Genomic DNA, 119,466 nt, shown 5'->3' with positions numbered 1-119,466 from the left:
AAAGGAATATTTAAGTCTCACATTGTTATTCAATTTTGCTGAGGTCCCTCAACCAGTCAATCAGCTTCAAGCAGGAAGCAAGTTCTTTAAGTCTCCAGCACCTTTGTGCCTTGTGGGGGTGGGAATGGGAGTGGGGGTGGGGGCTGTACCTCCTCTTCTGGAGACGTGCATAAGCCCAGTGCCCTGAGTCTGGTCACCACCTCCTGTCTCCTGGCTCCTGGTGATGATATCCATGGCTGGCATTTATAAAGCCCTTACCTTGAGCCGGGCATTGTGCTAAACAATTAGTTTGCATTATCTGATTTAATCCTTACTTCAGCTCCAGTAGTAGCATCAACCATTTTTCAAATGAGGAGATTCGCCGCCCTAGTGAGGCTTCTTAATGCAAATCTGATCTGGAGCTCACCTGATTCATACCAAACACTGGCTCCCCAGAGCCCATAGGATCAACCCAAACCCCTTTACCTCACGCAGCCTTGCTTCCCTAACTGGTTCTATACCTCCCTGCAACCCCTGTGCCCTGCTGACTAACACCACTCAACCCCAGCAGTTCCCTTGGACGTGCCAAGACGCCCCTTCAGTTTTCCCTGGCTTTGCATTTACTATTCCTGCTGCCCAGAAGTGTCTTAATCAAGCTCACCTGGTGAACTCCTCATTGAAAGATCAAGAATGGGTATATCACCTCCACTGGGAACCTTCTTGGACTGCCACTCCCAACCTTAGTTTGGCCCATACCTAGGAGTCACAGCTATCTTTTGGGCAAATTAGAAGTTACCCCTTGTTGGTAGATGAGGCCTGCAGCAAGTCATGGACCGCCTTCAGCCTTCCTAGTGCCCTTTTCCAAGTGCCTTTGTGCACTGTGAGGAGGGACCTGTTCCCTGGAAGTTAGGAGCAGGCCTGGGAGGGGTAGAACCCAACCCAACCCAGAGTGCACAACTGTACTCTGTGCCTGGCTTCAGGCCCCTCATCTGTCCCCTTCTATTGCCACAGTGACCACACTGCATAGAAATAGTTTTTATTTGCTCATCTGTCCCTGCAACCCTCCCTACTATCACCACCATGAAAGTTCTTTGAGGATAAGAGAGAGTCTCCCACCCTCTGCATCTCCAGCCCTGGGCCTGAGTAATCATAATTGTAGCCAACGTCTTTCTGAGCACTTACATGTGTCAGGCACCATACTAATTGCTTTCAGTGCATTTGCTTACTTAATCCTTAAAACAATTATTACCGCTATACATATGAGTAAGATGAAGCTCAGATACCTGCCCAGGGTCACAGAGTAGCCAATGTAGGATTTAAATCCGTGCCTTGTCTGAGGGATCTGCCTTTTCCATGACTGCCATTTATCACCTAATATTGGTCATTAATTATACATCCAGTGACTAGGAAATGTCTGCATGGAAAGCAGCGTCAGGGTTCTGGTCTCCAATACAGTCAGTCAGTCTGGGGCCTAGCCAAATACCCTACCCATCTTTGGGCCCCGGTTCTCTCATTTGTATCACAAAGGATGGGAGCAAGGGTGTTTGGAGCTCTGGGGCAGGGTACCTGAGGGAGGGTCACTGGCCCAGGTGGTGGGTCCAAGCCTGCCAGTGTCAGGCTCCCCTAGAGGGCAGTCACACTGGATTGTGACTTCAGCCCAAATCTCAGGGCAACTGTGGAATACAGATGTGGGCAGGGAAGGGCTTAACTGTCTCAGATTGTGGGTCCATGCCTTTGGGGTTTCAGCCCCTACACATTGACATTAGATGCCCCCCACCTTGACCTTTTAAAGGGCAAGAGAGCTATGAAACTGAGGGAAAATTTAGAAAAGCCTGGTTTGCTTCTCAGGTGGCCAAGGCCCACCCCCTGAGAAGTCGGTTTGGTGGCTCAAGCCTGGCCCTGAGCTGTGTAAACAGGGGGGAGGGGAGGTGGGCAGAGGGGGAACTCCAGCCCTCCAGAAAGAACAAAACAACTCTGGGGTCAGAGGGCAAGAGAAAGCAGAGACCAGAATAACACACACACACACATACACACAAATTTCACATTTCCCCTTGATCAGGCATATGCCACAGACAACCAGGGAGGCACACAGTCCCATTCTCTGACAAGCACAGGGAACTCAGCTAGTATGCAGGGTAGGGAGAATTTGGGAGGCATCATGCCCTTACTGTAACCAGGATTAATTGTGGTTCAGCAGGCTCCTTTATGGGGTTGGGACTACATGCTCCCTGGAGGCCAAAGCTGTGGCTCCAGGGCCCTCGGGATCAGGAAGAGGGGAGGGGAGGCAGCTGAAAGGGACCAGGGAGGAGGGGGAAGGCACAAGAGGCCCAAACTTGGAAGGCCCCAGGCTAGGCCCAAAAGGAGGGATGTCCTGGGGCAGTGAGCAGCCAGCCTAGCCTGGAAGTGCCCTACCCAAGGCCTGCAAGCCAAGATGGGATAATATGGGGGAGGCCTGTGGGAGGTGGCGTGGTAGGGCTCAGGGCAGAGCACCTCACCGGGGGATTTCTGAAAACTGGGGCCAGCTTCTCTCTCCAGACTAGTTACCCCTCCACCCACCAACCCCCTAGTCTGTTTTCCCCATTCAGACTCAGAGAATGGGGTGCTCAGGCAGTGCCTGGAGGTAGGCTAGGGATGAACTGCTCTTTGAACTGGCAGGACTGGTTCTGTTGTCTCCCCGCCTGAGCAGTCACGGGTTGCCCGCTGGGCCTGGGAGGAGGGAGGCCTTGGGAAGGGGCCCCGTGTAAATCGTTAACTCCCCGGAGCCGCCACGGCCCAGGTCCCCAAAGCTCCACCCCTAGTCATGATTCTGGCTCTCAGAGCGCCCACCCCCAGGCCAGAAATCACAGGTGAGAGCCAACATCCCAGCACCTGGGCAAATCCCTACCCTAACTTTTGAGAGGGTGGGGTGCAGGGGGGTTTCTTTCCCTCTAGATTGAGAAAGCTTCTCACCCAAGTCTACCCTCCAGACTTCATGCTGCAGCCCCGACCTTTGCCTCTTAGGGGTGTCAGGAGTTCTGCATACGCCTCCTGGGCCAGCCCCTGGGCAAGTCAGGACACCTCCAGGACCATATTCACCTCATAGGGATAATTATGCTAGTCCCACCCACTACACCTCAAGGTGGGTGGGTCACTCGGACCAGATAATACATGAGGTGAGAAGAACTAGATACTATTTAGTATCAGGATCCTCTGCATCCTTCCCATCTTGCTGCCTGGTGCTGGGGTTCCCCCAGGAGAAATAAGGCTGCCTTTGTGGAGTCATTGTGCTAAGTAAACCTTTGACCTGCTTGGTAATCTGTTTAGTAATTGCATTCCCATTTTGCAAATAAGGAAACTGAGGCTCAGAGAGGGGAAGTGACTTACTCAGGCGGTAGTAGCTGTATATGAACAGAGCCAGGATTTGAACCAGTTTTGTGCTCTCAACCTGACCCTGGAGCCCTGTTCTGTTCAGCCCACCTCCTCAAATTCCCCAAAGGCAGAAGAATGGGTTGGACAAACTCTTCCCCTCTTCCCCCAGCCATGTAATATTGTTGTGGGACCTCTGATATGGGAACAAATAGGGGAAATGTATGTGGGCAGGAAATAGGCAAGGCCCACCAACCTCTGTGAGCCTCCTCTGCAGTGAGCTCCCCCACAGGTCACACCCCCCAGGTGCCACCTCAGGGAACGCTTGGCTGCTGTTTCCCCCCACTCCACCCCCCTGGAAGAATTCTACTGCCCCAGACAGTCTAATGAGGGAGGATTGATGTGCTACTGCCCTGTTCACTAGGGAGGCATCTCTGAAGCCGAGGAGATGAGAAAAAACATCAACTTTTAATCGAAATTGCAGATTCAGAAGAGATTCATAAGTGAAATGATTCCCCAAGGAAATATAAAGTTACTTATGGCATGGCTAAATTGGGCATGCTTCAATCAGGGGCTGTTGAGAAATCATTAAGATATACAAATGACACTTCTTTAGATATATGTGAGCTCCATGAGGAGGGCAGGCCATTGTTCAAGAATTAGGAAGAGGGGACCAGGCCCTGAGCTGGTTTGGTCTCCTGTGTCATGTTCACCATCCCCACCCCCCACAGGGCTAGGGAAGGAGTGGAAAGTAGGGAGGACCGTGACCAGACAGACCCCAAGGGCCCTGACCAGTGTTGCCACTGCCCCCCAGGGGCCCAGAGACTCTCCAGCCAGAAGTGGAGTAGGAAGGACTATGGTTAGATAGAACTTTTTGTTGTTCAAAGTAACTTTCTCCCTCTTTCCAAAAGCAAAAGGGGGTGTGGCAGGGCAAAAACTACACATTCTCCTTGAGGAACTCTAGAGGCTCTCTCCCTTCAGATTCCCTGGCTCCTTTCCCTCTTCTTTGGTTCTATCTGAAGAAGTGGGCACCCTGCTCAGACACTCGGTCACAGAATGATCTCAATGTGCACTCTGAAATCTGTGTCTGAGGTCTCCTGGCTCTGCCTGGGCCAAGGGGGAGGTCATTCTGGGGAGAGATCTTCCTGGGGCAAGTTTTCAGGAAGGATCACCAGCTTTTCAGAAGCCATTTCCTCCTTCCCCGCTGCAGCCACCTCCATTTCCCAGGTGAACGGGTTACCTAAAGGCTAACCCTCCTCTCCCTTGCTGCAGCCCGTGGGGGCCTTTCTGTCACTTGCTTTCCCCAAGCCTTGGACTTTCAGGGTGAGGTTGGGACATCAGTGACACGTGGAAGAGCAGAGTCTCTGCTGAGGACTGACCCCCTTCTCCTCCATGCACTCCTAGGGGCCTGGACAGGGACAAGGCCTTACTTATCTCCATGCTCCGTCCTAGTCCTGGTCCCCAGTTAGTGCAAAATAAATGTTTACTGAAGAGGAGGGAGGGCATCAGGATGCAGTCAGGGCATGTCTGTCCCATGAGCGTGGGGGGTGAATGGAAACAAGCCAGGGCCTGGTCCAGGGGTGTAGTATTGTTGCCTGAACCCCTTTCCTTAAGCCCATCAGCCTAGGTAGCCCCCGCCTCCGTGGTCAAATCATCAGGGAAGGTGAGAAATCAGAGCCAAATGGTCGTGGCCACACTGCCTTCTGTGTGACCCTAACCCGATCTCACCCTAAACCCCAGCCCCAAGCTGCCTTCTCAGCCGCCCAGCCCATCTCTGGTCATAAAGCACTGCTCACTTCCCAGCCACTCCCACCGCCTCACCCTGGTAACCCCTAGGCTGGTGCTGGGTTCTATGTGTTTCGGAGCTCTCCTGCTCTCTGTGAGCCTTGGTCTGTCAATGACATCAGTGCCCCTCTCCATTCCCCCAGCCTTGACCACTTAGAAGTTCCCATCCCTCCACCCACACAGGGACGCATTGACCTGTACTCCAGGATTTCCCCCATAGATGAGAATTCTTTTCCCCGGGAATGAGGACACACACCGCCCAGACAGCCTGAAATATTGGGCTATGATTCTGCATGGGCCAGAGCATGCAGGCCAGGATAGGGCTGATGCTATAGAAGGAAAGGGAGCAAGTTAGACAGAAGTAGGGACTTCCTGGTGGTGAGACTGTGTACTAGAGAGCTCTCCCTCCCTCCACTGGTTGCCTGCCTGGGCAGGAAGAGGAAGGAAATGACTCTGGAGGGAGTCCCCTCTCTGATCCTGAGTGTTGGGGGAATTGGGCACCATTTAGCCAGCCCACAGTGCTTTGCCTCCCTCCTGCCTTCCTGGAGCCATCAGCTCAGCACTCAGGTGGCCCAGCTGTCAGCTGGCTGGGCCCGCTGGACTTGAGTTCACAATCCTCCTCCTCTTCTGGCAATAGCCCCCACAAGCTCTTAAGCCCTGCCTGCCCCACTCCCCTGCCCAACACAGGCCTAGGGGGAGGCAGCAGAGACACTACCAGGGCACCCAGGGAAGGGAGGAGGCTGACCATCCACACTGGCTCCCCTCACCCACCCCAAGCTGGCTGGACAGCCCAAGTGCCCCCATGACCCTTCCAGCTCCCCCACCCCCATGCCACGTAGCCTCGGCAGTGAGGTACCGGCACCAAGCCTGGCACAGCTGAGCAGTGATGCCAACAGCTTTGCCATCTCAGGCAGCATGGTTTGCTCCAACCTGGCAGTCGGGACCATGGTGGGGGAGCTAGGCCTCCCACCCTCCTGGTGGGCTGTTTTGGAACTATCCTTCCCTGCCACCCCATCTCCCACCCCCATTCCCCAGTATTGCAGAGGATCTTTGGTATCCCCAAGAGTTCCTGGCCACAACTCTGCTCCAAGGGGCTGGTCCTGAGGTTAGACTAGTGGTTCTCAACCAAGGCTGATTTTCCCTCCCAGGGAACATTTTGCAATGTCTGGAGACATTTTTGATCATCACGACTGCTCTGCTACTGGCACCTAATGTGTAGAGGCCAAGGATGTGCTATACATCCTATAATGCATAGGACAAAGAATTCCCTAACCCGAAGTGTCAATAATTTTTAGGTTGTGAAACCCTGAGTTAAACCCTGGGAAGAACTCCCCTGGGCTAATCTGAGACCTGGTAGGGGGCTGAAGGCACCCCCCCCCCAACACACACACACACCAGCAGAGGGGCCTCTCCTGCCACTCTGGTTTCAAAGACCCCTTGTGGCCTGAGGAATTCGGTAATCTGCCTGCCTGCCCACCTGCCTACCCACCCACCAGCCTCTGGACCTGTTAGAAAAAGTGCCCATGATGAAGGGTCTGACAAAGCTCTTCACCTGCCCATGAAGGGGGACTCAGACACCTGCCACCTATCAGTTAAGCTCTACAGAGCCACACGACGATTTGAGGCCTGTGGAAAAAGGTGGGGGTTGCCTTGCCCCTGCAGGCCCATCCCCACAGGGCTGGCCCAGCGTGGGCTGCCTCCAAGATCTGGCCGCCTCCTCATCTCCCCGCCCCCTCCCGTTTCTATTTAGGAGGCAGCCATGGTGGCTCGGCTCCTGTCTCTGGTTTCCTAGGGAGCTCTGCTGAAGCAGCCCAGCCTCCGTGGGTCCATCTGTCAGGGAGGCTGTTCCGCCCCATCGATTGCTGTTCCCGGGGGGCTGTGCCGCTCGAGGGGCCCAATGTGGCGGCCAGATAGGAGAGAGCCACACAGAGAAGAGGGGGACTGCTTGGCAGCAGGCAGAGCTGAGAGGGGCTGACACTGCAGTGGAAAGCACGAAGCTAGACAGGCATGAGAAATGCACTGAGCCAGGGGCATCGAGGCAGAGGCTAGCTGGAATGACCTCTGAAGAAACCAGCTGGCACCCCAAGGACTTGGATTTGCCTTTGGACACACCAAGTTCCCGTTTATAAGACAACAACAGTCGACATTTATTGAGCAGGAACCACGTGCCCAGTTCTGGGCTGGGGGCCTTGCATGCCTCTGCTCTCACTTGAGGCTCATCCATCCCAAAGTAGTTGCTATCATTACGCTCCTTTGACGGGAAAAAGAGGCCCAGAGAGGTTGCAGCACTGGTCAACAGCCACACAGTGAAGCTGGAGTCAGACTCACAGGCAGGGCAGCTTGGCCTGCCTGTACCCCAGCCCCACACGGACAGAGCCAGAGCTGCGGGGGAGGAGGCGTGTCTGGCCCGGCTAGAGGCCCTCCCGGCCCTCCCCACAGAGCCACCTCCTCCCCTGGGCTCCGTGACATCTGCCCCGCTTCCCGGCCCAGACAGCTGCCCAGAGCCACGTCAGCACTTCCACCGGGGAGTCTGGAAACTGGCTCTGGCCCCGTGGCGAAGAGGGATAAGGGGGGCTGCGTGTCCCCAGCTGGGTGACTCTCAAGACAGTGTGACCCACTCAGCCACGCAAGCGCTGGTTCGGCATGACCCTGGACTGGGCTTCTCTGAGCCTCAGTTTCCCCTGCTGGTGGGGAAATTTGGGGAAGGACTCAGAAAAAGAAGCCAAACATTCCCACAAAGCCACAGTTCCGGGGGCGCCGGACAGCACGGAACCCCCACTGTCCAGGGCCCACGGTGGGGGTGGGGCGGGGGGTGGGGCGGGAGGGTGTCCGTGCCAGCCCCAGCCCGGCGCACAGCCAGCTGGGGCCAGAGATAACCGGCGCCTCCCGGAAAATCATTAGCATCTGTTTGGGCCGCGGCAAAGTTGGCCCGCCGGCGCCTCCGCCCGCCGGAAACGGCCCCCGCGCCCCCACCCGGGCGCAAAGGCGCACACGACTGAGCGCTCCCTTCTCCCCTGCCCAGCTCTAACGTGCGTGACAACACCATCATCCACCTGGGGAAGAAGAGGCAGGGGTGAAGGCTAGCGCCGCGCAGTGCCGTCGGGGGGCGTCCTCGCGCCGCGGGGGCAGTCCCGTCTGCGCTCCGGGCGATCCAGGCCGGCTCTTGGCGGCGCCAGCGCTGGCGGCGGCCCAGGGAGTGTGTGGAAATGACACCGCCAGGGCGGCGGAGATCCCCCCTCCTGACATTGGCTGGAAAGTGGAGCAGCTCGTCAGGGACAATCAATGGCGATCGATCGCCGAGCGGCGCGGGTGGACGGCGCGGGGGAGGGGCAGCGAGGCTGGCGGGGGCGGGGGCATCGGCCGCGGAGGTCAAACAACACACAGATCCGCAAAGGGGCACAGCGGGATAAAACAGGTACACAATCCTTACAGGAAGGCACCACCATGAACCACCACCACCACAAAGGAGGAACACTCACCACACGGAGTTTACACCACAACAGTCACGACACAGTCACGACACAGTGGGGTCAAACGACTGGTTCCCATGGACACACAACAGGGTCACAGTCATGTAACTATACAATCAGTTACATTGTACTACACAACCAGCTTACCCCACAACAGGGCCTCACACCACCATGACTGATGAGGACCCTACAGCAGACACCCACAACTGATTCGAAGACACAAAGTGCCTCATATATTATGAGACTAGCTGGTCTCAACCACACAACAGTAGGGAGCCACACACCTTCGCTGCTCAAAAAGTCACACAACAAAGCAAAAAAGTTACAGCCAGATTATACATCACCACCACCTCAAAGAACACTGTTAACTTGGATCTCACACACTGCAACACAATGGGACCAAGATCCCAGGTACACAACAGGGCCATTTACTGATCTAAGTTGCTGCTGCAGCAACTAAAACATAGATGCAGCTATAACACACCCCTCAACAAGAATACAATCGTGTCCCACCCAAAAAGATGCAATAAACCCAGTGGCAAGCAAATCAGCATTAACTCACAGGGCTCTGACAGGATGAGAAGAGACAGGACAGGTGAGGAGCTTAATACTGGGCCAGTCACATGCACATGCTAAGTGCTCAAAACACCGGTGTGGGGGTGGGGTGTCTTGTGACCATTAACAGTTATTTACTAAGTCATATCAATATAATAACTGTAACTACTTAACAGCATCTTTCTCTCTAGGTTGGTCCATTTCTCTCCAGGAACCTGATTTGCCCCAGCCTCACAACTCATTCTACCATTACACACATCTGGGAACAATTCGTATGTCACAAACACAACTCACCGTCGCACCCACCTAGCCAGGAGCCACCTACTTAGTGGCCACACAACATCACTTTCCCCAGTACAGTCACTCCCACCCCAGAACCCCACACACAAGGATGGCAATGTGCGAACATGCTGATGAACACTCTGGGACCCTGGTGGTAAATCCCAAACCTCCAACCTCACCCCACCCCACCAATGTCCCATCAGGTGTGACTCAACTAGTCCACAGCTACTGGACTCATTCCCTGCCACTCAAAGGAGAACATGAAGCACATCCCTTCCCCACCATAGGTATCCCCCCAGTTACATCAGGGTTCCACAAACTTAAGGATCCACCCTGGTCAGCCTCAAGTCTCCATCCATGTTCCCCCAGCAAAACTGAGGCACTGGCTCCAGAACCCACGGAAATGCCCTCCTTATTCCAAATCCAAAGCAGGAAGCAGAGCCAGCCCCAGATCTCAGCAATCCCCGAATCATCAGCACTACTGCCTTTCCCAGTGGTGCATGTGCATGGGACCAGGGCCAAGATCCGTCATTCCTTCAAGAGACCCTCATAAGCCACCCCTGTGGTTCCAATGCAGGGCCAGCTGGGCTGTAGCCTTCACTTCCTCCTGATCAGGCCTGGGTCCTCCCAGGGCTTTCAGGAATCCCTTGTAGCCAGAGAACTCCCAGCAAAGGTCTCGCCTGGAACAACTCCCAACATTCCCCCGTTTTCCCTGGATGTGTAACCTTGGTTAACTTCCCAACCTCTCTGTGCCTAAAACCCAAGTCTTGCCCAGTGCTCTAAGTCCTCAACGCCATCCTTGCCCCCACCCAGGCCCTCCCTGACCAGGGAGTTATGGGACTGCTGGGCAGCCTGTGATCTCAGAGTATGGAGTAAGTATCCTGGGCAGTGGGGAGTGTAAAATCACTCGTGAGCTGCCCTCATCTTTCAGGTGGGATAGGGAAACAGCTGGGGGTGGTCTGGCTAGAGACAATGCCCCCTGCCACCCTCCTCCAGGCTTTTATTCACTCGGAAGGGTAGTTGGACTTCCCTTTTGTTCCCCACGAAAAGCAGAAGCAGAGTTACAGATGCTGGGTAGGATACATAGGCTGGCCAGGCATGTCCATTCATCCACCTCCCCACCGTTTGTGGGTGCACACTTGCAGGCCCCGCCGAGTGGGAATGTGGTGACAGCCTGCCCCAGGTCCCTGTGTGTCCCAGGAGCTGGTACTGTTCAAAGGAGTAAACCTCTGGCTTTTACAGGAATCAAGGAAAGATGCCCCACTGTCTGTGCTTACTTCCTGGAATCCATAAGCATGCAAAGTCAGAACCCTTTAATCTAGTTAACAGCCATCTTTCACCTAGCATTGTCTATGGGCCAGGCAGGGGGTGGGGGGGTGGGGGGATTGCCTATTTCCTAGATGTTAAGTCAAAGCAAAGAACAGATAAATTTGTTGCACAACAATATACAATTGGGATTCAAACCCAGATCTGGTTCTTGTTCTTCAAAGGCTACAAAGCCTTACACTCACACCCATGTGCATAAACACTAAGGAATGTTCATGATCACAATTCTCCCACACTCTCACAAGGTCCTGCACACATGGGCAGCCCCCTCCTGCACACACACACACATACAGGCAGGCTGACACTCTCCCACGCCTGGGGCCTGTCAGCCACATTTTCCATGGCTCCCTCCCTCCAACAGGGACAGGCCGGGAGTCTACATTCCCAGGTTTCCGCCCTGACCCTGACTCCCCCTTCCCCTCTCAGAGCATGCATTCCTCTGGTTACAGCCAGATAACCAGCCCCAGGAGGGAGGCCTGGAGGAGAGCAAAGCATTCTGGGGGCCAGGCTGTTGGTCCTACTCTGGGATGCCTAAACCCTAGGTCTACTGCCCCGTTCTGGCTGGGTAAGAAGTCAGGAACTATCCCTGTAGGTCATCCCCACCCCTCTAGCTAGGCTAGAACCAAAGTTTACCTCCCCATTCCAGGGCCTTTCTTAGGCCCAGAGTGTTGGGCCCCAGAAAGCCCCCAGGGGTCTCCCCACAAACCGTTTGGATGCCAAGTCCCTCCCATGGTTAGGGACTAGTGCAGGACCTGGAGAGCCACAAGGTCGTACCTAAGAGTCTCTCAGGAGAAGAAACCCTGGGTTCCAGAAACCAACAGCCCCTAGGCAGCTTTCCCTATCTGGGGGTTGTGGCAGCTAATTCTCACAGCTCTGGTTGGGGTGCAGTCACTTGGTGGGCTCAGCAAATCTGGAGATATTTGCATACCCAGATGGCCAAGCCTGGAATTTCAAAGAATTTCCTGTGAAGAGGCAGCTGGCTTCCGGGTGGTGGCCCTGGAGGCTCACAGCTGTTGGGCTGGAAGACTGGGGAGTCTGGGGCCCCCAAACTGGATAGATTCAAAGAGAAAAGGGAAGAACATTTCCCAGGCCCAATCAGTGAGTTCCAGATCTGCTTCTCTTGTTGCCAAGTCTCCACCCCTTACGGCATGAAGGGCCAGATCCTGACTGCCCAAAGTAGGTGGGCAGGTGAGACTGGGCTAGTTGACTACAGGGACAGGGACTACCTGCCTCTGGGGAAATGCAACAGTGGGCACCAGAAAAGACAGCTGTTGGAAATATGGGATCCCGTTGCTCACATAAGGCAATGGACAGCCCTGTGCCCCCGTGCATCATACAGCCTAGTGGTCAAAGGCCCTGGGATGGACCTTCCTGAGCCTGTCTGCCCACAGAGAATGGCTACTACAGTAATGGGGAGGGGAGAGGGGAGAGGAGGGCTGGTGGCTTGAGACTTCTGGCAGGTTTAGGGCTGGAAAACAAGGAGCTAACCTGTTCTGTCAGAATTTGACTGAGCTAGGCACTGGATCATCCAGTTCTGGACAAATCGTGAACAAAGCCAAGCCCAAACCAGGCCTACCCACCCCAACAAAAGACCCTCTCAGGTTCTGTCCACGCACATTCACTGACCACACACCTCACAGATGTTAGAGCTGTGGGCTACCACTGCCCTCTGCTGGCCACTCAGGCACTAGCACCCACTCAGACGCGACAGCCATCATCGCACTTTCCCCACCCAGGCAAACACACTTCAATCTCCTTTTCCACCTGTGGGCACTGTAACCTAATCCCATCCAGCTCTGTCACACGAGTCAAGGAGGCTAGCAGGGAGCAACCCAGTAAACAGTGTGTCAGGGAGAAATTACAAAGAATTCTTCCCCCCTGCCCCAAACACATACATGCAAAACTTCAAAACAAAGTGCCCTTTCTATCCAGTTTACAGGTTGAACCCAATCTCATGCCCCATAGCTTGTTACATTACACCAGAAACACCACTCTACTTTTCTTTCCTTCACACACTTACCTGCCATCCTAAGTTCTTTGGTGTCATGAATGTTCAAAATCTCTTCCTAATCTCCCTTCTCTTTTCTCCTCCAAAGGCTCTTGTCCAGAATATGGCTGTGGGGAGGAGGGGTGATTGTGCAGAAGGACCTAACCAGCATTGCCCCTTAATTAGCTGGAAGAAGCTCCAGATGCCCTTGCTGCCAGGTAGGCAGCCTAGCTTTTGTCAACTAGGTTAAGCATGGAACATCTCTCTCACCTCTGAGGATGGTGCTGGCTCTAGAGCCCAAATGTCAGACTATATTTGTGGGATGTTTCTAGAACCTCCAAGTCAGGAGAACAAAAAAGAGCCCCAAAGCTACCAGCATTTCCGATGGAGAACTTCAAACCTGAGAAAGCTGGGAATTTGGGGAGCACATGGTCCTGAGGTCAGCAAAACTAATCCCCTGACCCACTCACTTAGGTTCTCTGGAGATCCTATTAATTTGGGGCAGAGAACCACATTTTAGATTCAAGATTAAGTTATTTAGGATGAAGCTCAAATAGGAAAACTATAAAGAAGTGGCTCAGAGCAAGGAGAGAGGTGTCTGGGAAAATGACAGCTGTTGCCCTTCATAACTTAAAAGTCTGAAAAACAACCCAGGACATTCACCAAGGATGGTGCTGCTCTTCCCTATACAGCATTCCCAGGATGCCTGGCTTGGGCACTTAGTGGCTTCCTCTTGGTTTTTCCAAGTGTGATCAACCATATGCTTTCAGAATACACTGTGGGGCAATCAGATGCCCCAGCCTTGGTTTAAAAGGCTACTAGTAACAACTAATATTATCCATTTAAGGAGGGAAAAAAACACACACACACACAAAAACCACTCAATCTAAAACTATTAAGCTGATTTGGCACCAAGGTGTTCATTTAATTCTGCATCTGCTAAGGGGCAGATTACACTTTGTCTTTGATCAGAAAGAGCTCCACGAATATTTCGAAGATGAAAAGTGATCCCTCATCACAAAAATGTCTGACAGCTTCAACCAAACCAGGAGCAAGAGAAAGGGCAAAGCTGATTGGTGACTGTATTACAAATTCAGCTACTAAGGCGACAGCCTTAAAGGCTTTATCATTCCCAACCTCTGAGCTTTCCCACTTAAACTGACTAGGCAACAAAGGAGGAACACGTTTGTTTCATGAAAATTAAGCCTGACAGAGAGATAAAGGTAGTGATCCCTTGGCCAATTTTCCTATTCCTAAACTCAACCAAGGAAATGGTCTGGAAATATTCAAAGAGGCCTGAAAACCAACTACTTATACCAGTCTTGGCCAACTAAGGTTACAGTGCCAGGGAAAGGCTTTTAAGGAAGGCTTTTGGGGGGGTACAGAACTCAGAACCAGTTTTCATCTAATTTATTCATGACATAAGGAAAAATTGGAAACAGGTTCCAGGAGGCCCCCAAAAGGAAGTCTATTTTTTCTTCTTAAGATGTATAGCTCAGATAGTTTGCTACCTTCAGTTATTTTTATATAAAAAAATCTGTTTTTTCCTGCATAACATCACAGTCCCCAAAATAGCCTATCTCTTGAAAAAAAAGTGTTTTACAACAGAGAAAAGAGGAATCAAAAGGAGATGGGCCCTTAACATTAATGACAATTTGCTGAGGTAACCCTGATTTGAAAGGAAGGAAAGGTGTGTTCATATCTTAAAAAACCCTGAAGGAAGCTTTCTATTAAAACCTAGCCACTGGGAATTAAGGGATACTATACAGCAGACTGAGATGAAGGCTCGAGTTTCACCTTAATTGCAGACAAGGGACAGTTTACAGGCATCCCAGCTATAATTTAGAAATAATCTATTTCTCCTGACAACCTTCCTAGGACTCAAAATAAGTTGCTGAGGCAAAGAGGAGTGACTCAAAAGTACAATATTATAGCAGTTGGAAGTGGAAGAGGAATACCTCTATTGCTACATCAGTGCAGAGAACATGAGGCCCTCTCTCTAACCATGTTTTCCTTCTCTCTACAGACTTCCCTGCCCCACCCTCCCAACACCATACCTTTCAAGTCTTTGTACTACCGCAAAGTGTAGAAACTGGCAGGACAATACTAGCCAGTAACAAGAGCATGCAAGTATCAAATAATTTAGTTTTATCAAAAGAGACTCTTAAGAAGTAAAGGAAGGGGAATCCATACACTTGGGATTCCCTTGTATGCCACTGCCTCACCAAGATAATCAAGGTTGTTGCAGACCAATTTTAACAGGTACAAAAGCCAGAGGAACTCTTCTATAAAGAGCAACATGATCCCAGGTAAGAACTTCCTGATAAACTTTTTTTGTGAGTGGAGAAGGTGGCCTTCCTCACCGAGCCTTTGTTCTGGCCACAGGCACAAGTACACAGACTGAACCAAACACACCCCATATTCAAATTGGCAAGACGAAACTGTGTTCAAGGGCCTAATGTTGTTTGTAATTACCTAAACCCTTTCATTCAATACCTGCAGACGAGTGCACGCGTGAAAATATCCACATTAGCTGCTCTCTAAGATGAATGGTCTTTTAGGTTCCGTGCAAGTGACCCACAGTTGAAAGTATAGTTAATAGCAAGTCAAAAGTTGATGCATTCCCACCTGCCCATGATACTGAGAAATACGGGTAAATTTATATTCAAAGTCAATTCTAACTCCTTTCCCCATAACTGTTAACAGACAAACCTTTCCTGCAATGTCAAGGACACTGGAAACACGCGTAAGTAACAAGCAGCTAAACTGCTGCATTTCAAGAGGTTTCATGTTCTATTACACTTCAGTTTTGAGATGGAGAAGCAGTGACACTGAGAGATGAGACAAGTTGAACAAGTTTAAAACCAAAAGCAGTGGACATTTATTCCTCAATTTTTGTGCAAGAGTGTAAGGATGCATTTGAAAGACCCTGATGTCTAGAGAGCAACAGCTATGGCCTTCAGGCTGGCCTGGTGTACAATTAGATTAGGAAAAGGGGAGAAAAAAGGTAACTTGCCTAGTTCACATGAACGATGTTTCTGCCAAACACAGTTGTTTACAAGTTTCAAACTACATTTTACTAGAGTCAAGGGAAGACTTCAAAAATGCCACATACAGTACAGTTTTAAAATTGGATGAACATCCTGCAAATGTTAGTGCAAAGTAATCATGTAGGCTCTCCAATATAAGATTGTGCTCATGTTTCCCAGGTTTCTTTTACAATAACAACCACAGAGGCTTAACTTACCAAATAGCACTCACTACCTTTGTGTTTTACTTCCTGTATACCAAGGGAATGTCACAAGGTTTTGTTGAAATGCAGCTTAGTTTCATTAATAAAGCAAATTTTGTATATAACAGTCATGTTCCTGGAATGCTGCACAACTAAGTTTTATGAAAATGCTCTTATGCTTATGCCCTATCTTGTTCAGCAAAATTACTCTCAAGATATCCTTTTTACGCTGTAAACTGGAATTGTTTCATGATTTTGAAATGTACCCATATATAAATGAAAACATTTCAGGGGTGGGGGAAAATTCACCACTAATCTCAGCTATACAAAATTCTCAAAATCAAAAAGCCTACTCACACAAAATTATACGTAATGACTGTAGTAATCAGTTTATTACACAGATTAATCATTCTTGAACGTATGAGCTCCAGAGGAGCAACTGGGTCTTTAAATATACACAAGTATTTCCATCAAATGAATTTTTACCCTTACATCCAGATAGACCTAAGCAGTTAAAAACATAAGAAAAATAAGAGCTATTAGCTATGTATTAACTGAGAAACCACATACAAACTGAAAATTATGGAAAAGAGAAAGGGGCTGAAAGGATAAAGGCTGAAAGGGTGGGGAGATGTAAAAGAGTGGGGAACAAAAGCCCATCACACTTTATGCACTAATAGCTCCAATCCATTTAAATATTGACCAGTTAAACTCAGACCTTAAAATACAGGATGTAGGTACAGTTTTAATCTGGTTGGTCGTAACTTTCACCTAAGACGTAGGTCCTTCAGAATAAAATGAATAAAGAAACAGCTTCATGTTCTTCACTTTGCTTTTCATAACTGTTTTGAGTGTAAAAGGACTCCACTTAAAACAATCTCCTACAGGTCAGTGGAGCTGTTCTTCCCCATCCAAGCACACACTATACCTACCACCCCTCACCTTGGTGTTATCCAAATTTAAGTCAATTAAGGAAAGCTTTTAGTCTCACATCTAGGTTACGCCTGGAGAACTGGCTTGCCACACACACAATTCTCTGCTAGGAGGCAATGTTGGTACAGGAGTACAGTATTTCTAGTTTGTTGTTCCAAGCATGTATAACACGCAGCACTGCTGTATCAGGTAAACATGTGCACAGGGGAAGATGAGGCGTGGGCTCATAGAAAGCAGTCAAATGGAAATCAAAAGGACTTTCTCTTTCAGAGTTCCCCTATCTTTATTTGTAGAGGTTATCCAATAATTTCTTTAATTACATCGCATACTTCTGAGTCCATTCCCGAGCTATTCTGTTGTACCTGTACACACAAAGAGAGGCTTGGCTTAACATGGGTGAAGCATTAGTTAGTAAGCAACAGATTTTATTCAGTATTCCATCCAGTAACTTGAGGGTAATAACTTTTAAGCAAAACTTTTCAAGCAAACCTTTCTAGCTCCGATTTCTAATATGTGTTTAATCAAATTAGTGGAAAAGAGCTGTGAAGTGCAAATCAATTTCCTATAAAGGCTATTTACAGGCTTTTGATTAAATTTCAGCATTTGCTGGCATATACCTTATTCTATATCTGACCTAATTCTAAGAAAGGTCTTTAGCTCTTGATTCGTTTATTTGGGGTTCTTGAAACTATATAATTCTACATTATGTACTTCTTGAAATCATACTAATGGTGATTAAATTGACAAAATACTGTCTACTACAATCAATGAAACAAATGGTCTGGCAGAACTTATTTCAGCAATTTGGTTGACTAAATATATCTGGGTTTATTGCTCCAGAAGAACATTCCAATAGTAAAATAAGCAGGGAAAAGGTGTCACAATTCTATTAAAAAAAGGGATGCAGGAAAGTCTAGTTAAACATTAATTACTACCAGAACGATTTAGGAAGTAACTTCTGGTAGGCATTCATGAACACAATACTAGATAATGGATTAAATGATTCCTCAATCAAAAATGTAAAAAATAAATTCATAAACAGAAAAAAAGCATGATGTAATTTTATTTAGAATACAGCCAGAAATATACATGACTACAGATACTACTCAGACTTAAAGACAAAACTAAACTAAGAATCCCCCACTCCCAATGTAGCTCCTTAAGAAAGAGTCTATGACTCTCCAGTCCAACAGATTTCAAGTAATTCCTTAATCCTTGATATTTTAACTTTAGAAAACAAACCAATTTCTTCCATCTAGTTCCTCCTATAATCTCACCGAATAATACACAAAACAATAAAGATTAGAACACTTTTATCACTACCTCTTTTGATCTCCTGACTACTCTGTGATAATTCATTATACAATTCTAAAATATTCTAAATTTTTTTGTTTTTACAAAAAATTAGGGCCTTTGTGTCTTGTAGCATTTATGTATCTCCTTCCTTTAGATTATGCCAATTGGTAGAAAATCAATTCCTTTTCTCCATTAATTTACAAATACCTACTTAAGACATATGGGCCCACCTGACTCAAAGTGCTTTATGTCAAAAGCCAAGCATAGGACATAAAGCTGCTGGAAAGCACACTGTAGAAAAGTTGTTCTAGAGAGTAACAGTCATATGAAACAATCTGGGTTAGGACTAGCATTAGCTACTTACAATGATACTCCATGCAAATATTCCTTTTCTGTCCCTGGAGAGTATTTTAGGGCTTCATTTTTAAAACCTGGCCCATCTTTAGCCCTTAGTTAAGAAAGATTTGAGACACAAACATCTGCACCCCACCACAGACACTTTTCTATCTGGAGACTATACTTACTTTTCTCTATCTGTTTTGTAGATCCGAGCAATCTCAGGCACTAAAGGATCATCTGGATTGGGATCACACAACAGAGAACAGATGGACAAGAGTACTAGAAAGAAAAAAAGGAGAAAAAATTGGGCGAGGATAAAATCAAAGGGTTGGTAGAAACATGAAATACTAACACATGAGAAAATTCTGAGAGCCTATTTATATTGTAGAGCCTATTTATATTGTAGTGCCTAACAGCTCTGTAAGCTCTTCCTAGTTTATATTAACAGTAATCAACAAAGATATTAAGAGCTCAAACAGATTTCAGGCTCAGTCATTAAAAAAACAAAAACATACTGAAGAAAATTAATGTTAAATGGTATCTTGGTCTCCCAGATCAGAATATAAACCCCTTTGTTCAATGTCTCCCAATCTCATGATGTAAAGAGTTGAAAATGACTGTCTCAATTGCTAAGCTGGCCCAGGCATGTGAAGTGACCTGCCCAATGTCCCTGGCTAGTGAGTAAAAAAGAGGGTAATTAGAACCTAGGTCTTCCAAATCCTAGGCCAGGAACACTTTTCACAGCCCCTGAAGTTCAACTTTTAGAAGCCAATTCAGGGATAAATGCTTTTCAAAATTCCAAAGAGTCACACACTACTCTTAGTCAGAAATGGCAACCATGAAATCCAACAATCACTGCTTTCCCAGTGGCAGGTACCCCATTCAGATGCAATGGATTTACTTCATTTTTAGCTGAAAACAATTTAGTCTAAGAATATAAAGCCCAGCATTTGCACCCAAATGGGGATGGCCACACAACTATTACAGAAGATACAAGAGACTTCTAAAGTTTCAAATTCTTTTCAGTGATGACTCACAACCTCATCTAAGCCACTTCCTTAGTGACTACCTGGGATGTAGCACACTATGAGAGCAAATGTCAACAGTATCATTTTGAACTCTGCTCAAATTTGTTGTTAACTTAAATATTCTTTATTGAATGTAAAGATGGAGCCAAGGTCACCGATTGTATTATTTCGACAGCCTCGGACATACTGAAATAAATTTCAATCCTTCTATTCAGATACCAACAGAACATGGCTATCTTATTTCCCTCTAATGCTCTGTAGAAAGAGGCAAGGAATGGCTCTTGACCCCACACTACTCCCCAAATATCAAATTCAGCAGGAAAGAGACTCATTATCCTACCAAATCTATTCTATAAAGATCAAGGGCTTCTAAGGGGTGAAGAAAAAGTTGGCAAGCCCTTAATCATCAGTTTTGTAACAAAAAAGCTATTTCCCTGTCTTAAGAGTATATGGACAATGTTTTCTGACTTCATTCCTGTTACCCACAATCTTCTCTTCTCATTGTCAGGTGCCATCACCTGATGCCCTCTTCAAGCACAGAACATTCTAACAGCAATGAGGAAAGATTTCATATCTTTCCTGAAAATGACAACAGGAAGTTATAGATTTATTGTTGACTACAGAAAGAAGAAACTTATCCGGCCTATCAAACTGCATGAGTACAAAGATTCTTCACCTAGACCTACTACCAAATTGTATTTGACATCTCCCTTCACTTACTCTTCTAATTATGCTAATAAGACATCTCTGAAAAGAAATTTTAAAGAAATAGTTTTTTTGACTTTCTTTCCAGGAAAGGAAGGGGTGGTGGTGGTTATCTGGACCTGGTGAAAGGATTCTTAGTATACTACTCAGTTCCTCTAATACCTATAAAATTGATTTTGGCTTATACTGTACTTCTATTTCCATAACCTGGATAGGCTCCTTACTGAAGTAACTAGACTTCCAACTATATCATTCATCATCAGTAATAATAATACACTCAGTGTCACAACCCACAGACACTTCCAATTCTACAAACTTATAATCAAGTAGCTTTATGGGCACACTTACCTGGTTCCTTTAAGTGTTCTGTACATTTAAATCCCTAACATATATTTTCAAAGTGGAAGGAATTTGGGGTCAAAATCATTGCCCTTCAAAACAGACTGTATGTTTAAAGGGATGATAAATATCACACACAGGATTTCCTATTCAGGCCTTTCACAGAACTGCTTGCCCATACATTCAAAACATTAAAACATTAAAACATTAAACCTAGGAAAGTTGATACAATCAAATCCAACACAGTGGCACCACAATCCTTTTTAAAAATATCTACCCAAATAGAGAGAAATTTCTAATAGCCCTTATGATTTAAACCAGTTGAAAAATCAACTCTAGGCACTAGAAGAGGAAGGAAGAACACTAAAAGATATTACAACAATTTTAGCTATCTAGGTGTGCTCTCCCCTCATCCCAATTCCTCCTTCTCTTCTTCCCATTACTAGATAATTTTATCTCCACTGCTACCTGGTGAGGGGAAGAACAACCAATAGCATCTTCAACAGCTTAGGGAATCATAAGAAAAACAGATAAATGAATACTTTCTCAAGCAGCTCCTGAACTACAAGGGGCCTATAAAAAGAAAAGGTCACTCTGGTGGGCACGCTTACGCACAATATAGACAACCCTTTTTAGGTTCTAGTGAATTGGAGTAGCTAGCAGTAAATACCTGAAACTATCAAACTACAACCCAGAACCCATGAATTTTGAAGACGATTGTATAAGAATGTAGCTTATGAGAGGTGACAATGGGATTGGGAAAGCCATATGGACCACATTCCCTTTTGTCTAGTTTATGGATGGATGAGTAGAAAAATGGGGGAAGGAAAACAAACAAACAAACAAAGGCACCCAGCGTTCTTTTTTACTTTAATTGCTCTTTTTCACTTTAATTTTTATTCTTGTTATTTTTGTGTGTGTGGTAAGAAGATGTCAGGGATTGATTTTGGTGATGAATGCACAACTATGTAATGGTACTGTGAACAACTGAATGTATGCTTTGTTTTGTATGACTGAATGGTGTGTGAATATATCTCAATAAAATTAATTAAAAAAAAAAAAAAGAGAAGGGGCCACTTCTCTGGAAAACTATTTGGTTTCTGTTTTGTTCTGTCTGGGGGGAGGGGAGGCTAGGACCCCAGAAATTTTGCTTATACGATCCTGAAGGTTTTTTGCTTTTTGTTTTGTGTTTCCTTTAAAAATGAGTTAGTAAAGAGTATATAAGTCTGATAATACATAAATCATAAGAGGGCAAATATCTAACACTTTTTGTAATAGTGCCTTTATCTCAGTCATTTGAGTGATTACAAGGAACCAGTCAACTATGCATTTTGCATCTTTAATCTTCATAATAACAATGAAATAGTTATCATCCCTATTCTACAAGTGAAAAACCAGAGGAACACAGAGCATTGGTAATGTGTCCAGTCTTATTCAGTAAAAGGTGGAGCCGAGATCCGAACACAGGCAGCTGGATCCAAAATCTCTGTTCTTTACCATGAAGCAATGTTGCCTCTGTCTAAATGTATACATTACAAGAAATGGTGAAATATAAAAAGAAAAATTTTCCATAAACCATCCAAATACCAAAACAAACATTTCCTATTTCTTTCTAGTTATTTTAACATACTTTTCTGTATAGCTCAAGTTAACAATGTATATAAATTTTATACCCTGCTTTTTTCAAACATAATATTCTCCCATTCTTCACAAAAATTTTAAAGATCAATACTGTATTACATGCTGTGCCAGTTTGAGTGTATTGTGTCCCCCAACTGCCATTATCTTTGTGGTCTTGTGTGGGGCAGGCGTTTTGGTGATGGTTGGATTTGCTTGGAATGTGCCCCACCCAGCTGTGGGCAATGATTCTGATGAGATATTCTCATGGAGGTGTGGCCCCGCCCATTCAGGGTGGGCCCTTATCGGTGGAGCTATATAAATGAGCTGACTGGGGGGGGGCGGGGGAGAAAGAGAGTGCAGCTGGGAGTGATGTTTTGACGAGAAGCAAGCTTGCTAGAAAGGAAAGCCCTGGGAGAAAGCCGTTTTGCGGCCAGAGCTTTGGAGCAGACGCCAGCTGCCTTCCTAGCTAACAGAGGTTTTCCGGACACCACTGGCTGTCCTCCAGTGAAGGTACCCGATTGCTGAGGTGTTACCTTGGATGCTTTGTGGCCTTAGGACTGTAACTGTGTAGTGAAATAAACCCCCGTTTTATAAAAGCCTATCCATCTCTGGTGTTTTGCATTCTCCAGCATTAGCAAACTAGGACACATGCATGTGGTAGAACTGGTTTGTTTCTTCCTCTACTATTGGACATGAAAGTAATTTCTAATATTCAGAAATAATGCTGTCACAAATATCCCTGCATAAAAAGCTTTTTCAGCATTTGGGACTATTTTCTTAGGGCACATGAATGAAACTAGAACTAATGGATTAAAGGGTATGGATGATCAAGTCTCTCAATACAATACTGGCAGACTGATGTACACTGTTACCTGTAGTATGAGTGCTCATGTCAATGTGCCTTACCAGCATTTAGTGTTTTTAAAAAATAAATATTTGTTAATTAAAAAGGTGAAAAATGGGAACTTATTTTCATTTCCATTTTCACTTAACTATTTGGTTCCCTTTTTGTCCATTTATCATTGGAATCTGAATTTTTTTCTCTTACTGCTATGTGTTCTTCATATTTTAAATATATTAACCTACTATTTTATTTGCAGCCTTTTTCCCATATTTATATTTTGAAAACTTTTTCTTTTATTAATTAACTGCTTTAAGTTTTTATGAAGCCACATCCAGTGATCTCTTTTCTTTCATCACTTTTCAGACTGGAATGTTGAAATTTGATAAATATTTGTTTTTGTTTTCTTCTATAAATTATGGTTTGAGTTTCAATCCTCTTGTGAATTCATGTGGGTATAATGCAATAAATTTCAAATCAACACATAAGACAGGGTTAATTAACTACATAGCTCAATTCACTGATATTAAAAAAATCTCTAACCTACTCATGTAAAGTAATGAGGTCTTATTTGGAAGAACTGCTGGCTCTTTCATCGCAAACTTCTTTATACACATTTCCAAACATGCACACACACACAAACACAAGACTATATCAAAGATAGTTAAGATGCTCAAATAAAATTTTATATAATTATGCATGATCTGTAAATCCATAGCTTCTCTAATTAAAAAAAAAAAAGAAGCTTATTAAGTTGAACGCCTTTGAGGATATATCTGTTCCTGACAAATTTAAAGAATAAGTGAAACCTTTAACAGTTTGCATATGAAATGACCTATATTTTGTTCTCTAAGAACTTAATACCTGTGTTTAATAGCACAAACTTTCTATGAAAGGACAACTATTTCCTGTTCTGGAACTGTATCTATCCTTTCCATTCATGGATCTCAAGGTTGAAGAGACACTGATTGTCTTCTAACTCTAACTATGCTCTAAAAGACTTTCAGGACAAATGGCCATCTTCTCACCCATGTTTGAGTGGCACAATTATAGAGTAGTCACCACATTAAGGAATACCTGTGCTTGAAAGTCCAACTCTCTCCAGCAATCTTAAAGTTTGTTCAAAAATAAGGGGAACTGCTACCTCCTCTTAAAAGAACATAAACAGTCTTTTCAAAAATGAAACAACCGTGAAGTACCACGGCTTCAGTAGCGACAGCAACTCACACCAGGCCTAAGCCACGCTAACCTCTCTCTTAGGAGACTATTGCAGTTGGCAACCCTGCTGCTACTCAGTAATCACGTGCAACTGAAAAGCCGTGATCAAAAATGCGGACATGTCAGAGGAGGCGCAACAGGACTCGGTGGAGTGCGCTACTTAGGCGTTGGAGAAATATAACATAGAGGAGGACATTGCAGCCCATATCAAGGAGTTTGACAAGAAGTACAACCCCACCTGGCACTGCGTTGTGGGGAAGAACTTTGGTAGTTATGTGACACACTAAACCAAGCACCTCATTTACTTCTACCTGGGCGAAGTGGCCATTCTTCTGCTCAAATCTGGTTAAAGCATGGACTGCCGCCAAAAACAGCGATCCATCCAAAAACAACGATTGCAGTCTAAACTCCAAATACCAGAGACTGAAATCCTTAGCCACGCTAAGGGAACACCTTGAGCTCTGAACCTTTATTGTGTTGTTCTGTACGGGGCATTCTCCGTACTACTTTGTTGTGGTTATAAAACAATTAGCAAAACAGTTATATTTGTTTTTATTTTCTGTTTCATACTTCTCCCTGCCCCATGTTTTTCTTTCAAACTCCATTCCTTTCAAACAAAATAAATCTGTTGGAGGTGTGCATGTTAACTATGATCTGTTCAAATAATGTAGTACTGAAGATGGCCTAGCACTGATCAGGTGACTAAGTTAGTGGGGTGAGTCCTTAAGGTGAGTTTCTATGGGATAGAAGTAACTAGCCTACTCAGTACTCTTTCAGTCTCACCTGTCCCACAGTTGTTCAGCATGGAAGAATAATAGAATGCTCAGAAGTACATGTTGAGAACTGCATGGCAAAGAAAACTTGGATTAAATCTTACATTACATATCTAATAAATACTATTTTTTCATTGCTGGTTTTGTTAAAAAACGTTCCTATAAAAGGTTCTGGGCTTTAGGTTTAGGCTTTAGTTGTGTTGGTGGATGTACAGCAGTGCTACCTTAGCTAAGCTCTCTATATTTGTAAGACAGAAATAAGTTAACAGAGTTAGGATAGTGAGAAATGCTTTGCCGGACTCAGCCATTCTCACCCCAAAAGGATGCACACTGAAGATTGAAGGTAGTAGTAAAAGTTTTTAAAATGGGAGTTTTTGAGTGGCAGCATTCCATGCAGTTATAGTAGTCTTGGCAGGAATTTAAATTTCTTTAACCTATTTTGCTACATCCTTTAACTAGCTGTGGTCAGAAACTAATTAAATGTGAACTGAAGCTTTTCATTAAAAGACCCAGTTAAAGGTGTAAAAAGGAGCCTTCATTAAAGATTTCCTGCTGTCAATTAAAAAAAATGAATAACCTTAAAAAATAATAATAAAGAGACACAAAACAAAGTTGCTTTATATTGGTACCAAACACCCATTCTATTACCTTTTGAAATAGTTAGTGCTGGAGACCACTGTGACCGTAGAATATCAAGACAAATGCTGCCGTTACTGTTAATATTTGGATGGTAAATTCTTGTTGTAAATGCAACCTATAGAAAAAGGAAAACTTTCTGTAAGCTGGTTTATTAGTATCATAAAAATCACATAAAAAGCAATTACCACATCTCAATTACCTTAGGTGGTTTGAAGGGGTAATCTGTTGGGAAATGAATTGTCAAGAAAAATACTCCACCCTGGTAGGGACTGTCATTCTGTTGATGACAAGAAAAGTGGGATTAAAATGAGTAAATAATTTAAACTACTTATTCAGAAATTAATCTGAATACTTACTGGCCCCATTATTGTAGCTTGCCAATGGAACACTGAAAAAGAGCAACAACAAAAAGTCACCATGTAGCAGTATCCACACTGTACCTATAAACTGTAACATCCAATCACTACTCCCCATTTAAACCCAGTACATTTATAAGTAATCTGATGAGTCCTGGGCAGGATGAGGAACTCAATCAAGTGTGAGTTTGAAGAGAAAAGAAAAATGACTAAAATTATCTACAACTTCAGTAAGCTACCCAGTGAAAGAGTATTTAGCGTAAAGCATCATGAAAACTCATGTGAGGGAGACAAAGTTCTTGACAAAGCCCAAATTTCTACCTATAAAATAAAAAAGCATTTCCTTACCTCAAAGGGCAAAAATTAGAAGCAAAAGATTTAAATCTGAAGTATTATATCATTACTCCATACAATTATATATAATGTACTTCTTTTACAATGCGGGTAACAGGAGAACCGTAACTTCAAGGTAGACACTCAAATGAAGAAAGACTGATTTTTAGGTTTTATATAAATGTAGATATGTAATTTCTAACAGCTCTCATATGTAGGTCTTCAGAATTACTGGGCCCTCAATAAAAAAGAAAACATCAGCTGAAAGCCCATGCTTTATTACAAGCTCTAGGGATAATCCCAGTAAGTTATAAGCTTGTTTAATATGTAAACCTTTCCTTAAACTACAGAAAATGGTACTTATTCCATTTTAAGGTGGTGCCACAAGCTACAGCACAGAGATCATTAAGTCAGAGTTTTCACTTATAAGTAAGCTACTCAGTACTTAACATCCATGCTAGGATCTGGGCAAATTAAGGGAAGTTGTCACTGAAATTAGATCTGAACACCCAAACAGGTAATTTCTGTCACAAAGCAGACACATGTGAAGACTAAGAAATCATATGAAAATCCATTGGATGTTAGTCCAAGTTCTAAAGTTCTTTTTACTTTACTGTCCCTGTGGCTGATCCACCCCTCACCGAGGCATGAGTCAACAAAAAGCAGCCTGTTTATTCAGAATTTAAAAGGTGCAAGATAGTATTGCTGACACTCCCCTTCCTAGATTACCCATCATCAACACTTAGAAAAATTCCTCAAACTTTCTGCCACACAACTTTTTTATGGATTAATTAGCTAAGGATAAATATTAAGTTAAATAGCTAAGGAAAAAGCCACTTTGAGCCACTAAGATTGGTTTAGTCTCTGACAAAAAGTCCCATAAAAAGCCCCCAAAGTCTTGTTTAGAGAAAAAGAGAATCTCAATCTGTTTTTATTATCACAAACACACTGACAAACGGACTAGATAAAACATACCAATAAATGGAGCAAACAATCCCATCACAAGGCTGACAACACTATCAGAAAAAAGGATGATTATGCTACGGGTCAAGGGAACTGTTTAAAGTCTTGCTCTTCCACTTAATTCTTTTACATTACTTACATTTCTGAGTGGCTGAAAATGAGAGGATATAACTACACCTGCATTCCTGATCAAATCATATCAGATAATTAGAAGAAAGTACTTTTATTATAGAAATACTGAACCACACATTTAACCATTTTAGGTCCTAACTGTTTTTTCCTTCTAATCTTTTTAAGATTAATCCTTTTAAGGAAGTTATTAGGAAAATTTAAATCAGAGCTAATTCTTAGCTAAAATATTTCTTTTAGCATCATTACTTATTCTTCTTACTAACAGATAACAAATCATGCTTTATGCTCTATATTAAAACCTATTAAAAACTAGACAACCTTGAACATCCAAGAGGCCTGGAGCAGCAAAGCTGACAAGCTGGCAATTAAAACATTTACAATTTTGTAAAGGATATCCTTCCTAACAGAAGATGAGGAAAGATAAATATTTTCAAGTAATACTACAATCTCTTTCACATCTAGCGCTCTAGAAAATTAAGACATCCTAGTGTATTTAAGTAAGATTTTTACATTATTGAGATCTCTTACAAACAACACCAACAGGTTATTTCATATGGAATTTATATCTATTAGTAAGTCTTGATTAATATTCACCAACATAACTAAATATATGTAAACCATTGATATTCAAAGCTCTAAATAAAAATCCATTAACACTTAATTGCTAACACTTCAACTTAATTGTTTTCACTGTTACAAATAGCCAAATTTTGTCACCACAAAAATGAACTAAAACGTAAGAGCTAGAAGAGAGAGGAAAAAGAAGGAAATTACTAATTGTAAGGCAACAGAAACTGATGATATTTAAATTTCTTATAGAATGACTAGAGATAAACTAAAAACACATTGAGATAAATTTAATTAACTAAACCATTTGAAGAACCATCATTTAAATCTTTACTTGAGTATTCTAAGGTGCTGGTTAAATATAAGAATACCCATTGGAGTTACTGGTTTAGGGTCTCCCTTTGGGACCTCCTAGGCTCAACTTTTCTAGGAACAGTATAACGAGGGAAGAAGGCAATGAGAGAATATCTAACCTGCCTCAAATTACAATGTTTCCAGACATTTGCACACCGAAGTTCACAGTGGCATTATTCACAATTGCCAAAAGATAGAAACAACCCAGGTGTCCATCAACTGAGAAATGGATAAACAAAATGTGATATATACATACAATGGACTATTACACAGCTGTAAGAAGAAATGAAGCCATGGTGCATGTGACTACATGGATGAACCCTGAGAACATTATGCTGAGTGAAATAAGTCAGACAGAAAAGGAAAGACATTGTATGACCTCACTAATATGAACTAAATATAACTAGGGAACTCATGGTGTTACTATCTAGAACATAGGTCATCAAGATAGAAGGAAGGCAGAGTATGGGGAGCTGATGCTTAATTTGTGCCGAATATGTAATAAGGTTGATTGTAAATGTTTGTAAATGGATGGAGATGATGGTAGCACACTACAGTGAGTGCAATTAACAGTGATGATATGTGGGTGCGTTTGTGGTTGAAAGGGCAAGTTTAGGTCATGTATATCACTAAAAGGAAAGCCAGAGGATGAAACAAGGGACTGTATAACATAGTGAACCCTCTTGAGAGTGAATATGTTCTAGAACTGATTGTGATGATGAATACGCACACTGTGAATATACTAGAAGACACTGACATAAACTTTAGATGGATTGTATGATAGGTGAATTTATTTTAATAAAATTGCTTTTAAAAAAATTACAATGGTTTTGTAAATGTTTCAAGAATTACTAGAGGTTCCAAGTAGAAAGAATTCCAGAAATAGTTACTGGATGAAATACTTGGCCAAAGCACAAAATACTGTTATAACAAAAACCTTTCAATTACGGATCAATCTTAGGAGCTGTTCAAAATAAAAATTCATGGTACTGAAATGAAAGCTGTTTAATAATTAAAAAAAAAAAGGGAAAAGAACAACAACAACAACAACAAAAGACCACTACCACCCTTACACAAACTGAAAGGTATAACCTGTTTTATGAGAATTTAAATATGAAGTTCACAGCTCATAGTACTCTTTAATATTCTGGATGAAGCCTTGAGGTTAAAAGGGATAGTGAGAGTATTTGTTACAGTTTGAGAATGAATCTCAGGAGACATTTATTTGAATGTATAGCTCTCTAGAGAGTTACAGTCACCAAATGTTCAAAACAAGAGAAAAAAACCAGATAATATGACCAATAAGCCTTCAGTTTACTTCCTTCAGAAGTGTACTTCTTCCTGTTTGCCAAATTTTTGCAGAAGGGTGGAAAAAGTTTTAATGGTCCATTAAAGTCTGGACATTTTTTATTAAAACACAAGTTTCTAACCTTTTTATCAGGTCAACTGATTTCTGACAAGGGTTTTTGTCAAGAGTTTTCATGAGGTTGACTGATTTTTGACAAGTTAAGATCAACTTTTCATGGCCAATTGATTTTTGACAAGGATGTCAAGTACATTAAACGGAGAAAAAAATAGAGTCTTCAACAAATAATGCTGGGGAAAAAATGACTGTCCACTTGCAAAAGAATTTAAAAAGAATTAAAGTGAGTACATAAAAGATATACAAAATTTTACTCAAAATGGATCAAGGACCTAAATGTAAGAGCTAAAATCATACAACTCTTAGAAAACAAACATAGGGGAAAAGCTTGAAAACTTTGGATTTCTTAGATATGTCACCAAAATCATGAACAACAAAAGAAAAAATTGGACTTGATCAAAATTAAAAACTTTTGTGCAAAGGACATTATCAAAAAAGTTGAAAAGATGACCTACAGAATAGAAGAAAATATTTGGAAATCATATATCTTATATGGGTTTAATATCCAGAATATATTAAATAATTCCTACAACAGAGACAAAAATCCCAATTTAAAAATGAGCAAAAGATCTGAACAGACATTTCTTTAAAGAAAGTATACAAAAGGTGAATAAACACATGAAACATCATTAGCTCAACATCATTAGCCACTAAGGAAATGCAATCAAATCCACAATTAGATACTACTTCACACCCACTAGGAGGGCTATTATTTTTTAAAATGTAAAATAACAAGTGCTGGCAAGGATGTGGAGAATTGAAAACTTCAGACATTTTCGATGGGAATGTTTACCACTGCTTAATGGGTACCAAGTTTCTCTTGGGGTGATTACTGGTGATGGACAGTAGCGAAGGTAGCATAACACTATGACTGTAATTGATGCCAGTGAATTGTACATTTAAAAATAGTTATAGGGAGAGGCGGGGCAAGATGGCAGACTGGTGAGCTGTAAGTTTTAGTTACTCCTCCAGGAAAGTAGGTAGAAAGCCAGGAACTGCGTGGACTGGACACCACAGAGCAATCTGACTTTGGGCATACTTCATACAACACTCATGAAAATGTCGAACTGCTGAGATCAGCGAAATCTGTAAGTTTTTGCGGCCAGGGGACCCGCGTCCCTCCCTGCCAGGCTCAGTCCCGTGGGAGGAGGGGCTGCCAGCTCCGGGAAGGAGAAGGGAGAACTGCAGTGGTAGCCCTTCTCGGAAACTCATTCTACTGATCCATACTCCATCCATAGATAGACTGAGACCAGACACCAGAGAATATGAGAGCAGCCAGCCCAGCAGAGAGGAGACAGGCATAGAAAAAAAAAAAAAAATAACACGAAAAACTCCAAAATAAAAGCAGAGGATTTTTGGAGTTCTGGTGAACACAGAAAGGGGAAGGGCGGAGCTCAGGCCTTGAGGCGCATATGCAAATCCCGAGAAAAGCTGATCTCTCTGCCCTGTGGACCTTTCCTTAATGGCCCTGGTTGCTTTGTCTCTTAGCATTTCAATAACCCATTAGATCTCTGAGGAGGGCCCCCTTTTTTTTTTTTTTTTTTTTAATCCTTTTTTCTTTTTCTAAAACAATTACTCTAAGAAGCCCAATACAGAAAGCTTCAAAGAATTGCAATTTGGGCACGTCAAGTCAAGAGCAGAACTAAGAGAGCTCTGAGACAAAAGGCAATAATCCAGTGGCTGAGAAAATTCACTAAACACCACAACTTCCCAAGATAAGGGGGGTGTCCGCTCACAGCCACCATCCTGGTGGACAGGAAACACTCCTGCCCATCGCCAGCCCCATAGCCCAGAGCTGCCCCAGACAACCCAGTGTGACGGAAGTGCTTCAAATAACAGGCACACACCACAAAACTGGGCGTGGACATTAGCCTTCCTGCAACCTCAGCTGATTGTCCCAGAGCTGGGAAGGTGGAGCAGTGTGAATTAACAAAGCCCCATTCAGCCATCATTTGAGCAGACCGGGAGCCTCCCTACACAGCCCAGCAGCCCAGAACTGCCCTGGGGGGACGGCACTCACCTGTGACATAGCACAGTCATCCCTCAACAGAGGACCCGGGGTGCACAGCCTGGAAGAGGGGCCCACTTGCAAGTCTCAGGAGCCATACGCCAATACCAAGGACTTGTGGGTCAGTGGCAGAGACAAACTGTGGCAGGACTGAACTGAAGGATTAGACTATTGCAGCAGCTTTAAAACTCTAGGATCATCAGGGAGATTTGATTGTTAGGGCCAACCCCCCCTCCCCGACTGCCCAGAAACACGCCCCACATACAGGGCAGGCAACACCAACTACACACGCAAGCTTGGTACACCAATTGGGCCCCACAAGACTCACTCCCCCACTCACCAAAAAGGCTAAGCAGGGGAGAACTGGCTTGTGGAGAACAGGTGGCTCGTGGAAGCCACCTGCTGGTTAGTCAGAGAAAGTGTACTCCATGAAGCTGTAGATCTGATAAATTAGAGATAAGGACTTCAATAGGTCTACAAACGCTAAAAGAACCCTACCAAGTTCAGCAAATGCCACGAGGCCAAAAACAACAGAAAATTATAAAGCATATGAAAAAACCAGACGATATGGATAACCCAAGCCCAAGCACCCAAATCAAAATACCAGAAGAGACACAGCACCTAGAGCAGCTACTCAAAGAACTAAAGATGAACAATGAGACCATAGTACGTGATATGAAGGAAATCAAGAAGACTCTAGAAGAGCATAAAGAAGACATTGCAAGACTAAATAAAAAAATGGATGATCTTAAGGAAATTAAAGAAACTGTTGACCAAATTAAAAAGATGCTGGACACTCATAGTACAAGACTAGAGGAAGTTGAACAACGAGTCAGTGACCTGGAAGATGACAGAATGGAAAATGAAAGCATAAAAGAAAGAATGGGGAAAAAAATTGAAAAAATCAAAATGGACCTCAGGGATATGATAGATAATATGAAACGTCCAAATATAAGACTCATTGGTGTCCCAGAAGGGGAAGAAAAGGGTAAAGGTCTAGGAAGAGTATTCAAAGAAATTGTTGGGGAAAACTTCCCAAATCTTCAAAACAACATAAATACACAAATCATAAATGCTCAGCGAACTCCAAACAGAATAAATCCAAATAAACCCACTCCGAGACATATACTGATCACACTGTCAAACACAGAAGAGAAGGAGCAAGTTCTGAAAGCAGCAAGAGAAAAGCAATTCACCACATACAAAGGAAACAGCATATGACTAAGTAATGACTACTCAGCAGCCACCATGGAGGCAAGAAGGCAGTGGCACGATATATTTAAAATTCTGAGTGAGAAAAATTTCCAGCCAAGAATACTTTATCCAGCAAAGCTCTCCTTCAAATTTGAGGGAGAGCTTAAATTTTTCACAGACAAACAAATGCTGAGAGAATTTGCTAACAAGAGACCTGCCCTACTGGAGATACTAAAGGGAGCCCTACAGACAGAGAAACAAAGACAGGACAGAGAGACTTGGAGAAAGGTTCAGTACTAAAGAGATTCGGTATGGGTACAATAAAGGATATTAATAGAGAGAGGGAAAAATATGGCAAACATAATCCAAAGGATAAGATGGCCGATTCAAGAAATGCCTTCACGGTTTTAACGTTGAATGTAAATGGATTAAACTCCCCAATTAAAAGATATAGATTCGCAGAATGGATAAAAAAAAATGAACCATCGATATGTTGCATACAAGAGACTCATCTTAGACACAGGGACACAAAGAAACTGAAAGTGAAAGGATGGAAAAAATATTTCATGCAAGCTACAGCCAAAAGAAAGCAGGTGTAGCAATATTAATCTCAGATAAAATAGACTTCAAATGCAGGGATGTTTTGAGAGACAAAGAAGGCCACTACATACTAATAAAAGGGGCAATTCAGCAAGAAGAAATAACAATCGTAAATGTCTATGCACCCAATCAAGGTGCCACAAAATACATGAGAGAAACACTGGCAAAACTAAAGGAAGCAATTGATGTTTCCACAATAATTGTGGGAGACTTCAACCCATCACTCTCTCCTATAGATAGATCAACCAGACAGAAGACCAATAAGGAAATTGAAAACCTAAACAATCTGATAAATGAATTAGATTTAACAGACATATACAGGACGTTACATCCCAAATCACCAGGATACACATACTTTTCTAGTGCTCATGGAACTTTCTCCAGAATAGATCATATGCTGGGACATAAAACAAGCCTCAATAAATTTAAAAAGATTGAAATTATTCAAAGCACATTCTCTGACCACAATGGAATACAATTAGAAGTCAATAACCATCAGAGACTTAGAAAATTCACAAATACCTGGAGGTTAAACAACACACTCCTAAACAATCAGTGGGTTAAAGAAGAGATAGCAAGAGAAATTGCTAAATTTATAGAGACGAATGAAAATGAGAACACAACATACCAAAACCTATGGGATGCAGCAAAAGCAGTGCTAAGGGGGAAATTTATAGCACTAAACGCATATATTAAAAAGGAAGAAAGAGCCAAAATCAAAGAACTAATGGATCTACTGAAGAAGCTAGAAAATGAACAGCAAACCAATCCTAAACCAAGTAGAAGAAAAGAAATAACAAGGATTAAAGCAGAAATAAATGACATAGAGAACAAAAAAACAACAGAGAGGATAAATATCACCAAAAGTTGGTTCTTTGAGAAGATCAACAGGATTGACAAGCCCCTAGCTAGACTGACAAAATCAAAAAGAGAGAAGACCCATATAAACAAAATAATGAATGAAAAAGGTGACATAACTGCAGATCCTGAAGAAATTAAAAAAATTATAAGAGGATATTATGAACAACTGTATGGCAACAAACTGGACAATGTAGAGGAAATGGACAATTTCCTGGAAACATATGAACAACCTAGACTGACCAGAGAAGAAATAGAAGACCTCAACCAACCCATCACAAGCAAAGAGATCCAATCAGTCATCAAAAATCTTCCCACAAATAAATGCCCAGGGCCAGATGGCTTCACAGGGGAATTCTACCAAACTTTCCAGAAAGAACTGACACCAATCTTACTCAAACTCTTTCAAAACATTGAAAAAAATGGAACACTACCTAACTCATTTTATGAAGCTAACATCAATCTAATACCAAAACCAGGCAAAGATGCTACAAAAAAGGAAAACTACCGGCCAATCTCCCTAATGAATATAGATGCAAAAATCCTCAACAAAATACTTGCAAATCGAATCCAAAGACACATTAAAAAAATCATACACCATGACCAAGTGGGGTTCATTCCAGGCATGCAAGGATGGTTCAACATAAGAAAATCAATCAATGTATTACAACACATTAAAAACTCGAAAGGGAAAAATCAATTGATCATCTCAATAGACGCTGAAAAAGCATTTGACAAAATCCAACATCCCTTTTTGATAAAAACACTTCAAAAGGTAGGAATTGAAGGAAACTTCCTCAACATGATAAAGAGCATATATGAAAAACCCACAGCCAGCATAGTACTCAATGGTGAGAGACTGAAAGCCTTCCCTCTAAGATCAGGAACAAGACAAGGATGCCCGCTGTCACCACTGTTATTCAGCATTGTGCTGGAAGTGCTAGCCAGGGCAATCCGGCAAGACAAAGAAATAAAAGGCATCCAAATTGGAAAAGAAGAAGTAAAACTGTCATTGTTTGCAGATGATATGATCTTATATCTAGAAAACCCTGAGAAATCAACGATACACCTACTAGAGCTAATAAGCAAATTTAGCAAAGTAGCGGGATACAAGATTAATGCACATAAGTCAGTAATGTTTCTATATGCTAGAAATGAACAAACTGAAGAGACACTCAAGAAAAAGATACCATTTTCAATAGCAACTAAAAAAATCAAGTACCTAGGAATCAACTTAACCAAAGATGTAAAAGACCTATACAAAGAAAACTATATAACTCTACTAAAAGAAATAGAAGGGGACCTTAAAAGATGGAAAAATATTCCATGTTCATGGATAGGAAGGCTAAATGTCATTAAGATGTCAATTCTACCCAAACTCATCTACAGATTCAATGCAATCCCAATCAAAATTCCAACAACCTACTTTGCAGACTTGGAAAAGCTAGTTATCAAATTTATTTGGAAAGGGAAGATGCCTCAAATTGCTAAAGACACTCTAAAAAAGAAAAACGAAGTGGGAGGACTTACACTCCCTGACTTTGAAGCTTATTATAAAGCCACAGTTGCCAAAACAGCATGGTACTGGCACAAAGATAGACATATAGATCAATGGAATCGAATTGAGAATTCGGAGATAGACCCTCAGATCTATGGCCGACTGATCTTTGATAAGGCCCCCAAAGTCACTGAACTGAGCCATAATGGTCTTTTCAACAAATGGGGCTGGGAGAGTTGGATATCCATATCCAAAAGAATGAAAGAGGACCCCTACCCCACCCCCTACACAAAAATTAACTCAAAATGGACCAAAGATCTCAATATAAAAGAAAGTACCATAAAACTCCTAGAAGACAATGTAGGAAAACATCTTCAAGACCTTGTATTAGGTGGCCACTTCCTAGACTTTACACCCAAAGCACAAGCAACAAAAGAGAAAATAAATAAATGGGAACTCCTCAAGCTTAGAAGTTTCTGCACCTCAAAGGAATTTCTCAAAAATGTAAAGAGGCAGCCAACTCAATGGGAAAAAATTTTTGGAAACCATGTATCTGACAAAAGACTGATATCTTGCATATACAAAGAAATCCTACAACTCAATGACAATAGTACAGACAGCCCAATTATAAAATGGGCAAAAGATATGAAAAGACAGTTCTCTGAAGAGGAAATACCAATGGCCAAGAAACACATGAAAAAATGTTCAGCTTCACTAGCTATTAGAGAGATGCAAATTAAGACCACAATGAGATACCATCTAACACCGGTTAGAATGGCTGCCATTAAACAAACAGGAAACTACAAATGCTGGAGGGGATGTGGAGAAATTGGAACTCTTATTCATTGTTGGTGGGACTGTATAATGGTTCAGCCACTCTGGAAGTCAGTCTGGCAGTTCCTTAGAAAACTAGATATAGAGCTACCATTCGATCCAGCGATTGCACTTCTCGGTATATACCCGGAAGATCGGAAAGCAGTGACACGAACAGATATCTGCACGCCCATGTTCATAGCAGCATTGTTCACAATTGCCAAGAGATGGAAACAACCCAAATGTCCTTCAACAGATGAGTGGATAAATAAAATGTGGTATATACACACGATGGAATACTACGCGGCAGTAAGAAGGAACGATCTCGTGAAACATATGACAACATGGATGAACCTTGAAGACATAATGCTGAGCGAAATAAGCCAGGCACAAAAAGAGAAATATTATATGCTACCACTAATGTGAACTTTGAAAAATATAAAACAAATGGTTTATAATGTAGAATGTAGGGGAACTAGCAGTAGAGAGCAATTAAGGAAGGGGGAACAATAATCCAAGAAGAACAGATAAGCTATTTAACATTCTGGGGATGCCCAGAAATGACTATGGTCTGTTAATTTCTGATGGATATAGTAGGAACAAGTTCACAGAAATGTTGCTATATTATGTAACTTTCTTGGGGTAAAGTAGGAACATGTTGGAAGTTAAGCAGTTATCTTAGTTTAGTTGTCTTTTTCTTACACCCTTGTTATAGTCTCTTTGAAATGTTCTTTTATTGTATGTTTGTTTTCTTTTTAACTTTTTTTTTCATACAGTTGATTTAAAAAAGAAGGGAAAGTTAAAAAAAAAAAAAAAAAAGAAAAACAAGGAAAAAAAAAAAAGATGTAGTGCCCCCTTGAGGAGCCTGTGGAGAATGCAGGGGTATTCGCCTACCCCACCTCCATGGTTGCTAACATGACCACAGACATAGGGGACTAGTGGTTTGATGGGTTGAGCCCTCTACCATAAGTTTTACCCTTGGGAAGACGGTTGCTGCAAAGGAGAGGCTAGGCCTCCCTATATTTGTGCCCAAGAGTCTCCTCCTGAATGCCTCTTTGTTGCTCAGATGTGGCCCTCTCTCTCTGGCTAAGCCAACTTGAAAGGTGAAATCACTGCCCTCCCCCCTACGTGGGATCAGACACCCAGGGGAGTGAATCTCCCAGGCAACGTGGAATATGACTCCCGGGGAGGAATGTAGACCCGGCATCGTGGGACGGAGAACATCTTCTTGACCAAAAGGGGGATGTGAAAGGAAATGAAATAAGCTTCAGTGGCAGAGAGATTCCAAAAGGAGCCGAGAGGTCACTCTGGTGGGCACTCTTATGCACACTTTAGAGAACCCTTTTTAGGTTCTAAAGAATTGGGGTAGCTGGTGGTGGATAACTGAAACTATCAAACTACAACCCAGAACCCATGAATCTCGAAGACAGTTGTATAAAAATGTAGCTTATGAGGGGTGACAATGGGATTGGGAAAGCCATAAGGACCAAACTCCACTTTGTCTAGTTTATGGATGGATGTGTAGAAAAGTAGGGGAAGGAAACAAACAGACAAAGGTACCCAGTGTTCTTTTTTACTTCAATTGCTCTTTTTCACTCTAATTATTATTCTTGTTATTTTTGTGTGTGTGCTAATGAAGGTGTCAGGGATTGATTTAGGTGATGAATGTACAACTATGTAATGGTACTGTAAACAATCGAAAGTACAATTTGTTTTGTATGACTGCGTGGTATGTGAATATATCTCAATAAAATGATGATAAAAAAATAAAAATAAAAAAAATAAAAATAAAAATAAAAAAAATAGTTATAAAGGGAAACTGTATATATGCTATCACAATAAAAATTTTAAAAACAAAAACATGGTGCTGAGGGATTTGAGAACCAAGACAGCCAAAGGCAGCTCGAAAAGTTTTCTCTTATCCAAGTTTCTCTCTTCCTCCTAAGATTAAATTCTGCCTCCTTATAACAAAAGTAAGATAGAAGTATACTTAGCTATCCAATAACAATGTTTTATCCTTATTTGTCAGGAAAATCTGAGCATATTATTTTACAGTAATTTATCAAAACATTCTCACATGGTCTCAAACACCTACAAACTTTAAATGTAATTCTTATCAGCAAATAATATCTAGATGACCAGGTTTAAAGAAGTTATACCACATTCTAAAATTGATTTATTGTGGTGATGAATGCACAACTATGGGATGATACTGTGAGCTACTTTGGATGGACTGTGTGGTATGTGAATATATCTCAATAAAATTGCATTTTAAAAAAAAGTTATACTGTCTCTAAGGAATAGATGGCCCTTATTCTCTTTGAGAAGGTAGTACTGTGTTGCCAGTTTAGTAGCAAATAGCCAAAGATACTCCAAAGTTGAATCAAAAGACTAGGAGTTAGGAGAGTAGGAGTTAGAGAGAGGTTATCTTTTCTTTCTTCTTTTTTTTTTAAAGAAGCTTTGTTTGAGATATAATTCACATACCATACAATTCAATGGTTTTTAATATATCCACAAAGCTGTGCAACTATGACCCCACAAAAAATGCCATAACCATTAGCAGTCATCCTCCATTTCCCCAATCTCAGCGCCATGCAACCATGAATCTACTGTCTATCCATGGATTTGCCTATAATAGATATTTCATATAAATGGAATCATACAATATGTGATTTTTTAAGTCTGGCTTCTTTCACTCAGCATAATGTTTTTAAGGTTCATCCATGTTATAGCATATAGCAGGTACTTCATATTCCTTTTTACTGATAACTAATATTTCACTGGGCTGACAGACCACATTTTGTTTACACTCATCAGCTGATTGACATTTGAGTTGTTTCCACTTTTTGGCTATTATGAATAATGCTTCTATGAGCATTCATTCACAAATTTCTGTGTGGGAAAATGTTTTCATTTCTTGTGAGTATATACTTAGGAGTGGAATTGTTGGATCATATGGTCACTCTATATTTAACCTTTTGTGGAACTGCTAAACTGTTTTCTACAGCACTTTCACTGTTTCACATTCCTACCAGCAATGCATGAGCGTTTCCATTTCTCCATATCCCCAGCAACACTTGTTATTATCTATCTTTTTTATTTATAACTTATAACCATCCTAATGAGTGTCAAGCAATATCACATTGTGGTTTTCATTTGCATTTCCTTGATGACTAATAATGCTGAACATCTTTTCATGTGTTTTCTGGTCCTCGTCTTTGGAGAAATGTCTATTTGGATCCTTTGACCATTTTTTAATTGGGTTGCCTTTTTGTTGTTGAGTTTTAAGAGCTCTTTATGTATTCTGAATACACATCCTCTATCAGACACATAATTTGCAATAACGTTCTCCCATTCTGTGAACTGTCTTTTCACTTTCTTGATGGAGTCCTTTGATGTACAAAGTTTTAAACTTCCATGAGTCCAATTAACCTATTTTTTCTTTTATTGCTTGGGCTTCAGGCGGAGTTTTATTTTAACTCTCCACAGTAGCAATTTTTTCTATTTAAGAAAGGAATGTGATGGGGCTAACTATGGTGGAAGAAAAGCAAAGGCAAACTACTTTAGCTTACTAAAGATAACTTCAAAAATGAAATATAATGCTAGAATCCAAACACTTTTAATTAGGGTTAAGATTTCCAGCCCCCTCTCACATTTGAGGAATTTACCTAAAACAAAATCACTTTATCAACTGGATGGAAAGACTGACACAGGTGGACCATAATAACAAAATTACAATCAGAAAAGCATTAGAATCAGAAAACCTAAATATGGGTGCACTTTGGGAACTTCCATGAGCCTCTAACTGGATAGATTAGTCTCTAAAATTGAGTTTAAAATTTCTACCCCACACAGCTGAAAGGGTTGTGAGGCTTAAATGAATAATGTATAGGAACACAAACCATTTTCTAAGGTTTAGTACTCATCCTGTCCTGTTTGGTACCACAAACGATAGCTTAGTTACTGATGTTGGACAGGTTAAATATAATAATGTCAATTGCTTTTTCCATCACATGTACTCAATCTCATTATTTGTAACATCTCTCTGCTTTATCTATAAAGCTATTCTTTTAAAAGGGCCTTACTTTGATTCGTAAGGATTAAGCTGACAAAATAAAACATTCTTAAGAAAAATCTGGAAAAAATAATTTTATTAAAAACTAATCCAACCTTATACTTATGTTTTGTTTTGATCTGTAACTTCTCTTACACAAATATTTCTAAGTACGCTTTTTTTTTTCTATTTGCTTACTTTTGTGTCATAGGGCAGTCTTATTCAAATATCCTCTCTACAAAATGCTAGAAGAAAGTGGTATGGGGGAAAGCTGTGTTGAGACAAAGTGGAATTAAAAAAACCTATTATCCAACTCTTGTGCTAAAATCATCTAATAAATTATATTAGGCAAGATTAATCAAATGAACAGGATATTAAACATAAATAAATTATATCTTCATTGCAAGTATGAACTAATGGAAAGGCAGAAAGACAAAAGCAGGCACACATATCATCATCTTTAGTATCATCTTACTTAAAGGACAATAGCTAGTTGTAGGTAAAAGCTCAAATAGTTCACCCTCACAAAAATACCCAGAAGTATATGAAGAACAGGTAGGAAGGGACCAAGAAAAGTATACAAATAATGCCTGGCAAAAAAATGTTTAAAATGTAATATACCCAGAAGATAATGAGATGCACACAACTGCATCTTTCATGGGCAAGTAAGGGTAAACACTGTCTCTTCCCTATAGCACAATTATCTCTCCACACAAAATAACCTTAAGAGATGTATATTCATCTGTCCCAGAGTTCCCCAGAGGCAGGCTGTTATGTTTCATCATTCCTTTTAAATACTTACTATCATCTCCAACAGGACCTGCTGAACACTGAGCTGGGGGGTCCCGTGCCAGGTCGTTCAATTCCTTAAGAAAGACGAAAGAAAATAAATTTATTCAACACAAATTTAACTTTTATCCATTTGCATTATTATTCTCTGTCTTACCACCAGGGAAGACACCAGGTCTTTTAAAAGCATTCCTTCAAAGTCAGAAGTAGATTGGTGAAACTTTAAATTATTTCAGATTCTTGAATTTAAGTGTATGATTCAAAAAGTAAATCATTTTTGCTTTGTTCAAAGTTCAACAGATAAATAAGGAAAGGAAGGTAAACAGGTATTATGTAATACAAAGCCACAAAGACTGTCTTAAAGTAAAAAATTCATTTATTATTTTTCAAAAAAGATTCAAGGCCAATTTTTATACCCCCAGACTACTAGGCTATACTTGGGACAAGCTCTTCAAGTCATGAATGTTCCAAATCATATTGGACCATCTGAAAAGATGTGTATATGTTTTCAGCTCATGTCCTCTATCAGGGTTCCTAAGGTAGTAGGAAAAAGCTAAAAAATATATATTAAAAAAGCTCACTAATGTAACAGAATCTATCACAAAGCTTTATAATCAGAGACTTACCAACTGGTAGTAATGCTCTACAACCAGATGCCAGTTTCCTTAGCCATTTTAGCCCAAGTAAAAGCCCACAAACTTGAGATTTTTTTAATGGGTAGGGATGCCTGAGAATCACAAGGCAGGAAATCATGCAATATCTCCCTGTTCCCTCAGCATGCTCTGGGGAAGAACCAATTTCAAATTATATTTTAAAACTACAACAGTAAAAACAATAAAATCTAATACCTTAAAAGTACAATAAAAACTATTTAGAGTCTTATTAATAGGTTGTAAAAAGGTCTGATTTTATTATTCTAAATATTACAGGTTTTTAATCTGCAACACATATTTGTTCAATAAGTCACTTCCTCAAAGTTAACCTCTTCAACCACCCATTTAGGGTCATCAATTATACTGTTTTAATCTATTTGTAAATGTGGAGTACAGGGCATAAAGTACAGAACTTTTTTAAAAAAAAGGCTCAGGATTTAGATGAAAAATACATATTTACTTTCTCAAGTATCTCAAGTTTTAGATTTTGTGCCTCCGTACAACAGTTTCCCTGCTCATCTTAAGAAACAAAATAATGGTCTACTGTACAATTCCCATTCCCAAATGCCATTTGTAATACGGGTCAGTATATCTAGATCACTTGCTTTATTAATACTGAAAAGTTATCTATTCTTTTTGGCTGCTACAGCAATAACTTGCTACTAAAATATAATCTGAATTTAACAAGCTATTCTGAAGTGCTGCCATGTTTAATAGTAGAATTTTCTTGTGATTTGTCCTTAATCTTTTACTCCTTTCAAATTGACTCACCTTTTTCCATACCATTTGAGAGCTAAGATTTATCTAAACTGAACATAAGAGTCATCAGTCCATTCATAAGCAAGTATGATACAATGAATTTTAAAAACCTAACCCAAACTTAGGCTAATACAACACACTCATTCAACACTTCATTGGTGCAAGACAGATACAGCCTGGAGGGAACTGGAGGGGACCGACTAGAAAGGGATATAACGAAAATCGGTGGTGGGGGGAGGCGATGGAAATGTTATGTAAGTATTTTGTTACAGATTGCATGACTGTGTGTACGTTTGTCAAAACTCAAACCGTACACTTAAAATTTGTGAATTTTTAATAATATATCTCAATACAGTTGTTTATTTAAAAAAGCATATATCCCTTCATCTTCATATATGCATAAAATATCCCTGAAAAGCACAACAAACTAGTTAACAGTAGTTGCCTCCAGGTGAGAAGGATTGCTTTGAGGGTGAGAATGGAAACTATTTCTATTCCTTTTATTCCTTATGAATGTTATAACAAGTGTATGTATTGCCCATTTGAAAAAATAAATTACTCTTTCTGTCTTTAAATCTGGATTAAAATAAAATAGCTATTAAAAGCTGTCACCATTTGAAGGATAATCTAAATAGTGAAAACCTAGTTAGACTGAATAAACAAACATACAACCTACAAAATTGATGTGTTTACATCAAGATGAAAACTGAAGTTGAATCTTAAATAAAGGCACTGATTTACACAAAACACTCATGCAGAAAAAATACTCTAACGTATCAGGTTGTTTTTAAAAAAGGTTTAGTTTCCTAAATGATTGTAGTGCTGAATGCATAACTATGTGATTATAACAAAAACCACTGATTGTACACTTTGGAAGGATTGTATGATAAGTGACTACAACTGCTAAAATAAAAAAAATAGGGTTTAACAGCTTTGTAATTTGGCTGTATACCTATAGCTTCTATTTTAAGAAAAACTGTATTCAGAATAATCTTGTATATCATACATTATATATTACTGAGCTAGGACAAAGCCTAAAACCAAGGAATTACTTTGTTCATTTAAAAACTTCTTATCTGTAAAGAAAAGAGTGATAGGGAAATAAAGTATATAATTAAATTTAGAAAAAAGAGGAGCAGAGGAATCTTGACAATTACGGTAAAAAATCCTCAATTTCTAAAATGATTTTATATTCTAACCTTCTAATCCAAACAAAAATTAAAAATAAATGTCTTATTTGGGGAGCAAACTATTTAACTGAAGAGCTCTGAATTAAAAAAATTATTTGTTGCTGTATACTCCCCTCGTTTCTAGGTATATAGCAGAACTAAAACCTTTGAAGATTAAGAATTATACTTTTGATCCTCTGCAACTTTCCTAAGTTTTTCCCATCTGTTGAAATAGCTCCCAAATTTTATACCAATTAGTTTAATTATTTTTCAAGTAAGGTTTAGCTTGCTATAAACTTATTTTTTATTTTTTTTATTTTGAAATAAATTCAAAGTTACATGAATAGTTGCAAAAACAATGCTAGCCCCATATACAGAATTCCATCATACCCTGACCCCCCTCCCCTGATAGCTCAATCCACCAACTTTAACATGCTGTCACATCACTATTTCTTTCCCTCCCTCCCTCCCTATCATCCAACATATATTTCTCTGTCTTCTGAACATATGAGAGTTAGCTGCACACATCCTTGAACATAAACTATAATTCACATATGTACTTCCCATGAATAAGAACATTCTTTTATGTAATTCCATTAAGCAAAGCTAAGAAGTGTAAGAGATTCAACAATGATACAATGCTTACATTCTATATTTCCTTTTCCTTACTTTTCCAACTGTGTCCCTTCAAGCCACCTGTTCTCCACCCTCCAATCCCATCCAAGTTCATCCTTAGCATTCAATTGTCGTCTAGTTAGACTGTCTTTTTTTTTCTTTTTTCAATTGTGGAGACATATATACCACCTAAATCTTCCCATTACACCCCCTCCCTAGCCTTCCATTAGTGGGATTAATCACATTTAGAATGATGTTATGCTCTTTCCCACCATCCATTACTAGAAATTTCCCTTCACCTCAAACAGCAACCCTACCACTCCTTTCTTAACTTCCCATTGCCCCTTCCATTTCTCTTAACCCAAACTCTACTTTCCATCTCCATGGTTATATTCTCTGATAATGTCTTTGTGTTTACTGTGGGGCTTAAAATTAACCTCTTAAATCCCTATCAATCTTGTTTTTCTTTGATACTGCCTTCACTTCAATAGGGCACAAAAACTGTGTTCCTATACTTCTTCATTCCCCCACCTTTATATAGTTGTCTAAAATTACATATTTTACATTGAGATCAAAGCCACTGATTTGTCCTTAGATTTTGTGTATTTTTTATCATGTAGGAAGTAAATACTGGAGTTATAGTTCAAAAATTATTGACTTCTATTTGTATTCCATTGTGTTTAGAGAATGTTCTTTGAGTATATTCAATTTTTTTTTTTTTTTTTTTTTTTTAATTTCTTGAGGCTTGTTTTATGTCCCAGCTTATGGTCCCTTCTGGAGAAAGATCTGTGATCACTAGAGAAAAATGAGTATCCTGGTGATTTGGGATGTAAGGTACTATATATGTCTGTTAAAATTCTCTCTATCTCCTTCTCCTTTCCTTGTCTCTCCGCCAGCAGGCTCCCCTCAGAATCTGAAGTAGGGTAGGTCTTTCATTGGCAAAGTCTCTCAGCATTTGTCCGTCTATGAAAAATTTAAGCTTTCCCTCAAATTTGAAGGAGAGTTTTGCTGGATAAAGTATTCTTGGTTGGAAATTTTTCTCTCTCAGAATTTTAAATATGTCATGCCACTGCCTTCTCGCCTCCACGGTGGCCACTGAGTAGTCACTACTTAGTCTTATATTGTTTCCTTTGTATGTGGTGAATTGCTTTTCTCTTGCTGCTTTCAGAACTTGCTCCTTCTCTTCAGTATTTGACAGTCTGAGTAGAATATGTCTTTGGGTGGGTTTATTTGGATTTATTCTATTTGGAGTTCGCTGGGCATTTATGCTTTGTGTGTTTATACTGTGTAGAAGGTTTGGGAAATTTTCCCCAACAATTTCTTTGAATACTCTTTCTCGACCTTTACCCTTCTCTTCCCCTTCTGGGGCACCAATGAGTCTTAAGTTTGGACGTTTTACTTTATCTATCGTATCCCTGAGATCCATTGCGATTTTTTCAATTTTTTTCTCCATTCTTTCTTTTGTTCTTTCATTTTCTGTTCTGCAGATTCCTAGGACACTGAGATGTTGTTCAGCTTCCTCTAGTCTTGTATTGTGAATATCCAGAGTCTTTTTAATTTGGCCAACAGTTTCTTTTATTTCCATAAGATCTTCTATTTTTTTATTTACTCTTGCAATGTCTTCTTTATGCTCTTCTAGGGACTTCTTTATGGCACTTATATCCTGGGCCATGGTCCTCTTGATGTCCTTTAGATCCTTTGCCATGTTTTCATTCTTTGATTGTAGTTCTTTAATTAATTTTGCGAGGTATAACGTTTCCTCTGAAATCTTGATTTGTGTGTTTGGAGCTGGATTCTCCATATCGTCTGGTTTTATCATATGCATTAAGATTTTCTGTTGTTTTTGGCCTCTTGGCATTTGTTTTGTTTGATAGGGTTCTTTCAAGTTGTATCAAAAAAGAAGGATATCGATCTAACTTTTCAGAGACACAGTTTGGCGACGTACACTTTCTCAAACTAACCAGCAGATGGCATCTGTGAGTCACCTATATCCCTCAAGTCAGTTCTGAACCTTTTTTCCACGGAGTATGGGGAAACGATTCCTGTGTGTTCAGCTGGAGAATTCAGCCTGGGTGTGCCACTGGAGCTGTCCACCGGGGATGTGAGGCGCGTGCATGGGTGGTCAGGGAGGGAGGGCAGTTCTCTCTCGGTGTCGCACAAACCACCGGATTCAGCACAGCGCCCCCGGGCTCTCCGAGCGGATCCCCCCTCCCAGCCGCGATCCTCCCTCAGCTGAGAGAAAATGCCGTGCTATGTCATCAGTGTGCGCTGTCCCCCAAGGGAAGCCCCGGGCCGCCGGGCCGCGCCCCGGGGCTCTCAGCTAGTTTCAGAATGCTGAATGTGTGAGGATGTCTTTACTGCAACGCCTTGCGGGCTGTGAGCAGCTGAGGTTTTCTCCACAGAGAGAGAATGAGAGACAGAAAATCTCCCAGGTTCATCCGTCAGCCAGATATAGCACCCGATCCTCTGGGCTCCCTATCCTGTGCTTCTCCCAAGGTCAGTTGTCACCAAAAGCCTCTGTCTGCTTGTTGAGGATTCGCTGTCTGTATTGAGCAGTTAATATTAAAACCTCACTTGGAGCTGGGCTGAGAAAGTGCACGGTGCGGCTTCCGTGAGGGAGGGGCTCTCAGCTCTAGGTTCTTGGCTCTCAGCACGGGTCCGCAGTTTTACTTACAGATTTTATGGTGTGATCTCGGGCATTCCTCCCAATTCATGTCGGTGGATGTTGAGTGTACAGTCACGTTTGTCTCCCCGCTGTTATTCCAGGTTATTTACTGGTTTTTTGTTCATTTATGAACTGTTCTGGGGGAGACTAAGTCTTCCACTTCTTTCTATGCCGCCATCTTCCCCCCTGAATCACTATAAACTTTTTTTTTTTTTTTTTAAATTCAGTTTTATTGAAATATATTCACAAACCATACAGTCATCCATGGTATACAATCAACTGTTCACAGTATGATCATATAGTTATGCGTTCATCACCACAATCTATTTCTGAACATTTTCCTTACATCAGAAAGAATCAGAATAAGAATAAAAAATAAAAGTGAAAAGAGAATACCCAAACCATCCCCCCATCCCACCCTATTTGTCATTTAGTTTTTACTCCCATTTTTCTACTGATTTTTTTTCAATTTTTTAACTTTGTTTATCAAAAAATTAAAAACAAACAGGCAAACAACAACCAAAAAAACCCCACAACATTTCAAACAAAGCAATGGATTAAGGAAAACAAATAACCTAAAATAACTACTTTGCTTCCAATATGTTCCTACCATACCCCAAGAAAATTAACAACCCCTAAGAAAACAAAGGAATAAGAGAAAAAAAAAACCTAAAATAACTCTATTGCTTCCAACATGATCTTACTATATCCAAGAAAGTTTACAAACCATAATCATTCCTGAGCATTCCCATAACATTGAGATTACCCTCCATAGTTTATCTGTTCTTATTAGATTATCATTCCCCCTCCACTAATTGGTATCTCTAGGTCCCCTACATTCTACAGTATAAAACATTGTACATTTTTCACAGAATTCACATTAGTGGTAACATACAATATCTCTCTTTTTGTGCCTGGCTTATTTTCCTCAGCATTATGTCTTTTTTTTTTTTTTTTTTTTAAATCTTCATTTTATTGAGATATATTCATATACCACGCAGTCATACAAAACAAATCGTACTTTCGATTGTTCACAGTACCATTACATAGTTGTACATTCATCACCCAAATCAATCCCTGACACCTTCATTAGCACACACACAAGAATAACAATAATAATAATTAGAGTGAAAAAGAGCAATTGAAGTAAAAAAGAACACTGGGTACCTTTGTCTGTTTGTTTCCTTCCCCTATTTTTCTACTCATCCATCCATAAACTAGACAAAGTGGAGTGTGGTCCTTATGGCTTTCCCAATCCCCTTGTCACCCTCATAAGCTACATTTTTATACAACTGTCTTCGAGATTCATGGGTTCTGGGTTGTAGTTTGATAGTTTCAGGTATCCACCACCAGCTACCCCAATTCTTTAGAACCTAAAAAGGGTTGTGTAAAGTGTGCGTAAGAGTGCCCACCAGAGTGACCTCTCGGCTCCTTTTGGATTCTCTCTGCCACTGAAGCTTATTTCATTTCCTTTCACATCCCCCTTTTGGTCAAGAAGATGTTCTCCGTCCCACGATGCCAGGTCTACATTCCTCCCCGGGAGTCATATTCCACGTTGCCAGGGAGATTCACTCCCCTGGGTGTCCGATCCCACGTAGGGGGGAGGGCAGTGATTTCACCTTTCAAGTTGGCTTAGCTAGAGAGACAGGGCCACATCTGAGCAACAAAGAGGCATTCGGGAGGAGGCTCTTAGGCACAACCATAGGGAGGCCTAGCCTCTCCTTTGCAGCAACCGTCTTCCCAAGGGTAAAACCTGTGGTAGAGGGCTCAACCCATCAAACCACCAGTCCCCTATGTCTGTGGTCATGTTAGCAACCATGGAGGTGGGGTAGGCGAATACCCCTGCATTCTCCACAGGCTCCTCAAGGGGGCACTGCATCTTTTTTTCTTTCCTTGTTTTATTTATTTATTTTTTTCTTAACTTTAACTATAAACTTTTAAATACATTTCCTACTAACTTTTTTTTTTAATCTCTGGAATAACACTTCTAATGCAGACATACACAAGGATAATAACAGTGTCTTATGCTATTCCTTAATAGCAATTTTCCAAAGGATTAGTCCTTATTAAAAATGGACCACTATTAAATAAAATGGAACACTAAAACTTCCAAAAGTCTCAGACATTTCTGTATTACAACACCAAAGCAAAATGAAAGGAACCGTTCTACTTTTTTGGGAGAAAGGATCCTGCAAGGGATATGTACATTTCTCTTTTATCGTATCCCTAAGTATTCAAGCTAGGCCATTAGTTGGTTAAAATTAATGCTTCTTTTGCACTTAAAAAAAAAAAAAAAAAAAGACCCTCCCTCCTCAATCTTAACTAGAAAGCATGGAAAAGAGATTTGTTTCACTGTTTTGATCTTCACCCTATGGGAAAATGCAAGAGGTTATAAACAACTTTCTAGAAAAACTGCTCTAAAATCAAGCTTTAATAGTTTTGAAATCAAGTTTTAATAGTTTTGAATACTGCTACACAAATCAAGGGTGTTTGGTGATGATAATCAGATAAGAAAAGACTTAACAGAGATTATGATTAACTGAATTATAATATTACAGTCAGTGGCGAGACAGACCTATTCCCAGTTTTACTAAAACAACAACCACCACAACCACCACCACCAAACAAAAAAGCAAGATACAAAGTACCTAACTCAAGGATATGCTGTTAGTAACCAGCAGCATACTGACTTGGCAACTTTAGTCCAGAATTGAAATGATAGAAACGTACAATTTAGAAATGTTTGGGAGTCTAAATGTTGCCCAGGAATTGGGCTGAACCTCTTTTATGATTACTGAACTGCAAAGAAAGAACAACTAAACCAGCAGATTCCAAAACCAGGATCCTGGCACAACAGCAGCAGCATCACCTGGAAATTTATGAGAAATATAAATTATCAGGCAATACCCCAATCAGAAACTACTGAATCAGAAACTTTGGAATGGATGGAGCCTACCCATCTGTTTTATTTTTATTTTTTTTATTATTATTTCTAATCTTCATTTTATTGAGATATATTCACATACCACGCAGTCATACAAAACAAATCGTACATTCCATTGTTCACAGTACCATTACACAGTTGTACATTCATCACCTATATCAATCCCTGACACCTTCATTAGCACACACACAAAAATATCAAGAATAATAATTAAAATGAAAACAATTAAAGTAAAAAAGAACACTGGGTACCTTTGTCTGTTTGTTTGTTTCCTTCCCCTATTTTTCTACTCATCCATCCATAAACTAGACAAAGTGGAGTGTGGTCCTTATGGCTTTCCCAATCCCATTGTCCCCCCTCATAAGCTACATTTGTATACAATTGTCTTCGAGATTCATGGGTTCTGGGTTGTAGTTTGATAGTTTCAGGTATCCACCACCAGCTACCCCAATTCTTTAGAACCTAAAAAGAGTCATATTCCACGTTGCCAGGGAGATTCACTCCCCTGGGTGTCTGATCCCACGTAGTGGGGAGGGCAGTGATTTCACCTTTCAAGTTGACTTAGCTAGAGAGAAAGGGCCGCATCTGAGCAACAAAGAGGCATTCGGGAGGAGGCTCTTAGGCACAAATATAGGGAGGCCTAGCCTCTCCTTTACAGCAACTGTCTTCCTGAGGATAAAACCTATGGTAGAGGGCTCAACCCATCAAACCACCAGTCCCCTATGTCTGTGGTCATGTTAGCAACCATCGAGGTGGGGTAGGCCAATACCCCTGCATTCTCCACAGGCTCCTCAAGGGGGCGCTATATTTTTTTCCCTTTTTTTTAAAACTTTTTTTTTTCTTTTTTAAATCAACTGCATAAAAAAAAAATACAATAAAAGAACATTTCAAAGAGACCATAACAAGGGAGTAAGAAAAAGACAACTAACCTAAGATAGCTGCTTTACTTCCAACCTGTTCCTACTTTACCCCAAGAAAGTTACCTAATATAACAACATTTCTGTGAACTTGTTCCTACTATATCCATCAGAAATTAACAGACCATAGTCATTCCTGGGCATCCCCAGAACGTTAAATAGCTTATCTGTTCTTCTTCTTCTTTTTTTTTTTTTTTAAATCTTCATTTTATTGAGATATATTCATATACCACGCAGTCATACAAAACAAATCGTACTTTCGATTGTTTTCAGTACCATTACATAGTGGTACATTCATCACCCAAATCAATCCCTGACACCTTCATTAGCACACACACAAAAATAACAAGAATAATAATTAGAGTGAAAAAGAGCAATTGAAGTAAAAAAGAACACTGGGTGCCTTTGTCTGTTTGTTTCCTTCCCCTATTTTTCTACTCATCCATCCATAAACTAGACAAAGTGGAGTGTGGTCCTTATGGCTTTCCCAATCCCATTGTCACCCCTCATAAGCTACATTTTTATACAACTGTCTTCGAGATTCATGGGTTCTGGGTTGTAGATTGATAGTTTCAGGTATCCACCACCAGCTACCCCAATTCTTTAGAACCTAAAAAGGGTTGTGTAAAGTGTGCGTAAGAGTGCCCACCAGAGTGACCTCTCGGCTCCTTTTGGATTCTCTCTGCCACTGAAGCTTATTTCATTTCCTTTCACATCCCCCTTTTGGTCAAGAAGATGTTCTCCGTCCCACGATGCCAGGTCTACATTCCTCCCCGGGAGTCATATTCCACACTGCCAGGGAGATTCACTCCCCTGGGTGTCCGATCCCACGTAGAGGGGAGGGCAGTGATTTCACCTTTCAAGTTGGCTTAGCCAGAGAGAGAGGGCCACATCTGAGCAACAAAGAGGCATTCAGGAGGAGACTCTTAGGCACAACCATAGGGAGGCCTAGCCTCTCCTTTGCAGCAACCGTCTTCCCAAGGGTAAAACCTGTGGTAGAGGGCTCAACCCATCAAACCACCAGTCCCCTATGTCTGTGGTCATGTTAGCAACCATGGAGGTGGGGTAGGCGAATACCCCTGCATTCTCCACAGGCTCCTCAAGGGGGCACTACATCTTTTTTTTTTCCTTGTTTTTCTTTCTTTTTTTTTTTTTTTAACTTTCCCTTCTTTTTTAAATCAACTGTATGAAAAAAAAGTTAAAAAGAAAACAAACATACAATAAAAGAACATTTCAAAGAGACCATAACAAGGGAGTAAGAAAAAGACAACTAACCTAAGATAACTGCTTAACTTCCAACATGTTCCTACTTTACCCCAAGAAAGTTACATAATATAGCAACATTTCTGTGAACCTGCTCCTACTATATCCATCAGAAATTAACAGACTATAGTCATTCCTGGGCATCCCCAGAATGTTAAATAGCTTATCTGTTCTTCTTGGATTACTGTTCCCCCTTCCTTAATTGCTCTCTATTGCTAGTTCCCCTACATTCTACATTATAAACCATTTGTTTTACATTTTTCAAAGTTCACATTAGTGGTAGCATATAATATTTCTCTTTTTGTGCCTGGCTTATTTCGCTCAGCATTATGTCTTCAAGGTTCATCCATGTTGTCATATGTTTCACCAGATCGTTCCTTCTTACTGCCGCGTAGTATTCCATAGTGTGTATATACCACATTTTATTTATCCACTCATCTGTTGAAGGACATTTGGGTTGTTTCCATCTCTTGGCAATTGTGAATAATGCTGCTATGAACATTGGCGTGCAGATATCTGTTCATGTCACTGCTTTCCGATCTTCCGGGTATATACCGAGAAGTGCAATCGCTGGATCGAATGGTAACTCTATATCTAGTTTTCTAAGGAACTTCCAGACTGACTTCCAGAGTGGCTGAACCATTATACAGTCCCACCAACAATGAATAAGAGTTCCAATTTCTCCACATCCCCTCCAGCATTTGTAGTTTCCTGTTTGTTTAATGGCAGCCACTCTAATCGGTGTTAGATGGTATCTCATTGTGGTCTTAATTTGCATCTCTCTAATAGCTAGTGAAGCTGAACATTTTTTCATGTGTTTCTTGGCCATTGGTATTTCCTCTTCAGAGAACTGTCTTTTCACATCTTTTGCCCATTTTATAATTGGGCTGTCTGTACTATTGTCATTGAGTTGTAGGATTTCTTTGTATATGCAAGATATCAGTCTTTTGTCAGATACATGGTTTCCAAAAATTTTTTCCCATTGAGTTGGCTGCCTCTTTACCTTTTTGAGAAATTCCTTTGAGGTGCAGAAACTTCTAAGCTTGAGGAGTTCCCATTTACCTATTTTTTCTTTGGTTGCTTGTGCTTTGGGTGTAAAGTCTAGGAAGTGGCCGCCTAATACAAGGTCTTGAAGATGTTTTCCTACATTATCTTCTAGGAGTTTTATGGTACTTTCTTTTATATTGAGATCTTTCATCCATTTTGAGTTAATTTTTGTGTAGGGGGTGAGGTAGGGGTCCTCTTTCATTCTTTTGGATATGGATATCCAACTCTCCCAGCCCCATTTGTTGAAAAGACCATTATGACTCAGTTCAGTGACTTTGGGGGCCTTATCAAAGATCAGTCGGCCATAGATCTGAGGGTCTATCTCCGAATTCTCAATTCGATTCCATTGATCTATATGTCTGTCTTTGTGCCAGTACCATGCTGTTTTGACCACTGTGGCTTTATAATAATCTTCAAAGTCAGGGAGTGTAAGTCCTCCCACTTCGTTTTTCTTTTTTAGAGTGTCTTTAGCAATTCGGAGGCATCTTCCCTTTCCAAATAAATTTGATAACTAGCTTTTCCAAGTCTGCAAAGTAGGTTGTTGAAATTTTGATTGGGATTGCATTGAATCTGTAGATGAGTTTGGGTAGAATTGACATCTTAATGACATTCAGCCTTCCTATCCATGAACATGGAATATTTTTCCATCTTTTAAGGTCCGCTTCTTTTAGTAGAGTTATGTAGTTTTCTTTGTATAGGTCTTTTACATCTTTGGTTAAGTTTATTCCTAGGTAATTGATTTTTTTAGTTGCTATTGAAAATGGTATCTTTTTCTTGAGTGTCTCTTCAGTTTGTTCATTTCTAGCATATAGAAACATTACTGACTTATGTGCATTAATCTTGTATCCCGCTACTTTGCTGAATTTGTTTATTAGCTCTAGTAGCTGTATCGTCGATTTCTCAGGGTTTTCCTGATATAAGATCATATCATCTGCAAACAATGACAGTTTTACTTCTTCTTTTCCAATTTGGATGCCTTTTATTTCTTTGTCTTGCCGGATTGCCCTGGCTAGCACTTCCAGCACAATGTTGAATAACAGTGGTGACAGCGGGCATCCTTGTCTTGTTCCTGATCTTAGAGGGAAGGCTTTCAGTCTCTCACCATTGAGTACTATGCTGGCTGTGGGTTTTTCATATATGCTCTTTATCATGTTGAGGAAGTTTCCTTCAATTCCTACCTTTTGAAGTGTTTTTATCCAAAAGGGATGTTGGATTTTGTCAAATGCTTTTTCAGCATCTATTGAGATGATCAATTGATTTTTCCCTTTCAAGTTTTTAATGTGTTGTAATACATTGATTGTTTTTCTTATGTTGAACCATCCTTGCATGCCTGGAATGAACCCCACTTGGTCATGGTGTATGATTTTTTTAATGTGTCTTTGGATTCGATTTGCAAGTATTTTGTTGAGGATTTTTGCATCTATATTCATTAGGGAGATTGGCCGGTAGTTTTCCTTTTTTGTAGCATCTTTGCCTGGTTTTGGTATTAGATTGATGTTAGCTTCATAAAATGAGTTAGGTAGTGTTCCATTTTCTTCAATGTTTTGATACCCATCTGTTTTAACAAGCCTTCAGGGAATTATGATATGCACTCCAGCCTGACTACCTTTGCCTTTGAAAGTTTATAAAGCATCAGAAACAAAGAGTGATGCTAAAAAATTCACTTCCAGCAAGAAAAGAAGGGAAGGAAAGGGCAAAATGGTTGCAAAAAATGAAGAAATCAGAAAGGGGTAAGTAAGATAAGGTGTGTTCTACATATTCAAGACAGACTGAAGGGACACAGACTGTCATTACCATAGTACTGCATTCTCTGTGCCCTTGTGTCTTACTAAGGCAGTAAAGAAATCCTGACTTTTTTTTCACAACCTATTTTATGCCCAGAATTATATTTGAAAGTGGTATTTAAAAATCATTGAGCCCTCTATCTTAGGACTTCTCCTTATGAAGCTCATTACTGCAAAGGAGAGGCTAAATCTGCTTATAATTGTGCCTAAGTGTCTCCCCGTGAATCTCTTTGTTGCTTAGATGTGGCCCTCTCTCTCTAACTAAGCCACCTTGGCAGATGATGTCACTGCCCTCCCCACTATCTGGGACCTGACTCCCAGGGATGTAAATCTCCCTGGCAACACAGGATATGACTCCCGGGGATGAATTTGGACCTGGCATCGTGGTATTGAGAACATCTTCTTGATCAAAAGGGGGATGTGAAATGAAATGAAGTTTCAGTGGCTGAGAGATTTCAAATGGAGTCAAGAGGTCACTCTGGTGGACATTCTTAAGTATATACAGATAACCCTTTTTAGGTTTTAATGTATTGAAATAGCTAGAAGTAAATACCTGAAACTATCAAACTACAACCCAATAGCCTTGACTCTTGAAGACGACTGCGTAACAATGTAGCTTATAAGGGGAGACAGTGTGAAATTCTTGTGGATTGCACTCCCTTTGTCTAGTGTGGATGGATGAGTAGAAAAATGGGGACAAAAACTAAATGAAAAATAAGGTGGGATGGGGGGATGGTTCAGGTGTTGTTTTTTACTTTTATTTTTTATTCTTATTTCTGGTGTAATGAAAATGTTCAAAAATAGATTGGGGTGATGAATGCACAACTACATGATGGTACTGTGAACAGTTAATTGTACACCATGGATGACTGTATGGTATGTGAATATATCTCAATAAAACTGAATTTGAAAAAAATGTTGCATTGTATGTATTCTTCCATACTTTGCTTTCCCTCAACATGTTGAGATACTTTTCCTTTAAGATACACAAGTACATCTAGTTTATTTCTTTTTGCTGTTTATTTTTTGCATGTTGAATTTTTAATACTTGATTTTTAATTGTGGTAAAATATACAGAGCATAAAAATTATTTTAACCATTATTAAGCGGACATTTTTTTTGACTTTAAGTGCACTGACAGTATCATCTAACTTTCACCACTATTTATTTCCAGACAACTTTCATCACCCTAAACCCAAACTCATATCCATTTAGCAATAACTCCCCTTTCCCCTCTCCCGTTAACCACTATTCTGCCTTCCATCTCTATGGATTTGCATTATTCTAAGTATTTCATATAAGAGAAATCATACAATATTTGTACTTTTGTGCCTGGCTTATTCCATTTAACATGATGTCGTCAAGGTTCATCCATGTTGTAGCATGTACCAGCACTTCAATTCCACTGTATAGATATAATACACTGTATTTTATCCATTCATCTTATGGATATTTGGGTTGCTCTCCTGTTGGCTACTGTAAACAATGCTGCAATGAACACCAGGATACAAATTCTGTGCCCGGATGCCTGCTTTCAATTCTTTTAGTATATACCTAGAAGTGGAATTCCTGGGTCATGTAGTAATTTTACATTAAACTATCTGAGAAACCACCACAGTGGCTGCACCATTTTACATTCCCAGCAACAAGGTACAAGGTTCTTACCTATCCATATCTTCGCCAATACTTGTTATTTTCAGTTTTTTAAAAAATAGAAGATATCCTAGCGGATGTGAAATAGTATTTCATTATAGTTTTGATTTGCATTTCTCTAATGGCTAATGATGATCTTTTCATATACTTACTAGCCATTTGCATATCTTCTTTGGGGAAATTTCTATTAAAACCATAGGCCAATTTTGATTGGGTTTTTGTCTTTTTGTTGTTGAGTTTCGGAATTCTTTCAATATTCTATATACCAAACTCTTATCAGATACATGGTTCAAATATTTTCTCCCATTCTGTAGGTTGTCTTTTCACTTTCTTGATAATGTCCTGTGATAAACACTAATGAAGTCTATTTTAACTATTTTTTTCTTTAACTTGCTCAGGCTTTTGGTATAAAATTTAAAAGTCTATTGCCTACTACAAGGTCCTGAAGATTCTTCCTTATGTTTTCTTGTAAGAATTTTACAGTATGAGCTGTTATATTCAGGTCTTTGATCCATTTTGAATCAATTTTGTTTATGGTGAGAGGTAAAGGTGCACATCCACTCTTTTAAATGTGGATTTCCAGTTGTCCCAGCACCATTTGTTGTAGAGACTATTATGTCCCCACTGAATGGACTTGGCACCCTTGTGAAAAATCAACTGACCATAGATGTGTGGATTAATTTTTGGATTATCAATTCTACTCCATAGGTCTATATGTCTATCTTTATGCCAGTACCACAGTGTTTTAATTACTGCAGCTTTGTAGTAGGTTTTTTCCTTCCCTTTCACTTTAGGTGACAACATATATTTTGCAAAAACAAAAAAGCACAGATATTTGAAATTAGAATAGAAATTACTTATTATTTGCATATCAAAATTATACATCCATTAACTGTTAGTCCTTGTGGTACACTGTATAAGGGATTCTTCTACATTTTATTTGACTATTACTTGCAAAACTTTTATCTTTATTGCCTGTGGGTCCCACACCACCAACTTCAAAGGAGAATGAGGTTTATTTGGATAGCATAAGTGTTTTATATGTTTGGTTTTTGCACTAACTGCTCTGTTTCCCGTTTGCTTCCCTAAAATTTTTTAACTAAAATAATTGTGATAGAATTTTATGCGCCAACTGCTTGACATATATTTTAATTGTTGTGTATTTTAAATTGCTCTAAGGCAGATTAGTTAAAAGAGCTATGGTTTGTTCTCATTGCTTCTCAGGCAGTCAACAGTTTACTTTCCAAAATGGCACTGTTTTCGTTGTTACAATAATAACAATAACAGAAGCATTGTCCCTTTTGCTTACTAAATCTCTACCTTTTGCAGCTTCAAGATGGCTTTGAAAATGGGCCGGTGTGGCCTCATGTCTACTCTATCTCTAGCATCCCTGTGAGATCTGTGGAATAACCAACAGTTTAAGAACTATACTTATGCCTAGGAACTGGCTTTTTTTCATGGAAACACAGAGATTCTGCCCTGAATGGCAAAGCTATGTAATTTGGCCGCTCAGAGGTCACGTGTTGTCAGTGCGGTCCTATGCTTATTACGACTCAAATTAAATTCATGATACGACTTCAGCATGCTTCTACTCTTTGGATTTGACTCTATTTTTTTGGTTCTAAACATTTACATTACAAAACTTAGAATGACGAACATCTTTTATATTTTTTATTAAAGGAGGTAATCCAATTTACTTAGCAATTCTGTTATGCTTATTAACAATATATCACACAGTGAGCTAAGTTCTTGATACTCAAAGATGAATTAGAGCCCCTATTCTCAAGATGCTCACAGTCTAGTGAGGTAGGAAATGTTTAGAAAAATGAATGTCATTCAGTTATACATATTGAAAGACAAGACCCTGGAGACATGGTATAGCAATTGTAATTCAAGATATTCATGAAATGTTTAGTCAAACAAAAAACTTTCTAAGCAAATTCTCAAACTATACCATCTTTTTAATAAATTGTTTTAAATTAGAGAAATTGTAGGTTTTCAGAAAATCATGTAAAAAATACAGAGTTCCCATATACCACCACCCCCCTATTATTATCAACACTTTGCTTTAGTTTGGTACCTTTGTTAAAACTGATGAAAGAATATTTTAACTGTAGTTGTAGTCCAGAGTTTACATTAGGGGGAATTTTTATCCCCAATATACTACACATTATTAACACCTTGCATTAGTGTGGTATGTTTGTTACAATTCATGAAAGAATGTTTTTATGATTGTACTATTAACTGTATAGTCCATCGTTTACAACAGGATTCACTGTGCTGTAGTCCTGTGTTTTATCTTTCAATTTTTATTCTAGTTACCTATGTAAGACCTAAAATTTCCCCTTTTTAACCACATTCAGAGATGTAATTCAGTGCTGTTAATTACATTCACAATGTAGTGCTACCATCGCCACCATCCATTCTAAAACTTTACAATCAACCCAAATAGAAATTCTGTACAAATTAAGCATTAAGCTCCTGGTAGCCTATATTCTAGATTCTAACTCTATGAGTTTGCTTATTCTAGTTAGTTCAAATCAGTGAGATCATACAGTATTTCTCCTTTTGGGTCTGGCTTATTTCACTCAAGATAATGCCCTCAAGGTTCATCCAAGTTGTCACATAACAAGCCCTTCATTCTTTGTTAATGCTGTATAATAGGCCATTGTGTGTGTACACCACATTTGGTTTATCCATTCATCACTAGATTAGACACTTGGGTTGCTTCTCTCTTTTGGCAATTGCGAATAATGCTGCTATGAACATCGGTGTACAAATATATGTTCAAGTCCCTGCTTTCAATTCTTTTGGGTATGTACATAGTAGAGGGACTGACATGTCATACAATAATTCTATATTTAGGTTTCTAAGGAACTGCTGAACTGTCTTCCACAGTGGCAGCACTGGTTTACATTTCCACCAGCAATGAATGTGTGTTCCTATTTCTCCGCATCCTACGCTTGTAATTTTCTGTTTTGTTTTGTTTTTAGTATTAGCTATTCTAGTGGCTGTGAAATGGTATTTTATTGTGGTTTTGATTTGCATTTCCCTCGTGGCTAATGATGTTGAACTATCTGTTTATCTTCTCTAGGAAAATTTCTGCTCAAGTCTTTTGCCCATTTCTTAATTGGGTTGTTTTTGTCTTTCTGTTGTTGAGTTGTAGGATTGCTTTATATATTCTCAACATTAAACCCTTATCAGATATGTGGTATCCAAATATTTTCTCCCATTGAGTAGGATGTCTTTTCATTTTTATGATAAAGTTCTTTGGTGCGAAAGTTTTTAATTTTAATGAGGTCCCACTTAATTATTTTCTCTTCTGTTCTTTGTGCTTTTGGTATAAGGTCTGAGAAATCACTGCCTAATACAAGATCCTGAAGATGCTTCCCTGTATTTTCTTATATTTAGGTCTTTGATCCCTTTTTTTTTTTAAAGTTTTATTGTGATATATTCACATACCATACAATCCATCCAAAACATACAACGGCCTTTAATATAATCACAAAGTTGTGCATTCATCACTACAATTTTAGAACATTTTCATTACTCCAAAAAGAAAAACTCTTACCCTTAATAGTCACCTCTCAATCTCTCCATCGTTCCCCAGCCCCACCTAACAAATCTAATTGTCTCTATAAATTTATTTATATTTACATTTTATAAAAATGGAATCATACAGTCTGTAATACTTTATGCCTAGTTTCCTTTAGTTAGCACGTTTAATTATTTTTAATAGAGAGGCTGTAAGTCTACAGAAAAGTCATGTAAAAAATACAACGTTCCCATATTAGCTCTATTGTTGACATTTTGCATCAGTATGGCACTTTTGTTACAAATGATGAGAGGATATTAAAATTTTACTGTTAACTATAGCCCACAGCCTACATTAGGTATATTTTTCCCATATACCACCCTATTACTAACACCTTGTAATAGTGTCGTACATGTTATAATTCGTGAAAGAACATTCTAATACTTGTACTATTAACCACAGCCCATTGTTCACAACAGGATTCACTGTGTTATACGTTCCCATATTTTATCTCCCAACTTTCCTTCTAGCAACATTCATGACCCAAAACTTTCCCTTTCAAACACATTCACAAACATAATTCAGTGCTGTTATTTACACTCACAACAATGTGCTACTATCATCGCTATCCATTTCCAAACACTTAAAATCAACCAAAACAGAAAATCTGTACAAAGTAAGCATTAACTCCCATTCTCTACCCTCAATCCAGCCCCTGGTAACCTATATTCTAACCCTATGAGTTTGCTTTTTATAATTAGTTCATATCAGTGAGATCACACAATATTTGTCCTTCCATGTGCATCAGGACTTCATTCCTTCTTAAAGCTGAATAACATTCCATCAATATTATTCCATCAGTATACCACATTTTAATTATCCATTTGATGGTTGATGGACACTTCGGTTGCCTCCATCTTTTGGCAACTGTAAATAATGCTGCTATGAACATCAGTGTGCAAATATATTTTCAAGTTCCTGCCTTCAGTTCTTCAGGATATATACCTAGCAGTGGGAATGCTGAATCATAAGGCAATTCTATACTTAGCTTCTTGAGGAACTGCCAACTGTCTTTACAGCAGCTGCACCACCTTACATTCCCACTACCAGTGAATGAGTGTTCCTCTACACTTGTAGTTTTCTGGTTTTTTTTAGAGGCCATTCTAGTAGGTTTTGATTTGCATTTCCCTAATAGCTTGGTGATGCTGAGCATCTTTTCATGTGCTTTTTAGTCATTTGTATTTCTTCTTTGGAAAAGATGCCTATTCAAGTCTTTTAATTGGGTTATATGTCTTTTTATTGTTGAGTTGTAGGATTTCTTTATATATTCTGGATATTATACCCTTATCGGATATATGGTTTAAAAATATTTTCTCCCACTGAGTAGGCTAGGTTTTACTTTCTTGACAAAGTCTTTGAAGCACAGAAGTTTTAATTTTGAAGAGGTCCCATTTATCCATTTCTTCTTTCATTGCTTGTGCTTTGGGTGTAAAATCTAAGAAATCACTGCCTATCACAAGATAGTAAAGATACTTTCCTACATTCTGTTCTAGTAGCTTTATAGTCCTGGTTCTTATAGTTAGTTCTTTGATCCATTTTGAGTTAATTTTTGTATAAAGGTGTGAGATAGGGGTCTTCTTTCATTCTTTTGCATATAGATATCCAGTATTTCTAGCACCATTTGTTGAAGACTATTCTGTCCCAGTTGGGTATACTCAGCAGCCTTGTCGAATATCAACTGTCCATAGATCTGAACTCTTAATTCAATTCTATTGGTCAATATATCTATCTTTATTCCAGTATCCTGTTGTTTCGAACACTGTGGCTCTGTAATATGCTTTAAAGTCAGGAAGTGACTCCTCCAACTTTGTTCTTCTTTTTCAAGATGTTTTTAGCTTTTCAGAGCCCCTTTCTCTTCCAAATAAATTTGATAATTGGCTCTCCATTTATGCAAAGTAAACTGTTGGAATTTTGGTGGGGATTTGCTGAGTCTGTAAAACAATTGTGGGTAGACTCGACATCTTAATGATATTTAGTCTCCCAATCCCTGAATACAGAATGTCCTTCCATTTTTTAGGTCTTTGATTTAAGCAATGTTTTGCTGTTTTCTCTATACAAGTTCTTTGAAGTCTTCGTTAAATTTATTCTTAGATATTTTATTATTTTACTTGCTACTGTAAATGGAATTTTTTTTGATTTCCTCCTCAGATTATCATTACTGGTGTATAGAAAAACTTTTTGTTGTTTTTTGTTAGTAATGTGTTTACTACTACAGAATGTGGGTTTACAACAAATATAACATCTATATTTTCATTTTTAGAAAAAAATTATACATATTAATGCACAGAAAAGGGTCTATAAAGACTATTAGTTATCTCTGATTGAAATAGTGAGTACTTATGTCCTCAAGATTAGTCCTAGCAATAAAACTATAAACAGATTAAATATTCAGCACCATTTCCTTTCCTGCTTAGGTTCTTTGGCGCTCAGTTAGAGATCCTGAATCAAACATTATTGAGCCAAATATATATACGTATATTTCATTTTGAAGTTTTCACCCAAAAAAACCCCAACAAGCAAACCCAAAACCAATCCTGGGGTAAGTTGGCATTTGAAAAAAAAGCTGAAATATTTATTGGGAGAGAAAAACAAAACCATACCAGTATTACTACTACTAGAATTATAAAGTAATGAATGTATACTTCAATTGCGTAACAGCAACAATCTGTCACTAAAGCCTTAACAGTCTGATAATACATTAACAACATTTAGAAAGACAATGTCTTGAGTCACCATTAATGTTTCCGATAAGGATAACAAGAGCAAAAATTTTTAAATCTCACCACCTCCTCATGTCATCCTCACACATTACCTGTGAAATCTTAGTCTGGAAGTCAGTTCACTTATCAATATTATGCTTTTCTATTTTAGAGCACAATATCCAGTTCAGCAGTTTTTAACTATTTCAAAACCAAACAAAAACAAAATTCTTTAGACAAAAATGTATTTTTCTTTTCTTTTCCCAAGAAAAATAAGTGTGGATCTAAGCAGCTGACTAGAGTTCTGTTCAAAACTACCAAAATAAAAGAACCTGTCAACGTATTTTCATCTTTAGTAAGTTTTGCATGAGTATAAATTTGTCATTTTTGCTGTACTCAATTTTTTTTCTGAAAAAAAATTTATCCAAATTATTAAGGAAATAAAATGAGGAATGATTGAAGAAAATATCTGAAATAAAGAGAACAAACATGAATGCTGGCGAATGCCATGAAGGACAGGTGGACTACATACTAACCATAAAATTATAGGAACCAGTGCACGGTCTGACAGTGCTACATCCTCCAACATGAAAAATGAAGGGCTGGTTCCAGGAGCTATCAAAAATAGTTTGCTTGAAGGCAGGACAAGGGTTCCTCTGATTATCTTTCACATATTCAAATTCTTTGCCATCAGGCATCTATCAGATTCTCCAACTGTTACAGGAATATCCAACTAACTAGTGACCATGTGCCTCTCCAGTGTGTTGACAGACATCCCAACCATCCCATGTTGTAGCCACTGGTTGGCCAGAATGGAATGTTGAGTATTTGGAATGTCAGACAGGTTCTATGCCAGTGTTTCTGCTGAAGGCAAGCTCATAAGGCTGAAATGTGGGAAGTTCACTTTCACCAATCCAACCCAGATCCATCTATTCATTTGTTCGGAAGATGGATCCCTCTGGCATTGGGACACCTCCACAGAGGCACTTGAGAAACCATCATTCTTTCACCAAGGCAGAAGAAAGAGTACTTTTTGTCTCACAGCATTAGTACAGGCTAATGTCCATCACTCTCTTATAAGTTCCTGGCTTAGCAGTGATCCTGCAGAAGACTGGATTGAAATCACAAGCTTGTTTCTTAGCAGGACTCAGTCAGTAAACAGTTTGGATGTTTTAGGTCCTTGTCTTGTTTGTGGAACTCATGCAGAAGAAACTTATATTACCAGACAAATTTTTTCATGAAAATGCCATAATTATGTGATTTTAAGTAAAACAGCCTTCTGCATTTTAACTCATGGGCAAAACTGTTACTAGAAAATGTAAGATATGCAAGGGAAACATCAATAAACTATTGTTAATACTGTCGGCCTAGTTTTGACTTCTGTTAGTTAGATATTCCTATAATACTACTGATTTTTTATGTGTTGATCTTGTATCCTGCTTATTTGCTGAACTAATTTATTAGCTCTAGCAGCTTTGTTGTAGATTTTTCGGGACGTTCTCTATATAGGATCATATCATCTGCAAATAATGAAAGTTTTACTTCTTCCTTTGCAACTCGGATGCCTTTTCTTTTTCTTGCATAACTACTCTAGCTAGAACTTCTAGCACACTACTGAATAACAGCAGAGACTGTGGGCATCCTTGTCTTGTTCCAGATCTTGGAGGGAAAGTTTTCAGTCTTTCACCACTGAGTACAATGTTAGCTGTGGGTTTTCCATATATACCCTTTATCATGTTGAGGAAGTTTCTGTCTATTCCTATCTAAGTGTTTTTATTAAGAAAGGATGCTGGATTTCGTCAAATGCCTTTTCTCTATCAACCAAGATGAACATGTGCTTTTTCCCCTTATTTCGTGGTATATTATATCAATTGATTTTCTTGTGTTAAACCATCCTTGCATACCTGGATAAAACCCACTTGATCATGGTGCATAATTCTTCTAACGCACTATTGGATTCAACTTCCAAGTACTTTGTTGAGGATTTCTGAATCTATATTCATCAGAGAAATTAGTCCATAATTTTCTTTTCTTGTGGTATCTTTATCTGGTTTTGGTATTAGGGTGATGTCAGCTTCATAGAATGAGTTAGATAGCACCAGAATTTGTGTCAATTCTTGGAATGCTTCACCTGTGAAGCCATCTGGTCCTGGGCTTTTATTTGTTAGGAAGTTTTTGATGACCACTTCAATCTCTTTACTTGTGATTGGTCTGTTGAGGTCCTTTATTTGTTCTAGAGTCAGCATAAAAGTTTGTATATCTAGGAAATTGTCCATTTCATCTAAGTTGTTTACTGGCATACAGTTGTTCATAATATACTCATTTTACCTTTTTTATTTCTGTGGGATCAGTAGTAATGACCCAACCCCCTCTCATTTCTGATTTTATTTATTTGCATCTTCTCTCTTTTTTTCAGTCCAGCTAAGGGGTTGTCAATTTCTTTGATTTTCTCAAAGAACCAACTTTTGGTTTGGTTGATTCTACTTTTTTTTTTTTTAATTCTCAATTTCATTTATTTCTACTTTAATTTTTGTTATTTCTTTCCTTCTGCTTTTGAGGTCAGTCTGCTGTTCTTTTTCTAGTTCATTCAGGTGTGCAGTTAGGTCTTTCTTTTAATTGTCTTCTTTTTTAATGTAGGCATTTAGGGTTTTACATTTCCCTCTCCTGCCTTTGCTGTAACCCATAAGTTTTGATGTGTTGGGTTCTTGTTTTCATTCATCTCAAGATATTTACCAATTTCTTTTGTAATTTCTTCTTTGACTCACGGATTGTTTACAAGTGTGTTGTTTAACCTCCACGTATTTGTGAATTTTGCAGTTTTCTGCCTGTTACTGATTTCCATCTTCATTCCATTATGTTCACAGAAAAAGCTCTGTATAATTTCAGTATTTTTCAATTTTTTTGAGACCCATTTTATGACCCAACATGTGGTCTATCCTGGAGAATGATCCATGAACATCTGAGAAAAATGCATTTCCTTCTGTTTGGGGTGCAATGTTCTGCAAATGCCTGTTAAATCTAATTAATTTATCATCTTATTCAAGTTATCTGTTTCCTTATTGATCCTCTGTATAGGTGTGCTATCTATTGATGAGTGGTGTATTGAAAAGTCCAACTATTATTGTAGAGATGTCCATTTCTCTTTTCAGTTTTGCAAGTCTTTGCCTCATGTATTTTGGGGCATCCTGATTAGGTGCAAAAATATTTATGATTATTATTTCTTCTTGATGGATTATGCCTTTTAGTAATACAGTGTCTTTGTCTCTTATAACATTTTTGCATTTAAAGTCTATTTTGTCCATTATTAGAATAGCTACCCCAGCTCTTTTTTGGTAATTGTTTACATGGAGTATCTTTTTCCAATCTTTCACTTTCAATCTATTTATGTCCTTGGGTCTAAGGTGAGTCTCTTATAGACAGCATATAGATAGATCATACTTTTTTTTTTTATTCATTCTGCCAATGTGTCTTTTGATTGGGGAGTGTAATCCATTAAAAGTCAATGTCATTACTGAAAAGGCAGTACTAACTTTAATGAATCATTTATCCTTTTTTTATGTCAATATCTTATTTTTGTTTATCTTTTTACCTTTTTAGTTACCCTTCCTGATAATCTTCATTTCTACACTCTCCTCCAAGCCTCTCTCTCCTGTCTTTTCCTTTCAGCCTGCAGAACTCCATTTAGAATTTCTTGTAGGGCTGGTCTCTTGTTGATGAACTCTCTCAGTTTGTTCTGTGAATATGTTAAACTCTCCCTCATTTTTGAAGGACAGTTTTACTGGATAAAGAATTCTGGACTGTACTTTTTCAGTACCTTAAATATATCATATCACTCATTAGAAACCTTTCTCCAGGATAGACCACATGTTAGGTCATAAAATAGGTCTCAAAAATTTCAAAAAGACTGAAATTACACAGAGCACTTTCTGTGAATGGTTTCCAATGAAAAATTGGCCCTTAATCTTATTGCAGTTCCCTTGTATGTGATGAATGGCTTTTCTGTCGCTGCTTTCAGGATACTCTCTTTATCACTGGCATCTGACATTCGTGTTTTCGAGTAGGTCTATTAGGATTATTCTGTTTGGAAAACACTGCATCTTGGACATGTATATTTATGTCTTCCATAAGACATAAATTATTTCCTCAAATATTCTTTCTGTACCTTTTCCTTTATCCTTCTGGGACACCCATGATGCATGTATTTGTGTGCTTTGTGCTGTCATTCAATTAATTCCCTAAGTCCTATCTCAATTTTTTTCCATTCTTTTCCCTACCTGTACTTCTGTGAGATTTTGATTGTCCTATCTTCTAATTCGCTGATTCATTCTTCTGTCTGTTAAAATCTGTTCTTGTATGCCTCTAGTGTATTTTTAATCTCTTCTATTGTGCCTTTCATTCCCATAAGTTCTGTTATGTTTCCTTTCATACTTTAAAATTCTTCTTCACGTTCATCCAGTGTCTTCTTAATATCCTTTATCTCTTTGGCCACATTTTCCTTCATCACTTTGAAATGGTTTCGGAAATCTGTTTGAACATCTTTCATTAGTTCTTCTAAATTCTGTGTCTCCTACAAAGTTTTAATTTGTTACTTTGACTGGGCCATCTCTTCCTGTTTCTTAGTACGGCTTGTAATTTTTTGCTTGATGTCTAGACATCTTGATGAGTTTACTCTGAAGGTCAATTTCTCTCTCTTGTTAGGGTTTTAATTGTTGCTTACCTTTGTGTTAAGTCTCTTCGTTGACACTTGGATAAACTTATTCTAGACTTTAGAATTGCCCATTTAACTGATCAGATTTTTTCAGCTCTTCTTCATCTGATTCTTGTCCAAGGTATGTAGTATAACTTTTAAAATTATACTATTTATGCAATTGTTTCACCCCCAGGGGAAAGCTTCCTTTCCTCTCTTCCTTCTGCAGGATTCTTGATCTGTTTGTTTTTGTTTTCCTCTCTAGATTTTTCTTTTTCTTTTTTTTTTTTTTTTAACACTCTCATTACCTCTAACTGCTTTTGCCTGGAGGGCCAATTCTAGGAGGATGGTCACCCTGGAGACAACTTCCTAAGTCAGTGTTACCCAAACAAAACAGGGCCAGGGACCTATGAAAGGTGTGCAGACCAGTTCCAAAGAGTCCTGGGTAGAGGGTCAGGAAAGACACCCAAGAGCCCTTTTGATAGCTACCTGAAGCTGTGCTTTTCCTGACCTACTCAGCAGATGGCACTCTTCAGCAAACTTCTGAAGAGACCCTGCATCTCTGAACTTCTATCACTTTCCTCCCTGTCAGGGCTGGGGTTTAAATAATGGCTGGGTGATGCCTGTCCAGGGAGGAATAAAACTGTGGCTCAAAGCCAGGACCCAGCAATCTTGCTGACCAAAAGCTATGATCAGTATTGGACTGCCCTCACCACACCCACCATTCCTGGGGAAGAGGACTTCCACAATCCACTCCTTCTACAACAACCAGCCAGGAGCTGGACCGAGGTGGCTAACCTCGAGAGTGGGGGCTGTGTCGAAAGTCACCACTGAGCACTTTATTCATGGTTCTTTACCACAGTGTCTCAACATTCTTCATCCCACTCTTCCCTGGATGCTGTACAATGTTCCCCTCCAGAGCCCTAGAACAGTTAACTCTAGATGGATCAAGGAACTAAACATAGGAGCTACAATCATAAAACTCCTGGTAGAAAGCATAGGGGGAACATTCATAAACCTGGAGTTGGTAGCTCTTAAATAAATGTCATGTCACCGAAGAAGATATACAAATTGCCACCGATAGGCACGTAAGAGATGGTCAACATCATTGGTCATCAGGGAAATGCAAATCAAAAAACCACAGTGAGAGCTGCCATCCACCAACCCCAACCAAGCAATATGGCATCCTGAGGAGGCTGCTCCCAATGGGATCTCCTCCCTTGCTCTTGTACTGTGTAAGTAATATTGTTGTCATTTGCTCCAAGTGTCTGTTGTGCCGGAGCCTGTGTTCCCATAACAAACCATTTAGCAACTCTCTCTGTAGGCAGGGAGATGTTCTACAAGCTGCATGAAAGCAACACCCCATTTCCATAACCAGTTTTATGAAAACTGTACAGAAGGAAAGAGCCACCATTTGAGAGGTCTGCAGAAAATCATTTTCAACTGTTTTAGGGTAAATAAAATCAAATAAAATAGATAAATCTAAATACCATACTAAGTTTATTGAGCATTCATTACCTTCTTAAGTATTGTCAGCAGCTCCTTCCTGTCAACTGAATCCTTCCATTGTGTAATACCATCACTTTCAACGTACTCTCTTAAGGTATAATAAGTGGGAAGTAAAGAAAATGTGCAGTGAGCCCATAGTGGTGGAAAAATGGTGCCAATAGACTTGCAGGGTTGCCCAAACCTTCAATTTGTTAAAATACACTACCTGCAATGTGCAATAAAGTGAAGTGCAAGAAAATAGGCATTCTTATATTTTATTTCAGCCCACATTCCATTGATTAGAGAGATCCAGCATGACACTATCAGAGGTTATTTTCCATTCTCTGAATGAAGATATTCTGGAAAACTTCTAAGATTCTTTTCCATTTTGACAACCACTGATCCTGGATTTTCAAATAGAGGCTGAGCAATACAAGTTTAGATAAGAAAAGAGGTCTGATAAAGGCAGAAAGGGCACTCAAGAAGAGAAAAATAAAGGCATAAAGGAAATTTTTTAATACAGATTGTATAATAGGAAGAAATCCTTAGGAGGACTCAAGCCATTTTTGGAATGTCCATGTAGAAATATAATGAATGCATATATAATTAAATAAAATCATGAACTGATTACTTAGAATAACTAAATATTTTGCATCTATATGACATTGTATGACTGAAAATGTGTATCAAATATAATTAGGCCATTTCATTACTGATTTGAAATTGCACTTAGGTTTGGTTTAAATGTGTTTCAATAAATATATTTTCTGAATGAAAACTTATTTTCAATATTTTATGTTACTCTAGAAATACTGTGTACCTATTTAGACTATCTTGATACAGGAAAATAATCTGAGTGTAACAAACTAAAACTGGATTCTGATCAATGATATGCCTTTAATAAATGGAGTAGGTTTAATTTGAAAACCAAAAACCAAACCAAACCAAAACAAACAAACAAACAAAAAACCACAGTGAGATACCACTTCATACCTTCCAGAATGTTTATTAAAAAAAAAAAAAAGAAAGAAAATAATTGTTGACAAGGATGCAGAAAAATAGGAACCCTTAAACACTGCTGGTGACATTGTAAAATGGTTCAGTCACTGTGGAAATCAGCTTAGCAGTTCCTCAGAAAGTTGAAAATAGAATTACCATACAACCCCTGGCTATCCCACTTCTTGATATGTAACTGTGCCAGTTTGGATGCATTATGTCCCCCAAAACACCATGTTCTTTAAAGCTATCTTGTGGGGGCAGACTTATTAGTGTTGATTAGGTTGGACTCTTTGGATTAGGTTGTTTCCATGGAGATGTGACCCACCCAACTGTAGGCAATCTTTTGATTAGATTATTTCCATGGAGGTGTGTCCCCACCCATTCAGCATGGGTCTTGATTAGTTTACTGGAGCCCTATAAAAGTTTGCAAACAGAAGGACCTCAGGGCAGCTGCAGCTTAGAGAGACATTTTGGAGATTGCTGCTTAATGCAGACTTTTGCTAACGCTTTGCAGATGCTAGCCCAGAGTTTGCTCTGGAGAAGCTAATACAGGACAAAACGCCCCAAGAACAATATTTTGAAGAATGCACAGGAGCTGAGAGAGGAGCACGTGCCTTCCTTCGCTGAAGGTATACTTGTGTTGATGACTTAATTTGGACATTTTCATGGCCTTCAGACTGTAAATTTGTAACCAAATAAACCCCCTGTACCAGTTTGTATATATTATGTCCCCCAGAAAAAGCCATATTCTTGTAGGGGCAGACATATTAGTGTTGATTAAGCTGGAACCTTTGGATTAGGTTGTGTCCATGGAGATGTGACCCACCCAACTGTAGGTGATAACTGATTAGATAACTTCCATGGAAGCATGGCCCCACCCATTCAGCATGGTCCTTGATTAGTTCACTGGAGCTCTATAAAAGTTCAGACAGAAAGAGCTCACAGCTGGCTATAGCTGAGACAGATATTTCGGAGAACGCCATTTTGAAACGCAACCCTGGGAGCAAGCAGACACCAGCCACGTGCCTTCCCAGCTAATAGAGGTTTTCCAGATGCCAACAGCCTTTCTCCAGTGAAGGTACCCTTTGTTGATGGACACTTTATGGCCTTAAGACTGTAACTGTATAACCAAATAAACCCCCTTTATAAAAGCCAATCCATTTCTGGTAGATTGCATTCCAGCAGCTAGCAAACTGGAACAATACCTCAAAGAATTGAAAGCAACGACTCAAACATATTTGTACAACAATGTTGATAGTTGCATTATCCACAGTAGTCAAAAGAAGAAGCAACCCAAGTGTCCACCAGAAGATGAATGAATAAATAAAATGTGGTATATATACAATGGACTATTATTCATCCATAAAAAAGAAATGAAATTCTGATGCATACTACAACATGCATGAACATGTTGAGTGAAATAAGTCAGACACAAAAAAACAAATATTGTACAATTTTGCTCATATGAAATACCTAAAAGTAGCAATTTTCATAGAGACAGATAGTAAATTATGGATTACCAGGGGGCAGGGTGAGGAGGGGTAGTGAGTTACTGCTGAATTGGTATAGAGTTTATGTTTTTAGTTATAAAAAAGTTGGGTGATGGGTACTGGTGATAGCACAATAATGTGAATATAACTAATATTACTGAATTACACACTTCAATGTGGTTAAAATGGGAAATTTTACATTGTATATGTTACTACAATAAAGTTTTTTTTTAAGTACATAGATATATTATATTGTCCAAGTAGTATCTTCACAACCTACTCCCCCAAATGTTTAGAAAATAAATGAATAGACAGGTAAGATAGAATGACATAGCAAAAGTGGCAAAATTGTAAAAGTTGGGTATCTGGTGGGGTTTGTTAAGAGTTTTCCATACAGGTTTTGTATGAATTTTGCAACTGTCCTACAAGTTTGAAATTATTTCAAAATAAAAAGTTAAAAAAAGTGGCCTCACTTATACTTCTGTAATTCTATAAAATCTCTACATTTATATAAGATACATTGCAGTTGCGTTATAACATGGCTTGGCAAATATAAAGTTTCACAAAGGAGAAAGCAATATGAAACTCTCACAATTCATATAAGTTCAATTATGGAACTGAGGTTTAAAAAAAAACTTCTTTTATAGGCTGGACCCAAATTTACTCTTATAATAGCAATCTTTACAACAGCACAGTTATGGTTTTCAAACACATTAACACCAAGATTAGTGTTCACATACTACTTTTAAGAATGAAAAAAACCTTAACTTTTTTATTCCCCATGGACCCCCTTCTTTCTCCAAGTATCTATATTATTCACTAATATCCTATATGATATGTTATAGTTAAGTTTCATGTCGGATTTTTTATCCCCAACTACTGAAAGTTAACTTCTGTACACCTTCGCCTCCACCCCTTGAATGCTTAACTATAAACTTCAGTGAGAGTAAATCATATTCTTTACTGCATCCTCCAGAAGAACCTAGAACATAAGATAAAAGGCACTCAACTGTCTGGATGAGTGGATGAATGCCTAGCAGAGTTCCAAATAAACTTGGTGCTCAAACACTTAGAAATGGTAAATTAAATAAAAGCACCTCAACAATTTCCAAGGGGAGGTCCAGTCCATTCAGCCCAATCACCTATCATGTCAGGAAACAGAAAGTTAGTCTGCAGTGATGTACAAAATTTATTAGATTTAATAACTGAGCCTGAATGGAAAAGGTTCTTTGGGGTGAGAATGGATAAGAACAGAACACAAGCTCTAGCAGGAACCATTTAGATGGAAACTTTCTGTGATAATTGAAGACAATATGCTCTGTTCATTACTGAAGATTAAGAAACTTTCCTAAATGTTATTTTACTTATTTGAACTACCATTTATTCATTTCAAAAAAAATTTTTTCCCTTAGTTTATAGGCCTTTTAATATCAACCAGTCCACATCTCCAGCAACACTGTGCCTGGAATATTCTCACCCCCAGCCCTCCAGGCACCTTTGGACTTTACTTACATGAAGCCCTTCTCCTCCACTTCCATTCAATTTCCTATTAAATATATGATGGAAAAGTGTAAGTTCCTTTAACAATTTTGCATAGTTTGTATTTATTTGTGTAACTATTTAATGTCTCTCAACCCGTGACAAATAGGGATCTGACCTCCAGCTTTTTGCACAGTGCCTGGTCCATGAGAAGTGCCCAGTAAATACCTGTTGAAGAACAGATAGTTACAATTACACACAGTAATTGTAAGTACCTAGAAAAAGATAATACCATCTTTCACTGACTGTAAGATACATTACTTTTTTACTTTTTAACATACCTGAAATCAGACTACATATTATAATCAATGCTATGTCAGGTTAGTTGGCAGTATTTTTCCTTTTTTGTAGTACATCTTATGTACTTCTTTGTCGTACAAAGTAGTACTCTGTGATGCACTTTGTGCTATGTCGTTCAATCAATGGTATCTTAGATTCAATGAAGTAAGGTACTTAGAAAGGCAATAACCTCCTCATTCCCAGATACTACAGCCACCAGATCATACACCAAACCAAGAATATGTTCAGAATTTTTGGCAACCAGGGCCATTTACAACTGAGTAAATGATACAGACAGGATACGAAAATTGCAACTCTTCCAGTAAGACTAAAAACAAGGGGGACAAAAGTATTAGGGAGGTACAAATGGTACCAAAAGCAAAGACAACAAGATGGAATTTAACAAAGGATTATGAATACTGAATCTTTACCTAATTTTCTTTTTCTTAGTTCCTAGGGTACTACAATAGCTAGAAGGAAAGAACTGAAATGGTGGAACTGTTATAGCATCCTTTGAAATATGTTCTACAGCTACGTTAAATTGTAATTTGGAAGCTATATCTTTTGTATATTTGTTATATTTCACAATAAGGAAATAATTGAAACTATAGTACTATAACTCATAACAACTTTGGAAATTTCCTATATATCCACTTGTTAAATCATACTTTGAAAGATACTACTTTTTTGTATATATATTTCATAATAAAGAAATAATTGAAACTGTGAAACTGTAATCTATAATACTCTTTTGCTCTCTACTTGTTGAATTGCACCTGGAAAGTTATCACTTCCATGTATACATGTTACATTCAAGCAAAGCAGGCAGTCAGCTGTTTTTCACAGCTGTTTCTTGCTACCAACTTCTACAGCTGAGAAGCAGCAGTGGGCTGAGTTGTCAGGGCAAGTTCAACTCCTCACTGGTTCCCTGTCTGGATCTGAAATTCACTCTACTTTCAGTGACTGAAGCAGTAATCTCTGAGCTACATCACTCTACGTCCAAGGTGAAGGTGGCACATAGTCAAACAGACATGAAGAGCCTATGTGCTAATAAAAGAGAGATGGCAAAGCATCTATGCCAAAAGATCTCACCACTCATTAAATTTCAAAGAAAGCAATGAAATGCATTTCGGTCACTAGATCTCCTCCACTAGCTGAATCCTACCTGAGTCATTAACTAAACAGTAAACTAAAAACCTAAAGAATTTATTTTGTTAGGGGGTCACTGCCACACTCCTCTGTAACACTGATGACTATGTACCATGGTTCTAAGCTTGAGAAGTGGGGGGGAAAAGTACACGAGTATTATTATTATCTTGTGCTTAAAGTACACCAGTATTATTTATTATCTTGTGCTTAAAGTGGCAGGATAATGGGAACATGAAAAAGGTAAAATGCTATCCTACAGGTTTTACATTACAACTTGTAAAATTATACCTCCGCCCTCTCTCTCTAGCTAAGCCAACTTGAAAGGTGAAATCACTGCCCTGCCCCCCTACATGGGATCAGACATCCAGGGGAGTGAATCTCCCTGGCAACATGGAATATGACTCCTGGGGAGGAATGTAGACCTGGCATCGTGGGATGGAGAACATCTTCTTGACCAAAAGGGGGATGTGAAAGGAAATGAAATGAGCTTCAGTAGCAGAGAGATTCCAAAAGGAGCCGAGAGGTCACTCTGGTGGGCACTCTTACGCACAATTTAGACAACCCTTTTTAGGTTCTAAAGAATTGGGGTAGCTGGTGGTGGATACCTGAAACTATCAAACTACAACCCAGAACCCATGAATCTCGAAGACAGTTGTATAAAAATGTAGCTTATGAGGGGTGACAATGGGATTGGGAAAGCCATAAGGACCACACTCCACTTTGTCTAGTTTATGGATGGATGAGTAGAAAAATAGGGGAAGGAAACAAACAAACAAACAGACAAAGGTAGCCAGTGTTCTTTTTTACTTCAATTGCTCTTTTTTATTTTAATTATTATTCTTGTTATTTTTGTGTGTGTGCTAATGAAGGTGTCAGGGATTGATTTAGGTGATGAATGTACAACTACGTAATGGTACTGTGAACAATCGAATGTACGATTTGTTTTGTATGACTGCATGGTATGTGAATATATCTCAATAAAATGAAGATTAAAAAAAAAAATTATGCCTCCGCCCCCCCAAAAATACCTTCATGTACTATTTTAACTAAATAGCATATGCATAAGTTTAGTACTCCAGTGTTTTAAAATATACAAAAATTGTTTCAATGAAGTTATTTCAGGATATTTGTTTTTACCATTGCTTTATTTTGTTTTGTTTGGAAATGCTTTTTTATTTTGATAAAGTAATTTAAAAAAACCAAAAACTGTTAACCTAGAACTGTAAATCCTTACAACAAAGTAATGTTTCTCTTCACTCTTCCAAAGCACAGGTTAGTTTCAGTTTAGCAAATCATCCAACACTGATCTAGAGGTATCAAAAAAGATCAATCTGAAATTATTAAGTCAGTGTTCTAACTGAACGATACTCTCTACGATTAGGAACAAGTCAGGAACAAGTAAGTGTAAGCCTGGAATTATGTTTTAGAACAATTACTCAAAACACCAACTGACAAAGATATCTGCATCACCCTGGAACTGTCCAGCCTCCAAAACTAGACACTAGACAATATTAGCATAAGTATGAACAGGAACTTCTGAAGAGATATCTTTTTTAAATTACATTTTATGTAAGCTTCGAGATAGGAGCCCTTTGTCCACATCTAAAGCACTTGAGATGCCATCTAATCAAGCATCTTCTATACTATTATAGAAGCATTTACTGCTGCCTTGGGGGAGATATTACAGTACCAAGACAATAAGAAAAATGAAATTTCTTTTTCCTATGATGGAATTTACAACCTAAAAGAACTTCCATTTCATCTGCAGCAAGGATTGAGGGAGTGTCATCCAGAAAATTCAAGTCCATAGACAAGCTGAGGAAAGGTTTAGTACCAACAAATAGTAACTGTTTCAAAAAATTTTATAATTCCTGATATTAAGAAAAAACTATAGCATTAGTAAGCAGTTTTCAATATGGGAGAGCTGACCAATTAACCTACAGGGAATGTTTATAATCCATATAATCATTACAGTGGCAGTACTTGAGGATTCTGAGAGCATTTCTGAGATTAATACAGAGGAGGCAGCAAGTAGGAAAGCAGTTCTTTGACGTAATAGAAATAGTATGAAAACATTATTTTGCATCAAGTACAAAAACAAAACAAAAAGGCACAGCCTAGATAGCCTCAAGTTTCTTAGAACAGATGTGCTATCAATACCTGACTTAAGTAAGAAATATTAGTAAAAACAGGCTACAAATATGAAATTCTTCCTGTGACTCAATTTTATCCACTACTTTCCAGAACAGAAAACGAAGAAGACAGCCAGTTGCCTCGTCTTTAGGCTTTCAGAGTCTAACAAGAATAATACAAGATAAAAATTCAAGAGCTCAGTGATTGAATTTTAATCCTACAATTACATACAGCTTTTTAGAACACTTTACATCCTGATCTTTATCTTTCTTCTTTTCCCCAGTCTCCCGGGAGGCTAAATAAAGCAATTTAGGAAGTTATTCTGGCAGGAAAAGACCAGCTTCAAGAAAATGGCTACACTTCTCCTCAAAACAACATATTTTTAGGTTTCATGTTCAGAAAAATGTTAATTTAATATCACTTGACTATTAAAATGAATTTACTGAAACCAAAGAAACAAAATTGCACCGCAAAATTAAATGCATAACCAGGTGACCTTATTCAACAAGCAAAACGTGTTACTAAGACAATGTTTACTACAACGGCCCCTGAAATAGATAATCTCAGATGACCACCACTGATTTCTCCCCTCCCTGTAATTAGATGCCACTTCTCTGATGAAGAAATGGAGTCTATCGCCCTTCCCCTTAAATCCAGGCTGGGCTTGTGCCTCCATATGAGAAACAAAACGCAGAGAACATGACACTGTCAGCTTCCAGTCTAGCCTTAAAGAGGCTTGATAGCTTCTTCTTTCACTCCCTTGGGGCTCCGAATCACCACATAGGAGGTTCAAGCTGTCCTGCTGGAGAGGCCATCTGTGGAGTGAGGTGCACACTCCTGCAAATAGTCTGCACGAACATCCCAAGACAGGTCAGAGAGGCCCTCTTGAACCTTCTAACCCAGCTGGCTGAGCAAGAAACAATAACAACATATGAAGCAGAACCACTCAGTCAACCCACAGAATCTTGAGAAATTAAATCACTGTTGTTTTAAGGCACTTAGTTTTGGCACAGTTTGTTACACAGCAATAGCTAACCAATACAACACCCCGTACAGATAGGATTCCTAATAACAGATCCCTCCAACGATTATTTCCTTAGCAGTTTCCCAGCAAAATCATCACACATTTCTACAGATTTCTAATGCTGCTAAATACTTAAAAAAAAATACAGTCTATTATTGAAAACGATTGCCCCCCCCCCACCAAAATATTTTTAATATTTTTAAATACTGTTGGGGGGAAAGTCATGATAAAAGATTATTTCAGTTCCAGGAAAATGGCAGATTTGGACAGACAGAGCAAAATTCTCCTCTGTGAAAAACACTAGAAAAAGGACAGAAAGCACTCCAGAACAGGAGTTCCAGGGTTCCACCAGCTGGGCAGGGACTTCTACACCAATAGTGAGTGTGTACTTGGAGAAGCCTAGAGATGCCGTTTAAGACCAGGAAGTGTTTGGCCTGGAACACCACCGGAAAACGGGCAATTGAAGCTGGCTGACGAGCACATAGGGAAACAGCCTTCCACGCACCAGGCACCCTCTTAAGCACTTGGCTCGGGTGATAACCCTTCGCAAACCCACCACCAACAGCCCCTGTGCCAGGGACTAGCAATTGGAGAAGGCAGATAAGCATGGGAGGCGGAAGCTTTCCATGCCCCATGCAGCCATCTTTGCAGTTGGCCGAGAGCATCCTTGAGCGGAATTCAGGACTCAGAGGCATTGTGATGGCGTCCACTCTTCCTCCATGGAAGCCTGTGGTGTGCACAGCCTATAGGCAAAGGTGCCTCATGGAAATGCCCCCCTCCCACCCCCACCAATGCCAGTGAGTCACAGGTGCACGGGAGACAGGGACTGTGGGGCATTTGAGCTTGAAAGTGAGATGCACAGCTCTGCAGCCCCAGAGAACTCCATCTGCAGCCCCAGGAACAGCCAGGACCACTGTGTCCTGGAGCACACTCCCTGCTGAACTGCACAGGGAACACCCCCCCACCCACAGGGCTGGCAGTCCCCAGTGTACACGGAAAATTAGTGCACTAATTGGACCTCTATATGGTTTGGACACCCACTCACTGCACAGACAAAGTTTGGGAAGTTGGGGAGAGGAATTGACTTGAGGGTAAGTGGTAGCTCAAGAGTGTCATCTGCTGGTAAGTCAGGGAAAGTGCACTCCACCAAGCTGTAGCTCTGTCACATTATAGAAAAATCCTCAAATAAGCCTGCATAATCTAAACAAACCATATCAAGATAAGCAAATGCTAAAATGCCAAAAACAACAGAATATTATAAAGCATATGAAGAAAACAGAAGATATGGAAAACCAAAACGTTCAAATTAAAAAGCCAGAGAAGACACAGAACTTGGAGCAATTAATCAAAGAAGTACACACAAACATCAATGTCATAGCTCAGGATATAAAAGGCATGAAGAAGATCCTAGAAGAGCAAAAAGAAGAATTTGCAACAGTAAATAAAAAATAGCAGATCTTATGGAAATAAAAGATACTGATGATCAAATTAAAAACATTCTTGAGACACCTAATAGCAGATTTGAAGAGGAAGAGGAAAGAATTAGTGAACTCAAGGACAGACTGATGGAATGTGAAAGCACAGAAGAATGAATGGTGACAAAAATCGAGAAGTTTGAAATGGATCTCAGGGAAATGGTGGACAACATGAAGCGCACAAATACAAGAATCGTTGGTGTTTCAGGAGGTGAAGAGTAGAGTAAAGGACTAGGAAAAGTATTTGAAGACAGTGTTGGGGAAAACTTCCCAACACTTCTAAACGAATAAATGTGCAAATCAAAGATGGCCAACAAACTCCAAATAAAATAAATCCAAATAAACCCACTCCAAGACATATTCTGATCAGACTGTCAAATGCTGAAGAGAAGGAAAAAGTTCTGAAAGCAGCAAGGAAGAAGTGTTTCACCACATACAAGAGAAACAACATAAGACTAAGTACAGACTACTCACTGGGCACCATGGAGGCGAGTAGGCAGTGGTATGACACGTTTCAAATTCTGAAAGAGAAAAATTGCCAGTCAAGAATTCTTTACCCAGCAAAGCTCTTCTTCAAAATTGAGGGAGAGCTTAAATTTTTTACAAACAAATGCTGAGAGAATTTGTTAGCAAGAGACCTGCCATACAAGAAATACTAAAGGGAGCTCTACCAGCTGAGAAAAAAGACAGGAGAAAGAGGCCTGGAGAAGGGAAAAGAATTGAAGAGTATTAGTAAGGGCAACTTAAAGGAAATAAAGAGGGGGAGGGGGACAGATCCGACAAATAAAAACCAAAGGATAAGATGAATGATTCAAGAACTGCCTTCACAGTAATAATATTGAATGTGAATGGATTAAACTCCCCAATTAAAAGATACAGATGGACAGAATGGATGAAAAAATATGAACCATCAATATGCTGCTTACAAAAGACCCAGCAACAAAGAGAGACTGAAAAGTGAAAGAGTGGAAAAAAATATTCCATGCAAGCTACAGCCAGAAGAAAGCAGAAGTAGCAATACTGATTTCAGATAAAATAGACTTTAAATGCAAGGATGTCATGAGACAAAGAAGGACACTATATACTAATAAAAGGGACTATTCACCAAGAAGAAATAACAAATCAAGATGCTCCAAAGTACATGACACAAACACTGGCAAAACTGAAGGAAGCAACAGATGTTTCCACAATAATCATGGGAGGCTTCAATACACCACTCTCTCCTACAGATAGGTCAACTAGACAGAAGAATAATAAGGAAACTGAACACCTAAACAATGTGCTAAATGAATTAGACTTAACAGATATATAGAGTATTACATCCAAAATTACCAGGATATACATCCTTCTCTAGTGCTCATGGAACTTTCTCCAGGACAGATCATATGCTGGGGCATAAAACAAGCCTCAATAAATTTAAAAAAGACTGAAATTATTCAAAACATGTTTTCTGACCACAATGGAATGCAAATAGAAGTCAATAACCATCAAAGATTTAGAGCATTCACAAATACCTGGAGGTTAAACAACACGCTCCTAATCAGTGGGTCAAAGAAGAAACTGCAAGAGAAATATCTAGAAACGGATGAAAACAAGAACACAACATATCAAAACTTAAAGGAAGAAAGAGCTAAAATCAAAGAACTAATGGAAAAACTGAAGAAGCTAGAAAATGATCAGCAAACTAATCCTAAACCAAGTAGAAGAAAGGATTAAAGCAGAAATAAATGATACAGAGAATAAAAAAACAACAGAAAGAGTAAATAAAACCAAAAGTTAGTTCTTTGAGAAGATCAACAAGATTGACAAACCCATAGCTACACTGACCAAGTCAAAAGAGAGAAGACTGAAATAAATGAAATAATAAATCAGAGGGGAAACATTACTGTGGATCCCAAAGAAATTTTAAAAATCATTAACAGGATACTATGAACAACTGTACATCAACAAACTAGACAATTAAGAGGAAATGGATAATTTCCTGGAAACACATGAACAATCTAGACTGACCAGAGAATAAACAGAAGACCTCAACAAACCAATCACAAGTAAAGAGATACAATCAGTCATCAAAAAGCTTCCTACAAATAAAAGTTCAGGACCAGATGGCTTCACAGGGGAATTCTACCAAACTTTCAAAAAGAATTGACACCATTCCTATCCAAACTCTTTCGAAAAATTGAAGAAACTGGAATACTACCTAACTCATTTTATGAATCCAGCATCACTCTAACACCAAAACCAGGTAAAGATGCTACAAGAAAGGAAAACTACAGGCCAATCAATCTCCCTAATGAATATAGATGCAAAAAATTCTCAACAAAATACTTGCAAATTGAATCCCAAGACACATTACTCATACACCATGACCAATGGGGTTCATCCCAGGCATGTAAGGGTAGTTCAACATAAGAAAATCAACCAATGCAATATGACACATTAACAAATCAAAAGAGAAAAATCAAATGATCATCTCAATAAAATGCTGAAAAAGCATTCAACAAAATTCAGCATCCTTTTTTGATAAAAACCCTTTAAGAGGTAGGAATTGAAGGAAATTTCCTCAATATGTTAAATGGCATATATGAAAAACCCACAGCCAGCACAGTACTCATTGGTGAGGGGCTGAAAACCTTCCCTCTAAGATCAGGAACGAGACAAGGATGCCGACTGTCACCCCTATTATTCAACATTGTGTTAGAAGTTCTAGCCAAAGCAATCCGGAAAGACAAAGAAATAAAAGGCATCCAAACTGGAAAGGAAGAAGTGAAACTGTCATTATTAGATGATATGATCTTATATTTGGAAAACAATGAGAAATCAATGACAGCTACTTGAGCTAATAAACAAATTCAGTAAAGTGGCGGGATAAAAGATTAATACACGAGTCAATAATGTTCCTCTATACTATAAATGACTTAACTGAGGAGATACTCAAGAAAAAAGATTCCATTCACAATAGCAACTAAAATAATCAAGTACCTATGAATAAACTTAACCAAAGACATAAAAGACCTTTACACAGAGAATTTTAAAAATTCTACTGAAAGAAATAAAAAAGGACCTAAATGGGTGGAAAAATATTCCATGCTCATGGATAGGAAAACTAAAATATTGTTAAGATGTCAATTCTACCTAAACTGACATACAGATCCAATGCAATCCCAATCCAAATTCCAACAACCTATACTTTGCAGGCTTGGAAAAGCTAGTTATCAAATTTATTTGGAAGGGAAAGGGGCCTCGAATTGCCAAAAACATTCTAAAAAAGAACAAAGTGGGAGGCTGTTCACTACCAGACTTTGAAGCCTACTATAAAGCTACAGTAGTCAAAACAGCATGGTATTACCACCAGGATAGACATATTGATCAATGGAATCGAATTGAGAACTCAGAAATAGACCTCTGGATATACGGTCAATGATTTTTGATAAGGCCCTCAAATCCACTGAACTGGGACAGAACAGTCTCTTCAACAAATGGGGCTGGGAGAACTGGATAGCCATAACAAAAAGAATGAAAGAGGATCCATATCTCACATCCTATAGAAAAATTAACTCAAAGTGGATCAAAGACCTCAGTATAAGAGACAGTACCATAAAACTCCTAGAAGATAATGTACGGAAACATCTTCAAGACCTAGTATTAGGAGGTCACTTCTTACACCTTACACCCAAAGCACAAGCAATGAAAGAAAAAAATGGATAAATGGGAACTCCTCAAAATCAAAAGCTTCTGTACCTCAAAGGAATTTGTCAAAACGGTGAAGAGGCAGCCAATGCAATGGGAGAAAATTTGTATCTGATAAAAGACTGATATCTTGCATATATAAAGAAATCCTACAACTCAATGACAATAGTACGAACAGCCCAATTTTAAAATGGGCAAAAGATACGAAAAGACATTTCTCTGAGGAGGAAATACAAATGGCTAAAAAACACATGAACAAATGTTCATCTTCACTAGCTATTAGGGAGATGCAAATCAAGACCACAATGAGATATCACCTCACACAAATATGAATGACTGCCATTAAACAAACAGGAAACTACAAATGCTGGAGAGAATGTGGAGAAACTGGAACTCTTATTCATTGCTGGTGGGACTGTATAATGGTACAGCCACACTGGAAGACAGTTTGGTGGTTCCTCAGAAAACCAGGTATCGAGTTATCCTACAATCCAGCAATTTTACTTCTCAGTATAAACTCAGAAGATCTGAAAGCAGTGATACGAACAGATATTTGCAAACTGATGTTCATAGTGGCACTATTCACAACTGCCAAGAGATGGAAACAATCTAAATGTCCTTCAAAAACTGACTGAATAAACAAAATGTGGTATATACATACAATGGAACACTAGGACGCAGTAAGAAGGAACGAGGTCATGAAACACGACAACATGGATGAACCTTGAAGACATAAAGCTGAGTGATATAAGCCAGACACAAAAGGAGAGATATTGTAGGTTATCACTAATGTGAACTCCGTGAAAAATAGTAAATAAGTCTTACAATGTAGACTATAGGGGACCTAGAGATAGAAAGAAGTTAGTGAGGGGGGAATGATAACCTAATATGTACAGATGTGATGATGACAGTGAACTTAATGGTATGGGAATGGTCAGGTGTGACTATGGTTCGTTAATGGGATTATAAGTATCAGTAATGCACTGAAGGCAAACATGCTCGTAATTGGCTGTTTAAAGGCATGTGACCCACAGAGTAGCACCACAAACCTAAATTAGTGTTAGCATGTTATAATTATAAGGTTTGACACTGGGGCAGAGGGTTAACAACAGAGTGGTATGGAAAAACTACCCACTACATATTAAAGACTATATTTAATAGGAATATCTTACCAAAACTAAGCTAATACTAGGGATGAATAATTAGCAACTAATAAGAGCTCTAGGATGTATTATGGTATGATAATTATTTAAAGTTGAGGGTGATGATGACTGTACAACTAAGTGAAGATAATGTAAGAAACTTACAGTTTATCTTGGGATATAATATCTATTAAGTGAAATTAGGAACCCACTACTTAATAAATCAAGCCCTCAATCTGAGGCTTGCTCTTGTGAAATTTAGGATTGTAAATGGGAGACCGAGCCCTCCTATAATTATGTCTAAGAGGCACCTCCAGGGACCCCCCCCTTTGTTGCTCAGATGTTGCCCCTCTCTCTCTAAGCCACCTTGGAAAATAAATTCATTAACACCACCCTCCCCATACCCGAGGTACATGACTCCCAGGGGAATGAATCTCCCTGGTGACACGGGACATGATCCCAGGAATGAGCCTGGCCCTGGCAGTGAGGGACTGGAAATGCATACTTGACCAAAAGGGGGGAGAAAGATAGTTAACAAGCTGAGGTCACAGTGGCTGAGAGATCCCAAACAGAGTTGAAAGGCTATCCTGGAGGTTTCTCTTATGCAAGCTCCAGCTAGGCATCCCAAATGGCCACAGTATGCCATGCCCTTACCAAAAGTAGCCCCCAAATACCTAGGTCCCCACCGAGACTCTATAAAAGTTCCACTCACTAAGTTTTTTTTTTTTTAATTCATTTTATTGAGATATATTCACATAGCACGCAGTCATACAAAACAAATTGTACATTTGATTGTTCACAGTACCATTACATTGTTGTACATTCATTACCAAAATCAATCCCCGACACCCTCATTACCACACACACAAAAATAACCAGAATAATAATTAAAGACTCACCAAGTTTTATCTTGCAGAAACTTAAATCCACCAGAGTGTTCCTATGCCAGACAAGTCCTAAATCCCAGAGGCAACAGCCTCTTTAAGAACAACAATCAGATGCAGTCCCCTTCCCCTTCCCCACACTGTTGACACCCCTTTCAATGTGAACAAGTTAGGGTGCTCATAGCCTGAAGATGGAGAAAGAGATTAAATGACAGGAAGGGGTAGCAAGAAACAAGGTAAGATTTAACAAAGATCTATGAATACTGAAACATACATATATATATCTTTAGATGCTGGGGTGTTGGAATAGCTGGAAGGAGGTAAATGAATGGTGGAACTGTAACCTAAAACATCCTTTGAAATTTGCTCCATAGCTACTCGTTGAATTGTGCTTTGACAGTCTTCACCTTTCTGTATACACCCTATATTGAATAATAGGAAAGAAATGAAACTGTGGAACTGCAACCATAACAATTTTTGAAATTACTTATATAATTGCTTGTTGAGCTGTACATCGAAAGTTAACACCTTTCTGTATATATGTTATATTGTACAATAATGGAAATAGCTGAAGATGTGGAACTGTGACCCATGACATTCTTTGAAATTTGCTAAGTACTTGTTAAATTGTACTTTGAAACTTATCACTGTTATGTGTATGCGTTAAAGTTTACAATTAAAAAATTTCATTTTAAAAAAAGTTGATTATTTCAAGTGATTTACTTCCCTTCAGATATGACATCTTAATATATTGTCCAGAGTCCGTTACAACAGCAAAGTATATTTAATCTTTTAGCAGGTCTAAATATTTACCTAAAACCTCAAATGTTGCCTTAGCAAAATTTAGAAGACAGCCATTTTTCAATATTACAGATTGAGCTAGGAAAAAAACCATTAACTATTTATAAACATAGATAAATATCCAATATTTCTATCAGCTGCATAAAGGTAATTAGATCCAATGGGTGTTCTATAATTCATGACTTTTTTGAAATGCCTATTCCTTTAGAGTTAACAATTTGTAGAAACATAAATATTGGCAAAGCACTGCTGCATGGGTTAAGTGTTTAGAAATATAGAGAAGAAGAATCATTGAAAGTATCTCTCAGACCTCCAGGCAAAGTGAAAGACTGAAGGCACAACTTTCACTCCCTCCCAAAACCCCACTAAAATAAGAAACAAAAGATTAAAAAAAAAAAAAAGAAAAAAAAAAAAGGCTTAAACTCACAATCACAAAGAATGGGAGAAGAGACAGCAGCAACAAAACTTTTGCAACCTAAAAAGCACAGATGACTGACTTAGCTGTCCCAAAAAGATTGGATCCAAAATCACAGTGGAAAAACTCAGGAAAGAACCCAATTTATAAAGGCTAAGAAGTTGGTGGTACAAGGAACTCCTAGAATTAGGGCTATTATTAACCAAAGGACTGCTTGCAAGTCTAAGTATCAGTTAGATGAGATAATATCAGCAATATCTAGAGAATGTGGGAGTCTACAGGACAAAGAACCTGTTTCCCTTCAACAAAAAAATACTGCAAGGATTAAATGAGATTTAAGACATCAACCAAGAGCAATGAGTTGACTGCTCATACACAGATTCAAACAAATCAAAAAAAAAAAACAAACAAACAAAAAACCCTAATTTGAAAGAAAAATTTAAACACTGGACATTTGATACTAGGATACTAGGAATTTAATGTTTCTATTTTTAGAAGTCATCACTGTATTGTGTGTGTGTGTATGAGTCCTTATCTCAGGTTTCTCATCCTTGGCACTATTGATATTTTAGGCCAATGCATTACGGGATGTTCGGCAGCATCCCTGACCTCCTCCTACAAGATGCCAGTAACACTCCTGTCCACCAGTTGAGAACATCTGCCATCTTTTAGGAATACATTCTGAACTACTTACAGATAAAATGATGTGACACCTAGGACTGGCTTCAAAATAATCCCTTGGGGGCAGAGGGTAACAAACAAAACAAGAATGACCCTGCGGTGATGGGTACATGGAAATTCATTATGAAACTTCAACTTCTGTATATGTTTGAAATTTTCCATAATAAAAAGTTAACTAGAAACTCTCGTATTCTGTCAGGATTCTAAATTAGCTTAACAACTTTGGAAAACAATTTGGCAATCTCTTTTAAAACTAAAAAGGCTCGATCTTTCCCTTTTGGCCCGGCCTCAACCGCCACCCGCCGGCACCCAGTGACGCGAACCTCACCTCTCCTCGCAGTCTTTGCATTTCACTTGCAATGGAACAAGTTGCTGGAACAAAACCTGGCTCATGTTGGACCGGTGGCCCGGCAGGCGCGCGGAAAGGTCGGACAGGCCAGGCCTAGGTACTAGACTGAAAGGCGTACACGGTCCTGGTAAATTTGAGTTTGGCGCTCGGCTCCCGCGGAGGAGGCGGTGGGGGAGAGAAACGAGGGGAAGACGGAGGAGTTTGGACTTCACCAGCCACCGGAGAAAATGCTCGGAAAAGAATCCTGTGTCCTTTAGATCCAAAACACACAGTATATGAAGATCAACTAGCAAAGCATTTGAAAAAATGTAATGCAAGAGAGAAGCCAAAACCTGACTTCTTTATTCAAGATATTAATGCAGGCTTAAAAGATGAAACAGAAATACCTGAACAGTTAGTTCCAGTTTCTTTTCTATCTGAAGAGCAGTTGGAAAACTTAATTGAGAAATTGAGAAAAGCAAGTGAAGGTTTGAACTCTTCACTTAAAGATCAAATCATGTCACATCCAGCATTGAATGATGCCCTTCGTGACCCTAAAAATGGTGATTCTGCAACCAAGCACCTGAAACAACAGTTAACACTGAAAAATTAAAGTTACTTGGTCCAAGAAGATGCTATGTTGAGTTTGGAGCAGGAAAGGGAAAATTATCACATTGGATTGATATTGCCTTAAAAGACGCTGAAAATGTTCACTTCATCCTAGTAGAAAAGGTGACCACAAGATTCAAGGTAGACGGTAAACACAGGAAGAAAAATTCAGTGTTTAAAAGACTTCAAATAGATATTCAACACTTGTGTTTGAACAAGATTCCTGTGCTAATAGAAGAAAAACTACCTGTGGTAGGAATCGGAAAGCATTTGTGTGGTGTGGCAACAGATCTTGCATTACGATGTTTGGTTGAAACCTATGCTGCCAGTTGTGAGGAAAGGAATGAAGAACCTTTAGCCAAACGCATAAAGAATGATAAAACAGAAACAGAAATTAACACTTTGACCAAGGAAGGAAATGAAAAAAACGTTCCAGAGAAGTGGACCCCTGTGGCTGGCATTGTTATTGCACTCTGTTGTCACCACAGGTGTGATTGGAGACATTATGTGGGCAAAGAATATTTCAGGGCTCTAGGCCTTGGAGCAGTGGAATTCCATTATTTCCAGCGAATGAGTAGTTGGGCAACCTGTGGAATGCGGAAGACATCTTTGGAAGCTTCAAATATTACCACAAAGAAAAAAGATAATCAGAATGTTGATAGTGAAGAACATGATGATGGTGGATTCAAACTCACAGATAATAGCGCTGAGGGTTTGCCTGGGTTTCTTACTGTTGAAGAAAAGAAGAAAATAGGGCATCTTTGTAAATTGCTGATTGACCAAGGCCGAATCCAGTATTTACAGCAGAAGGGATTCAGCTCTGCTTTACAGTACTATACAGATCCTCTGGTGTCTTTGGAAAATAGACCAGAATTGGATGGAAAAGACAAGATGAATGAGAAATCCATGAGGGAATAGAAAGCCTAACGTGTCCAGAAGAGAAAATAAAGGAGCTTACCTTCTAGCAAAATATACCTCTATGCATGAAAACCACACTAACCAAGGGTCATATAGGTCCCTGTAAAAATTAAAGTCTGCCACAAAAGACTAAGAGTGTACCCCTACCTCACACCATAAACAAAAAGTTAGCTCTAAAAAGTCAAATACCTAATTATAAGAACAAAAATTGTAAAACTCATAGAAGACATAAAGGAACAACTTCAGGACCTTTTGTTAGGCAATGTATTCATAGATTTTACACTAAAAGCAAGAACAACAAAAAATAAGGATAAATGGAACATCATCAAAATTTAAAACTTTAGTGCACAAAGTACATGATCAAGAAAGTGAAAAGAGAATCTACATAATGGGAGAAAATATTTGGGAACTATGTATCTGACTATATATCTGTAAATAACTCCTACAACTCAACAACAAAAAAGACAAACAACTCAATTTAAAAATGGCAAGACTGACTTCAAATAAAGATATGAATAAAGCAGATCTGGTTAAGACTAGAGCAAATTGGGCCAAAGGGTAAAGGTTGAAACTGACAGTGTGTTAAAACTTCAACTCCCATGTGAGACCAAGGGAAGAGATGTTTATTTGGTGTAGGATCTATATTTTCTAAACAATGTAACTTCTACAGTCAGTTTGTTCAAACACTACAATTACATGGAACCTTGAATAGGAACTGAGCTATGGTAGGTCTGTATAGATTAGAATGAAATAGCAGCACATCCTAAAGTAATTGAGGTGGAAAATAAAAATATATATTCGAGGCCCCCCTGAACAGCTGGGAGAGGTGTTGGACTTCCTCACCTGGATTGTTGCTGATGTTCTCACAAACATTGGGGACTGATGGCTTGATGTGCTGAGCCCTCTGTTTTGGGGCTGGCCCCTATGAAGCTTGTTGCTGCAAGGAGAGGCTAACCCTGCTTATAATGTGCCTAAGAGTTTCCCCTTGAGTGCCTCTTTGTTGCTCAGATGTGGCACTCTCTCTCTAACTAAGCCACCTTGGCAGGTGGTCTCACTGCTCTTCCCCTTACATGGAACCTGACTCCCAGGGATGTAAATCTCCCTGGCAACGTGGGATATGACTCCCTGGGATGAATCTGGACCATCATCATGGGATTGAGAACATCTTCTTGACCAAAAGGGGGATGTGAAATGAAATGAAGTAAAGCTTCAGTGGCTGAGAGATTTCAAATGGAGTTGAGAGGTCACTCTGGTGGACATTCTTACGCACTATATAGATAACATATTTAGGTTTTAATATACTGGAATAGCTAGAAGTAAATACCTGAAACTACCAAACTCCAACCCAGTAGTCTTGAAGACGATTGTATAACTATGTAGCTTACAAGGGGTGACAGTATGACTGTGAAAACCTTGTGGGTCACACTCCCTTTATCCAGTGTATGGATGGATGAGTAGGAAAATGGGGACTAAATGAAAAATAGGGTGGTATGGGTGGGTGGGGGGTGGGAGTGATTTGGATGTTCTTTTTTTAATTTTTTTTATTCTTATTCTGATTCTTTCTGATGTAAAAGGTTCAAAAATAGATTGGGGTGATGAATGCACAACTATAAGATGGTACTGTGAACAGTTGATTGTACACCATGGATGATTATATGGTATGTGAATATATCTCAATAAAACTGAATTTAAAAAAAAAAAAAAAACAAAAACTAAAAAGGCTCATACTCTATAACCAATTAATTCCAGACTATAAAAAGAAACCCTCACCTATGTGAACCAAGTGACATGTATAAAGATGTTGATGCTTCAGAATTTGTAGGAGCAAAAAACTGGAAATAAATGTCCATCATAGAAGAATGAATAAAAAATATTGGTATGTTTGTATTGAATTAAATGGGTATCAATAAAGATATATATATATTTTGACACCCAAGTAAATTTTGACAACATCCAAAACAATACTATATGTTGGTTATGATAAAGTCTTAAAATTAATTAATTAAAAAGTTAGTTTGATCACCAGATCCCTTCTCCTTTCTCTGGACCCCACTAGTGAGTGAATGCCCCTTTCCACCCAAGCAAAAGGCTGGCGGTTTGTTCTCTAGAGAGGATAAAACAGAAGTCTCTGTACTGAGATACATCAAGGCACAGTCAAGAACACAGATATATGGAAAAAGGAATATTAAATCAACATTTACACACCCACTTCGTTCCCAGTAGTTCCCAGAAAACATGGGTAGCCTGGCTTGGACCGTCCAGGAAAGAGATTTGAAGATCCTTTTCAGGGAAATCTGACCAGCATGAAATAAAGAGCTGTACAGTGATTCAGTTCATATAAAGATATATATATATATATAATTCCACAGTTGCCAAATCTCACCCCACATGCTCAGAACTTCCACTCAGCTTTTTAGCACCCTGCTCTTAAAAAAGGATAGACAAATTACAGTAAAAGAATCAGCCATCTTATGATTCATCTTCAACAAGAAAGAAAAAGACAAAAATGTTGTGGAGGGGAAAAAAGCAATCAGGAGACAACAGAGACTATGCAGGGAGAAGAAAAAATAAAAAAGAAAGAAAAACTATCATGACTATCCTTAGAGGTAAGCGAAACTATTGCTTCCATGAAACAAGTGCAAGATACTTAAACAAACAGAATATTCTGAGAAGGAAGAAGAGCTCAATTTAAAGGTTGGAAGATAAAGTTGAGAAAGTCTTCCAGAAGGTAGAGCAAAAAGAGAGAATAAAGGGGTTAATAATAGAGGGGTATACGGGCAAAAATGTATCTATTGCAAACTATGACTATAGTTAACAGTAATACCATAATATTCTTTCATCAACAGTAACAAATGTACCACACCATTACTAGAGGTATGGGATGTTTTGGGTTTTCTTTTTTCATTTCTTTTTCTGGAGTAATGATCATGGTGATGGATGCACAACTACACAATGATACTGTGGGCCACAGAAAGTACACCTTGTATTGTAAGGTGTGTAATTTTATCTCAATAAAATTGCATTAAAAAAAAAACGGATCAAAGACCTTAATATTAGAGTTAAAGAAAAGTGAAAAAGATGATCCACAGAGTGCGATAAAAATTCTGCAAATCATACATTTGATAAGGATTTAGTATTCAGAATACATAAAGTATACTTACAATTCAACAAAAAGACAAACCCAATCAAAAAATGGGCAAAGGACTTGAAAAGACATTTCTCTAAAGAGAATACACAAATGGCCAATAAACACATAAAAGTATGTTCAGCATCACTAGTTATCAGGGAAATGCAAATCAAAACCACAGTGAGACAGACAGATGAATGGACAGGTGGATGAAAAGACAATGATATTGCAAATGTGGCAGATCTGGGCATCTGGATGGGGGTATGTTAGATAAGAGTTCTATGTACGGGTTTTGTATTTTTGCCATTGTCCTTTAAAGTCTGAAATTATTTCAGAATACACAATTTTTAAAAAAATCATGAGATACCACTTCACACCCACCAGGATGACTATTATTTTAAAAAATGAAACCAACCAATATCAGAGAAATTAAAATTGCTGATAGGAATGTAAAAATGGTACAGCTGCTATGGAAAACAGTGTGGTGGTTCCTCAACAAGTTAAACACAGGCATCCCCACATCTAGGTATACACCCTAAAAAAGCGAAAACAGAGACTCAGATACTTGTACACCAATACACCAATATTCATAGCAGCATTATTCACAACAGCCAAAAGGTGGAAGCAACCCAAGTATCTAGCAACAGATGAATGGATAAACAAAATGTAATCTACATATACACTGAAATACTACTCAGCCATGAAAAGTAACGAAGTTCTGATACGTTATGACATAGATAAAATCTGAGAATATGTTAAGTGAAATAAGCCTGACACAAAAGGACAAATATTGTATGATTCCACTTATATGAAATATACAGAATAAGCAAATTCATTGAGACAGAGAGTAAGTAGATTAAAGGTTCCCAGGGGCCAGAGAAGGGGGAAATGACAAATTATTGCCAAATGGGTAACAGGTACAGAGTTTTTATTGTGGTGATAAAAAAGTTTTGGTAATGGATGATGGTAACAAAACATATTAAATATAATTACTGCCACTGAATTATACACTTAAAAGGGTCAAAATGACAAATTTGAGTTGTATCTACGTTATCATACATTTTTTTTTTTAATTTGGGAGGGAAATAAAAAAAAGTCACTGGAAACTGTTAGTGAGTTGTAGAAATCTTGTGGGATATACACCAAACTGAGGGCTAACAGTGTGAAAGACATAGGTGATAGCAAAGCCACTAAGGAAAAAAGAGGGAAAATGGAAGCTGATGTAACAGAATGGATATTAGGATGGGAGTAATCTAAGTAAGTTTATGGGTGAAGAGGGATAGACTGAAGAGGAGATCACTGAAGAGCAAGATCTGGGAAAAAGTTGCAGGGTGTGCCAGTTTGGATGTATTATGTCCTCCAAAACGCCATTATCTCTGATGCAATTTTGTGGGGGCAGACGTATTAGTGTTGATTAGCTTGGAATCTTTGATTGAGTGCTTCCATAGAGATGTGACTCGATCAACTGGGCAAGACTTTTGATTAGATAATTTCCATGGAGATGTTACCTCGCTGATTCAGGGGGGGTGTTAACTGGATCACTGGCGTAGTATAAAGGAGTTCACAGAGGGAACTCAGAGCAACTGAGAGTGATATTTTGAAGAGGAGCTGCAGCTAAGAGAGGACAAAATGCCCCGAGAGCAACATTTTGGAGAACACCATTTTGAAACGTAACCTGGGAGCAAGCAGACACCAGCCACATGCCTTCTGAGCTAAGAGAGGTTTTCCAGATGCCATTGGCCATCCTTCAGCAAAGGTACCCTACTATTGATGACTTAGCTTGGACACTATTATGGCCTTAAGACTGTAACTCTGTAACCAAATAAACCCCCTTTATAAAAGCCAATCCATTTCTGGTGTTTTGCAAAACGGCAGCGTTAGCAAACTGGAACAGAGGGGATAGGATCAAACCAAAGTAAAGAAAAGGAAAAATACAGAAAGACTCTGAGGTAAAATAAAGGAAGTTAGGGACAATTACTTAGAGGCAGCCATCTTCTCAGAAAATTGGACACTCACCAAGGATGATCACTGAGGCAGAACAGGTAGGAGTTAGGAGGATGGGGGGACTCGGGGTGGGGAGAACCGGGAATATGATAAGTGAAAATTCTTAATGGCAATTCTCTTAAACAGTTTAAGGAATGAAGATGAAAAAGCTATAGAAGATTCTAAATGTAATCTGAATAATTAATAAAGAATTTTGACTAAGGTGGGAAAGAGGAGGAGCAGATCAGTCCAGGAATCCAACAAACAACAAAAGTTCAAAACATAAAGAAAAAAAAATGGATGTAATGAAACCGTCAACAAAACAAACAAAAAGATGCAAGAAAATTTCCCAGAACTTAAGGACATGAATTTCTGGCTTGAGAAGACCAACCAGTTATCTAGCAAAGTAGATGAAAACTGACTCACACGCCCACCATCAGGAAACTGTCCAACACTAAAGACAAAAAAGAACTTAGAAGCTTCTAAAAAGAAAACTGATCATATATGTAATCAAAATAGTTTCAGGCTTAATCAACAGCAATTGTAGAAACTAGGGATGAGACTTTAATATACACATAGAAAAAGTACATAATTGGTGGGTCCTACCACAGGCTCTAAGGTTAGAGATCAAGTCATCTTCATGGTCTGGCCTAAGAAATTGTAAGCTCCTTTCCAAATGACAATAAATGTCGTTAACTTCAAGTTGTTCCTTTAGGGCAGTTCTGAACAATATTTTAACCTTGTTGCACTATGCCCCTATACAACTTAATTTCCAGATCAAGTTACAGGTTCAACACTGGAGGAACTAAAATAAGACATATGTTGAAAAATTACTGCATAATTTGGAATTGCCATTGTGAATAAAACAGATTTTATTTATTAAGCAGAATGGATCTGTCCTGTAGTGATGAAAATAAAAGGTATAACTATTTCCCTTTTGAAAAGGAATTAAAGTTGGTTTTTTTTTTTTTTAAACTAATTTAATCAATGTTTTAAACATTTGGGAAATGGTCTCAAAGTCAACCTTTGAAATGGATCTACTAAATATTGGAGCAACTCACAACTTTAAAAAGAGCTCACCATTATGTATACTATGCTTCTGGAAAGCGCAATACTTTCAAAGTAGATTTTACTACCATTTATCTAGTCAACAAAAGTGAAGCACAAGACTTAAATACACAATTTTTCAATGGATAGACTCTGGCTGACTACTAAACACAGTGACAATATATGCTTCTACATAAGTAGGCACAGTTCCACAAATAATTTTTCATCACTGACAACAATGTGCCCCTATCAAAACAAGAATAACATTCCTAAATATGCAGAGGCCAAGAGCTGATAAATTACCAATAAAAGCCCTCACTCCTGAAACTTAAACACTGAAGTTAAAGTCTGAATCTTAAGCTGGGTAGAAAGTACATGGGTGTTGGTCATATCAGTGTTTAAAAGTTTATTTGTAAAATATTTCGTAATAAAAGAGAAGTTTCAGGGTTTTTAATTACAGTTGTTTTCAACTATTTCAAAGAATGGGGACTGTGCTCACTTCAGCAGCACATACACTAAAAATTGGAATGATACAGAGAAGATTAGCATGTCCCCTGTGCAAGGATGACATGCAAATTCGTGAAGCATTCCCTATTTTAAATGACGTAAGGCCATTATGATTGCACTGAAACCTCTTTCTGCTCCAAGCAGAGATTAATTACCATCCCAGTGACAGAATATTTAGTTTGATTAATTTATTGGCTCACATGCTATAAAAGGCTGTCTGAAAATCTCTCCTCTTTTAAGTTGAAATTAAAGAATTATTCCTACCAAAAAAAAAAAAGGAATGGGGACTTGGGGACTAGTTTATGCAGGTAAGCGGGGCTATAGAAAAATGCCATACTTCCTGAGCAAAAGTGTTACATGGGCACAATAATTGGGTTGAACTTCCTAATCTATTTCAAGTAATGTTCTACATGCTAATGCTATTATTTTAAATAGTTTGAATCTAAATATTTATGTCAAATAAACCCTTTATTTTATTATTATTATTTTTTAAATAATGAGGGCATCTACTATTTAGGGACAAAGTGTCTGAGCCCAAGTACAGTGAGGAAGACATTCATGGGAGATGGGACAGCAGGACGTCCAAGATGGGGTAGAGTGAGAAGGGCATCTCCAGAGGAGAGGAGCAAGAAATACAGAATGAACTCTATGGTACTGGACTGGAATTGGAAGCAGTATTGTGATCTTATTGTTTTCAATACACAGAAATAAAAATACAGATGGATATATATACACACACACACACATACACATGTTTCCTAGCTACCCCCACCGATTACACTGACAAAGCACTTGGGGACAGTGAGCACACCTAGCAGTCAGATCTTGGTTTCTAAATATCATCCTCCACTAAAAGAAACTAGGTCTCCTTGGAAAAACAGATGAAACGGGAAGTAGAAGATAAGACAGAAATTATCTTATGCCAGAAAATAAGGAAGTGCTCAAATAAAAGGGACAAAAGAACAAATCTGGGATAATTTGATTATCAAAACAAATGATCATAATAAATTAATATAACCCATTGAATAAATGGGTTACAACCCACTGAATAAAAAGAAAATCATGAGTCCATACAAAAATAAATTAAAAAATGAATGAAAAATGGCCTCCAAGATGGCCCCAAATGATCCATGCCTCTTAGTATACCCTTGTGTAGTCCACTCTCCCATTGTGCACCAGGTTTGGTACGTGAGACCAACAGAACATGGCAGAAGTGAAGGTATATCACTTTTAAGATTAGGTTACAAAAGACACTGTGGAAGATCCTTCCAGGCGGAGAGAAGATGGCAGACTGGTGAGCTGTATGTTTTAGTTACTCCTCCAGGAAAGTAGGTAAAAAGCCAGGAACTGCGTGGACTGGACACCACAGAGCAATCTGTCTTTGGGCATACTTCATACAACACTCATGAAAACGTGGAACTGCTGAGATCAGCGAAATCTGTAAGTTTTTGCGGCCAGGGGACCCGCGCCCCTCCCTGCCAGGCTCAGTCCCGGGGGAGGAGGGGCTGTCAGCTCCAGGAAGGAGAAGGGAGAATTGCAGTGGCTGCTCTTATCGGAAACTCATTCTACTGATTCAAACTCCAACCATAGATAGACTGAGACCAGACACCAGAGACTCTGAGAGCAGCCAGCCCAGCAGAGAGGAGACAGGCATAGAAAAAAAACAACACGAAAAACTCCAAAGTAAAAGCAGAGGATTTTTGGAGTTCTGGTGAACACAGAAAGGGGAAGGGCGGAGATCAGGCCTTGAGGCGCATATGCAAATCCCGAAGCAAGGCTGATCTCTCTGCCCTGTGCACCTTTCCTTAATGGCCCTGGCTGCTTTGTCTATTAGCATTTCAATAACCCATTAGATCTCTGCGGAGGGCCGTTTTTTTTTTTTTTTTTTTTTTAAATCCTTTTTGCTTTTTCTAAAACAATTACTCTAAGAAGCTCAATACAGAAAGCTTCAAAGAATTGAAATTTGGGCATGTCAAGTCAAGAGCAGAACTAAGAGAGCTCTGAGACAAAAGGCAATAATCCAGTGGCTGAGAAAATTCACTAAACACCACAACTTCCCAAGAAAAGGGGGGTGTCCGCTCACAGCCACCATCCTGGTGGACAGGAAACACTCCTGCCCATCGCCAGCCCCATAGCCCAGAGCTGCCCCAGACAACCCAGTGTGACGGAAGTGCTTCAAATAACAGGCACACACCACAAAACTGGGCGTGGACATTAGCCTTCCCTGCAACCTCAGCTGAATGTCCCAGAGCTGGGAAGGGGGAGCAGTGTGAATTAACAGAGCCCCATTCAGCCATCATTTGAGCAGACTGGGAGCCTCCCAACACAGCCCAGCAGCCCAGAACTGCCCTGGGGGGATGGCACTCACCTGTGACATAGCACAGTCATCCCTCAACAGAGGACCCGGGGTGCACAGCCTGGAAGAGGGGCCCACTTGCAAGTCTCAGGAGCCATATGCCAATACCAAAGACTTGTGGGTCAGTGGCAGAGACAAACTGTGGCAGGACTGAACTGAAGGATTAGACTATTGCAGTAGCTTTAAAACTCTAGGATCATCAGGGAGATTTGATTGTTAGGGCCACCCCCCCTCCCCGACTGCCCAGAAACACGCCCCACATACAGGGCAGGCAACACCAACTACACACGCAAGCTTGGGACACCAATTGGGCCCCACAAGACTCACTCCCCCACTCACCAAAAAGGCTAAGCAGGGGAGATCTGGCTTGTGGAGAACAGGTGGCTCGTGGACGCCACCTGCTGGTTAGTTAGAGAAAGTGTACTCCACGAAGCTGTAGATCTGATAAATTAGAGATAAGGACTTCAACTGGTCTACAAACCCTAAAAGAACCCTATCAAGGTCAGCAAATGCCACGAGGCCAAAAACAACAGAAAATTATAAAGCATATGAAAAAACCAGACGATATGGATAACCCAAGCCCAAGCACCCAAATCAAAAGACCAGAAGAGACACACCTAGAGCAGCTACTCAAAGAACTAAAGATGAACAATGAGACCATAGTACGGGATATGAAGGAAATCAAGAAGACCCTAGAAGAGCATAAAGAAGACATTGCAAGACTAAATAAAAAAATGGATGATCTTATGGAAATTAAAGAAACTGTTGACCAAATTAAAAAGATTCTGGACACTCATAGTACAAGACTAGAGGAAGTTGAACAACGAATCAGTGACCTGGAAGATGACAGAATGGAAAATGAAAGCATAAAAGAAAGAATGGGGAAAAAAATTGAAAAACTCGAAATGGACCTCAGGGATATGATAGATAATATGAAACGTCCGAATATAAGACTCATTGGTGTCCCAGAAGGGGAAGAAAAGGGTAAAGGTCTAGGAAGAGTATTCAAAGAAATTGTTGGGGAAAAATTCCCAAATCTTCTAAACAACATAAATACACAAATCATAAATGCTCAGCGAACTCCAAATAGAATAAATCCAAAAAAAACCCACTCCGAGACATATACTGATCACACTGTCAAACATAGAAGAGAAGGAGCAAGTTCTGAAAGCAGCAAGAGAAAAGCAATTCACCACATACAAAGGAAACAGCATAAAACTAAGTAGTGACTACTCAGCAGCCACCATGGAGGCAAGAAGGCAGTGGCATGATATATTTAAAATTCTGAGTGAGAGGAATTTCCAGCCAAGAATACTTTATCCAGCAAAGCTCTCCTTCAAATTTGAGGGAGAGCTTAAATTTTTCACAGACAAAGAAATGCTGAGAGAATTTGCTAACAAGAGACCTGCCCTACTGGAGATACTAAAGGGAGCCCTACAGACAGAGAAACAAAGACAGGACAGAGAGACTTGGAGAAAGGTTCAGTACTAAAGAGATTCGGTATGGGTACAATAAAGGATATTAATAGAGAGAGGGAAAAATATGGCAAACATAATCCAAAGGATAAGATGGCCGATTCAAGAAATGCCTTCACGGTTTTAACGTTGAATGTAAATGGATTAAACTCCCCAATTAAAAGATATAGATTCGCAGAATGGATCAAAAAAAATGAACCATCAATATGTTGCATACAAGAGACTCATCTTAGACACAGGGACACAAAGAAACTGAAAGTGAAAGGATGGAAAAAAATATTTCATGCAAGCTACAGCCAAAAGAAAGCAGGTGTAGCAATATTAATCTCAGATAAAATAGACTTCAAATGCAGGGATGTTTTGAGAGACAAAGAAGGCCACTACATACTAATAAAAGGGGCAATTCAGCAAGAAGAAATAACAATCGTAAATGTCTATGCACCCAATCAAGGTGCCACAAAATACATGAGAGAAACATTGGCAAAACTAAAGGAAGCAATTGATGTTTCCACAATAATTGTGGGAGACTTCAACACATCACTCTCTCCTATAGATAGATCAACCAGACAGAAGACCAATAAGGAAATTGAAAACCTAAACAATCTGATAAATGAATTAGATTTAACAGACATCTACAGGACATTACATCCCAAATCAACAGGATACACATACTTTTCTAGTGCTCACAGAACTTTCTCCAGAATAGATCATATGCTGGGACATAAAACAAGCCTCAATAAATTTAAAAAGATTGAAATTATTCAAAGCACATTCTCTGACCACAATGGAATACAATTAGAAGTCAACAACCATCAGAGACTTAGAAAATTCACAAATACCTGGAGGTTAAACAACACACTCCTAAACAATCAGTGGGTTAAAGAAGAAATAGCAAGAGAAATTGCTAAATATATAGAGACGAATGAAAATGAGAACACAACATACCAAAACCTATGGGATGCAGCAAAAGCAGTGCTAAGGGGGAAATTTATAGCACTAAACGCATATATTAAAAAGGAAGAAAGAGCCAAAATCAAAGAACTAATGGATCAACTGAAGAAGCTAGAAAATGAACAGCAAACCAATCCTAAACCAAGTAGAAGAAAAGAAATAACAAGGATTAAAGCAGAAATAAATGACATAGAGAACAAAAAAACAATAGAGAGGATAAATATCACCAAAAGTTGGTTCTTTGAGAAGATCAACAAGATTGACAAGCCCCTAGCTAGACTGACAAAATCAAAAAGAGAGAAGACCCATATAAACAAAATAATGAATGAAAAAGGTGACATAACTGCAGATCCTGAAGAAATTAAAAAAATTATAAGAGGATATTATGAACAACTGTATGGCAACAAACTGGATAATGTAGAAGAAATGGACAATTTCCTGGAAACATATGAACAACCTAGACTGACCAGAGAAGAAATAGAAGACCTCAACCAACCCATCACAAGCAAAGAGATCCAATCAGTCATCAAAAATCTTCCCACAAATAAATGCCCAGGGCCAGATGGCTTCACAGGGGAATTCTACCAAACTTTCCAGAAAGATCTGACACCAATCTTACTCAAACTCTTTCAAAACATTGAAAAAAATGGAACACTACCTAACTCATTTTATGAAGCTAACATCAATCTAATACCAAAACCAGGCAAAGATGCTACAAAAAAGGAAAACTACCGGCCAATCTCCCTAATGAATATAGATGCAAAAATCCTCAACAAAATACTTGCAAATCGAATCCAAAGACACATTAAAAAAATCATACACCATGACCAAGTGGGGTTCATTCCAGGCATGCAAGGATGGTTCAACATAAGAAAAACAATCAATGTATTACAACACATTAAAAACTTGAAAGGGAAAAATCAATTGATCATCTCAATAGATGCTGAAAAAGCATTTGACAAAATCCAACATCCCTTTTTGATAAAAACACTTCAAAAGGTAGGAATTGAAGGAAACTTCCTCCACATGATAAAGAGCATATATGAAAAACCCACAGCCAGCATAGTACTCAATGGTGAGAGACTGAAAGCCTTCCCTCTAAGATCAGGAACAAGACAAGGATGCCCGCTGTCACCACTGTTATTCAACATTGTGCTGGAAGTGCTAGCCAGGGCAATCCGGCAAGACAAAGAAATAAAAGGCATCCAAATTGGAAAAGAAGAAGTAAAACTGTCATTGTTTGCAGATGATATGATCTTATATCAGGAAAACCCTGAGAAATCGACGATACAGCTACTAGAGCTAATAAACAAATTCAGCAAAGTAGCGGGATACAAGATTAATGCACATAAGTCAGTAATGTTTCTATATGCTAGAAATGAACAAACTGAAGAGACACTCAAGAAAAAGATACCATTTTCAATAGCAACTAAAAAAATCAAGTACCTAGGAATCAACTTAACCAAAGATGTAAAAGACCTATACAAAGAAAACTACATAACTCTACTAAAAGAAATAGAAGGGGACCTTAAAAGATGGAAAAATATTCCATGTTCATGGATAGGAAGGCTAAATGTCATTAAGATGTCAATTCTACCCAAACTCATCTACAGATTCAATGCAATCCCAATCAAAATTCCAACAACCTACTTTGCAGACTTGGAAAAGCTAGTTATCAAATTTATTTGGAAAGGGAAGATGCCTCGAATTGCTAAAGACACTCTAAAAAAGAAAAACGAAGTGGGAGGACTTACACTCCCTGACTTTGAAGCTTATTATAAAGCCACAGTTGCCAAAACAGCATGGTACTGGCACAAAGATAGACATATAGATCAATGGAATCGAATTGAGAATTCAGAGATAGACCCTCAGATCTATGGCCGACTGATCTTTGATAAGGCCCCCAAAGTCACCGAACTGAGCCATAATGGTCTTTTCAACAAATGGGGCTGGGAGAGTTGGATATCCATATCCAAAAGAATGAAAGAGGACCCCTACCTCACCCCCTACACAAAAATTAACTCAAAATGGACCAAAGATCTCAATATAAAAGAAAGTACCATAAAACTCCTAGAAGATAATGTAGGAAAACATCTTCAAGACCTTGTATTAGGAGGCCACTTCCTAGACTTTACACCCAAAGCACAAGCAACAAAAGAGAAAATAGATAAATGGGAACTCCTCAAGCTTAGAAGTTTCTGCACCTCAAAGGAATTTCTCAAAAAGGTAAAGAGGCAGCCAACTCAATGGGAAAAAATTTTTGGAAACCATGTATCTGACAAAAGACTGATATCTTGCATATACAAAGAAATCCTACAACTCAATGACAATAGTACAGACAGCCCAATTATAAAATGGGCAAAAGATATGAAAAGACAGTTCTCTGAAGAGGAAATACAAATGGCCAAGAAACACATGAAAAAATGTTCAGCTTCACTAGCTATTAGAGAGATGCAAATTAAGACCACAATGAGATACCATCTAACACCGATTAGAATGGCTGCCATTAAACAAACAGGAAACTACAAATGCTGGAGGGGATGTGGAGAAATTGGAACTCTTATTCATTGTTGGTGGGACTGTATAATGGTTCAGCCACTCTGGAAGTCAGTCTGGCAGTTCCTTAGAAAACTAGATATAGAGCTACCATTCGATCCAGCGATTGCACTTCTCGGTATATACCCGGAAGATCGGAAAGCAGTGACACGAACAGATATCTGCACGCTAATGTTCATAGCAGCATTATTCACAATTGCCAAGAGATGGAAACAACCCAAATGTCCTTCAACAGATGAGTGGATAAATAAAATGTGGTATATACACACGATGGAATACTACGCGGCAGTAAGAAGGAACGATCTCATGAAACATATGACAACATGGATGAACCTTGAAGACATAATGCTGAGCGAAATAAGCCAGGCACAAAAAGAGAAATATTATATGCTACCACTAATGTGAACTTTGAAAAATGTAAAACAAATGGTTTATAATGTAGAATGTAGGGGAACTAGCAGTAGAGAGCAATTAAGGAAGGGGGAACAATAATCCAAGAAGAACAGATAAGCTATTTAACGTTCTGGGGATGCCCAGAAATGACTATGGTCTGTTAATTTCTGATGGATGTAGTAGGAACAAGTTCACTGAAATGTTGCTATATTATGTAACTTTCTTGGGGTAAAGTAGGAACATGTTGGAAGTTAAGCAGTTATCTTAGGTTAGTTGTCTTTTTCTTACTCCCTTGCTATGGTCTCTTTGAAATGTTCTTTTATTGTATGTTTGTTTTCTTTTTAACTTTTTTTTTCATACAGTTGATTTGAAAAAAGAAGGGAAAGTTAAAAAAAAAAAAAAAGAAAAAAGACAAACAAGGAAAAAAAAAAAAAGATGTAGTGCCCCCTTGAGGAGCCTGTGGAGAATGCAGGGGTATTTGCCTACCCCACCTCCATGGTTGCTAACATGACCACAGACATAGGGGACTGGTGGTTTGATGGGTTGAGCCCTCTACCATAAGTTTTACCCTTGGGAAGACGGTTGCTGCAAAGGAGAGGCTAGGCCTCCCTGTATTTGTGCCTAAGAGTCTCCTCCTGAATGCCTCTTTGTTGCTCAGATGTGGCCCTCTCTCTCTGGCTAAGCCAACTTGAAAGGTGAAATCACTGCCCTCCCCCCACGTGGGATCAGACACCCAGGGAAGTGAATCTCCCTGGCAACGTGGAATATGACTCCCGGGGAGGAATGTAGACCCGGCATCGTGGGATGGAGAACATCTTCTTGACCAAAAGGGGGATGTGAAAGGAAATGAAATAAGCTTCAGTGGCAGAGAGATTCCAAAACGAGCCGAGAGATCACTCTGGTGGGCACTCTTACGCACACTTTAGACAACCTTTTTTAGGTTCTAAAGAATTGGGGTAGCTGGTGGTGGATACCTGAAACTATTAAACTACAACCCAGAACCCATGAATCTCGAAGACAGTTGTATAAAAATGTAGCTTATGAGGGGTGACAGTGGGATTGGAAATGCCATAAGGACCAAACTCCACTTTGTGTAGTTTATGGATGAATGTGTAGAAAAGTAGGGGAAGCAAACAAACAGACAAAGGTACCTAGTGTTCTTTTTTACTTCAATTGCTCTTTTTCACTCTAATTATTATTCTTGTTATTTTTGTGTGTGTGCTAATGAAGGTGTCAGGGATTGATTTAGGTGATGAATGTACAACTACGTAATGGTACTGTAAACAATCGAAAGTACAATTTGTTTTGTATGACTGCGTGGTATGTGAATATATCTCAATAAAATGATGATTAGAAAAAAAAAAAAAAAGACACTGTGGCTTTTATCTCAGTTATACTCTCCAGGGTCACTCCCTGTGAGCGAAGTTAGCTGTTATGTCTTGCACACACTCAGGCAGCCCTTTGGAGAGACCCACATGATGAGGAAGGGATGCCCTTAGTCCAACAACCAGCAAAGAATGGAGGCCTGCCAACAATCACGTGGGTGAGCTTGGTAGCGACTCCTCTAGCTTTTAGATGACTACAGCCTTGGCAACAGCTTAGCTACAACCTCTAGAGTCCCCAAGCCACAACCACCTAGCTACAAGCCACTCTTGGATTCCTGACCTTAATAAACTGTGAGATAATAAATGTTTTATGTTTTATGCTGCTAAGTTTTGGGGTACTTTCTTATGCAGCAATAGGTAACTAACACATACAGGATTAAGTATATATTCTCAGACTGTCTCCCAACTAATTAGTTAACTGTAAAGGGAAATAGAATAACTCTCTAGTAGAGAAATCCGGCAGATATCACCTTAATCAACTTACCAAGTTATCAAAGAAAATTCTCAGCAATGGGGCAAACACAAACTGCATACCATCCGATAGTATTCCTGTCAAAGATGCATAACCTAAATCTAATCACATGGAAACATCAAACAAACCCAAACAGAGGGCCAATCTACAAAATAAACTGGACTGTAATCTTCAAAAGTGTCAAGGCCATGACTTCAAAGAAAGACTGAAGAACTTTTCCAGATTGAAGGAGACTAAAGAGACATGATAACTATATAAAATGAGTAACTCTTGAATAACTCTGAACCGGATCCCTTACGATAAAGGACATTATTAGGACAATTGGCAAAACTTCATGGACTGGGGTCTGAGGATTAGATGGCAATAATATATCAATAGAAATGCCCTAATTTTGATGGTTGTATTGTGATTTTATAGGATAATATCATTTGTAAGAAATACATATTAAAGTATTTGGGGTTATTATGATATCATGTTGACAATTTCCTCTCAAAGAATAAAGGCTCTTGGTACTCAACTTGCAACTTTTTTCTGTAGATTTGAGATTGTTTCAAAATTTTAGAAAACAAAGAAGAAAAGAACTAAAAAAGCCCAAAGTCTACTCCGGCAGTCACTTTATCAGAATTTGGTGATTAGATGGTATAGTGTGTTGAATGCCCCCCACCCAAACAAAAATTAATCCACATCCTAATTCCTGGAATCTGTGAATGTTACATTGCTTGGAAAAAAGTCCTTGCATATGTAAATATATGTAAATAATTAAGTTACAGATCTTAAAATGAGATCACCCTGGATTACGTAGGTGGATCCTAAACCCAATGACAAGTGTCTTTAAAAGAGACAGAAGAGAAGACACACACACAGGAGAAAGCAGAGAGGAATGAAGTTGTAGGCAGAAATTGGATGATGTGGCAACAAGCCAAGAAAGCCAAGGAACGTCTAAAGCCACCAGAAGCTGGAAGAGGCAAGGAAGGATTCTCCCTCTAGGGCCTCCAAAGAGAATATGGCTCTGATTTTGGACTTCTGACTTCCAGAAGCGAGAGAAAAAATTATTCTTTTAAGTCATCCTAGGAAACGAACACAGATGGTATATATACACAGGACATTTTCTCTAAAGAAAATCACTCACTCCTGTTAGCTTACTATTATTTTAATAAAATAATTCTCAAACTGATGTCAGTGAGGCTTCTGTACAATTCAATTTTGATTTCAAAATTTTTATCTGTTATGAGCCCTTAAGAAACTGGCAGAGGAGTGCTATCTCTTATATTGGCAAAATGTGGTATAGATGAGGACAGCAACAGACACCTCTATTACAAGATAATACCAAGAGAAATGTTCTCACTTCTAGATCTACAAATATATCACTACAATTTATTAGAAATATATTAAAGTGACAGTATTTTGAAATTTATTGAAGAAATCTGGGATTCAGTCCCTTTTTCAGTTTAGAAATATTTTTAAATTTCATTATTTTCATAACATCAAGGATTTTTTTTTTTTTCCTTTTTTCGGTTGGGTGTGGCAATGATGTGAAATGCCAAACAGACAGTTAACAAACGACTCCTCAGATTTCAAGATTCTACCAATTCCAAGGACCAACATTATTAGCCAGTGTGATGGTTGGGTTCATGTGTCAACTTGGCTAGGTGGCCTAGCTGTCTGGTCAAGCGGGCACTGGCCTGATGATTCCTGTGAGGCTATTTGAGGCTGGTTGGTTTGTCGGATCATCAGTCAACTGACTGCAGCTGACTGATGACTCATCAAGGGGCGTGCTTCCACAGTGAGAGAATGCAATTGGCTGGATTTGGTCCGGGTGATCAGTTGGAGGCTTATAAGCCGGACGGTTAGAGAACCTTCACTTCTTCTTCAGCTGCTCAGTGAAGCTTTTCCTGGGGAGCTCGTCGAAGTTGCCAGTTCGTTTCCTGAGGAGTTCGTCAAAGTTGTCGGTTCGTTTCCTGAGGAGTTCTTCAAAGTTGCCGGTTCGTTTCCTGAGGAGTTCGTCAAAGTTGTCGGTTCGTTTCCCGAGGAGTTCGTCGGACGTCTTCCTTGGAGTTGACAGCCTGTTGACAGCTCTGCAGAATTTGGACTCGTGCGCTCCTGCAGTTGCATGAGTCACTTTTACAATTTGATAATAAGAGACATCTCTCATTGATTCTGTTTCCAAGGAGAACCCTAACTAATACAGCCAGTAAAGCCACAGTGATAATATTTAAAATCTTTCTGTAGTCCACAAGTGCCAAGCACTTTATATACCTTCTTTCTAAACCTCCCTCACAGTCTCGTGGGGTAGTGTGACACTATCCCCATTCTATAGAAAAGGAAGATGAGGTTCAAGAAAATTAGTGAAGCAATTTGCTTAAGAAGGTTAAACATTACTTAACAGACATGTTGCTACAAAATTCTATCACACCATTTGTTGCTGGCAAGCAACCACATACTAAATGCCTACTACGTGTCAGGTACATATAAGGAATAAGATAGGGATTTTGCCCTGGAAAACTCAGTCTAAAGAGAGGACTAATCAGTCATGCCTACATACTAAGAAAAAGTTCTATAATGGAACCCTGACAACCAGCATGCCTGGGGCATGCTTCATAGAGAAGCCATTTCTGTTGGGTCTCCAAAGATGAATAAAGAATTCAGGAGGCGGAGGTGGGATGGGAAAATATGCTCTGTATAAGGAAAAGCACTCACAAAGGCCAAAGAAAATGATTCTGAGAAGGATCAACTAGAATTGTTTTAATAACCGCAGTACTTCCCATGAGATACTAATATGTATTATGGGAAAAAAGGTGGCAATATTTTTGTTCTAAAAATTTTATCCACTTTTAATACTGTTTTTAAGAAATGCTACATATTTTGCAGTTTTAATGCAATAATTTGCCTCAAGAAACTTGCACACCAGAAAGGAAATGATGCCTACATGTGACTTTCTGTGCTCTGATGCACAAACAGCATTTAACGATAGGCATTACTATCTATTTGACCATCACTGACCTATCCTGTATCTTCCCATAATTCAATGTATATTTGAAAAGTTATTTAATTTAAGCGTATTGTGTATTAAATATTTCTACTACTAACCCATCCTACATGGACTTACAGCTAAAATAAGAAAATTTAAATTAAAAAGCAGTCTTTTGATTCTTAAGCCAAACAGGAAGCACAGACTTCTGTTTTTAAAAAATTAGGTGACCTGACCACAATAAAATAATATGTCAGCAGTCGCAATTATAATTGCTTTAATATTGTAAACATGAATATTACAAAATAGACAGTTTGTATTCTTTCTTTTGCTTCAATGCAACTGTTTGAGAAAATCTTAATATTATACTGTAGGAAAAACAATATACAGTAACACATTTAATGCAGTACCTGATGAGAATAACCTTTTCTTATTATGTAAGAAAAACACTCTTCAAGTGTTTATTTTGTAACAAAATGAAAATGAAACATGTTTCATCTTAATATAGTTTTAAAATACTTTCTCTAATTTTTTTGCTTGTGATACACAGAAAAGCATACTAGTTACATTTTTATTATATACTTTAATTAATTTATCTGGGACCATTTGCGCCGTTAATTTTAATCCAAGTGTGCATTTCATGAGCTCGTTTGTTTTCCATAACAGTAGCTTGAAAGTTGCAAAAAAACAACTATGAGGAAGGAGAACAGAAAGCGATATATTAGAAGCTAAGGAAAAAGTGTTCAACCATGTAAACTGTTATAAAACATTAAATGAAAACAGAGATTTTCATAGACTATGGTAATTAAGTAATCATCAGTGTGACCTTCCTAAACAGACCAAGAACAGTGACCAGACTATTCAAGAATTTTGGCACTGAAATGTCAGAGGGATAAAGAGGAAGGAAGGTCTAGTTTATGGATGGATGAGTAGAAAAATAGGGGAAGGAAACAAACAAACAGACAAAGGTACCCAGTGTTCTTTTTTACTTCAATTGCTCTTTTTCACTTTAATTATTATTCTTGTTATTTTTGTGTGTGCGCTAATGAAGGTGTCAGGGATTGATTTAGGTGATGAATGTACAACTATGTAATGGTACTGTGAACAATTGAATGTATGATTTGTTTTGTATGACTGCATGGTATGTGAATATATCTCAATAAAATGAAAATTAAAAAAAAAAAAAGAGGAAGGAAGTAGAGCCCTAGTCGGGGGAAGGGAGAGACTGTAAAAGTTTTTGTTTGTCTGTTTTGGATAGGGGAAAACCTTGGGTTAATTTAGGTACTGAAGAGAGCTGGTAGAGAAGTTGGAACTATGAGAGCAGGAACAATTACTAGAAAGCAAATACCTGGCAGGAGGAATGAATACAAAGGAAAGAAAAAGTTAACTTGACAAACGGAAAAGTATAGCTTCTTCAGAGACAAGAAGGAAAAAGAGGGAGAATTAAGGCAGATAAACTTGGAGAGCCACTGCTTCCTATAGTCAAGACTGCCTGCCTCTGAATCTTGGCTCTTCCTATAATAACCATATAATCTTGGGCAAGCTTGTTTACATCTCTAAGTCTCCATTTTCTCATCTATCCTGGGGAGAAGAGAATTCTCACAGGGTTTTTTAAAAGATTCAATAATGCCTAAAACACAATGAGTACTATAAAGATGGTTGCTGGAGTTCTGTTTTTGTTTTTTAATGCTTCAAAGTAAATGTGAAAGAATTCACACATGATTCCTATTTCTCTGTAGAACAGGTAACTGGGTCATTTGCTGAGATTAAAACTGAGGTTTAAGGAGGTAGGATGGCGGTTCGTAACATTTTGGAAATTAAAAAACCCATCTGTTGAATAGTATGGTAGGTGAATTATATCTCAATAAAGCTAGTAAAATTTTTTATTAATGACGTATGGGGGAGCATATCCAAAATTTGCATACAGTTTAATGTGGTTCAGGGACAATTCCCAACAATATGCAGGGATGTTAAGGAAAAGATCTTCAGGTTCCAGGGCATAATTTAAATACCCAATTGTTTCAACAAAAGAAAAAGATTGCATCTTCTGGACTTAGATACCTAACAGCTATGTAAGGGAAACACAGGGCCTACCAGAACAGATACCGAACACAGTCAAGAAATCCAGGTTCCTGATACAGCCCTAGTCTTAGCTGACAAGTCACATGGACTTTTCAGACAGCAGCTTTAAGACATTCTGCAAGGATAACATTTTAGGATTCTATTCCTTGAAACCTCACTTGAGTCTGCAGACAAAAGAACAAATGGTACTTTATTTTCCTATGTTATAGTTCAATATGATTTTGAAGGTTAGTCTGGGAACCTAACCACCAAAACTTTATTTCTAAAGAAAAAGCAAGTGTGCTCTTGCATTTCTGGGCTGAGGCTGCAGAGGTTCCTGCCAGCATCAGGCATGAGTCAGGTATTCCTATCCTGGAAACTGCTTAGGATATTTTAGCAGCCATCTCTCTTTAGACCAAAATAACCAGAATTGGACTTTGTTAATCAGCAGTACAGTAATACACACTGGGAGACTTTAAAGGAAAACCTAGATTTATTAAGTTAGCCTTCGATGATGGCTGTTTAAAGCCAAAGAGTTATTCAATTCAATGAACCTTTGTAAAGCAAAGAATCCTTTTCTACTGCCCCCATCCCCACCCAAATCCTCCCAGAGATACCTAGTTCAACAAGCTTATCTTTTGGAATAAGAAGGTGTGCCTGCCTTCCAAGATATAAATAATTTAAATTGCCACCTTCAGCCAACCGTTCATTATATTAAATTCCCCAGTACTGCAAAGGATTATTTGCCAATCTGTTTCATCATTCTGTCAGGAATAATTCATTCAGTCCTTACATGTGTTAATATTAACATACATAAGATACTACATTTAGCAAAGTAGTTTTAAATTTTGTACTATCACAGAATTACAGCTCCTTCCCAAAACCTTTATTAATCTTTAGCAACCTCCCAATCCTAGAAATTTTGAAAGAACATAGTCTACAGAAATATGATTCGTAACATGAAACAGATCATGATGAGATGTAAACTTTCACTATGGGATCAATGTATCAAAGTAGCTTTCCGTATGACCTCACACACAGCATATAAAACCTTATCAAGGAAGTTAACTATAATTCTACCAAAAACTATTTCATCTTGCCCATCTACATAAAGCAATAATTTTAAACTTTAAAAAAGTACAGCTTAAATGATTTAATCTTCTTTTACTCCTGCTTATTTACTAAACCCTGAATCTTTTGTTATTTTTAATTCACACATTACAGTGGTACTATCAACCTACCATAAAGTATATGAATTTTAATTTGAATTGTTTGTCAAAAATCTGGATTGGCAGCTTCCCTTAAAAAAAAAAAAAAAAAAAAGAAAGCCCTGACAACACTGGGCCCAGAGATAGTGGCAATGGTAATATGTGGAGGGAGCTGGGTGGCACCTGCCCTCTTCTAAGAGGACGTGCATTTTCTAGTTCCCCCAATTCTCTTCATTCACTTTGGTTACCTGTCTGGACTTTGTAGACATCAGAGTTTATTTTACTGAGATTTTTGTTTTGTTTTGGTCTCTTGAAGGCCTCAAAAGAAGCTAGCCATAAAAATATCAAAGAATAGGTCAAGTGACTATACTAACATTGCTTTATTTTAAAGCTATGTATATCAAATGTTAAGCCTAACTAGCAGAACTCCATTAAAATGCACAAGGTGTTATTACTGTTATAAAAGGAGTTTTCAGCATCCTAACTTTGGCCTGTCTTCAATTCCTCAAGGAATCAAGATATACAGCATTTTACTCTTCCCAAGAATACACAAATTAACCCTGTATTTCTATTTCTTTATAATAGCACTTTAAAAGCACCAAAGAATCTCTTGCAACTGTATAACAAAGTAAAGAATAACAGGAAGGAAGTCAAAAAGTCTCTGATCTATACTGTATTGTAGGATTAAAAAAAAGTCTCTGATCTGCCATAGAGGCTACACAGTTCACAGAATACTTGAAGCCCTCTTCAATCAGAGCCTACTGGATCTTATTTTAGACACAATTTTAATAAGCTCAGTGATCTGGTTTCCCTGCCCACAACAGATTAGATGCGACCAACTGGAAAAGGGCTGGAGGTGGTGTTGCTAGAGCAGCAGGCACTCAAAGCATCAAAATCAAATCTGAAATCCTACAAAGGCAGCAGAAAACCTCAAAGTATAGAAGACTGAGGCCATTTGCTATAGACAAACAATCCCAGAGGATAACCTCCAATCCCGTCCAGAACTACACTTAGTTTCATAATGACCCTCTGTGGTACACTCTGCTTAAAGTATAGGTCAGGAGACACTTGAGATGCATTTCAAAATGAGATCTATCAAAAGCTTTAAAAAAAAATGGCATTTAAAGGACTGCCAAATTCAAAAAATACTATTTCCCTCTGTCAAAGAAACCAGATAATGAATTCTTAAAGATGCCGCAGGGTCAAACGTGTCTGTTCTTAGTAAAATTTTATTAGAACCCAGATGCAGCATTTCATGATATCTAAAGTTATTAAGTAATGATAATCGGGAAGGTTCAAAACCAAGATCAATTACATAAGCCGATAAAGTCTTCTGGGGATTCAATTACAGATAAATTACTAGGGCTGAGGAAAAGTATAGTCTTATCCACACCTAGAGGAGGACTGCTATTCAATTTTAAATTGGGGTCATACAACAAAAGTTTGAAAAAATACTGATCTCCTTTTTGTTTTCACAATCCTATCTATCAACTGGCATACCAAAAATAAATTTCATTTTCCTTATCATTGGCAGTCTTAGAGGTCAATGAGGTCCCTAGGTTACAAACCAGGAAAAAAATAATTTAGTATTGAGTTTTAAAAGTTCAAGTTATTATTGTATAAACCAGATTTTCCTTATTAAAATTTTTAAACAAAAAACAAACAGACAAAGGTACCCAGTGTTCTTTTTTACTTCAATTGCTCTTTTTCACTTTAATTATTATTCTTTTTATTTTTGTGTGTGTGCTAATGAAGGTGTCAGGGATTGATTTAGGTGATGAATGCAACTATGTAATGGTACTGTGAACAATTGAATGTACGATTTTTTTTGTATGACTGCATGGTATGTGAATATATCTCAATAAAATGAAGATTAAAAAAATAAAATAAATTAAAAAAAATTTTATAAGTGCATATTTCAGAGAAAATGTATTCTAGGAAACATGTAATAATTCATAAGAAACCTTACTACTAGGGACAGGTATTATTAGAAGATGAAAAGGTAATAAAGGGGAGATTCCTTGATCACTCCTCTGTAAAAGTAAGGGCACAATCTTCTATAGGAAAAACTCAAGTGGCATTTCAAGTTGATCACTTCCCAATTAGATTTTTTAAGAACAGAGTAACTCCTAAAAGCCTTAAAAATACATAACTATTTTACTTTGATGACCATTCCTCAGTATGCTCTTGTCCCTTAAATGGTTCCTCCAGAGATTTTTGCTTATAGTTCAAGCTTCTTTTAACAAATACCCTGCATCATTTGAGTGCAAGTTTCATTTGTTAGAAATCAAAGTCAGATAACTGGTAAGTTATCTAACCTAATTTACAGTAACCACTGCAGTTAATTCTACATTAAAGATCTTTGACAAAGAATGAAATGATGACCAGCTGCCAACCATAAGTGTTTAAAGCATTCAATAATCTGATTTTTGACTGAGTTTAAGGCAAGGTGAAAACTGAATCTCTTCCTCTCGCATTTCAACCCTTCCTTCAGGATGATAATCTCAGGCTCTACTTCTCACTAAGTAGCTAGAGATTTAATACAGTCTCTCAGCGGCCAAGAGAAGCACCAAACGAAAATCAGAGGTAATGCCTTCCCATTTCTAAGAAAAAACATGTCAGTGAGTGGAACCTAGAGGTTACAATATTAGAAGGGAAAAAGTCTAAATTTTAAACCAAGCCCATACTCTGGATGGTAGTATTAGGAAAACCTCTTTATCAAATACTAAACGAAAACCCCTCAATTTTAAAGGGCAAAGAAACTGTTTCTTATAGAAAACTTAGCAAAACTCCTTCTAAATTAAAGGGCTCTCCCAGAACATATCACCTAATTTAAGAGTTAAAGTCCATTTAGTGAAGGGACTGTGAAAGGAAGCTTTGTGTAATTTCTCCACTGGTTTTCAATGTTCATGTTTCTATCTACCAATGCCAATTTACCAGCTTTCTACAAGATCCATTCCTGACTACACAGAGTAACCTGAATGAATAAAACGTTTCTCCTCTACTTCCCCTTGCCCCTCAGAAAGGTCACCTTTTTTCTCTTCTGTACTTTCTACTCTTAAGTTTCTGGATGAACAGGGTAAACCGAACTGTGAAGGCGCCCAAGTGGTAGTGAACTCATGAAACACTTGTGGACGGACCAAAACTGCTTCCTCTGCTCGAAATACGGGCCTCGAACTCAAGGGGTTGTATGGAAGGAGTCAGGGTAAGTCCAGGGTTGGAGGCACAGATATGGGGCGAGGGGCCTTTTCGACCTTTACCAATGGGGCCGCCCAACGCCCCAACTCCCCCTCCCTGGCCCTGGCCGGACAATGGCCCTGAACTCCCAGGCCGGGAAGAGGCCATACCGCGCGGGGCCTGGAAAGGCGACGGAGGAGGAAGGCTGAAGAGGGACAGCGCACCTCCGGCCTAAGCCCGATATGCGTGCCGGGGCCTTCTCCGGCGCCATCACTGGGAGTGGGGTAAGAAGGCCGCCCGGCGGGGCTATTGCCGGCAGGCGGTCCAAAGGGGCCGCGAGACCCGCGCAGGCGAAGGCGGGAAGTACAGGCCTCAAGTCTGCTCGGCCGTCCCTCCCCCCCCACCCAGAGGCCCGCTCCTGCAGCCCACCTCCGGCCGCTTACCTTGTGGATTCTCTTCAGAGCCATCGTGGGAGGCGGGTGGCGGCGGCCCCCCGGGCGGGGACAGGGGTGGGGGAGGGACGGGGAAGGGGCGAGGGGGCGCGAGGCCGCCTTGGCGATCGCGGATCGGCCGGAGAAGACGAGGTGTTCGGGAGCGCGGACCCAGCAGGACCGGCTGAGGGCCGGGGCCCACTCGGCTCCTGGGCCTGCCGCAGCGGTCACCGCATCACCCCGCGGCAGCCCCTTTATGCGTTGCCTTTCCAGCCGCCGCCGCCGCCGTAACTGCCTCTTCCTACCAGGTTCACCAGCGCCCCCTCAGCCACCGTGGATCCCTCCGCCGGAGAGCAAGCTCAAGCCTCAGGCTCGGCCGACGCCTCCGGGTCGGACAGCCCGAGGGACTGCCTGCCTTGCTGCCTGCTGCAGGTGGACGGAGGGACGCGCGGGAGGGCGGGCGGCGCCGCCGGGGTGGGGCCGCGGGAGCGCGGGGTGGGCCCAGGCCGAGGGGCAGGTCGGAAGGCGCGGGGATTGGCGGGCCAGAGGTGGGAGGGCCGGGTCGCGCCGGCGGCGGAGGGATACGGGCCGCCCTACTGCGGGGCTAACGCGCCGTCGCCGTCGCCGTCGCTGCTTCGCCGCCGAGAGATTGACGCCGCGAAGGGCAGGGTGGAGATCTCGCGATATCTGAGGCTTAGGGATAAGTGCCCCCGCGCCGCGACATCTGATTCCCTTGTCCTCAGGGGTCCCCTACGCTCGTGTAACCGAAGATAAGCGAACATTTAAAGACGAATATTTCACAGATCGCTTGACCTTTCGCATATCAGCCCCGGTAGGAGACGCTTAAGCCCACTGCAACATTCCTGAAAGAGGAAGGGACTTGTCCAAGGTCACACAGTTACTTCGCGGCAGTGCTGGGACTTCCCTGAAATGGCACAGGAGGTCAGATCCCATTCCAGAAGCTTGGGCACCTGCCGGGATTAGGTTCATAGAGCATGCAGCCTAGACTTTGTGCTTCCCCACCCAGGACTTCAATGTAGCTGTCATAGGAGAGGTGCCCAGAGTTCTCTCTGCTTGAATAGTTATAAACAAGCACTGTACCAGTAACTTCAGAAAAGAAGTACATATTGCGCTCCAGTACTTAAAACCGATCTTGTGCTTCATATCGCCATTAGCAGTGACTACTGATAAACAAGACTAAAAAACCTATTGTGGGGTTTTTAGAAGATTAATTCATTGAGTATATATTTTGTGCCCAGCTCTTCACCAGAACCAGAGTGATACAAGACCAGGCCCGTGCTAGGACGTGCTTATTATCTGGCTGGAGACACACAGGAGTAAGAGTAAGGGGTATTTTCCCAGAAGGTTTTCTGATTCTATGTTTCAATCCTTTCCTTTCCGTCTGGAAGGGACCTTAAAAGATAATTGATTCTAACTCCTGAATTTAGAAAGGAGAAAATTGGAACCCTTCTTAGGGAAGAATCTTGCCAAAACTCACACAGATAAATGGCAAAGCTCATACAGCTTCACCTACTGAGTAGAGAAGTTTTGCCACCGTGGACCCCGTGAGTCGAAGGAGGAAAAAAGTGTATCCAGGAAGGGTATGTTTGAGACTAGGGGTGAAGATAAGCAAAAAGAAGTAAATAAAGGTCACCCATACTCTCATCATCCATAGATTAACCACTCTTGACATTTTGATTCATATCCTTTCAGTCTTTTTAAAAAGTAGGATCATAACATAATACTGTTTTGTGATCTATTTTTCAAATAATATATCATGAATTGTCCCATGTCAAAAACATTTCTACCTTATTTTAATGGCTATATGTTCTATAATAAAAATGTACCATGATTTATTTAATGATTACATTTTATTGGACATTTAAGTTGTTTACATTTTTTTGCTATTAAAAATTAGAATGTGATGGAACTCTATGGCTATATCTTTGTGCAGCTGTAAGAGGCCTTCTTTGGGATAAACTCTCGTAAGTGGAATTTCTGGTTCAAAGGGTATCCAGACTTTTCACCTATGTTCAGGTGGGATATTAGTCTATAATTGTCTTTTCTTGTAATATCCTTATCAAGTCTCAGTATCAGGGTTTTGCTAAACTCATAAAATGAATTGGGAAGTGTCCCCTCCTTCTCTGTTCTGAAAGAGTTTGTATGATTACTATTTTTTCTTCTTCCAACAAATGTTTGGAAGAATGCACCAAAGAAACCATCTGACCCTGGAGTTTTCTTTGGGGAAAGATTCTGATAACAAATTTAATTTCTTTAATAAAATATGGGGTTATTTGGATTTTCTTTTCCTTCTGGAGTCAATTTTCATAATTTGTGTTTTTCAAGAAATTTGTCCATTTCATTTAAATTGTCAAATTTATTGGAATGAAGTTACTCATAATATCCTCTTGTTTTTCCTTTTATTATCTATAGCTCTGTACTGATGTCCTTTTTGTATTCCTGGTATTGGTAATTTATTTTTTCTCTGTTTTTTTTTCTTTATAAATCTTGCTAGGGATTTATCAATTTTATTAATCTTTCCAAATAACCAACTTTAGGCCTTATTTTCTCTATTGTTTGTCCATTTTCTGTTTTACTGATTTCTGCTATTTTATTATTTACTTTCTTCTACTTACTTAATTTGTGCTTTTCCTAGTTTCTTAAAAGAGGAATTTAGACCACTGATTTTATACTGTCCCTTTTTCCTAATTTAAAGCTATAAATTTCCCTCTTAACCCTGTTTTTTGCTGCATCTCACAAATTTTGATACCCTATGTTTTCATTCAGTCCAAAATATTTTCTAATTTCCCTTGTGATTTATTCTTTGACTAAGAGTTATTTTCAAATACTTTGGGATTTATTAGTCATCAAGGAAATGCAAATTAAAATCGGAGTGAGATACCATTTCATACCCAGTAGAATGGCTGAAATTAAAAAGATTGACAATAATAAGTGGTGACAAGGATGTACAATTGAAATTCTCATACATTATAGGTAGGAGTGTAAAATGGTATAACCATTTTGGAAAATTGGTAATTTCTTATAAAATCAAACATACATTTCCATGTAACCTCACAATTCTACTCTTAGGTATTTACTCAAGAAAAATAAAAATATATGTCCATGAAAAGACTTATACAAAAATATTCATATCAGACTTATTCAGATATAGCCAAAAACTAGAAACAGCCCAAATGTCCATCAACAAGAGAAACAACAACAAAAGGATGAATTATGATGCACCCAACAACACAGATGAATCTCAAAATGATTATGTTAACCAAAAAAAGATACAAAAGAATATGATATAAATATTTATATCTATTTATTCTTTTCTATTTATATGAAGTCCAAAAACAGACATAACTAAGTTATGATGTTTGTAGTAAGAAAGTGGTTGCCTTTGTCTGGGAAGTGGTTGTCAAGAGATTTAAGGGAATTTTCTGGGGTGGAAGAAAGGTCCATGTATTGTTTGGGTGGGAGTTACACAGGTGTATACAATTGTCAACTTGTGGAACTGAACACTGAAGATCTGTGCATCTTGTTATATGTAAGTTGAATGTAAGCCTATATATAATAAAACAATATTATAAATTTTTCAAGAGTATGCAGTGTTTTCAGATCTTCTTATATAACACATTTCTCCTTCGGGTGATTTTTTTCCTCCCTTTTACCTTACATGGATCTTTGGGCCCTCAGCTTACCCTTCCCCTATCCTGCTGAAATTATGAGCACATAGCATATTCTTAGAGTTTGATTTCCCTTCTTGGTTGCTAACCCAATACTGCAGCATTGTAGTATTTTAAATACTTCTCTTGGCAAAGGAGTTCCCAAAGCTAACTGCTGAGTCAACATCGCTGGAGATTAAATGATAAGGGGGAAACGCTCATTAATATAAGCAGACAGGTGACTGCTGTGGCTGAGTAAAGGATACAGCCCAAGCAATTTGGGAACACCCTGTTTCTGTACCTCAGCATCCCTGGAGGAGAAGTCATTGTCTTACGAGAATGACTGAATAAGGAGAATTGGGTAACCAGGAATTGATTTTCTAGCTGCACCAGTGTGATCCCTTTTCATATTTTTAAAGGTATAACTTTAAAACATAAGAATGTCCCCCCAAAACAAGTCACTGTAGCCAGAATCTTTAAGGTGGAACCAGCATTAGAGGCTGACCAATCTTCCATTTCCTTGGAAAGCTGTGCTTTTGAATTTGAAGGAACTTTTTTTTTTTCATGGACAAA

General features: G+C 39.2%; 2 protein-coding genes, 1 non-coding gene and 1 pseudogene across 6 annotated transcripts; 3 read left to right on the top strand and 1 right to left on the bottom strand.

Annotated features, from left to right (window-relative positions):
* Positions 1 to 15,586: 15,586 nt before the first annotated feature.
* UBE2D2 (ubiquitin conjugating enzyme E2 D2) lies at positions 15,587 to 115,721 on the bottom strand. 4 transcript variants are annotated; one of them, XM_037801861.1, is made up of 9 exons: positions 115,238 to 115,721; positions 73,719 to 73,768; positions 73,574 to 73,607; positions 41,648 to 41,711; positions 26,049 to 26,080; positions 25,892 to 25,969; positions 25,702 to 25,807; positions 18,715 to 18,808; positions 15,587 to 17,256 (listed from the first exon to the last, which is right to left on the bottom strand). In XM_037801861.1, the coding sequence occupies exons 1-9, from the start codon at positions 115,259 to 115,261 to the stop codon at positions 17,211 to 17,213; spliced, it is 528 nt and encodes a 175-aa protein (XP_037657789.1). In that variant the 5' UTR covers positions 115,262 to 115,721; the 3' UTR covers positions 15,587 to 17,210. The 4 variants fall into 4 exon arrangements, with proteins under 4 accessions (XP_037657789.1, XP_037657792.1, XP_037657791.1 ...); XM_037801864.1 differs by lacking the exon at positions 73,574 to 73,607 and having other exon boundaries at positions 115,238 to 115,292; XM_037801863.1 differs by lacking the exons at positions 73,574 to 73,607; positions 115,238 to 115,721 and adding an exon at positions 80,135 to 80,159.
* LOC119508381 lies at positions 23,008 to 24,630 on the top strand (annotated as a pseudogene).
* LOC119508380 (tRNA:m(4)X modification enzyme TRM13 homolog) lies at positions 87,181 to 89,128 on the top strand. Its single transcript, XM_037802000.1, is given in 4 exon segments — positions 87,181 to 87,220; positions 87,614 to 87,719; positions 87,761 to 88,194; positions 88,197 to 89,128. Coding segments are annotated over 4 exon segments (1,512 nt in total).
* On the top strand, positions 95,777 to 95,884 carry LOC119508624. Its single transcript, XR_005211526.1, has one exon. It is a non-coding gene; the product is annotated as a U6 spliceosomal RNA (small nuclear RNA).
* Positions 115,722 to 119,466: the final 3,745 nt, after the last annotated feature.

The sequence above is a fragment of the Choloepus didactylus genome, chromosome 13 (assembly GCF_015220235.1).
Source record: "Choloepus didactylus isolate mChoDid1 chromosome 13, mChoDid1.pri, whole genome shotgun sequence".
NCBI classification, from domain to species: Eukaryota; Metazoa; Chordata; class Mammalia; order Pilosa; family Megalonychidae; genus Choloepus; species Choloepus didactylus.
This window is presented reverse-complemented; position numbering and strand designations above follow the sequence as displayed.

Bases quoted from the DNA above. Each gene is read 5' to 3' on its own strand.
- UBE2D2 (XM_037801861.1), bottom strand. From the start codon at position 115,261: ATGGCTCTGAAGAGAATCCACAAG. The intron at 25,808-25,891 runs GTAATTGAGATG...CTTTTTCTATAG, and splicing joins ACCCCTTCAAACCACCTAAG to GTTGCATTTACAACAAGAAT. The intron at 17,257-18,714 runs GTAAGTATAGTC...TTGTGTGTACAG, and splicing joins TACAAAACAGATAGAGAAAA to GTACAACAGAATAGCTCGGG.